At 38.8% G+C, this 144179-nt stretch overlaps 6 protein-coding genes across 6 annotated transcripts in view; 4 read left to right on the top strand and 2 right to left on the bottom strand.

The window, feature by feature from the left end:
* The first annotated feature begins 4964 nt into the window (after positions 1-4964).
* On the top strand, positions 4965-6357 carry LOC139712031 (uncharacterized). Its single transcript, XM_071623874.1, has 2 exons — positions 4965-5073; positions 6041-6357. Exons 1-2 carry the CDS (start codon positions 5033-5035, stop codon positions 6321-6323), a joined length of 324 nt encoding a protein of 107 aa, XP_071479975.1. The 5' UTR covers positions 4965-5032; the 3' UTR covers positions 6324-6357.
* Positions 6358-15390: 9033 nt separating this feature from the next.
* Positions 15391-20902, top strand: LOC139711408 (methyltransferase-like protein 27). The gene is made up of 5 exons (XM_071623294.1): positions 15391-15486; positions 16773-16895; positions 17951-18089; positions 18711-18803; positions 20712-20902. The coding sequence occupies exons 1-5, from the start codon at positions 15391-15393 to the stop codon at positions 20900-20902; spliced, it is 642 nt and encodes a 213-aa protein (XP_071479395.1).
* A 12541-nt stretch (positions 20903-33443) lies between these two features.
* Positions 33444-71089, bottom strand: LOC139712020 (rabankyrin-5-like). The gene is made up of 23 exons (XM_071623863.1): positions 71068-71089; positions 66293-66485; positions 62975-63093; positions 61630-61765; positions 60760-60883; positions 58632-58781; positions 57346-57511; positions 55671-55875; positions 54791-54859; positions 54013-54164; positions 52420-52517; positions 51455-51821; positions 49412-49664; positions 48743-48911; positions 47360-47478; positions 46714-46870; positions 41467-41667; positions 40395-40571; positions 39851-39998; positions 39322-39412; positions 37582-37853; positions 36631-36721; positions 33444-35438 (listed from the first exon to the last, which is right to left on the bottom strand). The coding sequence occupies exons 1-23, from the start codon at positions 71075-71077 to the stop codon at positions 35309-35311; spliced, it is 3597 nt and encodes a 1198-aa protein (XP_071479964.1). The 5' UTR covers positions 71078-71089; the 3' UTR covers positions 33444-35308.
* Positions 71090-71313: 224 nt separating this feature from the next.
* On the top strand, positions 71314-91699 carry LOC139712008 (NFATC2-interacting protein-like). The gene is made up of 8 exons (XM_071623853.1): positions 71314-71436; positions 75228-75350; positions 76476-76638; positions 78826-78960; positions 80182-80371; positions 87326-87470; positions 89312-89436; positions 90515-91699. Exons 2-8 carry the CDS (start codon positions 75230-75232, stop codon positions 90677-90679), a joined length of 1044 nt encoding a protein of 347 aa, XP_071479954.1. The 5' UTR covers positions 71314-71436; positions 75228-75229; the 3' UTR covers positions 90680-91699.
* Positions 91700-103936: 12237 nt separating this feature from the next.
* Positions 103937-131817, top strand: LOC139711401 (cyclic nucleotide-gated channel alpha-3-like). Its single transcript, XM_071623286.1, has 12 exons — positions 103937-105411; positions 120620-120678; positions 121626-121687; positions 122540-122628; positions 126550-126652; positions 127296-127450; positions 127902-127988; positions 128742-128838; positions 129599-129738; positions 130186-130423; positions 130976-131113; positions 131776-131817. The coding sequence occupies exons 1-12, from the start codon at positions 103937-103939 to the stop codon at positions 131815-131817; spliced, it is 2685 nt and encodes an 894-aa protein (XP_071479387.1).
* An 8332-nt stretch (positions 131818-140149) lies between these two features.
* Positions 140150-144179, bottom strand: part of LOC139711997 (ubiquitin-conjugating enzyme E2 G1-like) — a 9160-nt gene continuing 5130 nt past the window's right edge. The window contains exons 4-6 of the mRNA XM_071623842.1: positions 143550-143728; positions 142068-142185; positions 140150-140281 (exon numbers count right to left, since the gene is read on the bottom strand). Coding sequence (XP_071479943.1) covers positions 142105-142185; positions 143550-143728 — 260 coding nt within the window. The 3' untranslated portion in view covers positions 140150-140281; positions 142068-142104. The remainder of the gene's footprint in view (positions 140282-142067; positions 142186-143549; positions 143729-144179) is intronic.

The following is a 144179-nucleotide window of genomic DNA, read 5'->3' as shown; positions in this document are numbered from 1 at the left end:
TGGAGAGAGTGAACATACCCAGAACAGGAACTTTATATACAGTACTGGAAGTTTTCAACTCCCCTATCTGTCCCAAATGGTAAATCACTGCACTAAAATGAAAAATTAACTAGAAAAGCTGTGCTGTGTCCATAGGACACGGATGCCCAAGTTAATGTGATTAGTAAGCATTTCTTAGTTCTTTGGTGTGAAAAAGTTCATCAAAAATGTTGATCAATTTGCATATATAGGACTGTGACCTCTGGCCTCAGACCTCTGACCTGCAAACTCTGAATTTAGAAATTGACCTGTTTTAGTGTGCTCTACCTATACTCCAAATTACTTAAATCTGCCCAATATTTTTCAAGTTATTGCATGGAAACAAATTTGCATATATTATGACCTGTGACCTTTGACCTGCCAACTTTGAATTCGAACTTGACCTGTATTTCAGTGTGATATTTTACAAACCAAAAATTACTTAAATCTGTCCAAGATTTGTCAATTTATTGTGTGGAAACCAATGCGCATAAAGAATGAGTTGCGACCTGCCGACTCCAAATTCAAACGACCTGTATTTTAGTGTGATGTACCTACACAACAAAAATTATTCAAATCTGTCCAATATTTTTCAAGTTATCGGGTGGAAACCAATTTGGGGGATGGACGGACTAACAGGTGCAAAAGTTAATTCACTCTCCAGACTTCGTGGGGGGGGGGGGGTCATTATAAAACAACAAGTGATATACATGTACCAAAAAATACTAATATCCATCAATCATTTAATCAGTTTTGTGGATGGAAAACCACATTTGACCAATTTGTAAATATAATGAAGTGTGACCTTTGTATGTTAGTTTCGTCTCCCCCAAACCAACAATTATTGAAATCAGACCGATATCCCATGGAAACCCAATTTGGAGACGGAAGGACAGATGGACAGAAGGATAAAAAGGTGCAATGTTTTAATGCTCCCTCAAGACTTCATCTACAGAGGCCTAAAAAACAACAACATTTAAACAAACAGGACATTCGTTAGCTTTGTACCATATGACAGACAATACACATCAAAATAAAGGGAATAAAGAATAATTCTTCATATCCATATTTCGAGTAATCATAGCACTTTAGGAAACACAGTCTGTATGTCTGAATCAGGAACCTTATCAAAAGTCTCGTCTTGCGTCTTTAATCGTCTTCTTCTTTTACTTACATCGGCTTTCCCGATCCCCTATTGTCTGTCCATAGAGCTTTGGGAGCTTGAGCAAGACGCTGTGCAGGAGAGACACTAACAAAACATGTTCCAAATGGGCTCTGACTTTTGATAAGGTGCTTAACATTTATCCATGAACTAGTGAAAATCTGTTTACAGTGCAATTAAATTAGTAAAATAAATTAGTAAACTATTTCATGGCATCAAATCTTCCCTTTCAGATTGGTGATGGGGGGGGGGGGGATTTTGCTCTTCTTGTTTTGGGTAGGTAGCTAACGGATTGCATTTATTTGCTCTGTTGAGAATTGACCTATCCAAAACACTAAAATAATAAATTTTACAGCATGCAAATATCAACCAGCATACACTGAACATATAAGAGTCAATATACTATTTCAAATTACTGACCGATACTCCGTATTTCTGTGAGAAAAATGGAAAATGTAATCCACATTCTCTTCATCTTCGTCATTAGCAATGGACAGAGCTCCACGATATTCAAGCAGGAAATCTCCCTTAAGAAATGGTCTTGTGGTCACAAGTCCATGTCCTAGAAATGGAGAAGGAAAACTACATTTAAAACACATTTATATTTTTATAAAACTTATGGCAAACAAAGTTTTCAACAATACTGTTTCAAGCAATCATGGCCATACACAGAAATGAGGTGGGGGTGGGTGTTGCCCCCAGAAATTTTGAAAACTGACATTTGTTTCTACTGAAAATTTTCAGACAATCCATCAAAAGTGTGCACCAAATTTCACTGTTAAAAATGCAAAAGCACCCTTGTGACCAGCTCAGTCACTTCGCTCCCTCGTTTTCAGGTTTTCAAAGTTTGTATGTGTTTTGCTCCCCCCCCCAAAAAAAAAAAAAAATTCTGTGTATGGCCTTGCATGTATTAAATCGTTATGTGGTCATTATCATTTGCCTCGCTTGTACAGCCCGCTGCCCTTGGCAAGGAGAAATTTCTGCCTCCCTGGACAGTCCTTAGTGATTCATCCTTTACAAATTTATTTATACCATTCCGGTTTCTAACAAGTAGCATATAAAGTGTTTCACATATGGTACTGGTTGCCAGGGAAACAGTAAAATTTGAAACCTCTCTTGAGACCATTCATACTGTGATAACATCAGAACTTTACCATATCTAAAGACTTAGCCAACTCCAGTGGATAATGTTGTCATTGACTCCACTGAGATTTCTAAATAAATACAGGGACTTACATGTATGATGCTTTCTTGCAAGATAAGCCTTTTGATACACGTACATATATACTATCTTATCTGTCAATTTCTAGCTCTTTTTGTAACCTTTTTATTAGGGGAAGACAAGAGGCCTTATACAAAACATAAAGTAAAAGTGCTTTTTTAGTACAGTAATCTTTGTTGTTGTTGTTAATTCATCCCAGAGGAGTTAGGAATGCAAAGTCCCACAAACCCAATGTACATCCCCCCCCCCCCCCCCCGAACAATGTCGGTGAATGAGTGCAATTGCACTTTGTTTAGATAGCAAAAAGTAGGTCACCTGGACAGTCTAATACATGCACCTCAGGCATAAACGTGCAGATTGCTTGACATTCAACATCCCCCCCCCCCCCCACAAAGGATGATCCCCTGTGGGTCTACACAGAGAAAGATTACCCTCCTTAAGTAGCCCTTGGCACAAGTAGCACATAGTGTTTCATATATGGTACAGGTTGGCAGGGAAACAGTAAAATTTGAAACCTCTTCATTGACCAGTTCAATACTACGTACCACTCCTTAAACTACAAAGAAATAATCTATGTGTACCTATGTTGTCGTTGAGAAAAACCTTCCTGAAACCTTCTTGATCTTTTCCCAGCTTACACCAATGCTCCGCCATAAGACTGGGTGAGATGCGGACACGCCGCTTTTTTCGTCCTGGAATACTCTGTCAATAGGGGATTATGAAATGCTGTACATGAACATCCAGTTGCATACTTATATGTAAAGTAATATATCATTTCATTTCTTTTCTTTTCTTTTCTTTTCACTTTTTCTCTAGAATCTAAAACATAAACATATCTTTAATAAATATCTATTCATATCTAATCCAGGGGAAAAAAAAACCCTCTTTTTTCTGTACGAGGGGCTATTTTTTCCTACCTCTGTTCATTCCAAATTAAATTCTCTATTGAATCTAATAGCAATTTATGGGGGCTCTTTTGCAACTTACAAGGGCTATTTTTCACATTTTGGGGCAAATCGCCTTTACCCTCCTGTATTTTTCCCCTGATCTAGCCTATAGTCTTTATATCATAAGTGTAAAAACAGACTGTACTGTAGGCCTAGTCTAACTCCAGTCTACAGAGCTGTGCCACAAGCACTGTAGCACACTAACACTCATGCCAGGTTATCATCAGATAACCTAGCACTCAGGTCTAGCATAGTGCAAATTGCTCACAATAGAAAAGTAGCGTTCTCTAGATCTAGACGTTCTATATGAATTCCAATATAGAGGAACAAGAGCAGTGATCAGAAAAATATTGTTAAAAATTCACTTGATCATGGTAATTTAGATCCAATTGAAGGTATGGACTGAAAATAGGATATAGGATATTTTATCATTACAGGTGTACATGCCAAAAAATTATATATATGTTCCAAGAATTTGCTGATTATCTTGGTGATTTCTATCTCCAAATATAGAGGGCCGCATGTCACTTAAATTTGCACAGCTCAGCATACCAATGCCAATGACTCCCTGAGTTACCCGTAAATTACGTGATTATCATCACCCCTTTTCCATTGACTAATACCCACAATTTTAAATTAATTATTTTCGAAGCAGTGGATCGAGTCTCCTTTGTGAACTGCTGGTAACGTCGTTCGTCGTCCATTACATTTAAGACTAGCAGCAGGCGTTCACAGCTTCAGCCTCAGCCTCAGGCTTCATTCATGTTGTACACAGGTGCGTGAGTGCAAAGGAACAAGTGGACACCAACATTATCGTGGTTTCTGTCACCATGACTATGATCTTAAACTTGACATTAAAACATAAAAGAATGAATAGATCTGCGGACGGTACCGCTAGTTTTCTTACCATTGACATCGTTGACAAAGCGGTCCTCGAAGGCGAGCTCAATAACCTCTTTTCACACATTACGATCCGGATCCATACGGTGCATGCTGCTCATACTTCACCTACAGTATACCGTACTACCGCGCGCTACACGCTAGCGCTATCGCTGATCGCTAGCGAAGCGCGCGCTAGCGCCCTAGCGCTAGCTAGCTGCAGCACTGCTTAATCGCGTGCGCGATCGCCAGGATCTGTGTGTTCACAGGGGGCGCTCTTAACTTTTTCTTTCACACACGTTGCTGCATCGACGGGAGTGTTATGTGTGTCAACTTCATACTTTTCGAACGTCCGAGGACAAGCCGAATATCGGGTCAGATGCGTCCTCGGACGTAGAATATCATTTTGCACGTCTATTCCTTCCGAGGACAGCATGTTACGTCCTCGGACGTAGATTTTGTCCTCGGACAAAAGGTGTGTTTTCATACCATTGGTCTCGGACGATCAGTGATGTATACGCACACACACACACACACACACACACACACACACACACATACATGCAAAGACACAAAAACAAAGCAGCGTGTGCATTGAAGTCGCGTTTACTTAAAGACCCTTTTCTTTTTTCTGTTCTTTTTTTTGTGTGTGTGGTAATGGGCAACAGAAGTAACGAATAAGTTGCCATAACAAGTCGTTTAATCACTCACCCGGCAATCTCTTAATTTTCTCTTTCTCCAGACACGCCGTGGCGGTACATCCTCATCGGTCTCTGTGTTGCCTTCTTATTCCTCATCATCGTCATGGTCTTCCTCGTCGTATCTATCTACCAGAAATATAAGAGGTATAGTAGTAGTCCCGAAAACGAACAAACAAACAAACAAATTAACAGACAAACAAACACCTAAACAAACTAACAAGCAAACAATCAAAATAACAAACAAAAATCCCTGGTAAAATTTCAAAAATCCTCCGAGGTGAAAACAGAAACAAAAATCCTGCATAAGGTTTCAACAGTGCTTTGAAGTGAAGTGAAATAAAAAACAAAAATCCCCAGTAAATTTTCAAAAATCCTCAGAAGTGAAAACAAAAACAAATTCCCGCGTACAGTTTCAAAAATCCTCCGAAGTGAAGTCAAAAACAGGAATTCCCCGTAAAGTTTTAGAAGTCCTCTTAAGTGAAAACAAAACCAAAACTCCCGCGTAAAGTTTAAAAGATTCTCTGAAGTGAAAACGTAAACAAAAATCCCGCGTAAAGTTTCAGAAATCCTTTCAAGTGAAGTGAATGGAATTTCTCCTAGCCATCTCGTCAATAGACGCGCCTAACAGAAAACAAAACGGAATCCATGTGATACACAGACGCCAAGTTTTGTAATCGGAATGTATACTGAATACAGAGAACCTCAGAAATGTTTTGTCTCCTGAATGAAACCAGCAATACGATTGAATTCTCTCTCCTTCAAATATTCGTTGATCCTCACCATGTATGCGTTTCAGGACACAAGTATTTGTTTGAAAAAATATGAAGTGATCAGATTTCCACGACATTGCTCTTAAAAGTGTTTCTCCCAAATGAATATTACACCAACACACAAACGCCTTTAAGTTTAAAAACTCTTTCACGCCGACTCATTGTAGTCTCCATTTCTTATTTCTTTCAACTTGCACACTTTCATGATTATGTTAGACGACAAATCTTAAACTAAGACAGCTTCTTTTTAATGCTATTATTGTTTTTTCAATTACTTGTCAAATCTAGCAAAATCAATTTTTATTTAAAAATCACTGCTTTTCTTCATTTTCCGTCGTCAGGAGTCGATCCAATTTGGCCAGAATTGACAAAGTCAACGCCGGTAGGGTCAGAGGCTACCACAACTCAGACATCATGTTCGCTGCCGACAGCCGGTCGTTCTCCTCGTCCGAAATCGACCAAGAAGCTGAGGAGGTCGACCCGAGCCACGTGCGAATCAGCATGGTCGGCGACCGCAACGACAGGCACGACGGCGGAGTTAGACCGCTTGTGCAGCACGAAAGGCGACGTCCGGTCGATGAGCGGGTACAGCGGTACAATGCGGCCTACAATCACGATTATTGATGCTGTTCAATGCGAACGCCATCCTTGATAGAAACAGCTGAAATTTGAAAATGAAATTATATGTGATTTCTATGCTAGTTCTTCCATACAAATCGAATGTGATATGATTTTTATATCTTAGTGTGTTCCTGCACTGAAATGCTTTTATAAGGTCGTGATGTATCTGAGATTTATTTTGTCCTTTTATGTTTGCGTCCTGGCGTAGACAAACAGAAAATGTCGTACTCAAGGGTAGATTCTTATCTTGTGTGCAAAATATATATGAAATATTTATCCCGGTATCTGCATGTGTGTTATAGTGATACACAGATATATCCTTTATTTTCACATGTAATGGAGTAATGTAATGTTGTTCTCAAACCTTTGGTTCATACTCTTGCTGTCATGTAGATTACACCGACATGCTGTTGGTAGACCTTTACAGTCATTGACAAATGGCTAGGAAGTCATGGTATATTTTATATTGAGGGGTGACAAAATCCAGTAGTATCGCATGTATTTCAGACTTCGTGTTATCATTGTCAATGAACCCATATGTCAGCGTAATGTCACTGTCTTAATGAAAAGAAGAAGAAGAAAAAAGAAGAAAGTTTACCCCAATTTTCAATGGACATCATTGTTAATCTTTCCATCCTATATCCCATAACTAGGGAGGACAATTCCACGTGTTAAAATTTAATCACCATTATCATAAACCTTGCTTGTTGAGAATTGCCCACTGGAGTGTTCAAGATTCAGCATACTACCAAAGTATGTGTTCATAATCATATCCTGTGTATTTTGCTCTTGGATTTTTTTCCTGAAGTACAGATACTCTTGATAGCAGACAGACCGCTAAAGATTTACAATGTGCTTTCATTGATTTTGTGTCAACTGAGTATCAATACGAAACTAGCTAAGCAAATTTGTGTTTTAAAATGTCATTGCCAAGACTTGATACCTTTTTTTTTTTAATGGTACGAGCTCGGCGTTATTTTTCATTAGGTTTTCCTTGTCACTATAATTTCACATAACAAGGGCGAAGTATGCCCTGTTGAATCTTACAGACCCCTCCCCCCCCCCCCCCCCCCCACATTGAAATGTTTCAAGGCGGTTCTATTTCATGTCATATGCTAGCATTCAAATCTTGCGTAGTGTGTAATGGACGCAATCATTCTTTCCTCTTGCTTACAAAGAACTTTGTGCCTTACTTTACACAGACAGGAATCTTTATTTGACACCTTATGAAATCAATTGCATAAATAAGAGGTCGTAAGCATTGCTGCGCACTGCAGTGGATATATTAATGATTATAGTAAGCTAGTCTTTATGAGATAACGTTGATTATGACTATCGTACAGTACTTTACCCTGAATAAAGTGGACTATTTGCCAAAGCTGGGTAAGAGTGATATTTGTGTCGTATTTTGTAAGTAGCAAAAATCATAACATTTTTTTTCTTTGAAGGGACGAATATATTTTCATGGGAAATTCATATGGTTCATGATTGTTGCGATACTTTTCTTGAAATGTGTATTTTTACAAGGTGTACATGTGTATACCAAGAGACCATGAAAACAGTACTTTTGATTCGATTGATTTTACCATGAATATTATGCAAAGTATAAATGACTTAATCAAGTGTCCTTTTGTTGTTGAAATTGTGCTGAATGAAGAAATGAGTGCGGAATGTTATATTCATTAGTTATGTTACAATACTTTTCTTGACATGTGCTTTATAATACAAAAAGGCCATGAGTACCATACCTTTGATTTGTTTGATTTCTCCATTCATTGTATGCAAAGTATGATCTTACCAAATAACGGTTTATTGTTGAAATTGTGTTGAATAAAAAGATGAGTACGAAATCTTTTGTGTGTGTGTGACTTTGATTTCAACTTGTGATGTGGCTTTGATTAGTCCTACTTCAAAGATGTTTTTTTTTGTTTTTGTTTTTTGCCAAACACTCAAATCTTTAACGCAAGGGGAGACAGAAGATGGCGCTATTGTTTTTGTTTTTGTTTTTGTTTTTGTTTTTGTTTTTGTTTTTGTTTTTGTTTTTGTTTTTGTTTTTGTCACTATTCACAAGATCCTTCTTCCTCTTTAAGCGTGGATGAATGTTGGTGGTATTTGGCAAGCAAAATACTGTATATTATGAGTATAAACATCGTATAGAATATGAACTTTTGTTAACAAAATGCCGGCTGTGTGCAAGAAATTATATCTATGTAGCAAGGCATTTATTATTCTTTGCCTTTAAAGTGAAAAACCACACCATCCTAAGGAGATCAAATAAACTATGGTAAGAGTTGTATTAAATCGAAAACTAGAAGAAAAAGTTATGGAATTTTCACAAATCAGAGATATTGGATCTGATTACATATCCACTTTAGACTAGATGACCACGCCATCACTTCACAAGACTTCCACTGACTCTTGCACATACACCTCCACTATATTTTTATGCGCTTTCTTTTTATGCCTCCGCCACGAAGTGGTGCCGGAGGCATTATGTTTTCGGGTTGTCCGTCCGTCCGTACGTCCGTCCGTACGTCCGTACGTACGTCCGTCCGCTTTCGTTTACGCGATAACTTGAGTAATATTGACTGGAATTTTACCAAACTTGGTCCAAGTATAAAGTATGGTGGGGCAATTATTTGATTAGATTTTGGGTGAAATCGGCCTAAGGTCAAAGGTCAAAGGTCAAGGTCAAATCATGAAATTGTATCCGTTTACGTGATAACTCAAGACTGGATCGAGCAAATTTCACCAAACTTTATCGGAGGATGATGTATGATGGGGCAATTACTTGAATAGTTTTTTAGTGAAATCGGACAGAGGTCAAAGGTCAAAGATCAAGGTCAAATCCTAAAATTTATCTGTTTACGTGATAACTCAAAACTAGATGAAGCAGCTTTCACCAAACTTGGTCCAAGGATGATGTATGATGGGAAAATTAGTTGAGTAGATTTTAGTGACATTGACAAGAGGTCAAAGGTCAAAAGGTCAAGGTCAAATGCAAAAAAAAAAATGTTGCTATTTCCCCCATATCTATGCAATGCCCAAGGGTATTTTCTTGAAACTTAGTGTAGACATGTATTACTGCGTAAAGATTCTCCAGAGAGAGTTTCATGTCATAAGGTCAAAGGTGTCAAAAGGTCAAAGGTTAGGTGAAAATGTTGCAATATCACTTTTCTCGCAAATGGTTCAATGTATCTTCATGGAACTTGGTACGTTATACGCATGTACTGACTGGCAGGGATTATCTAGGGAATTTAAGGGTCATGGGTCAATAGTCAGGGAGTCAAAGGTCAAGGTCAACCCCTCAAAATTTTACTATTTCCCTCATATACTAGTATATGCAATGCTAGCATTATTAGTTTTAAAACTTAATATATACATGCATTACCTAATGGAGATTCTCCGGGACATTTCTGGTCAGAAGGTCAAAGGTCAAAGGTTAAGGGTCAAAGGCCAGGTTTCAATGCCCCCGAAAAATCTATTTTGTACTTTAATTACACCCTTTCTTCATACCTTGGAAATTACTCAATTCATAAACTTAAAAAAGGGTCCGTCAGAAGTCAAGTAAAAATTCTCAATCCCCTAAATATGTGTACCTGCACTCTTAGACAATTATAACAAACCCAGTTCAAGGAAAGTGAACATTCAAGATATTTCTGACAAACCTGTCATTTCGGTATTTTGCCAGTTATGTGAAACTGTCATCACACATTGTGAAGACATTGTACTATACACCTATTGGGAGAATCATGCATTATGGCGAAGGCATCAGTCGCCATAGCGACATTTCTAGTTTTAAATAAAATCACAATGAATACCGTGTATTCTCACCTGAATGATGACACAATTGAAATTTATTTTAAAGTAGAGGGAATAGAATTGCTGAATTATATTTGATATTTGATATTTGAATAAATGACATTCAAATTACATTTAGATAAACACCGTATACAGAACAATGGGAGAGTAATTAGGCGATGGAGCCGTTTATTATATTTGGCGTAATGTGTGTACCGTAACTGACATCACTGCTTTAGGGAAACATTAAAAACAAGCAAACAAAAATGATCGTTTTTGTTTTCATAATTCCAATGTTACCACATTACGTAGTTTCTTATATTCCATTTAAAAGAGAGTTCAGTCTTTACCTTTTTTCAATAGTAATTCTTTATTCTAATCAATTCAATTGATATTGTTCCTTTAAGTTTATCTGTCATGAAAAAGTTGCTAACTTAGCTAAAAATCCATTAGGTTGTGCCTTTTATCCCGTTTTGATGATTAGGCATGTCTTTCTCAATTTTAGACAAATAAAAGTTTTTCAAAATGAATGCTTCATCAACATCCCTTTAAACTTACACTTCGTACCATGTTTGGGACTCCAGGCTATGTGAGAACAAGCTTTGTTCATAGATTTTAATTCTTCCGTAAAGTGGGTATCCAGTGGCGGATCCAGAGGGGGGCGCAACCGGCGCACGCCTCCCCCTCCCCCTCCCCCTTTATTTTTCGTTAAAAACAAAAGAAATAAAAAGAAAAATAATGAAATAAAACCCGGAGATGGCACCACAAATATTAGTCCCCCCCCCCCCCCCCCCCCCCCCCTTTACAGAATTCCTGGATCCGCCCCTGGTATCTCATTTGGGCTGGAAACTAATGTTGGTGACCTGGTGGCGATTCTAGTCTCCCTCGTCGCGGAGACGGCTCCGCGACGTCTCCTCGACGTCTACTGGAATCTAGCTGAGTCTCCGGGAAGTCGCGAGAGAATCGAGCATGTTCGTTTTATTTTGTTTTTTTTTTTGTTTTTTTCGGAGACCCTTACCAGTCATCTCGACTTGGCCATGTCGTGGAAACTTATTTTATTCGCGAGGTCTCCGACTCGTCTCCGCGACTTTGCGAAGACCCATTGGCGACCGGCAACCAGAGATCGACGTCGCGGAGACGCCCCCGCGACTGAAAAAGACGACTGCGCGACGTCGCGGCGATGTCTCCGCTACTTCTTGACAAATAACTTATGCAGACGTTTATAACGTCACCGTGCACGGAGTCATCTTCTCAGAGTGAGAGCGCAAGCCATATTTTGGCCTTTCGAGTCGCGCAAGTTGCGACAATCGCGACGAGGTTTGTTTGTTCATTTTTCCATCCGAGAAGATTATATATTCAGCTATGCAAAGCTGGTCTTCCATGGGGTCCAGTTGGGTGCATGGAGGTGGATGTGAGGCGGGCCCACTTCACCGGGTTATAAACACCCTGCTCTTTGCGATGAATGAATGAAGCGGGATCTTTTACGTGCATGAATTGTGACTCTCTCACACACGGGACCTCCATTTCATGCCCTATCCGAGGGGCAGAGTGTTTTGCCTCTTGCCAGAGGGGACGGTATGATTGAGGCATTGCACAGTCCGAGACTCGGGTTCGAACCCGGGTCCTTAGGATCGTGAGGCAGACGCGCTACAGACTGAACAACCTCCAGTGAGATATGCGCTTTACAGTAACAAGACCTCATATCGTAAAATTGACCATTCAACTTATATCATAGCGCCATGAATTGACTCAAATGTCAAAGTGACTTTCCACCTCTTCAATGTATGACATAACCTTGCACTACCGCCACGTGTAAGCGATTCATCGAAAACTTACGTAACAACTATATCTTCGCTGACACTAACACCTGAAAGATGACAGGGATAAACCTCCTAGACTGATATCAAACAGTATTTTAAATAGAACATGCCATTACTTGCTCCAACAGACATGATTGCCACTTGTCTAGGTATACAGATATAGAGGTTAAATAACGGTCACGATACAGAGTAAATAGTCTGATAGCATATTATGCAAATAACTTAATCCCGATTCCTCTTTGATCTCGGTAATCCCTTGAACATTCGATCATCCTATCTACTGAGGATTCGACGCTTACACAACGACGGCCACTGGACGAGACAGCTATAGGCAATTTTGCCCAACTGCTCACATAGCTTTATACCCCAATATCATTATCATCAACATCGATATCAAAGTTATCATCACATAAAACTCAGTTACAATCTGCATGGTAACCATCATCATTATCACCGTCGCTCTACCGCTTAATGTCACTCTAAGTATCACGAAAAATAATAAATTCCACAGCCACCACGGCTATTTTAAACCATTTCCATCATCATCATCGTCGTCGTCGTCGTCGTCGTCATCGTTATCGTCGTCGTCATAATTGTCGATACCAACGTCATAATCGATGCGGCATTTCAGTCATTGTTCTACTGGCAAGGTTCAATGCATAATATATGCCAATTTCCCCAGTTTTTTTTCTCTCTTCCTCTCGACAAGCGTGTGTTATCCGTCTGGACTTACTTATATTCAGATTCGTTTAGTCGCATATAGACACAGGTAAGGTGGACAAATTACTTGAATACATATACGATATCAATGTGTTTCCTTTGTGAATGATGAAAGTTACTTTTTTTATCACAAACACGGAAAGTAGCTTTTGAATAATCGGGATGAATTAGTGTCTTGGCGCAATTAAGTAAGTCTGGGCATCCGATGAGTGTATCGATTTATGCCGTTAATATGCATACAAGGTGACTAAGTTGAAAATACATCATGACTTCTGTTGTTGTCTAGACGTCACAAAATCGTTAATTGCTAAACCTAAATGTGTGCCATATCATTTCTTAACTTATTTTACTTTACTATGCCAAGCTCTGCCTTCTAAAGATCAACCAGATCTTCTCTCTCCTCTTGTGAAGTCGCAACAAGCGAAAGATGAGTACAATAATAACATTATGCACCTTGGCATTACTACATAGTAGGGGCAGATCCAGGAATTACGTAAAAAGGGGGCACCTTTACAAAATGAAAGGGGGAGGGTGCACCCACCCCTCCCCCAATTCTTTTCTTTTATTTCTTTTGTTTAAAAAAATAAAGAGGGTGCCCGGTGTGCTACCCTTGGATCCGCCACGGTATGGGTGTACATTGCTCATCACAAGGCTCTCGCACAATGCCACAACTTTTGAGATACTATATATAGTATTGCAAAAGTGATGTTAACTTCCTACAAACCAAACTTTTCCACTTTATTCATAACAGCATTCCATTAACTTTCTACAAGCCAAACTTTTCCACTTTATTCGTAACAGCATTCCATGATAATGACCACCAGGCAGTGGTATAAGCAAATTCGTGATGATCGAAGAGGGACGTATTAAGAGGAGTGGAATCTCTTCGTAATTTATGCGTATGTCAGTTCTTTGATATGACAATTGAATGCTCAGCATATCTCTAGCTCCAAGTTGATTTTTCCATAGAGTTTGGATTTGGATACCAAAGAAGAGGTTCTTGATTTTCACAATTTTAAGTTGAATCGAAGATGAATTTTGAAATCCTGTATGGAACTTGGAGGTCACAAGGTACGGATAAAGTCCTTCCAGTTTTTTTCCCCAAATTTTCTCGTTACTAATGTATTATCAGGACTGAAAAAAAAAAGGTCTATTATGATCTCACAGAAATTTGACATAATTTTGCACGTATTCGAGGAGTATTGTGTTCGCCAGGGATAACACTGAATGTTAAATCTTCCGGAATAAGTCTTTGGCTAATGCGTGTTTCTACTTGTTAAGTAGCATTTAACACTGTAACAAAACTCGATTTTTTTTCTTTTATTGAATAATTATTTTTTGCGCTTCCTGTTCTCTGCACATTGAGTAAATGATGCCGAAAATATTGAAAAGGACAGGGAAGAGCAGCTGCTCACGCTGGGTTTGTTGTCATAAAACAAAATATTTTAAAAACAGAAGTGCTGTATTCATTTATCAAAGCAAATTATCTCCAACACATTGTGATGGAGCACATAACTTCACCGCGGCGCGGAGCATGGGTACAAAGGATTTCAAACATTTAGAATAAAGAAAATCTCTGCGTTTTTTTTTTTTTTTTTTTTTTTTTGTTTATTGTCAACATGTTCACACTATGGAAGACCGGCTTGGAGCATGGAACGTCAAAGCAAGACAAATAATACTCGTTATTCATTTGTCATGCGGTATAAACCTGAGGCATGGATTTGCACAAATTGCAAAGAGATTCCACTCCTATTCAACTGCACAAACATAATCGTCTTACGTAAGATGTTCTATTTGTCCGCGATAGACATGTCGGTCACTCTTTATCCAACTTTGGAGTCTACTTAAGACACCCCAGTGGATCAGTCAGTGTCACTTGTCGACAGAAGGCCTCGCAGTACGTTGACAACTCCTCTCGGCAGTAGTTTTTTCCGGGATTTTAAGCGCTTTTTCCCAGCTTCATTGCGCGTTCCATTTAAAAACCATGGGTAAGTGACTCTCTGGTTCTTTCTTGAGACAATACGCCTTTCAGCGGCTCTTATCTACGTAGAAAGCATTATTTCTCTACCAAGCAACGAACAAATTTAAGTGACATTTATCAGATCTAAACCGAGTAAGTCTGGTCTATAGATTCCTGAAATGTAATTTCATTTTTGAGAGAGAGAGATAAAGCGCGAGAGAGATATCGGTCCTTTCTTGAAGAAAAAGAAGAAGAAGATGAAGAAGAGAACATCAATATAAAATGTAAGATATCAGAACACAGAGGTTTAGTGGTCCCATTCGTAGTTCGAGGACAAGCATATCATAGTGGGGGCGCTGTGGCATAGTGGATAAGACTCCCGACTCCCAGTCGGAGGACCCGATTTCGATTCCTACCCAGTGCTTACGTCCTTGAACAAGATGTTTTACCCACCATGTCCTTTTTTACCCAGAAGTATAAATAGGTACCGAGCAATGCTAGTATGGCTATGGTACTAATAATGACAGGGCTCTCTCTGGTAGAGCAGTGACTACACTGAACAGGCTAGCCTGGATAAAGTAGACCTTATTGTTGATCATTTAGACGCAGGAAGAGAAAATATTTAATTGCGATTCAACTAATAACTTCGAAACTGAATTAATCATTAATGATTGTAAAGATCTTTACTGACATACTGTTTTCTTTCACCCTGTCCGTCGCGAAAAAAAAAGCACAGACACATTTCCCGAACTGCAAAGACGAAGAGCAGATGAAGGGCTTCAAAGCCATGAAAGGTCTTATGAACAACAACAACGAAGATGACATGACCGCTGCTTATAACGATATCGCGAACGACTACGACACGGTAAATGAACACTGTTATGAATATTAATGCATTAAAATTCATGTAAATTAGTGTCACGCGTTCAGCCCACTTGGGAAGAGGAAGTTTCGAGGCTCTGCGGGCTGACTTTGGCGTTCGAGGGGAGGAATAAAGTTCAGTTGCTGTTACTCCAAGAAAGATGACATGGCTGGTGATGGACAACTGATGTTAAAAACGCTTTTCAAACTTAGAAGTCGAAATAAACTATCACTTCAATGTAATTTCATTCTTTCTTTCATTTTTGAGATAGAGATTCCGGCTCTTATTTAAAGAAAAAACAATCGAGAACATTATATCAATTTGAAATGTAACACACAGTGGCTTGACAGGGCAGGAGATATTGAGTAGTCTCCATTCCGGGTTCGATGAGTATCATACCATTTCAGATCTACTAATTTAGTTGTTAAGCACAGATCGGATCAGCGAGAGTTTGAATCGGTTGCTGGCAGTGTTAACGAACTTCGGCGACATTCTTCTTGAAGTGTCGATAATGAGTTATCCTCATTCGTTTGGCGATTCTCTTATTTTCCTTTGCATATACACGTATTATATAGAGGTTGCTCATTTGAAGGCTATGCAACCAATAATGCATTATAGTCTATTTGATATACTAGCTGATTTTGCGTGAAGGAGCTAGCCTAATTATCAGTTTATCTAATCACACTACTTCAGTTTGAAAAAGTTCCTTTCGCCTCTGAAGTGTCTCCTGTAATACAGATAAGAGAGAAAAGGAAGGAAAAAAAAAATTGCATGGAAGGTCAGTCAAGACAGTCACACAAGAAAATCACGATTACTGCTATCTTATTTTTGAGATGATGGACTGGAGACCAAAGCACGCATCATTTATCACCAAAAAAATAAAAAAAATAAATAAAAAATAAATAAATAAATAGATAAGTCCAGAAAAATGTAACGTTGGTGTTGAAGGACTGAGCAAATACAATGCACTACTTTGAAACATACTTACGCATATATGCACTATATGATATCACTTTGATGACCCAAATGAAATGAATCGATTTTGATCTGCTTATTGACAGATATCAGTAAGAAAGGACGGTACAGCAACAGCAAGAAAAAGACATGTAGCATTTTAAAAGTGGCAGTTTCTTCTAGCTAATGTGCATTAATTTGAGTACACTTAATCGACATCATTTTGCACAGCAAAGTACTTTGCTGACACAGTATTGTAGGTAAGTGTCTCCTTATTTGAATTTCTTTGACAAGGTTGTCATTTCACGTTTATGTTGTTTTTAAATGATTTGCAGTTGCTAATGGCTACCGGTTACAGAGGTCACGAAGCAATGGCGAAGAAGATTGCTGAGGTAGACTCCAACACTAAGGCTCGAATCCTGGACGTTGGCTGCGGTACGGGGCAAGGTGGAATACAGGTACATTGGTTTTGGGACTTTTATTCAGATTTTAAATGACATGATACTCTACAAGAATTATATTTTCTTTAACTAAGACATTCACAAGGGCGTCTTTGAATGTTGCTACAGATGGACTATGGCCCTATATTATAAAGGCTGTTTTACTTGTTTCATCGTCATCATTATCCTCCTCCTCATCATCATCATTATCACCATCATCACCATCATCATCATCACCATCATCACAAGATTAAGCCAACATTTAAGAGAAACTATTAGAGGCAATTGTGTTACAGCTCTTGGTGTGTGGCAGCTAAAATGTATGCTTTTGCTGGAGCCTTAATGGAGCTCACTCCCTCGACTGTTTCCATTTCGCTCTCTCTCTCTCTCTCTCTCCCTCTCTCTCTCTCTCTCTTTAAATTCAATGGGAGAGAGGAGAATGTATCCTTGTACACGAATTCAAACAGAAATACTTGTCGAAGCAGTTTTCCTTCATTTGGTATGAGACCAGGGCCCCGTTTTATCAAAAGACTGAATTTCCAACCACACAGGCTGCCATAGACTTGCAGTTGAAATCAACTATGTGTATAATCAATTTTAACTCTTCATAAAGCAGGGTACAGGTCCAAGTGTAATATAACATCTCTACTCGAAGGGTGAATAATACTCTCCCCAACCAGATTCATTCAACCATAATGTATTCGGCCATATCACGGCATTAAGGAGGTTATTACTGCAGAAATGGACTCCGTGTATACTTAAGATTAATGATACTTAACTTCGCAACAGCAATCAGCTGCTACAAGTCACCATTACTACCCATAACATTGTCCGAATCCCTAAACCGATTAACTTCAAAGACATTACTTTTTCAGTAAAGTGCAAGAAGAGACAATTCCTGTATCTGTTTGGAATTTTCTTGCGTTCATATGAAACAAAAATTGATAAAATGTTTATCGTAAGCATTCCTAAAATGTAATACATGAGATCCATCCTGTAATCAATGTTTACGTCAGTTTTTGTCGAAAATATGAGCCATATTTTGAGCGATGCACCATTCACGTTTATTACAGATGGCTAAGCTGGGATACACCAGTTTGTACGGAGTGGACCTATCCGCCGACTGCCTGAAGATAGCAAATGATCTTGATCTCTATACGGATCTCGTAGCGGGCGTATTCGGTTCAGAAACTCCTTTGAAATATCAGGACGGTGAGTGAGCAGCCGAAAAGAAAAATGTTGTTCTGAAGAAAAGATAACATTCCCCCTCCCCACCAAAAAAAAAAGAAAAGAAAAAGAGTAAATACTTTCACCGATTTTCCATCATAAGTTTACATCAAATGAATACAGTGATAGTAGGGATGATGGTGTAATGAAAGATAATAATAATTGTACTAATAACAATTATTATAATCTCTCCTCATTATAATCATAATTGCAATCATAATGTATGATAGAAAAATATATCTATATATCTATATTGATATATATATATATATATATATAGTGAAAACTTTGAGCAATTTCACTATTTGTTATTTGAAAACTGTTCAGCAATTCTTTGTTTAATATATTTATTATTTATTATATATCAGTTTTCCCTATCTTTGTGTATATATATGTATATATATATATATATATATATATATATATAATATATATACAAGAGAGAGAGAGAGAGAAGAGGGGGGGTCATGATCAGCACATGTGTAATAAACAGATATCATAACTTAGAATTCAAGTAGAGATGATTTCAGTTTGATAGTACTAATATTTGTCGAATTGATCATGAATGTCTAATGGAATATTTTTTTTTTTTTGTCTTTATTGCAGGTTTTTTCGATTTTGCTGTGAGTTGTGGCTGTTTCCTTCCAAATCACCTGAATGAGAAACACATACCGGAAATGGCTCGACTGGTCAGGAAAGGTAAACGAATATATGAATACCTTTGCGAAATTATGGTCATATCATGATTATGTAGTATGTTTGTTTCTTCATTTTTTTGTATATATATATATATATATATATATGTGTGTGTGTGTGTGTGTGTGTGTATCTGTGTGTGTATCTATATATATATATATACACTCAGCAAAAAAAGAAGGTAAACACTTTTTCGAGTTCATATTTTTTCATGGCAGATTTTGATGAAAATCAATGTATTATATACCATATTAAAGGTAATTTAATTGCCTATCAAGCTAGTAGGTTAATACAAAAGGAAATTTTACGCATGAGTGAACACATTCGTTTTTGTCCTCCAAAGCACAAAAGTAAAAATTGCAAAAATTGACATGCTGCCTTTCATTTGCAAATGCCCATCAGGATAACAATGACAGCAAAAGACAAGTTTAACACAATGAGAGACATGAATGGAATAGCAAAAATAAGTTTTTTTTTTTCTCTTTATATATATCTAACCTCGAACAAAAACAAAGTGGGGCACTAAAGTGGAAAATAAGGATTTTTTGTCAACTCAAACTTAAAATCATATAGGGAGTAATATGCATAAACATGGTTAAATGAACATATTTTTTTTTTAATTTCATTCTTTTATTTTTTAAGAATTCGTAAGACCAATTAAAGAACCAAACATTATTGACAATTTTCTAATTTGAACAAAGCAAAACTAAAATTTCTGCCATTTTTGTTAATTATTGCTTCTTCTCTTATTTCATTTGAATTTAGATTTGACAGAAGATTCTTCATTTTCCTCCATTGTTTTTAGCCTTCATTGATCTTTGGGGCTTTAAAGATATCATAGAGATCATAGGTTTATTTTTGCAACTTAATTTATGTTGCTTTTTGTGTGAAATTTGTTGTTTGTTCTCATTGTTATATGGAAGGGCGCCTACCCATGAATGACAACTTGCTCAGTTTTGCAATTTTAACTTTTGTGCCCTGGAAGAGAAAAACAAAGGTGTTCACTCATGCGTAAAGTTTTCCTTTTTGTTGACCTACCGGGTCGATAGCCAATTAAATTATCTTTAATATGGTGCATAATACATTAAATGTTAGCCAAATATTATATGAGAAATATAATCTTGAAAAAGTGTTTACTTTCTTTTTTTTTTTTTGCTGAGTGTATTTTTTTTATTCATTCATATGTATAGATATATGTATATATGTTATATTCATATTCTTAATTTATTCAAATGTATAGATATGATTACATAGATGTAGACATATTACATACAGACAAATATATATTGTGTGAGAACTACCTTAACCTACTGGGCTCTATCAACAAAATAGAAGGCGTAAGGCAGTGAGTATAGAAAAACAAAACATTCACAAAAGTTCCTTGTGCGTAGTCAAACTTACGACAGTCAGAAAAAAAAGAAGAAAGCAACCTTAAAGGGATAGTACAGTATTGGTGGAGATGAGAATTGGGCTTTTAACTTTTTGCGAGATACCTAGAAAACACTTATGATATAGTACAGAGCATACCATTTTAAGAGGAATTCAAAGTTTATTTGATGAAAATCGGGTTTGGAATGACTGAAACATCCAAAAACAAAGTAAAACAAAGCGATCGTAATAAAGTGTGGGTCCCACACTTCATTAGAATCGCTCTTTTTGGATATCTCAGCCATTTCAAAACCATTTTTTTTTCAAATAAATGTTGAATTCGTCATAGAATTACATGTTCTTTCATATTTCATAAGAGGTTTCTCATTATCTCACCAAAAAATATTAGAAACTTGAAATTAGGTCTCAACCAAAACTGTACAATCCCTTCAAGCAAAGCGATAGCTTTTTTCATACTCTTTGACCTTAAGGATCAAATCAAGATGATGGAAAGACTCTTTTACTGTTTTCTTTATAACTCAGGAGGTTACATCGTTATCGTGACGAGAAAACCGGTCTTTGAGGATGAAGAAGGAAACATGAAACTGAAGAGTGGTTTGGTGAAGTTCGCCAACGAGGGCCTCGTCGAGAAGGTCTCTCACGAGGACTTCGTCTACATGACAAACGGCCCCGTCTATGGGGTCATCCTCACGTACAGGGTCTTGAAAATGTAGCGTGCATCCTTGCGACGAGGCCACGATTTTTATCCTCATGGGATAACACCTTGACGGTGATTAATGTACATACAATTGTTGCGTATAATGACAATTACAATGAGAGCACATGCCTATAGTATCAGGATTCGTCATGAGCGGTGGCCTGGGGCTACTGAAAATTGATGTCGGCCACCAAATTTTCAAAAAAAAAAAATCAATCATTTGGTGGTCCGTTTGGGCACTCAAGATTCAAAGTGGATTGTTATGTTTCCTCTTATTTCGAGCCGCTACATTTTTTTTTCGGGCCACCAAAATATCAGATTTAAGAGATTTTAGTAGTCCGGACGAGCCATCAGGCAAAAAAAAAAAGGGTTAGTGCCGAGCTCTGCTGTAGGATTGGACCAACTTCAGGACTTTCGGCTGTTGTCACAGCTCTCTTGACATTAAAATCTTAGCTGTTAAAACTTTTTTTGGCAACATTTAAATAATAGATGGTGAGAAAGCTTGTACATACTATATTGAATGAGTGCGTGTGTGCGTGTTGTAATTTTAACTGCTGACGTAGGTATAATTGAGTTTGCAGATTGATCATATCTAAACTGTTTCAGGACCCGTATCTGGAACCCAGCTCAGAAATAGTTTGAACAGCAAGCCCCATCGTTTTTGTCAAACGGTGGAGAATTTGTCAAGCAAATACTCGATAGCAATGTGCACTTGTACTGCTTTGACGTCCAGGGTTCTAGGAAGTCTAGAGGAACATAATTATGCGTATCGGACAAAGTTAAATACATCAAGCGAAACTTCAGCTGGTATCGACTAAAGCACCATAACCACTTTATCTTGCATATTATTCTTCAAAAGCGCTTTAAGAAAAACGACGGCTAGAGAGACATTGGACAGCATCTTCTAGGCAAAATAAATAGAACGTGCTGAAATCCTTTATTGGTACGACACACAATATATAAATCATAGTGCGAAAATGTAGGACTTCTGTATTATTCTGTTGTTGCTTTTTTTTTCAAGACGCTGGTATGCAGCATTTTTAAGTGTTTCGTGAGAAATGATATGGCATTTTGAGAGATTGCGTGTTTGCATTACGCGTAATATTTCGTAAGAAAACTCAACAGAAAAACAGGGAAAAGAGTTCATATTCGGGTTTGTGTCTGGCGACTGTCATTGTATAAGTCGCATATTTTTTTTTCTTTCTTTCTTTTTTCGCTGAAGGATAGAATAAATGATATGATAACTTGCATGCCATTATCTAAAACATTGTTTGTTTGTTTGTGTTTTGTTTTCCACCGTAATGGCAAAAGTTATAGTTTATGTGGAATGAGTGAACGCTTCAACAATAGTCGAACAATATACAACACATCAGTGATTATATTATATGGAAGAGCACATACGCATGAATGAGAACTTGTCCATTTTTGCAAAATTTTACTTTTGTGCCAAGGAAGAGAAAAAACAAGGAAAAGTAGAAATTACGCGGTGCGTAATATATGTCCCCGCCGGAAGTAACATTTTGTAGCAAAATGTACAATATAGGTTAAAAATCAAGGTCAAAGGTCAAAGAAGTCAAAGGTCAAAATTCTGTGTAGAAATTTTGAAGCCCTCACCTAGTGCCATCACATAAAGCAAACGGAATCGAAATCGGGTTAGAAATGGCGAAGGAGTAGCATTTTGTAGCAAAATGTACAATATAGGTCAAAGGCCAAGGTCAAAGGCCACAACTGAAATTCTGTGTAGCAGTTTCAAAGCTCCCATGTAGTGCTACCATATAAAGCAAACAGAATCAAAATTGGCTCATAAATGACAGAGAAGTAGCAAATTGAACATTTTGATCACACACGGACGCACACACGGACACACGGACACACACATACGGAGCCCGTTTCCATAGTCCCCTGCTCGAACTCATTCGGCGGGGACAACAAACTCAGATCTATTCAAACTGTTAAGTGATTTTTCCCCCTTAACACCTATTCAATTACGTAGATAAACATGCGTTATTCAACTATTTTACGCTACTGTCACCCATCGGGATTGCGATGACTTCATTGTATTATAATTTCATACACACTCATATTTACTAGCCAGCAAAACAACTGGAAGTCGGAATTAAAAAAGGAAAGAATAATGATGAGTTGCAAACGCATTCCAATTTTCCATTTTTGGCCACGAGTGTCGCTACATGAAAAGTTTTTTTTTTTTCCGTTGCGGTGTGGTCTGACCTACTGTCACGCACACGTATCTTTCGATAAAGAAAATCAAATGATTTCAGTAAATGATATAGTAGGAACATCGAAGATATTTCTGTGTCACATCGCGTGGTTTAGAAGAAAACATGGAAGGAACGGTACTTTCCAAAACGGGAAAGAGACATGGATAGCGTGAATTCAGTTTTCAATGTTTCGTTTGTCGCGTGTTTGAAAGCGGCAAGTCAAGAAATGTTTTTCGTTGCGGTGTGGTCTGACCTACTATCGCGCACGCGTATCTTTTGATAAAGGAAGAAATCGAATGATATAATACATAAATTAGTAATAACGTCGAAAGATATTTCTGTGTCTTATTGCGTGGTTTAAAAAAAAATGGAAGTAACGGTACTTTTCAAAACGTGAAAGAGACATGGATTGCGTGAATTCAGTTTTCAATGTTTCGTTTGTCGCGTGTTTGAAAGCGGCAAGTCAAGAAATGGAACCTCGCTATATCCGATCAAATTGCTTATGTTTTTCTTTATCATGATGAAACGAAATTGTCCTCGTTATAACCGGAATCTCGTTATAACCGAACTCGTTATAACCGAATCGTTCTGCAATAAGTTTACACGCAAAGGAAAACGGGACCGACGCGATCAACTCGTTATTTAAGCGGTTCTTCGTTATCACCGAACTCGTTATAACGGGGTTTCACTGTACTGGTATTCAACTGGCCTCTTTGGTTTTCAACTGTTTGTGGGATCGATCATTCCCCAAGACTTACGAATTGTTTCACTCAGCCATTTGGGAACAGTATACACTGGGCCAGGCATTGAAACCAGTAAAAGACCAGTTGAATACCAGTAAGACACCAGTTGAAAACCAGTAAGAGATGAGTTGCATGCCAGAAAGAGACTGGCAGTTGATTAGGCCTACCAGTTGCAGACCAGTAGAATACCAGTAAGAGACCAGTTGAAAACCTGTAAGAGACCAGTTACATGCCAGTAGGAGACCAGTTGAAAACCAGTAAGAGACCAGTTGAATGTCAGTAAGAGACCAGTTGAAAACCAGTAAGAGACCAGTTGAATACCTGTAAGATACCAGTTGAAACCCAGTAGGAGACCAGTTGAATACCAGTAAGAGACCAGTTGCATGCTAGTAGGAGACCAGTTGAATACCAATTGCAGACCAGATGAAAACCAATAAGAGACCAGTTGAAAACCAGTAAGAGACCAGTTGAAAACCAGTAAGAGACCAGTTGAATACCAGTAAAAGACCAGTTGAATACCTGTAAGAGACCAGTTGAAAACCAATAAGAGACCAGTTGAAAACCAGTACGAGACCAGTTGAAAACCAGTAAGAGACCAGTTGATTACCAGTAAAAGACCAGTTGACCTGTAAGAGACCAGTTGAAAACCAATAAGAGACCAGTTAAAAACCAGTAAGAGACCAGTTGAATACCAGTAAAAGACCAGTTGAATACCTGCAAGAGACCAGTTGAAATCCGGTAAGAGACCAGTTGAAAACCAGTACGAGACCAGTTGAAAACCAGTAAGAGACCAGTTGATTACCATAAACAGACCAGTTGAAAACCAGTAAGAGACCATTCATGCCAGTAGGCCAATCCCAGTATGCAACGCTGCACACTGGCACTGTTCCGACGGCCCAGGACCAGTAAAAATCACTGGCACACCAGTAAATTTTCCAGGAATGAAACAGTAAAAAATGGAACAAGGAAAAGGAGAAATTACGCTGTGCGTAATGTCCCCCTCCTGAAGTAGCATTTTGTAGCCAATGTACAATACAGGTAAAAAATCAAGGTCAAAAGTAAAAGAAGTCAAAGGTCAAAATTATGTGTAGCAGTTTTGAAGCCCTCACCTAGTGCCATCACATAAAGCAAACGGAATCGAAATCGGGTTAGAAATGGCGAAGGAGTAGCATTTTGTAGCCAATGTACAATACAGGTCAAAAATAAAGGTCAAAGGTCAAAGAAGTCAAAGGTCAAAATTCTGTGTAGAAGTTTTGAAACCCTCACCTAGTGCCATCACATAAAGCAAACGGAATCGAAGTCGGGTTGATATGGCAAAGGAGTAGCATACTCAGTAGCATTTTGTAGCAAAATGTACAATAGGCCCTACAGGTCAAAAATCAAGGTCAAAGAAGTCAAAGGTCAAAATTTTGGGTGGAAATTTTGAAGCCCTCACCTAGTGCCATCACATAAAGCTAACGGAATCGAAATCGGGTTAGAAATGGTGAAGGAGTACCATTTTGAAGCAAAATGTACAGTATAGGTCAAAGGTCAAAGGTCACAACTGAAATTCTGTGTAGCAGTTTCAAAGCTCCCATGTAGTGCTATCATATAAAGCAAACAGAATCAAAATTGGTTCATAAATGACAGAGAAGTAGCAAATTGAACATTCTGATCACACACGGACGCACACACGGACGGACGGACACACACACACGTACGGAGCCTGTTTCATAGTCCCCTGCTCGAACTCGTTCGGCGGGGACAATGAATGTGTTCACTCATGCATAAAGTTACCCTTCTTAATTTACCTACACAGGTTGATAGCCAATTAAATTGCCTTTAAAGGGATTGTATACTTTTGGTTAAGATCTAACTTCACATTTCTGACATATTTGGAGAGATGAAAAGAAAAATCTGGGGGGCATTTCATGAAGCGTTTTGGTCGGATATTTTTCGGACGAACTGTTACAAGCTACTGAAATCCTTGCATCTGATTGGCTGAGAGCAAATTTGTCTGACAACTTTGTCGGACAAAATGCTCAATGAAATGCCCCCCCCCCCCGATGAAATATGAAAGGGCATGTAATTCCAAGAGGAATTCACTGTTTATTTGATGAGAATTGGTTTTGAAATGACCGAGATATCCAAATCACAGCAATTCTCATAAAAGGTGGGACCCACCTTTAATTATGACAGCTTTGTTTTACTTTGTTTTTAGATGTCTAAGCCGTTCCAGAACCGATTTTCATCGAATGGACTTGGAATTCCTCTTGAAATGGTATGTTCTGTACGATTTTAGAAGCGGTTTCTTGGTATCTAGTAAAAAGCTAAAAGCCCAATCCTAGTCTCCACGAATACTACACCACCCTTTTAACATACAGTAGTATATAAACACCAGTATTTAGCCCAATATTCTATGAGAAATATAAGCCTGAAAAAGGGTTAAGGTTTGTTTGTTTATTTTGCTGAGTGTATGTGTGTGTGTGTATATATATATATATATATATATATATATATATATATATATACACATACATATGAATGATGTATTAATCTCAGTCAAGTTAGAGTGGATTTAAACTCCAGGAAATCTAAATTGAATCAATATATCACCTGTTAATACATTACCACGGATATAACACTGAAAGAACTGTTGGCCTGACACCTTTTATTGGGGAAAAAAAATACTATCATTTAACCATTATGATAGATGGAGAGAGAGAGAGAGAGAGAGAGAGAGAGAGAGAGAGAGAGAGAGAGATGGGGGGGGGGGGAGAAAGAGATAGGGGTGAAAAAAAAAAGATATAGGCAGACAGGAAGATATATATTTAGTATAACATTAGGGGAGACACGCTTGGCATAGTCATGCACAGCACGCTGAAATAACACTCAGTCAGGAATACCGAATTGCCTCTTTTCAAGAATCGTATTTAACATATTTCCCATTCAAGAGAACATTGGAGTCTTCAATATACATGCATTATTTCAATCATCAAAACTTAGTTTTTAAGTATATAAGATTTCACATAGTTTATCAACAGAAACTGTACCGCGTGTACAGCTGTATTAGTAAGCATCACATGTACACTTAGAAAAACAAGAGACCCGCGGGTCTAGCGCTCACCTGAGTATCGCAAGTTCACCTTTCACGCAGTCACTAATCTTATTCACAGCTCTACCAAAATTTGACCAGGCATTCTCAAGTAGAAGATGAAAATGTACAATAAGGGCCCAATTTTTTTTAAGATTCCTTAATTTGGGGGGATTGGGGCCCCCGGGGCCCTCTGGGTGGGGCATGGTGCCCATTTTGATAAATTGAGATCCTGACCCCCTAGGGATGCTACCTGCCAAGTTTGACAAAAATCCATCATGAGGTTTTCAGGAAGAAGATGAAAATGTACAATTCAGGCCCCCATTTGGACCCTTCCAACCACCCCCCCCCCACCCAAGAGGGGCACCCCTGGATCTCCTATGAACAAACTTGAAACTACAGTCATTAATGCACTCACTCATAGTATTATCTCAGCTCTATAACTTCTGATTCTAGAGAAGATTTATAAAGATTCCTTCATTTGGGGGGGTTTGGGCCCCCTGGGGGCCCCCTGGGTGGGGCATGGTGCCCATTTTAACAAATTGAGATCCTAACCCCCTAGGGATGCTACCTGCCAAGTTTGGTGAAAATGGGTCATGGGGTTCTCAAGAAGAAGATAAAAATGTACAATTTAGGCCCCATAAGGACCCCTCCTCAACCCCTCCCCTGGGTCCCAAGGGGGGCACCCCTGATTCTGCCATGAACAAACTTGAAACTACAGTCATCAATGTACTAACTCATAGTATTAACTTAGCTCTATCACTTCTGGTTCTAGAGAAGAAGATTTTTGCGGATTCCTTAATTTTGGGGGGTTTGGGCCCCCTGGGGGCCCCCTGGGTGGGGCATGGTGCCCATTTTAACAAATTGAGTTCCTAACCCCCTAGGGATGCTACCTGCCAAGTTTGGTGAAAATGGGTCATGGGGTTCTCAAGAAGAAGATGAAAATGTACAATTTAGGCCCCATTAGAACCCTTCCCCACCCCCCTCCCCTGGGTCCCAAGGGGGGCACCCCTGATTCTGCCATGAACAAACTTGAAACTATAGTCATCAATGTACTAACTCATAGTATTAACTTAGCTCTATCACTTCTGGTTCTAGAGAAGAAGATTTTTACAGATTCCTTAATTTTGGGGGGTTTGGGCCCCCCTGGGGGCCCCCTGGGTGGGGCATGGTGCCCATTTTAACAAATTGAGTTCCTAACCCCCTAGGGATGCTACCTGCCAAGTTTGATGAAAATCGGTCTTGGGGTTTTCAAGAAGAAGATGAAAATGTAAAAAGTTTACGCACGACGCACGACGGACGACGCACGACGGACGACGGACGACGGACGACGGACGACGGACGACGGACGACGCACGACGCACGACGGACGCCGGACGAAGGGCGATCGCAATAGCTCACTTGAGCCTTTGGCTCAGGTGAGCTAATAAAAAAAGTAAATAGAATAACTCGTAATTAGGAAACAGAGAACTTTGCGCGACATACAAATTTTCGTACCTCCTAGAGCAATACTTTAAAAGGAAGTCAACATACACAGATTCCTTTTGGAATGAAGCAGCTACAAATGAGACAAAAACATATCAATGATTTCTAAAACATTTTACACACATGGACATTTCAGGGCAATATTCAACTGACTGCGATACCAACTACACTATTATTAAAGTCAATTTGCCAGGGGAAAAACCCAATTACACACACATTAAACAGAGACTTCTTACTACACGGGCTTTAATCAGATCAATCTGTATTCTGACTCTTTTTCTCTCCCTAGACTCTCCCCATCTCCACCCCCCCCCCCTCCATCCTCCCCAAACAAAACAAAAGGAAGAAGAAGAAAAAAGGAACAATCCAATGACCACAAAAGCATGCAGCTAAACTACATGTAAAATTGGTCGACGACAGCCCCATCTATCTCCCCGTTCTGACTAGAGCCAATGCCGTTTTTTTTTTCTTGAATACTGCATTGCAGCACACTACCTGGCATTACCACAGCAACCATTAGCCCTGTTGAATACTTGTAAAATGGTGTCGACATCATGTGGTCCTTGTGAGCACATAGTAATAAACACAGACATGTTCCATCACCACAATGATACAGTACACAGAACTGGGAATTCAGATTCAAATCCACATTCCTAACTCTGCTGCCTGCCCCATCGATGATACATGCCTAACCACCCCATTGAATATCTGAATCTGCACTGCTCCAACAGAAGAGATCATTTAGAAATGGGGGGGGGGGGGAGATGTTAATTCTATACATATCTGGCTACCAGTTTCATGACAACCGCACATCAAACTGTGGCAGTGATGTCCATCCTTGAGAAATCACACAAACTGTGTGAGACATACCTTGAGATAGCGACTGCACTGTAATTTACAAATACATGTACTCACTTGCTGACATAACTTCAATACTGCCTACACCATTTAATCGTCTGCTTCTCATATGCAGTCATACCATGCGGCCATTCCACGGTAAAAGGGTCTATCTTGAGAAATGTTAATTCGGAGAAAAACGGGTTTAAAGTTTGGTGTATTTTTAATATTTCATATTTTCATAATACATAACACTCACAAGCCATTCTCTTTACAAACACAAGAGGCAGACATACAAATACACAAAACTTTAAACCCGTTTTTCTCCAAAGTAACATTTCTCAAGATAGACCCTTTTACCGTGGAACGGCCGCATGTACCATGTATCAAAATCTGTGGAAACAACCACACCTCCGAGTCAGTGTGTGAATGTGGCAATGGACAGACTTTCTCTTCAAATTTCAACGAGTCTGAAATACAGACAAACACACTTCCTTTTCTGATCAAAGACTTTGCCAGCAAAGATAGAAATCTTTACCAGTTAATGATAATACTTTGACACATCTACTGCATCTCATTCACTAATGCGTTGTACAATGATGATTAGTTGTAAAACAAATCGAAGAGAGTTTAAATGATGTCTTTACAATTATGTGAATGTCCCTTCAAAAATAATTTTCATTTCAGTTTGCTGTTTGTAAGATCCCAATAAGGAATTATTCTTTCAATTATTTATTCAATTATTCATTAATCATTTATTGCTTGCCTGTCCGCCATCATTATTTCCATTGGCCTAAATTTCTTTCCCTTAAATCAGACCTGAGTTGCTTTAGAACTGAAATACATGTAAATGAACTACAAGGTGGAAACAAGAAATGCATAGAGATGTGTACTCAGCCAAACATTTTGATGCTCTTAAATGTATAAATTCAAAGTCTGTATACAGCTTCACACTATCCTACTGACCTAAAAAGAAGCACAGTGGAATCTTGTTGTAATGAGGACTTAGAAACCATGGCTTGTTAAATTACATTGTTAAATGAAAGAAAGACAATTTGGTGAATATTCATTTGTAGAGGGAGACAAATCGAAGGAACTCACACCTGAAATTACACTGTTCTATCACTTTTCTCACTCCAACAGGGTACAAGAACAAAGAGTATGGACTTTCAAAGTCGCCCTGTGCAAGGTTTTGTAATATGGGACCTCTAAAACAGAAGGTTCAACTGTACCAATACTTCTTAATTCTAAAGTGTGTGTATAAAACTTGCTCTCCATCATATCCAAAGTAACACCAGCCAGAGGTGCAGTCAGCATGTTTAAATATGGACAGATAGACAGACTTTACAAAGCACTTATCTTAAGCTCTTCACATGAAGTTTGATAAAGGTGTTTTAGCCACAGCTTGACCACTGCCCACAAGCATGGCATGCCATTTGGTGCAAGGGAATTTAATACTGCATGCAGTGGCGGAGCCAGGGGGGAACGCACCGAATGGACGTCCCTCCTTTATTTTTTTGTTAAAATAAAGACATAAACAGAAAAAAAAAGAAAGGGGTTACATGTGCCTCCCTTTATTTTTTTATTTTGTTGCACCCCCCTCCCTTTCTAGGATTCCTGGATTCACCCCTGGCATAGTAGATCAGCAATTGGAACATGACGTATGAGGAGGATTTTTTTTTTTCAATCAAAGTATGTTGCTGCTGTTTTCCTTTAACAAGACAAATGCCTAGTGATGTCTCGTATGCATATTGCACTTTGTGATTCTTTGATGTAAGTTCACTGACATTTTGATCTTTGACCTTGTTGGACTTCACCATTACTTGAACTTTAATAGCATCTCTAAGTGATGTACCTGTGGTGTGAGTTTGGTGGTTACAGCTCAAAACAGAACATTTATTGAGAGGACACCACAATTCTACGAGTACAGTGCTTATCAGGTAAAGTTTCCTTGATCACTTGACCTTTGAACTTGTCAGACTTCCCTAAAATTCAAATTTTGACTGGCATCTTTAGATGTACCCAAGGTGTGAGTTTGGTGGTCACATCTCAAAGCTGTCGAATATCATTTCAGAGTACAGCAAATTGTTAGAGACACCGCCATCGCCTCCGTCACCGCCGCTGGAGGAAAAGTGATGCCTATGTCTCGCTTCCACTACGCAGAGGAGACAAAAATGGCACAAGGAGAAATGCGCTCAAGGAGGTGCGTGGTACTCATTTGAGTATTTGATTGATGTTGACTCATCTGGGGGCACACTCTGCCCAACTCATGAAGGCACCCACTGCCCCAGTCTGGTGGTAGAGCTTTCCCCGTCCAGGGAGGTGAGAAGAATCACCTCCCTGCCCCATCACTCTCGTGCTGCGAAAGACTAGAACAATACAGCACTCGATCACGGAAGAGAAAAAGTGATAAATTTAGAGGACTAGTAGATGATTGGTGTAAAGCGGTGGAGGAACTGTTTTCTGCCCAAACAAAGTTAGATTCACCAGAACGGGTCATAAGTTCACAAGAAAAGGCCATAACTTTAACAATCCAGGCACCTCCACATCTATATCAATGTCCATCTATTCATGAGTTCCAGTCTTGCACAATACATGGCCCTAAGCTCGCTAGAATGAAGGGGTATATCGGCACTATCAGGATTATGCAGGATTAGCAAGAACAACAATTAAGGTTGATAGTTCATCAATGCATTGTCAATGATATAGGCTACTCTACATGGATGGACAATGCATGTATTGGTACCTGGACAGGTATTTACCTGATACAACATCCATGCATGGGTACTTCATTGGCAGTTCAGTGTAAATCTGGACTTTATTAGATGATGTGCATTGATTAGCTTGTGGCTGTTTAAAGAATATGGAATACTTTTCAGCTCCAAATTTGATCTAGGGGGGGAGGGGATCATTGTACACCACACTGCTTTATATTCCTTTATCATTATATATACTGGAGAAAATTACAAGCTTTCAAGAAAGTTAACAACAGAAGTATATGAGTAACAAGCAGAAGCATATTGCATTCATCACCCATTGTCTGTAAAAAATGTTTCACATGGGTTCTAACTCACTACGAATAAACATAAATACTGTACATGAAATGTTCGATATACATATCAACTGACCAACAATAAATCTCCAGCAAATGGAATTTCTTGAAAAGATGTATTCAAGATTTCGTACACGTCATCAGATTCAATGGTCCTTTACTGTTCCTTCGGTATCAAATGATAAATAAGCCCACAATCTTAAGAGGAATACTATCAACTTCAAAGCAAATACATACAGACATCCCAACCATGCTGTCATGCACACAAATCAAGGTCTTCTAATGTCCTGTACCCCCCCTTTTATCATCTTGCTCTGAAGCACATAATCACTGATACAGCAGATATTTTAAACAAATCAGTCTACTAGCTCAAAGACTCAAAATTATTCAGTATCAAGAATACTGTCAGCCCCATACAAAACAACAACTTATGGTATTGTTACAATATCAAAAAGAGAACTCTTGAATGTCTATTTTTAGCAAAAAGGTCTTCAAAGGATAATTATGAGACAGTTGACAGTGTTGATGTAGAAGTAATGAGGCATTATCCTGTTCTGTTTTTTTTTTTTTTTTTTTTTGGGGGGGGGGATAAGTTTTCCACATTGACTAGAAAAAAAAAAACATAATTATGACTGGAAATAAAATCATATTAGAAAAGATGATCGGGAGAAGAGCATTAACATAAGTTGTGATAATGAGGCTAAAAGTGTTGCATACATTAAACACGATTTCCCCCCTGGCATAATGCCCCAGTCACATTTAGACATCCCGGATCGCGCCGGACCACCCCGGATCTGATCCGGGGTGATCCAGGGAGAGATCTGTGTTGACACCTTGGACATCCGTGTAGATCCAAGGACATCCGGGAGGCCAACACGGCAACTTTTGGAGGTCAAAAACATTCGGCATCATCCGGGGATTGCCGTGTTGGCAGAGCAATCCGGGATGGTCTGTGTGGCTGCTGTGTAGCTGCAGTGTTGATCCGTGTTGACGCCACACTCTTCCGGCCTTATCCATGTAGCTGCCGTGTTGATACTGTGTGTACAGTCATACCAACGCTCGTTGACACTCCATCGAGGTCGAAACTATCCCGGATCTCCCTGGATCTCCCCGGATCACCGTGTAGATCCTTGAGCATCCATGTTTATATGTGACTGGGGCATAACGTATTCATGCTTGGCTGCAGCAATGTGCAAGCATTATCTCTAATGACCTTGACCTCAGCACACAATGGCATTACTGTCCATAAATATGTGGTGGAAGAGTTATAAATGACAGAAATGGAAGGAAAGAAACAAAAACAAAATACTAACGAAAAGGAGAGAGTATTATTGATTATTGATCCCTCTGCCACATAATAACAACTTATTTCCAATTCTACATAGATATACTGGTGAGTGGTTGTATAAAGATGAAATATAGGAGGGAATCATATACTGTAGGTTTGATTCAATGATACACTTTAATCAGTACAACTTTGGAGTCATTTTTCATATTCCACAAATGCAAATCCATTCCCAAATACAAAATATGTTCATTTTTTCCCCTTTACTCTCGCATGTTCTGATAGAAATGGAAAATATATGTCTTTCTTAAATAGAGTAATGTAGACGATATAAAGTGTTTGCTGCAGAATTGTATAAAAAAGAGAGATTGTCTAGCAAACCCTATGAACCTAGGCTAAATGAATTATGTTATTCAACACGACTTTGACTAGTGATCTAGAATAGGTATGGATATGCATATATGAGTATAAAATGTATTTACATATCATATTATAACAGACCTCGCAACATTTCTGATTGAAAAAAAAAGGGATGATTTGGCTCGAAAGTAGGAAAGAAAGAGCAGTTCACATAGGAGTGTGGAGTGATTTTATCAAGAAACTCCTATTGAAGAGCTGGGAATGGTCAAAATTCAGATTCTTTCCTCAAAATTCAGAATGGTTGGGAGGTGTGCTGTCATTGTGATAAACACAACAACTGCTGACTTTGAAAGGATAGAAGGAATGAGCAAAAGTATCAGCATTTAAAGGTGAATCCCAAATAAATTTTGTATGACTATTCATCAATACCTTATCTATCAACCTATTCTTATCCAATTTATCCAATTCATTTATTAATACCTAATGTTTGATTTCATATCCCCCTCTCTGTGTTCAAGTTAAATTGATAGATCATCCAATACACTGTGCATCTTTTTTTTTATAATATCCTCTTTTCCTCCATAAATTTCAGACTATAACAGGAAAGTAGCACTGATATCAGAGAAGAACAAATACAAAGTGATTATTTGTCAATAATACAAGATAAAGAGACAAAATATGCTGGTTATCTACTCACAACATCTTTTTTGAAATAGTCTACTGGCATTATCGGCATGAAATTGCAACTTACTTCTCAAGTTCCTGGGGGAAACATACCATTTTGGTTTTTGTACCAGCATAATGCACATTTTAGAAGTCCTTCTGTGACAAGAATGGTGCACACACATCCCATTCATGGATTCAAATTGGGTCAATAAAGTCCCAAGAAAAGTATTGGTATACCGCAAGAACTCTCATTCATACCCCTCACAGAACCTCACTTTCTCTTCTCGGAAAGAAGACCACCTTTGTGCTCCTTCTTTACTCATTTCTTCGATGATCCACAGAACACATAACTCCTGGATGATCGTAAACTTACACCTGTTTTCAAATTTCACAATGAAAGCCATGATCATTTCACCAGAGTCGGCATCAATTAATCAAACTAAAAAAAAAAAAGAAGTCCAGATACCATTAAATTTGAGTCTCGCAAGAAAGCACGTCTGAAAGGATGTTGGATGTCCAGCTGCCACTACAGACGATGCAGATGAGGAATAATGTCTCTGTCACCCTCAGCATGTGTCATGCACTACTGGACCTCCTCATCCTCCGGCCAGGAAGAAAAAATGTCACGTCAAATTTCACCCGAAATATATAGAAAGGATGCTTCTCTCATTCTGCGTCGTCATCGTTTTCATCAAGGAAAAGTTACATAGCACCGAGGGAGAGGACGTCGAAGCAGACGTCGCACGTCCTGACCGGGCGGGGCAGGTCGTACTTGACGATGGGAACCATCTTGGACGAGCACTTGCTGCACAGGATCCGGCCGCAGTGGCGACTGAAGCAAAAAAGAGACAGAGAGAATTAACTTGTATTCCTGACGATTAACGATAACAATGGGAGTTGTGACTAATCGGCACTAAAAACTACAGCACAGATTTAGAAGAGTCACACTTAATGGGGAGCAATTTGGTGCATGACTGAGGACTAAGCTGGAAGAGTTGTAACTTTGTTCACAGCCACAGGATTGTTGTGCTGTTAAGACCGCATTTTGCTGTTGTTATTGGTGCTCATGGTATAAACAATCTCATAAATCACAGTGAAAGAGAAAGAGAGAAAAAATGCATAACGGTTTGCAATCAGAAAAATGCATTTTGATGAAAGCTAGAAAAAAATTAGACAATGTGCAAAAAGTGAAATATAAAGTACATAATGAAAGACTAAGGCACCTCAACATATTTTCATGCACTCTCAGTGACCCCAAATCATGAAGTAATAATATTGCAGGAGGAATTGGGTCACACAACAATAGCTTAAAAGTTACACATTTCTAAAGTGCACTTATTACATTCGTTTCTAATGTGCACCTGGGAATTTGGAAGATTTCCATGTGCTTCATTTCATACTGTGAGACTATTTCTGCACACTATCTGTAAAAGACATGGCACTGCATGACACTTGGTGTAAGTGAAGTTAAGTCTGAGTGAAGTCTGATACAGCTTGTTATGGTTGAATGAATTGTATTTCACTTGCAATGGACTTGCAGTCACAAATGCTGATAGAGGAAATTAGAATGCTTGTTATCCGCAGTATTGCTCAATATCAATGTGACTGGTAACAATTATATTGTGATTACTAACAATCATTATTCTTATGCAACATACCTGCCATATTCCAAGGAAAGGGTAATAGACATTGTCTGATGTGTACACATTTTGTTACCATGTTTTTCAAGACACAACAGCAATGACAAAACATATGAACCAATTTCCAAACATGACATTTTGAATACCATACACTTTTTCATACGTAAATCGTGGTGAGTCTAAGGTCAAAGATCTTTTTTTTTTTATTCCGAGTTTGAAACCTGCATCATTTTATTTTTCAACAGAAAAATGGAGAAATACAATAAAAACACTGACCACATATAGCCGAGCTCATGACTGCAGATCATTTTTGTTAAAAATGGTTACCTTGGTGATAAGTATCGATAAAGAAAATGGAAATTGCAAAATGCTTTTATCCCATACCAGTGATGTTTTCTCGTCTTGATGGTGAATTTCACTTGACATTCCTGGCAGAGCTCACTTTCTGACCAAGCCGGTTCCTTTGACAGCATGTCTGTATTGTAATAAGATAAGCACAGCATATAGATAAGGAATTACCATAGGAAAAAACATTATTTCCTGAGATATTCTGATTTCCCATAAAGTTTGTACAATGCATATCTGACTTCCATAAGTGATGGTTGGAAAAAAAAAATCTCTGTATAAATTCAGCTATCACTCACATTCTTGACCGCTACATTTCATGTCGATTTCAAATTATTTTCATTAGTGTTGTTCACTGGGGAAAATACCCCATTTTGTAATATTTCTTTAACCAGCACCACACAAATTATTACTTTTTCACTACATTATTCAACAATATCCACAGCCAACATAATGACATGATCTTTTTATTTTCTTTCCTTCAGAATGCACATTGCCTAAAGTACATATATCCTAGCTGAGTCAAACGGAAGACCAACCAAATAATCAGTACAACAAAATAGAAATACTTGCTCTAACCCAATAATCTGAAGGATGTTCTTGCCCAATACTGTGAAGAATGTTCTTAACACTCTCGAGACACCCTTCATGTCCTTTTAATAGGGACTTTTCAATATCACGTCCTGGATGGTGTCCACGTTCTCCAGCACGTCCAATGCCAGAATCGAGAACGCATCTTCTAAGAACTTCACATCCTCCTAGATTCAGGATGGGAATGACATCATCGCTTGGCGCGCCAATAGCCAGCCCATGGGAGGGGACGGGGCCATGACGTCATAACAGTACGTCGTGAACGGCGTGCACTGAAAATCAAAATGGGTGATAACATTGCCTACATAGATTGCAGCCATTTGGAACCACTCTAGTACGAGAATGGCGTCATTGTCTACACAATCAAAAAGTTCCAAATCTCTTAAAGTGGGTTCTCACCTAATAACCTGAAGAGGAGTTGCTTGGTCGCCACTTGTGCATTGAAGATGGACACGCCCTGCTTGTTCATAATGCCTAGGCTGGCACCGGCCCGGACGATCGCCCGACAGACGGCCCCGTTGCCCTTCTGGTAGGCCAGCAGCAAGACCGTGTTGCCCTCCGCATCCTGCTTGTCCAGTGGGTAGTTGGGCATGCACTCTCGGAAGAGGTCAAAGATGGCCGCTGCATTGTCCTTCCCGTACTGACCAAGCAGGTGCATTGGTGTTTGCCCTCTACATGTGTAAGATTTTAGATACCATTAAACCCTAATTCTCAAAGTTGTCCAATATTCATTTGTCTGGAAGTCTAATCCAACAGTGATTCAATCAATAATCTACGTAAGACATACATCACCAAAGTTACAAAGGGGCAACATATTTATTTGTAGAGCAGTAAATTTTGCTTCTGTGAACAGTACTAAAGATAGCGATGAACATTGCTTAGAATAAGACAGGTAGAGAATAATGTTGACAGAACTGGTAAAATGCTTTGACAAGTTTCACTGAATGCCATTTCACACACAAAAAAAGAGTTAGCTTAAGAATTTGCTACATATTCACTGCATACACAAATGCAAGTATCCACTCTTTCCAGAAATATGAATGAAAAGATCACTTTCACCATTCCATCTCACGATCACATAATGACACATACCCTAAACAGCACATACACTCACGGCACAATAACAGTTAAAAGAAGCCTGACAAATCTGTCTTTCTGTTTGTGTGGGTTTGTTTGTTTGTTTGTTTTTTGTTTGTTTCTGTCCATGTTTATTGTGTGATGTTTATTGTGTGATGGAGATCTCAACAGATCAACTTTGATCAATTTTAATTTGCAGAGTCTCAGTAGCAGCAAATGGTTGAAATTCATTGTGTAACATTTTTTCCTTCCCGAGACGGCTTTCACAAAACTACCATGCTATGAGTGAATCAAAAATCAAAGACTTTTGGGGCTTCACTGGCTGTGCACGCCTTCTCTCTTTAGCACGCACACTGAGTGATCTCTAAGGAAGAAATCCACACGTTGAGGCAATCTACAATCTTACGGCATACAGAGTTCAACATTCATGCATCTAATACTTACTGTATACGCTATATATTTCGCGGGGGTTTTATTTTCGCGAATTTCGCGAGTCGGGAGCTATTCGCAAAATTAACAACACGCGAAAATATTACCTTCCAAAATGAATCCCTTGCCTTGATGATACGAACATTTCAGTACTAGTATACCACGTCATGGCTTACCGAACAGACCTACATATACTGGCTAAGCTTGTTTACGTACATATAACACGTCCACGTCTACTTACGAATACTGTAGAGAGCCAATCCATTATCGCAAGGGGACCACTCGTCAGAAATCTAGCGCGATGGACTTAACCACTTCAAAAATGTTGAATTCTAACTTACTAGTTCGCAGAGTTTGGTAAATTGTTTCCATGCAGTGTATAACTAGTATCATTCTTATTTGCTAGTAAGTTCAAAATTCACACTTTCTTTGCCACTTCATATTTTCTCTGGTCCCCCATTCGCGAATTTAACCACTCGCGAAAATGTGTGACAGCGGCAATTTGCGAAAATTTATGTACGCGAAAATTATAGCGTATACAGTACATTCCAGTCTCATCAAAGACGAAAACATAAACACTTTGAATTAGATAATTCATCACAAAAGAAGACAAGGAAAAGGAGAGATTCTGACCTTGCATTGAAAGCTTCTGCGTCAATGTTGGACTCGGTAAGAAGCACCTTTGCACTATTTAAATTACCATATTGCACTGCAAGGTGAAGGGCTGAAAAGACAGAAAAGACACAAATATGGCATAGTTACAGACTTCACACATCCTTTCTTACTGCAGTCGACCTTGCTTAAGTCGACATTTTGGAGATTCATCACAGAGCACATTCCCATCCCTTTGCAAGATCGCTAACTCCTGATATACCTTGAGTAAATCTTACACCATACTCTATTTCTCACATTAAAGTAATAAAAAAATGAACTCAGGAGATCCTATCACATGAAGAAGACAGGCGTATATAGTATATAACTTCAGAATATTAAAGATACTTGGCTGATAATGCAGCAATGACAAACTACTATTACTTCAATTTCACAAGGTAAGTAAAAGGGAACCCCCATCTGATCACAGATCACTCCATGAAGGTTGATACATGCCAACTTGAAGAGACTCTAACAATCCTCTAAACTATTTGCATGACTCGTAGCATACCTCCATTCCCGTTGTCGTCCCTGGCGTCGACGTTGATGCCGTTCTCGATGAGGATGCCGCAGATTGTGGCGTGGTCCTTTGCTGCCGCCATGTGCAGAGCATTCTGCTTATGATTGTCGATGTCATGGACACTCGCTCCTGCAAGAAGCTGTCAATGATAAACATAAAACAATATTATTGTACAGCACCTTTTTTTTAACAGTAATTCTCAGGAGCCAAACCACTAAAGTGTGCATTCTTCTACATGTAGTAGATGTATATAGTTGGAGATTTAATTCTCAATAATACCATCCAAATATATCAATGTCATGGTAATAAATAATGCATCTTTTTACAGCATTCCAATGGTAGTCATGATGGATAAATTAAGAAACGATTTTGTGCAAATTGGATGGGCTTACAGAGAAGGGCTCTGTCCATTTCCTACGAATCCAAAGGATAGATGATAAAATTATAAATTTGACAAGAGTGAGCATCAGCGAGAGAAGAGTCGCTGTCTTTCTGATACTTCACTGACAATACAACTTTCTCAGATGGAACTCACCAAGTTCCTGACTATGATTTCAGAGCCAGCCTGGACGGCGAGATGAAGCGGGGTGAGCATGGAGGAATCCTGGATGCGAGAGTTGGCGTTGGCTCGCACGCTAATCAGGAAAAGCACGCTCTCAATGTCGGACTTCTCCACGGCAACGTGCAGGAAATTCCTGCCCTTGTTGTCCAGCTATGGAGGTGGGAAGCACAATGAAAGATGGATTTTGGGATGAAAAGAGATTCCAAGAAAGTTTAATGCTAATACTCCATGGGAGATACCAGTGTTGCTTCACAGTCAACGAAAGTCAAACTCAATAATTCTGCTTAATACCATGTAGCACTGAGCTTGAAATTAAGAGCCTGAACAGTGATAAACTTTGTCAGATGAGAGGTAAAGCAGATTCTGGGTGTGTAAGTGTGTATGCAGGGGTGAATTTGTGAGTGTTGTAGAGGGAATCATACTGGAACCCATCAGAGATTTCTGGCAGAATGTCAAGTGAAACATACTGTAAAAGTGGATATTTTCGCGCGACTAATTTTTTCGCGCTTGGCCCCGTAAGAAGAGTTTCGCGTGTTTTTAATTCTGCGGAATCAAGACATCACGCACAGGAACATATAGCAAGCAAAAATATTTGCGTGCTTTTATTTTCGCGCTAGTTTCTGATTGCGCGAAGTGCGCGAAAATTTCAACATCGCGAAAATTTCCACTTTTACAGTATTCCCGTCATTCAAAACGTTGTGGAATCTACCATATTGATATACCTCATACCTCTTACATACCTCCTGCCTGTGCATATGACAATCACAGTATTTTTTTATACCATGGCAAATTAATGAGTAAAAAGATTATGCTAAGGTATAATATGGACACATATGAATACAACTTTAAGAAATATCTGGAGACAAAAAAAAAAAAACAATGTCCATTTACAAAAAAGAAACACATGTGATGTTAATAAAATAAAATAAAGTCAAAAGATGTTCTATCATCATCATCATCATCATCATCATTCTACCATCCCAATTTGTTGATCAAACTTTCAGCAAGAGAATACAACCATAGACTTTTCAAAAAATGTCAGCACCTGTTCGGCTGCTCGTGGCTCCCGATCCAGGATGGCCTGGGCGGCCTTGTTGTTCTTGTGGGTCAGGGCGGCGGCGAAGGGTGTCAGGCCGCTCTTGTCCCGCAGCGTGAGGTCCAAGAGGGGGTGAGAGATGATGAGGCTGATGATGGTGGAATGCTGGTTGATGATGGCGATGTGGAGTGGTGTCCGTCCCTCCGTATCCTGAATTTATTGGTAGAAAAAATATTTCAAAAGCTTTGATCAGCCTGCTATTTTCTTTCACATTCACTCATATTCCTTAAAATCATTATCATTTTTACTTACACATAATAATTTTTTAATCAGTAGTAACATCTTCTTATAGTAGATGGTGTCACAATGTGACCAGTTTTACCCCCCCCCCCCCTTTCCTCTCATTTGCATTAGGATCATGCTCACATCTAAGTTTTATTTTGAATTCACTAGGTAGGATTATAAGGAATGGGATAAGTTACCAGTCTGCCTAGCAAGTCAATAACACATAGCCCAGGGTTTTGGCATATTTCACACAGGTGGGTTTAATTGTGTAGGATGCAAAATCTTTTGTGTTTGTGTATGCAAGTGAGTATGAGAGTGCCAAGATGTATGGGAGAGAAAGTGTGAGAGTGAACAGACGACACCCAGAGCTTCTTGCAGAAAGATGCGAGGCTGAGGAGCTGCAACCCAAGCTTCTATATGTGTGTTATAGGGATTTGGAGGCACTGAGGCTGAGGCACATGCCCAACTTGCAAATTGGTTGTGCATGGCTGGCAGAACCAGAGCACTGCAGGCAGCGTGACTTCTGGCAGCACAGGCCAGGAGAAGCCCCAACTTCCCCCAGCTTGACCTACCCCTTCATGAACTGTAAGTTGTCATATCAATTGTACTTTGTTATGTATTTATTTGCTGACATTATTTGAGTAAAAGTATCTTTTCCGGGAAAGTGTAAAGAGCTGTAATATTCTGAAGAGTTGTAATATTTTGAAAGCAGAAGTGTAATTAAGTTTCATATATATTTCATATAGAATCTGAATTCCAAGAAGGAAGACATTTATAATGTAAGGAATACATGTACAATTGTTATAATATGAGAATGATATGCTTCATTTATTGCATCAAAATCATTGATGAGGTTTTGTTTGAAGTTATAGTGAGGCATAAGAAATGCAAATTATGGTGAGCTATTGACTTTGTTTATGAGCAGTTATTCTGATGTTTTGAGAGGCGTGATAATTATTGTACCCAGCATTCTCGAGGTGTACATAAGCCTCACTGTGGAGTAAAAACATTATTGAAAAGAAGAGGCGGTTGGATGTGAGGAAATGGTTAATTCAACAGAGTAATTATTGGTTTATGAAGTTGCAGTGTATAGAAGTCACAATAAGTACAATTAATTAAGAGGGTGATTTGTTACAATAGATAAGAATGTAATTGAACAGGTTATACATATAGGTATGTAACATTGGTTGATAAGATGAATGTGGCAGACAAGTGGCAGACAAATGGCAGAGGGAAGCTCAAAGGTAGGAATGATAGAAATACCCCCTTATTTTTGTAACCCAATATTTTAATTACCTAAGGGATGAGCTGGGCTCACAACGATATTGTCAGCCCGCATCGCTGTAACACGACACCCAGCAGGCATCGCTCCCGAGGTGCTATTCAGCACGCAACACTCTCAGCACTCAGCATACATCCTACACCACTCGTCGAAAACTCGTCATTATTCGCCATTAGTCGGCGTCGTTCGTCGCTGGTCGGGCTTCGGAGTCCTGCTATCGGAACTACTCGCCGTCCTCGTCCTACAGAGTGACGCGTCTGCCCATCGATCATCCGCGCGTAAGACCCGGGGACACCGCAATGTTGTGGACGTCATGAGAGCGAACTGAAGGACTCGATAGCTCAATCTGCTCGCACCCCCTCCCCAGGTGCTACTTAACCATTAAGCCCTACATATATTACGTTTATGTCTGCCACAATGCGAATTACTAGGATATTTCTAGCAGCAACATTGTTTACGTAATACATTGATTTGTCAATTTATGTAGCAGTTGATTTTTATTTGATTTCGACGAGCCGGAAAGCACCGAGCTTCGTCCCTAATAAATAATTCATTTCATGGTATATACTGGTGTTTGTAGTTCATGTACCATCATACCACTGTAACAGGACTTCATCTATCATCAGCCAGACTACTCAGAGCCAAGAGCTGACATAAATGGCGACCACGAAGGGACTTTTTCTTTTGATAGATTAGGTTAAATTATAGTTTGGTGTATTCATCCAGTTGTGTATCTGTTTGTTAATTCTCATGCAATGATATATTCTTATTCCATGCTGTATAGGTAATTCTGCATTGAAACAGTGAGTCAAGTGGGAAAAAAAAAGCTTCATCAGCTGTGCCTGTTTTCACTTCAATTCCACGCAGCGCAAAATATCTTTGGGTAAGTGTGCAAACTTGTCCTCGTGCCTTACAGTACGGAGCGTGATAAATTCATTGCACAAGGAAAAGAATTTGGGTTTAGTGGCATTGAGTTGAAGGAGTATGTTGATGAGTGCATTAACTCTTTATGTGCCATGTTCGCACGTCCGACTCAGTCGACGGCGTTCCAACTTTGCATATTCTGCTCAAACCCCAGAACCCTCCCAAACTGATCGATAAATCACCAAATGCTGCAGTACAATGAAAGTTTTTTTTGTGCTTCCATTCGTCTCACATAAAGTTTGCATTTTATGTGGTGATTGACTATCAAGCAGTGTTCCTTAATAGATTTGGGTGTAAATTCTAAGTTTCTGTTACTGCTTTGTCTGCAAAAGTCATGCCTTTACAGTAAATAGCTACTGGTCATTTTAAAGAAAAACAATCATCGATTTGTCATACAATTTTCATCAAAGCAAATCTTGGCATTTTCTGTACAACCTTGCTCACTACATGCCCAGCTTAACAGAAATCTATAGAAGTTACGTAGATTTGAAATACAGAATGTTTTCTCAAAGCATGACTACGTTAGTGTCTCAGAATAATGTGGCACACAGGGGGTTTCCATCATGGCATATAAAAGAGTTAAAGAAGCCAGAAATGAGAGCTGAAACTAGGAGAGCTGAGACAGATGCTACAAAAGAACAAGCAGACTTTTTAGCCCAACAAATCAAGTTAGAGGAATTGAGGAATGCTAATGGGATGGGACACAGGCCAAAGGTTGGGAATAAACCGAACGTTCCCCCTCTGCCTGTTTTTCAAGAAGGAAAGGATGACATAGATAGTTACCTTTGTCGGTTTGAAAGACATGCATCCTGCGTCGGATGAGATAAGGAGGATTGGGCACTGGCATTGTCAGCTTTGTTATCTGGTAAGGCCCTTGACATTGTCTCTAGGCTTACATCAGAGCAGGTGCAGGACTATGAAATTGTAAAATCGTCCCTGCTGAAGGGTTATGACCTCACCCTAGAAGGTTACAGGTTAAAGTTCAAGCAGTCTAAACTCCGCCAGGGTGAAACATTTATGCAGTATGCTTCCCGAATCGAAACGTATTTGGAAAGGTGGATTGAGCTCAGTCCATACAATGATGATGCTCAGGGACTTAAAGCTTTGTTGATCCAAGACCAAGTATTTGATTCATGTAGCAAGGAATTACTGATGTTTGTCAAGGAACGTCAGCCTAGGAATTTGACAAAGGTTCTATTACTTGCTGATCAGTATCAGGATGCTCACATGGACCCTAGGATTAGGAGAATGAAAGACAAGCCCATTCATTCTAGTGGAGCCCAGCAATCCAGTTCATACACTACCGATACAACTAACAGTGATACTAACAGATCTACAGCTGTAATTCCTCCCCAGAAGCAGTACCATTCAGAGAAAAATCCGGTCAATACCAGTCACAAGTGAAAAGGTCAATGAAATGTTTCAATTGTGCTAAATTTGGTCACTCCTCTTGGAATTGTCCAGATAAGAAAGGTCGACAGGAAAAGGGTGTGAGTCTCACTGAGGGCAAGCCAGCAGCAGGTCGTCCCCTGGACACAGTTCCCGCTGAGCCCCTACTCTAGGAATCCAGTGAGACTACCAACCTGCCGGAACAGACTGTGATGTGCCTGATTGTGAATCCATCACCTATCGGGATGGAGAATCTCACTGATGACAGAGCTACAGTGAAATTGGCAACCAGTGGCACACTGCCCGTACTGTCAGCGGCTGCACGTGGAACACGCGGAGACGCTATGCCAGTGTGCCAAGGCATGGTGAATAGGCGGTGTGTGGAGGTACTTCGCGACTCGGGTTGTTCAACCGTTGTGTGACGCAACCTTGTGTTAGGGAGCAATTCACTGGTGAGCAGAGGACCTGTGTTTTGATCGACGGAACAGTGAGGAAGTACCCCGTCGCAATTGTTGAGGTAGACACACCCTACCTAACGGGCACGCTTGAAGCGTTGTGCAGGAATTCGCCTGTTTATGATCTCATTCTCGGCAATGTGAATGGAGTCCGCGAACCAACAAATCCAGATGAGAAATGGGAGTCAGAAAGTCATCAGGCCAGTGCAGTGGAAACAAGAGGACAAAAGAGGCAAGCAAGACGTGCACAACCAGCCCGCTCAATGCCCGAACCACTGGAAAGCATTGTGTCTGTAGATGACTTGATAAAGGCTCAGCATGAGGACGAGTCATTGAAATCGCTGAGAAACCTTGCGGAAATCGAAGACCAACGGGTGACAAAGCAAGGCAACACAACATCGTTTGTGTATAAGAGTAATGTGCTCTACAGGAAATTTATTGACGTAACCCCAGGATCAGAGGTTGTGATGCAAGTTGTAGTGCCATCAAATTTTCGGAATCGGGTCATGAAGCTGGCACACAAGTTCATTTTTGGAGGTCATCTGGGAAACAAGAGGACCTGCCACAGGATTCAGTCCAACTTCTTCTGGCCTGGAATGATCGACCTGGACGGAAGCACCTGGTCGGGCTTCGGAGTCCCGCTATCGGAACTACTCGCCAGACTGCCAGACTACTCAGAGCCAAGAGCTGACAGATGGGAACCTCAAGAGCTGACAGATGGTAACCTCACAAACACATCATTTATTGGTATAAGATTCTAAACAAAGTAATAAAAAGAAAGTGGCTGGTCCAGTATGATGAATAAGAAAATTCACACTAGAGGCACTACACTATTCATTTCAGAACATTTTTATTTGTCTCTATGAAAACACCAGCTGTTGCAAGGAACAGACATGAAAATGGCTAAGAATCCTCAGTTACCTTGGCATTGATGTCGGCCTGGTGCTCGATGAGGCACTGGACCACCTCCTCCTGCCCCCACTCACAGGCGTGGTGGAGGGGACCCTGGCCGTCGAAGGCTTCGTCTGGCCCCTCCCCATTAGGCCCGGGTCTTCGAGGGCTATTTACATCACACATGCTGCAGGGAAAAAAGAAAAATCAAAAGTTACCTTCACTGCACTCATACCAGGCAAAATGATTATGATAAAAATGGTTGGTGATAACAAAAATAGCAATATTACTAGTAACAAAAGTAATTATCATTACTATCATGATAATGATGAACATCAATATTATCATGATTATTGTCATCATCATTATCATTAGCATTATTATGATGATGATATTTTTGTGATTACAACTATTGTGAGCATCAATATCTAAAAAATTTAGGAGCGTAATGATAGCAACAATTACACTAACATAACAACAAGAGTGTAATATTTGTACTGAAGTACTCTGCATATTGTGTAAAACCATAACGAGCTACGAATAGAGTCAAATAACTCAAAAGCTGACTGTTCCCAATACATAAATGCTAGCCAAATATGAGAAAGCACCAACACAAAGGACTTTGTTTTACCCCAAGGGAAGGGACACAAAATGTCACTGGACAGCCAAGGGTTACCTTCTGATGAGGAAGCAGGCCACAGACTGCTTGTTCTCATCGATGGCTCTGTGTAGGAGGGTTTGCTGTAAACCGCCCTCGCCCCTACCCCAAGCTGTCGTGTCGCACCCATGCCGCACCTGAAAAAGCCAAACATCGTGTCATTTACCATCACTTTTCATAGGGGTGAATGACACTAAACAAGCAGTACATGGTCATGATTGTAATAGCACAAGATTTTGCATTCAATGAGAGATGAGGCGCTCTATTCAACGAGGTGAAGCCAAGCTGAATAGAGCAACCATCCTTCAATGAATGGGAAACCTTGTTGCACTTGCACGAGTAAAGACGACACACTAATTGTTTCATGCGACACATTTGATGCCAATGATTGTGGTGCATGCTAATTCCTGAATGAAGTGCAGAAATGACAACCTATTTTGAATTGTTGTGTTATGACACTGTCGTCCACAGAAGCAATCAGATGAAATTGCTGACAGTAAATAAATGACTGAGTCCTGCAAAAGTATGCATAAGAAATTGTGACCTATCATGGGAAAAAAATGTAAAGGATGACATCAGAGTGCAATACATGTATCAACAACTACTTGACAAAAATTGCATACTTAACAGCGGTAGTGTGCAATGGCACTTTTTAGTGATTGTCATGTGATGAGCAGCCGTCCAATTGGATAGCAAGAAGCTTTGTATTGTATAAACTTGTGATGACGCTATGTTTTGCCTGAATAAATTTATATCCATGACTCCAAAGGTAAGAGAGGGTGGTGATCAGATATGACCCCGTGCAAGTTGAAAATTAAAAGAAAGAGAAACAACCCCAAAACATATGCCTCTTATGACACTTTGTGGTGGAGGCATAAAAACAAAGAACCAGACAATTTGACTGCTGCTAACAGTAGACAGAGATGCCTCAACTTTCCCATGCAAATCAATTTATCTACTGCAAATATTCTCTTTGTAATAATTTACATGCTGATAAAGCTTACTGATCCATACCCGACCTCACGAACAGAGCTTAAACCCTCCATGCACAAGGATAGTATGACTTAAACCTAGTGGAATTTATGGCTAGAAAATGATATTTTAGCACAATTTGCACTTGAAATTTAGTTTTGTCTTTGAAATTCCTTTTTTTTAATAACCAACAAACCTTGCAACACTTCTATCAGATGGGAATCAAATCATACATTGTTATGGGTTGGTTACTTTAGCAAAGAGATGTTAATGAAATTATACAATACTATTATTTAAGCACCAGAAATTTAATACAGCACTTTCAATTAAGCATGAATGCAACTGAATTTGCACAAGAGCAGCTTTCACTAAAACTTTGTCATAGCGTCAGATTAACTGGTCCTGTTTTCCATGTCTTGGTTTACCCACCAGAGTCGAGGCCATGTCCTCTTGCTCACTCTCAAGAGCCACCCAGAGGGGTGGGTTCCCGTCCTCGTCAGGGGTGTTCATGTTGGCCCCCCTCACGCACAGGGCGTCGACCACCACGGGCAAGCGATTCTTGATGGCCAGCTGTAGAGGGCTCTGTCCGTCTGACGTTCTGCAGGATCACAAATACCCACAAACATAAACATAAATACACTTTTACATCTCTATGACATCACATGAGGCATAACACCGGGCAATGCTGTTTGCACTTATATTTGAGTTACAAATCAATCCCAATTCATCAGAAAGTTCCTTCGTCATACAGAATAACACATATCCAAGGGAAAAGACCAAATCCAGTTGACCATTCTAGCATAGAAATGGTGTGACATTCAAAACAATTCTAAATACAGACCTCCTGCCTACCTACATCATCTCAACTAAACTAGGAAAATAGAATAAAAGCTTGGTTCTAAAATTGTACTTTTATTTGATCTGTGAAGGCAACTCTATCTCATATGACAAACAGTGTGACTTGTACAGATGCAACATTAACATAGGCCAAACAATGTATAAATTTAGTCAATATCATATGATTACCTACTCAATAAATCATAAAACAAATAATACCCACTTTGTCCTTATCCACCTGACGGGAATGAGGTGACTCACTTGACATTGATGTCTGCCTGGTGCTCCAGCAGGAAGAGGGCACTAGACGTGTCCTGCTTCTTGATAGCCAGGTGGAGGAGCGTCAGGCCGTCCGCTGTGGTGTAGTTGATGTTTGCCCCAGCGTGGAGCAGCTGGGCGGCAAAGCTGTGCAGCCCCGTCCAAAGTGCCAGGCCCAGCACGGTCTGGTCGTTGGAGTCCCGCAGGTTGAAGTCTGGAATGATCTGGATGCCGTCACGGGACTGGAGAGCCATCGCTGGGGAATGGGAATGATGCAATAAGGCCATCAAAATGTAAATATTGTCAATGAGTCATTTGTTTGATACTTTATTTGGGTATGAATAATGAACACTTATAGATAGTGGAGGATTCTCAAAATTTCTTATTGGTGTTTAATCATATTGTTTTGTTACTTTCATCAAAAAAAAAATATGCTCCTTACATAATGTAGAATGATACAATCCATCAATTGAGATACCAGTTCAGTAAGTGAGGTTACATGCTGCCACTTCTGGGTTTCAACAACTAACAAGTGCAAAAGAAAAAAAAAAAAACAGGCCTTCAGGGCAACTTCTGTTGCCACTTCCAAGGTAAGAAAAGTGTGGGGGGGCCAAAGTGCCCCCCCCCCCAGTTCCACTGGCCCAGACATGGCATTACACTTTCCAATATCGTTATTTGATAAGCACACATTTATAACAAAGCAATCGCCAAATTGTGTCTCGCCCATTCGCGTACAAGGAATTAATATTTTTTATAACTCCCAGAAGTTAATTGACCTGCTTATGACCTTTGACCTTGTGGTGACCTTCAACACCCTAAGGGACATTTACCATCCAAGTTTGGTCACAAACGGACAAAGGGATCAAAAGTAATAAGCCATAATCGAAACGCGCCATAAAAACTTAACATTGGGCCCTAAAAATTTGTTGACCCCTTTCTGTGACCTTTGACCTTGTGATGACCTTTAACTCCCCAAGGGACAGCTACCGTCCAAGTTTGGTCACAAATGGACATAGGGATCAAAAGTTATGAGCCACAATCAAAACGCGCCCTAAAAACATAACATTGGGCCCTAAAAGTTTGTTGACCCCTGTCTGTGACCTTTGACCTTGTGACGACCTTCACCTCCCCAAGGGACATCTTCCATCCAAGTTTGGTCACAAACGGACAAAGGGATCAAAAGTTATGAGCCATAAACGAAATGCGCCCTAAAAACTTAACATTGGGCCCTAAAAGTTCGTTGACCCCTGTCTGTAACCTTTGACCTTGTGGTTACCTTCAATTTCCCAAAAGACATCTACCATCACCCAAGTTTGATTGCCATTGTAGCAACATGTGCTGAGTTACGTGTGATAAGAGAGTCTCGCAAGTAAACTTTAACGTATGACCTCAAATGACCTTTGACCTTATCATGTGACCTCTTACGGCACTATTACATGAAGGTACCCCCAGTGCATCCATCACCCAAGTTTGATTGCCATTGTAGCAACATGTGTCGAGTTACATGTGATAAGAGAGTCTTGCAAGTAAACTTTAATGTATGACCTCAAATAACCTTTGACCTTATCCTGTGACCTCCAACGGCACCATAACATGAAGGTACCCCCAGTGCATCTATGACCCAAGTTAGGTTGTAATCCAAGCAACTTATGTGAAGTTATTTGTCAAAAGAGAGTCTTGCAGGTAAACTTTAACATAGAAAAGAGAGTCTTGCACATACTCTTTAATATATGACCTCAAATGACCTTTGACATCATCACATGACCTCTGACAACACCATAACATGAAGATACCACTAGTGCTTCTATCACCCAAGTGTGGCTGCCATTGCTGTAACAGTTGCCAAGTTATGCATCATAAGAGAGTCTTGCAGGTAAACTTTAACATTTGTGACGGACGACGGACGGACGACGGACGACGGACGACGGACGGACGACGGACGGACACCATTTGGATCCCTTAGTCTCGCCTTCACCTCCGGTGGGCGAGACAATAAAGCAGCATTTGAGAATCAATGCCCTACATATGGATGCCCACACAACTCACTTCTGTGTTCCATAAACACACTGACCACATCGGCATGGCGATTAGCCACAGCCATGTGGAGCGGTGTTTGTCTGCTGGCCAAGAGGAGACCCGGATCTCCTCCTCCTCCCCCTCCTCCTCCTCCTCCTCCTCCTCCTCCTCCTTCTCCTCGATCCATACTTCCCCTTACAGCCTCATCCTCGAAGGGGTTACTCCTGCCACCGCCACCACCACCGGTAGTAGACTCCTGGCCGACGCCCATGGAGCCGAACTGGCTGGAGAGACTGGCTTCCCGGGTCTGGGCATTGGGGTTGGCCCCCTTGTTGAGGAGGAGGGCAGTGAGACGGGAGAGGCCGCAACTGGCAGAGGAGTGCAAGGGTGTCTCTCCCTGCAAAGAATGAGAATGTAATCTTAGCACACGACAGCTCTTAGATTTGACTGACACTTTCAAAAGCATTCTCAATACTCACTTTAAATTGAACACCACATGTAGAATTGTACTCAGTGTCTTTCCCTTTCTCATCCACTGTGCGATGATTTCTACTGTGCTATGATTTTTCATGTGCCTTGAGCAGTCTAGTGGAGAGGAAATGGCACATCCAAAACACTTGCCCTGGTAATCCTTGCTATAGTCATCACATAACATGACAGTGTTTCACTTAATGCAACTGTGCACAAATAAACTGTTAATGCATGCTAAATCTCACAGTCTACCACCATGCATGATTCTAAATGACACTATTCCATTAGCGGAAAAACACTTTTAACCATGCTAAAAGTTTCCATCTGTTACAAAAGGTCTATCTACCATGGCAACAATAGAAAAGACTTATTTCTTAACACAGACATTAGTTCATTAGACTTACGGTTAACATTACAACCATAACACCTAGAATACAGAAATAAATTACAGCACTGTACTGCAACTAATTACATTGTGTTTCCATACCACTGTGACACCAGCTTCGTGTGACTGTTTGTATTACCTTGAAATTGGCAAGATTTGGCGAGGCACCATGCGTGGCTAGAAATAGGGCTCCCTCTTCATTCCCTGAACGTGCAGCTCGGTGTAACAGAGAATCACCTTGGTTGGGAGAGAGAAAAGCAAACACACTTCATTATAATATTAAAAATAACAACAACAACAACAACAACTGAAAGACATAACAACCATACAATAACTAAAGAGGTTTGATACTGACAAAAATGTTTACATAGTCACAGGTACATATTCAATCAATTCAGAAATGAACTAACCACTGATTTAAATTCAATAGTCGCTCAGGAAACTACTAAAACTCTTCACATTATCAAATCTGAGGAGTATCCAAAAAACTTAACTACATAGAATCCATCCCACACAGAACTCTCATACGCAATTTTAAACAGCAATAAGTTCTATTTCTTCAGCACATATCGAGAGGGCTGGATGCTCCTCTGACTATACAAAAGGTGCCATGTTACTTCCCTTACAGTCATATTTCCAGTATGCATGCATAGGGTATGGCAATTCACTCATAAAAGTACATTTTCAAAACTAATCATCTCATTACAAAATCTGATATTCTCTGATTGCATGGTTTGAAGAAAAAATTATTCTATTACGGGATATATACACATTATACATTGTATATATACATCACTGAAGTGATACACATGAAAAAGTGAAGTCCATTTGTGACCCGCTACAACAAAAAGGTCCTAAAGTTGCGCACGGTCGAAGCCGTGAAAATCGTGTTTGAAGTCAGAGCATTAAAATTGGTCAAAACTTACCATTTTCTGATGTTGATATATCATTGGAGTCTAACATGTCTTTTATCATTTGTCGAAATTTTGAAGCAAAATGATCAAAGGAAAGACCAAAAAATAGCGTTTTTCTGAGCCATGTTTTTTGGCGTTTCAACGAAGCAGAAACTGGTTCGAAAATTTGGATTGAGCGCCACAGATAGGTTCCGCCCCTAACAACGACCAGAGTGATCTCACTGGTCAGTTTGCTGCTTGCTGCTAACCGAAGCGTGAAGCTCGCACACTGCCCAGTCGACTGGTGCGTGCGGGCGGGGTGCGCTATGCTCAGCCGCTTCTCACATCCTGGTCACTGATTGGTTGGTGAGCAGACCACCGATGCTGATGTGCTTGAATGAACTCTTCGGGGGTTGCTAGGGCTTACCTCCTATTGTCCAGAGGTGAAAACTGACTTGCGTGTTCCTTGATCGCGATTGCGTCGAAAGGAAGACTTTTAGGGCGCTTTTCTCGAAACAGTGATTTTCCAGACGTCTCGACATGCTCTCTTTTAAACATCGATATCTCCGCAGCCAATTATGTATAAAATGTGTTATATATCAATTTAAAGCAGAAAGATTAGGGGATTATATCATGCAATTTTCAAATAATCGACCTCGCCCAACATTAGGATCATTTTGTTGTAGCAGGTCACATTTATACAGTTTGTCACAATCAAAACACAGTATTTCCATGAATGTGAACACTTTAGCCAAGGTAGATAATTATAGAAGTCCAGCAGGGTTTGAACAGTCTGTTGCGGAGAATGGAAGCCAAAATATAGAGTAAAGATATGGTACCAGTCTGAGGATTAATGGCATCGGGGCTGCACCCCTTTCGGATCAGCTTGGCGGCAAAGCTGTCCTCCCCGTAGCTGACGTTGGTGGCAGTATTGTCCAGGGCCCACCAGAGGGCGCTGTCTCCGTCATTGTTCAGGAGGTCAAAGTTTATCCTGAGGAGAGCATGGTGAGATACATAATGAGGGGAAAATTTCCCTTCGGAACGGCATCAGCTCTACAGACCAGCAAGCATCTTTCACAAAATGATCTTGGAATGTTATACTAAGTGATGGCCCAACAACATATCCACACCTGCAACCTTAAAGTGCATGAAAAAATGAATAAAATGAGTACTTGAAGTGAGTTTATACACAGCACAATAACTTCATAAAGCCCAAACAACAGAGTCCAATTTCCTATAAAATAAACAATACACTCCAGCAATATCAGCTAAGACCTCACTTTTGAGTCCTTTGAAAAGTAAATTAGACCTTTTTTTTTGTCAAAGATATGTCATCCACAGAGACAATAACTGAACCTAACACACCAAAGTAAGATCAATAAAACAGACTCATCACCAGATATCACCCTGGGTAAAATAAATGCTGAATTCACTGGCAGCAATATTCAAGACCGTACACAAAAGAACCAATGATCCAAGATATATTGCCTATGCAGAATAGCCCTCAGAAAGCTACAGGCTTACAAGGGTTTATTGACAACAAGTGATTCAAAGGCATGGCTCCATTGCAGTGAAGACAGTGAACCATAAAGACTTTTGACAGAGAAATCTACTCACCCTTTGTGACTGATAAGAAGGTCAAAGACTGCAACATTTCCACTTCCTATGGCAATGAAAAGTGGTGTACTGGAGAAGAGAAATGGAATAAAGGAACGATGAAGGAACTCAATATCACTGAGGTATTATCAAACATTTCACATTTTTATTCCACATTATGTTTTATGACAATGGTGCTGCAAAAGAAATGTAAACAAATGAAGTTCTACAGACACAAGGGCATACTTTTGCATGTGCTAAATAGATTAAAAGACATCCCAACCTTGTACTCTGGTGCTGACATCAGGTGGGCGTAATTTCAAGACTTATGATAGTGGTAAATAACAAATCATGTATGATTGCTATTTCCTGTACAGAAAATACTTATCATAAATTGAAGAATACATAACACATGCACATCATCCCTTCATAGCCTGTTCATCCAGATATGTCCAATACAGGTATGTATTCATTATGGTTTCCTCTGCTTGATCATGTATCAAATGATGTCATGAAACATGTTTACTTGCATTCTCAAATCCTCCCCATTCAAACTCTTTATTCCAAGGTGGCATGATTCATAAAATGGAGCACACAGCATTCTCACTGGAGTTCATATCAACAGTGCACCTGTGAATAAAGTAGCCTTGCATATATTGATTTCGCTTGAAACACAATACATACTCTGAGTAAAATAAATGGATAATACATTCTACCAAACATTGATTACAAACAACATCTGGGAAAACATAACAACTATTGAAAACCTCCTAACCCATGGAGGCAGAAAGTATGCCATTTTGAGCCATTTTTCCTCATCTAGCAGCTGAATGAAATCTCAAGTTAACATGATTCATAGTCCCGTGCATAAGATTTCATGTTAGAACATCACATCACTCACTTGCCCTTGGCATCCTGAGCATTGGGGTTTGCCCCGTTCTGCAGGATCTGTTCGGCCACCCTGACCATCCCGTCCAGCTGGCTCTTCTCCGTAACAACAGGATTGAAGCCTGCCACCATGTGGAGGGGTGTCTCCACGTCTCCCCTTGTGATGGCATTCACGTTGGCGTTAGACTTGATCAAGAAGTTCGCAGAGAACTCGTCCACTGTTGTGAAGAAAGTGTGACAGGGCCGGGCTTTAATTTCAATACATTTAATCTTAAAAGTCTTACGAATCCTTTCACAGTATCCTGATAGCTACCAAATTTTGTCATAATGCACATTATATTCATCGTCTAATGTTTAAAATGAATGCTGCAGAGACTCCAACCCCAAGCACCTTCTGATCTGGAGATTCTCCCGCCTGAAACCCTTAGCAAACGGGAGACTCCAACTTGATGTGAGCGCGAAATTCCCAGGGTTCTAGATGCTCTCTGGTGCTATCTAAGGCTTATTTTTTTTCAACATACGATAGAAATAAGTAAATCCTTTCCAACGGGAGACAAAGAGCCAGGGCGGGAGAAATTAAATCTAAAACGGGAGAACGGGAGATTTTGCAAACATGGGTTTTCGGCGGGAGATCTCCCGTCAAAAACGGGGGAGTTGGAGTCTCTGATGCTGGTGGCAGTACATTCTCATCATATTCATGACACACCATCGCACCACATCATTTTAGACCTAAACAAGATCAATTATCAAATTTCTCATCACCTCTAAAAGACATATGAAAGTAGATACAGCTAAATTCAAGATGTTGTAAAAATGTTGTTAATATGATAATTCAGACATTAGCATCTTGCCTCTGCTTCTTCACTATCATCCAGCTCTTGACATTTAAAAAAAAAAAAGACCAAAAAAAAAAAACTGTTCACCACATGGTTGTCAGTTTTTACCCATTACTTCACCACACAATTGTAAGCAGAGATTGAGCAAAGACCAAAGAATGACACTTCTTTCTGATAACTCATGACATACAAATTACAGATCAGTGAAAACTTGACTGAAATCAAACAAACAGTAAGAATACCATTAAAAAAGATCAAACAGACATAATACTCTGTTTGGAAGGTAACCATAATACATGTAACTATCTCTGTCACAGGACATTACGAGACCAAATAGGGGTTAAAACATGATTTCAATTTCAATGAAATATTTTACTTCCTACATATCCTTTTTGAATGAGAACATAATGTCCAGTATACTTTGTGTACAGCGCTGTGAACAAACAAAAATTATGAATCACAAGAACTATAAAACTTTACACAGAATGACAGGTAGAATCAAACATTGACTATTAAATCCAAAACCAACATTACAGTAACACAAACATGTTTAATTTCAGGTGAAAATAAAAACTATAATGTAACTGGGGATGACATGGAGCTATTTTGCCCCCTTTTTTGTGATACTTTTTTGCTAAAATTTCCTTCGACCAGCTTCTTATTCCACAGCTATACTTCAACACATTGCTATCTCCCCTTGGGATTAATGCATGGGTGAGAATGGGAAAGTTGTCACCTTCATAGACTTCGCTCTCCTGTATCTCCGGTGAGTTTTGCTTCATGGTCATCGAAATCACAAAAGATTGCAACATACAGAGACAAGACCGTGAACTTTGCGGAGTTTTCACTGACCTCTCTTAATGGCCTTGTGGAGGAGGCTGAAACCCTGGCGGTCAGCTCGGTCCACATCTACCCTGTGCTTGACCAGCTCGCTGGCAATACTCTCCTGCTTGGTGGACAGGGCGAGGTCCAGAGGAAGGTCATTCCTCTCGTCCACCTCATTCAACTTTCCTGGCAGCTGATTGGGTGGAGGGGCACATGAGACAGGCATATGAAAACAATGAGAGTCTCACAGCTTCACTTGTTCAGTGCAGTGGAGGCGAAACAGCAACAATATCACAGCAGAGAACCCTGCAGCTTTTCATATGGCAACAAATGAGACTGAAATAACAAGAATTTTCATCCACTATACATACTTAAATTGTACTTAGAGCATATTAATCTAAGCAAGAGACACTTTTTTCTCATTAGGTCATACTTGTACATACTTCAATAAACCATCAATTTCTGGAAAACAAGAGTAATAATAACATTACATATAACAGATTTTTCATTCTTACTTTATCCCTTAACTGTTGATATTGATATACTACCCAGTCATGTCTTCACAAAACAGAAGTGTAATTATGTCTATTTATATTATCATCAATATCATTTAATCATCTATTAAAATGAATCAAGTTCATTGTGTGTGTGTGTGTTTTGTTTTTTGAAATTGTACAAACATAATGCTTTAGACCCACACACCTCAAACTTTTTCAACCTGATGCCCACTTCAGGTCCTACATTTTTTTTTTTTTTTTTTGAGACACATAGTTAGATCGAATATGAATATATTTCATCTAATTTTCGGCAGACTCGCAGTTCACCTGCAAGAGCTTCATGGCCCTTTGGCTGAGACGCAAGGCTTTAGACATTGCACATCAGGCTATACAGGTCATTTCTAGAAAACATTCCAAAAACGTTATACACACAGTACTTCACTCTCTTCTATCTGAGTTCTTCTTTTGCCAAACAACAGCCCTTTCAGGGACTATGTACACATGATGTGTACCGCAAACCTCTCTGCCTCCTACACATCTTACAACAAAGCACTTATAGTGCACATAATGAATATCATGTCTTTGTGTTAACATCTAAAACAGTAAGGTTTCAAGTGCATTATACTGTTCTGATACATGTATTATTGATGTACATGGGTCTTCTTGTGCATCTTTTTCTTGTTTTGTTCAACAGAATAAATTTTGTGACATAACATGAAGTATGCCCAGTTCAGCTACCTTTCAATTGTAATGGGATTGATAGCAGCGCAAGGTGAGGTAACCCTTCCTAGAAAACACATTTGCTTAGACACCTACCTGAGCGTCGAACTCGACGAGGTAGAGGAAGACGATGTCCTCCCTGCGATTCCTGATGGCAGTGTGGAGAGGGAACGGCGCCTTGGCCTTGAACATCTTGTAGAGCAAGGAGGCAGCCATGTTGCCAAAATCCTCGCTGGTAAAATCATTCTGCAAAAGTACACAGGAAGCTTGTTAGTTCTCACAGCGCTCGATCTATTCCCAACAGATGCATCACTGTCTGATTCCACTGGGGTAATGTGATCATACCCTGTCCTTCAATTGTGATTAACAGGTACTGTTTGTGATTATTGCTACTCAAATTTCAGACCTATATTTGGGCACGACTGCATGGATAGCAGGGGAAAAATAAAGATATCACATTCTAATTGGATGCATAAATATAAAATGCTATGTCACATAATGCTGTACAGAACTGCAGTATACAACTGAGTTTATACTTCAGGCATTCCACCTATATATTGGTAATACACTTAGTGTTGAATTCTCTATGCATTATCTGCATTCTACATCAAACTGTTTTAGTTATGTCCAATGTTACAGAGATAATTTTTAACTTGTGCATGCACATACAGAACAATGTGTATTTTGCCATACTGCAAATATTGAGTGCTAATGATTTAAATTGACGATAAGTTGGTGTATAAATACAGCACAAGCATCATGTTATGTAATTTTCACATTGAATTTTTGGGGTAAAGCTTTTTTTTTTCCAGACATTATTCATGTAAATTTCACAATCTCATTATGCATTACGCATTTGATGTGCACTTTCAACTAAAAAAAAAAAAGATTTCATTTCCAAACTATATGACTGAATGCAACTATTTTGAGAACAGAAACTTTACACTAACAACAAGAACAAACAAAAGCAAAACTCTCTAGAGGAAGCATAAAGGAAGGAAGCAGGAAGGAAGAATGCTATGCTAAAGCCACATTGTTAGTTTTCCAACTTGCTTTAATAGCCAAGAGCCAAGTAGCCCACTTGATCTTTTCCTCTGTCAGATCTCCTTTCTAGCATTCATCTACTCATAGCCTTTTGTCAAGGCCCTCTCGCTGTAACAGGCGAGCAAAGTGAGCCCAGCTGAGCGCGACAGCTGAAGATCAGCTGAAGCAGATCTGCTTCACACATTATCTTTCATGACACATGAACCCAACTGAATAGTCGTATCAACAGGTTCTGGTTGACCAATGGAACAGCGCGCTCCCCACATCCTCCGTCTTGGCATTGTCTAGCCTGAATCACCGACAACCCTTGGAGGTCTGTGGCGTGCATTCGCCATATGCAAATCAGGCTCGGGCAGACAGACACGCAGATAAGTCGACTTTTGCTCCCAAAATCGGGGCGCAAAAGTCGGTAATTCAAAGGCTAACTAACAACAGGATGTGAAGCAGATCTCGAAAGGCCCTCGTACAACCCCACTCGGTTGGGCTCTCTTCACTATACAGCAAGAGGGCCTTGACAAAAGGCTAACATTTATCAAGCTATTTGAGTCAGAAGTCAATGTCATCCTTTCAGTGGCAAAAGGTTAAAGGGATGGTACAGTATTGGAGGCGAGAATTGGGCGTTTCAACTTTTTGCAAGATACCAAGAAACCACTTATGAAATAGTACAGAGCATACCATTCTAAGACAAATTCAAAGTTTATTTGATAAAAATCGGTTTTGGAATGGCTGAGACAACCAAAAACAAAGTAAAATAAAGCAATCGTAATAAAAAGTAGGTCCCACCTTTTGTTAAAATTACTCTGTTTGGGAATCTCAGCCATTTTAAAACCAATTTTCATCAATAAGATGTCGAATTCCTCTTGGAATTACATGATCTTTTATATTTCATAAGATGTTTCTCATTATCTCACCCAAAAATGTTGGAAACCTGAAGTTAGGTTTCAACCAAAACTATATGATCCCTTTAACCCTTTTTTCCTTTGCCCCAGCAATTGTCAACCCATCTCATACAATAAATTCTTGTGTACTTATTCATCGAACAAATCAAGCCATTGAAGCAATATTTGTTTGACAATAAACCACACAAAAATATTATAGAGTTAACATTTCAGATGTGAATGGGACCCCAAGTCATGCGATAGCTCTTCAAATCATATCAAGTGCTCGATCAATCACTTACCCAATGGTTTGAGATGAGCTGAGAGCAATAGTTCTTGAGTTCGGAGGCTGCAATCTCCTCGGCCACCTGGTAGTATCGAATGCAATTTCTCACCGTGACAGACGACATGAGGGCTTTCTCACACCTGTACAGACAGAAATTCACATCCTACCATAACTGAGGGCTATTCCATTGTGTCTCTTTTTTAAACAAGAAAACATAACAAACATAAAAACAAAAATTCAATACATCTGTACATTGAAATAAATTAATTAAAACATTATGACAGAATGTTGATAAGAGTGAGACTGCTAATTTGTCACTGAAGTGTAAGATTTATTCAAATGCTAATGTGCATTCATTATCACGCTTCTGATGTGTACAATGTGGAAAAGCCAATGATTGTGCATATTGGAATAGTAGTCAGAATATATTTCTAAACATCTTGCTACAGTAGTTTACATGACCTCAGAAGTGCAGACACACACACACACACACACACACACACACACATACGCATCTATGGTGGAAACCGAGGACCTGTTTTACCCATAAGAATTTTACCACATAACCGAGGACCTGTGTGTCAGTAGGACTCTTGTCAACCGAGGACTCATTTGTATATTACCATCCAACCAAGGACTTATTACAATAATGCTAATTGAGGACCTACAAACATGTACCCCTACATGTAAAAGCATGCAAAAGCAGACCGTTTGGAATGGTCTGCGTACCGAGGACGTCCTCTGTTCTTTGTGTGTCCTTGGTTTAAATGTAAAGTTTGTATGTGTGTCCTCGTTTTACACCATGGGTAAGTGCAGACACACTAAAAAACACAGATACTGGCACACACACACACACACACACACACACACACAGCACATTGGTTACCTGTCTTGAAGTGGACTCAGTTTGAATCTACTAGCCGCCCGAAGGAGCTCCAGGATAAAGGAGTCGTCCTGCTTCAAGGCGATGACATCTGTGTAGACCCACTTTAGGAGAGTCATTCCAACCTCCTGGGAGATGTCTGGTCGGGCAAAACAGGGGGGAAAGATATACTGCTTAAGCCATATATATTTATCGACTTTTTGTGGATCGGGTCTTCCAGACAATATCAAGAGTGGTTAAGTTTGCAATCGTGGAGTATGATACTGCAAGGAGAAATGTACATGTATATATGCCAGTCACATTCACATCGGGATCAGAGTTAATATTTTCACACGTTGTTAACTTGCAAATAAAAATATACATTGTATGGTGTATACAGTACTAGCACAACAGCTCATAGTGTTCAATCATACTCTATAAATAGTGTGTGATCTCAAATGCACTATATACTTGATTATGTGCATGACAAATGCATAATTAGAACTAAGTGCCGTTCTACTTTATCAAGGTCCAAGGCTGTGGTGAAATAGAATTACACGCACAGACTACTCATAATTTTTGGTGTGCATATACATGTGTAGTCTAGAATAGTGCATGGCACTGAAAGAGCATGCAATATTTGTTTTGATAGTATATACCCTAAAGTGTATAATACTGAATTCCTCTTGCAAGAATTTTAAAGTTATATTGCATGAATGAGCCACATAACAAACACATAAACAAACAATGAGCGTCACATGATGCTTACTGTAAAACATGATATATTCGCAGCATGAATTTTTCACGAATTGGAGCCGACGGCCTTTTTTGCAGCATGAAATTTTCGTGAGCTGCCACTGGCATCCAATGCATATAGTGTAGACAAGAACTTTCGCGTGCATTTTAGTTAATTTCGCGAATCTTGGCGCTCGCAAAATTCGCGAAATTAAAATGCACGCGAAAATTCCTCGTTTTACAGTATTTAATCACAAATCATCTAAACAGCTTATTTAACATGACATGGTATAGCACAACACAATCTTATTCAACAAACAGGGAGGGCGCATTCCCTGTGGTAAAACTGCTCAGTGAAATTTCAGAGAATATCACTTGTTCAATTTTCATTGATGGAATTGCTTTTATAATCAATCTAAACTTTCCAAAAAATATTTACCAGTCGTGTGAAATCATTTTCACACTGGAATGGCAGAGTGAAAAAAAAGTCTTCAAGAATCTTATCATACATCAAAGTGAAATATTCACATTCACAATTAGCCAGCTAACAAAGTAGATAGCTAATACAAGCAATATAGGTCACAAAAAGAGAGAGACAGGCTTGAACACAACAACAACAACAGTTTTCCTTTACCTGTGAAATCAATGGCTAAGACATCAGCGAGGTTGGGCACCCCCCAGCTATCACTACGGGCCGCCAGGACAAACTTATGGGCTTTGACCTCTTGACCTGCCAACCTCACCACCAGATCACTGCACAGAGACAAAGAAAATGTATCATACATGATAATATCCTTCCACAATCTTTCAACGATTACTGTAAACGTCAAAAGTTTTGTTGCGGAGCGGATCAAATACACATTTGTAGGTTCTTGAATTCACACTGCACAATATTGTACCCATTCAAAATGTGCACAGAAAATCATGAAGATATTTGTGTGGATTTTAGGAAGCAGCACGAAATACGCGAAAATCAATTTGCCCCCAAAATTTCTGCGTTTACAGTACACCAGCAGATAGTGCAAGATATGACAGCTACAATGTACACCTCTCTAACCCTTCATTACCGGAATCGTCCACAGCCTCTTTTATTGAAAATAATGGAGGTTGCTGTAACATCAGTTCTTGTTATTTTGTGGTTTTGTTTTGTTATTCTACTCATTTGTTCTGGAGTGGTCAAATTTCACTGTTGTCAGTAAAAATTAAAAGGAAACAGAAATCTATAAATGGTACCCTATAATCTACCCTCATATAGTTAGAAGTGACATGAACTTATCAGCAAGAAATAGTCTTTAAATGTGTCTACACCAATGTGAAACAATTGTGAAAATTTTTGGAGAGTCCAGCTCAATACTGTACAAATTTCAACTGCTAAAACATTGAATGTTGAGTAAAGCATCCAAAACTCACACCTGCTTAAGCATTTTGAAATAGTTGCAACTTTATTGCACCTGAGCTGATCTCACAGAATGAGACCTGCATTTGACCTTGAACAAGACAAGAATACTACTTGTGATGCTACCTGCATATTTTCTGCAGCATTTTTTTATGCTGGGACTTCAAATAATACCATACTGGCACAATCTCACAAAAAAACCCTCCACTATTGCAACACAATAATTTGATGTTTCTCGGTGACTACTGCTATACTACTGCAACCGGTATAAATCAATTGTAGTATTAATGTACATCAGTATAATCATACCACAGCAAATTAGCAGCAAAAATGACAATATTTGGTTTAAAAATACAGACTCCCTAACAGGGGCTTTTGTTAACACAAATACTTCAAAATTTTTCTGTAGTAACGACAAGAATTGATGGACTCCAAAGCATTGATTGTTTGCAAATTTTGAAGGGCTACAAAACAAAAACATACAGAGTGCACATACAGATAGCTAAACAGATAAGCAGTATTTGGCTGCTTACAACGTAGATGTGCCAACAACACAGCAATCCTCTTAAACACAGGAAATGCACAATTTGCTCCGATATGCCTACAAAACATGATCAGGCCAACAATTGAATCACACCTTGGTGAAATACAGAGTACACCATACCTACATGTTTATCTCAGTGTACGATGCTACATAAACAGTTATTGGAAATAATGCTGGCTGCGAGACAAGCAAATTAGCATGGATATGAAATTCAGAAGAGGCTGTTCAAAATGAGCACATATCCATAATGCTAACTGAAATGCCTGCAAAACTAAATACTGGTAGCCATGTTTACAATACATCTGGTGTTTAATATCATGTACATTTGTGGGTAATTTATCAGTTCACCATCACACACAAACACAACACACACACACAGAGACATGTATGTATAATGCAAAGAAACAAACACAAAACATTGTACAAATACACACACAAGTACACAGATACTATTAAATGGTAACAATCACACTCGCATACACATACACGTGTACACAGAAAAATATACATGTATGTATACCGCATACATGACTCAAACAAACACACGTACACACACAAAATCAAATATATGGACACAATACACAGGACTCTAACACAAACACATAAACATACACATGTGAGCAAACACGCACAGACAGAAACAAAATGCACATGAAAACACACACAAGTCAAACACACTCATATAAACAAGCACACACTCACAGACACACACAAAAACACAGACACGATCCGGGCTCTGGACCCCCGCCCTCTTTCAGCATGTGTCAGATTGGCTGCTCTATTTTCAATCTATTGATCATCCCTTCCCCTCCAGGGCATGCCCCGCCCACACTTCCAGCCGATAGTTGGGTCGATCCCACACACTCAGGATATAACAGATTATGCCCGAGTTGCCCTTCACAGTGTGAATGTACATAGAGTGCTAGCCTTGACTGCATCTGTAGGCCAATGGAATGACAAGTTGAAACACAAACACAGACATACACACACACACACACACACACACACACACACACAGTTTTAACAGTTTAAGTGGCATCTAGTTACAAACCAGAAAAATAGACAAGCACTGACAATTGCTTTCTATTGCAACTGATTGACAAATTGATCATCGACATATACCGGAAACACAGATTATTCAGTGTTTCGTAGCTATGATTTAAAAAAAAAAAATCATGGGCATACAGTATACTTGAGTTGGATATCTCTTTTTACATGGCTACTAATACAACACTGAATAATCTGCGTTTATTTACGTCGATGTAGGGCAATTTGCCATCAGTTGCAATAAAAATCAACTCAAAGACTCATTAATTTGAACTGACAGACTCTGCTTACCCTATGAATTTGAGGAAATTAATGATAAAAGAGGCTTTATAATTTGTATTGTTTAGCATTAGCATGACGAACAGAAGTGCTAAAGTGATGTCCACACTGCAAGCAATCAGGTGTTTTCACTAATATTTCACCACTGTGTTGATGGAAAACACAAACTTATCAAAACAAGAGATGTGACAAAAGACACTATATCTGGGGAAATTTTCTATATTTTCAGCTCACATCTATGTGACACAGTAAACCACACTAAAATAGAATTACAATCAAGCCTTGATTTTACCCCCCCCCCCCAAAAAAAATATATAGCATATATATGATACATATTTTTATATAAAAACATAACATATTTCAATACTAACTTGCATATGGAAATGAATGAAAGTAATTGACTTAAGGTGTCTAGATACATCCACGGAATTGGCTCTGCATCTATCATGTTCAAGATGATTTTTTTTTTTTACAGTGTCATTGGTGCAGAGGCTGTTTTCAGATTTAAAAAAAAAAAAATAGCATTAATGGCAGGCATTTTGGGCACCTAGTTGTTCGTTTAATAAATTCGTTTCCAATAGTTGAGCCCGTAACACTTGCAACAGACCCAAATTTGGCCCTGATATGCACCTTTGAGCCAAGCTCAGATGTGCATGATACAAATTTAGCCCTAGTCCCATGCCTACCTGTATAGCTCTTTGTCAAACAAATCTGCCACCGTGGCCAGCAGCTTGGAGACGAAGTTCCCTTCCTCCTCTCCTCCCTTCGCATTGGTTGCCGTGGCGACATTGTACTTCTGTTCCAGCTCGGCGAGCCGCGTCTGGAGTTTGACATACTCTTGCCGCAACAGGTCCAGATGGCGCTGCAACTTCTCTGCTTCTGCAAGAATTTTGACGAGCATAACAGCCATTTAGGTGAGAGGAGGCACATTTCAAAGGAAAAAAAAAATCCACTCTGGCTCTGAGAAATTCCTTTCAGGGAGATGTTGAACACAGGAATGAAATAATGCAACAAATGTGTCTCTCTTCTACTACAATGAAGATTCAACAGTTCAACCTTGCATCACATAATTCCACAATTTTCAAGAGCAAGGCATATCTATACGGTAATACAACCCCCACTGCATAAAGAGTTTTGTAGTATATTTCAGCCAAGCTAGCCATACAAGTAGAATGCACATAGATCTCACGTTGACCATCTCATTGACCACAGTATGATGGTAATATTCTCCAAACTGACACTACCATGGCCCATTCAAAGCTAAAGCACGGTAATAACATCCAACAATGTCAAACTTAATACACTCATCATTTCCAGTTGGTGAATTGTCCTTGTCCAAAAACAAACCCAAAGAACAAACACGAAACAACAACAAAAGAGGAACCAACACACGATGAAGTAGCATCTACACACACATCCCATTTGGTATGATGGTTGTGCTCCGAACAGACCTATTCTTTCAGGATATTCCTTGACGCACACATAATATCTTTAACTGTTTTGTGGGGGTGGCTAAGGGTTGAACAGCTGGGGGAAATGGCCCATATATGTCAGCTTAGGCCAATCTGGATGGAAGGAATTAGGTTGGACGGATATACATTGGATACGTCAGATTAACAAGATATATTTGTCAGCATGATTGATGACTGAATTCGATTGAATAAATCAAATCTTTGCAAAAGCAAGAAGAAAAAAACAATCATACATTTTTTTTTCTCGATAGTTTCAGGTAGTGTTGGTCCCAACATTCCAAAAAAAGGAGTCACCAAATATATTTTCACAACTTCTTTGGTCAGGAGTTACATCAAATTAACGCCACAACACTCTGCAAGATACATGAATAGGGAAAATTATTTCATCATTCTGTTTTGAAGTAAAGAAAATCTTTATGGTGGTTGTTACATTACCACCATTTGGAGTGAAAAAACAACAACAAACAAACCAGGTTTTAACCCTTTGCACTGGTGGGATATCAAACTACTTTGACTAGAACTTTTAATATAGTGTACCAGCATTTACTGGAGCATGAGTTAAATATGATAGCCCCATATCAACACAATAAAAGCATACTTATACCTTTTGAGTTAAACACACACAAAAAACCCAAACAAACAGCTCCCTGAAGTTGCTACAGTACACAATTAATACACTTACAAATATCATTCATTGCACGTGAGTAATGACAGTCGATGCCATTTGCTGTTCCTGAGAAGATGGCACTACTTACTTTGGTTGATATTTTTAACATGCTTCAAGGTAGGGGCCTAACAATCAAATATCAAATTTAAACTCTTTCTTTCCCTCAATTATTATTGTCACATTAAACTAAAAAAAAAAAGAAGAAGAAAATCACAAACAAGTCTCAAAAAGTAATCTGCCACAGCATAGGTTTAGCTCTACTGTCGTATCTTATGCCTCATCTTTCACAGGATCTTTTCTTTTTTTAACTGAATGTAATCTTATAATTTCCATGTACAGTGTATTGTTGGAACACAATTTCACACATAAAATTTGCCAAACTGTAAAATTTGTCCCTGACGTGCTTTCCATTTTATTTTCTAAACTTAATAACTCACTGTGCATGCTTTTGATATAGAGATCACATCTTCAAAGTTTGAAGAACGATTGATGGCAACAAGACAGATGGACAGATATAAAAACAGAAAACAAATCCAGAGCATAATTCATACTACCCCTTTTGTGCAAAGGCTTAAAAATAAGCATTTTACAAACAAACACACAGAGCAATGATGAACCATAAGATTGCGTACACATACATGTATGTAGTGTATCAGTCAATTGAATACTGTAAAAGTAGAAATTTTCGCGCATTTCGTGCAACCAAACGCTAGCGCAAAAACAAAAGCACGCAAATATTTTTGCATGACATAAGTTCCAGTAGTTAATGTCCTGATTCCGTGGAATTAAAAACATGTGAAATCCATCTTACCTGGCCGAGCGCGAAAAATTACTCGCGTGAAAATATCCTCTTTTAACTGGTAACTGGTCACATCATCTAAGCTACAAGTATTTCATTATAAATGCATTTAAACTTGCAAAGAGACAATACAGTTTTGTGTGGTATCACAGGGCACAACTTTACGACACTCAGTACACGGATACAAACACAATTGGAGGACTGAGCAATGTATTAATACGTAATATCCTAGAATTGCACACACATCACAGGACATTTCATATGCACATATATGCAAATATAGTGTAGCTGTATACAAGGGTACCTAAATTAGGTCACAGACCAAATGTGCCTGTTATGTAGTACATAACAGCTGACCAATATCGAAATGCTGAAAAAAAGCAACATAATTGTACGGATTATCTCTTTTTAATCATGCTTAAATTTCATGGCAATATTTCCGTTGATCAGCTTTGGAAATTTAAATGATTTGTGGCTCTGGTTGTAAACATTTGCAAAAACAAACAAACAAAAACAAAACAAAACAGAATTTGATGATACCGGACAGCTTTATACAATCAACAACGAAGAGTATCAAAAATGCTCACCTAAATTAATTCAAATACATCCATCAGACAGCCCGCAAGCCATGCAATAAAATGCTATGTACAAAAATCTCCTCTTGTGCATGCACAGGCTTGCTCTGAAAATCCCACAGCTTGCATGGCTTGTGCGCTGTCTGCGCTGGATAAGTATGCAGCGCAGCAGGACGCTTGCATGAATGGTGCCCAAAGGTTGGTGGACGGCGAGATTTCACAAAGAAAGTGAACCCGTAATACATTAATTACCTACAAAGTGATTAGTTTGCTGACAAATTCAAGTGTGGAATAGTACCGTAATTTGGGATATGGGCACAAGATCAGGTTAGTTCTGATTTTATTTTTCTCTGAATGAATCTTTGTAAAATGATGTCAGACTTCACCTTTGTGAGGGTGATTTGTGCGTGAAGAGGCGAGAGCCGCAGAAAAGAGCACCAAAAACTTTGAGGTGGATCAGTCCTTCGTTGAGCGAACCCGCTGGCACCTGTGACAACTGTGTTTCAGTGGGTCACTGCATATCGGTCGATCAAACTTGATTTTTGTCAAAAAGCACAGACAGAATGTTTTCTTCTTTTCATTACGGAGAGTGGTGGACATGTGATGTGTTGTGTGTGTGTGTGTGTGTAACAATATTAAATCACTGTGCAAACTTGCAACAACTTAGAATTTATGTCAGATGTGGGATGGACGACAACTGAACAGGGGGCCTCATGAGCACCCTGGCCATGCTCATGACGATTGAGGTGGAGGGATCCTTATGAGCAGAAGTCCATCTCATCATAGTCATGAGCGGGTTCCCTGATCCTGGGCTCTGCTGTAAAACTTTACTGATTTAATTTACGTGTATAGCCAGGTGCCCGCACCTCGTCAGGGGCCCGAATACCGTCACCCCGCTTAAAATCGTTTTGAGCGCACTGAACAAAAATGTATGCCCGAGACTGTGTTCTGTACGCTTGAAACTTGGCAGGACTCCCACAACCAAGCAAATTGTGGTGAAAACCGAACAGTTTTTCGCGAAAATCTGAAATTTTAATAGGGCTATAGGAATACGTGTTATATGTCACCCGCACGCATCTTTTACGTGTATGTCTATGGGAACATCACAGTCATCGCACATGTCTTTTACGTGCTAAGTCTATGGGAGAGCAGGTGACGAGTTGCAGGCCCCTTCCTTAGCGCGCAACTTTTTCGCATCGTTCGCCTTTGACGACGATAGCTGCAAATTTTCAATATCGATCAGTGAACTTGTGATTCCATTGGAATTTTCAGCATTTTTCCTGTATGTGGAGTTGGATTTCAAAGAATTTCAGTGGCCAAATGTGATTCAATTATGGGCAAACATTAACTATGACGAGGTGCGGGTCACCCAAGTATACTAAATAAGCTTGTTCCATTTATTTAAATACAGTTAACATGGTAAATTTAAATTTAGATAAATTTTAAATTTACATAAATTGAACTATCCATAGCCATAGCTGTCATAGTTCTGGTTGATTAAAATGTGCAGATGTTTGTTAGGTATATTAAGCCTTCTAGTACTAGTACTCAACTACTAGTACAACTAGGTCTAGACTACACCCGCGTCCACGCCTACCACCACCACCACCTACCTAGCACCTATATACCACCCGCACCCGATCGCATAGGTCCGTCTGTCCTGCTACGCGACGGGACGGATGCCCGAGCCGTGAGCAGAGACGAGACTCTCGGTGCAGCGGTAGCTCACATGACTCTCGCGTGTCATTTTAATTCACTATCCTTTGTCTACGAAGGCGCAGTTTTCAACTACGGTGAAATTGCCTACTGTTTTACTCAAAACAAAACTTGTAATAATCTTGACTCCGAAGTACGACGTTCTACAGCATAAACGAGAGCACACAACGAATAAAAATCATTCCAGTAAGTAGGCTTATCTATACAACAGAACACGCGTACACGCCCATACCTTCCGCCATGATCCTTCGCTCCTTCAGTGACAGGCAGGCTGCGAATGCATCTGTACGTGGTGTACCACCAGTGTGTAGCACTGTGTGAGCTAGCTAATGTGCGCGCGCTGCTGAAGAGCTATTGACAGTGTATTACCGGAAGTGATTGTACGAACTCAACAGTGTTTTGCGGGAAAATCCCGAGGATTCAATACACTGACACTGTGCATTCGTCGACTGCACGGAATGAGAGTGCTTTCTGTAAATTTTACAGCTCTCGTATAAATAAGCACAACTTCCCTACCGCACCGGTATTTCTGCAGAGTTGTAGTCTTCATTTATTTACGATCAGAACTGCTTCCTTTCAAGTCACTGGAAGGGTGCAAAAAGTGAGTACAGCCTTAGCCAACAAGCCAAGCCAAGCAAGCCGGCGGCCTGCTGGCCTGGCATTCTGTGTCTGTGATTTTGTGAAGTGACTAGACCCTAGATCTAGCTACTAGCTCATCTCTCCATCATCCAATGATCCATTACGACCATGCATACCCACTGAAGTGAAGTTTCATGATTTGGTTATTTGCCTAGCATGCAGTGTCAGCCAAGTGTACCACTAGTCGCACTCCATGACTACCACCAGTAGGCAGTACCACTTCCTACGTGTAGTCATACAAAATAGGCGTAAACTTACATGCACAGTTTTTACCATGATTGTAAATTTGTAGTAATGACGAATGACGGAATGTACCACTCAGGCACAGTCAGGATCATACACTGATAACAGAGTGCAGTGGCACCCATGTCATGATGTGGCAGCATGCAGCAGCTGCAGCATTGAGCAGTTAATAATGTCAATGATTTGTATTTTTATTAAAATGTACAAATAGTGAAATAGGGTAGACTAGAGTTCTATCTAGAAAGTTAAATACTGAAAATATTGGCCAAATCGTGATATTGGTCCCCTCTCGTGCGTGTGCGTCTCCACTATGTGCAAAGTCTAGCGAGGTTGAAAGAAGTCCCGGCTATGACGAAATGAACGGCGGTGAATGGAGTGGGGGCCTATTTTGCAATAATGCCAAGCAAGATATATACACCTCCTCCACCAACTATTATCAAGGGATGATCGTTTGATCTGAATGTAGCGATCAAAGCAGATATTTCTATGGCGTCTTTGAAAGGCTAAAATTTGCTTTTCCCTTTTCCTCGGCCAAATCTTGTGGTAGCAGTTGTAGCGTCTAGATACAAAGCGGTGTTAGAGAATGTGCGTGTGTGTGTGCAACCCCTATGAAGGCCTTCCATGCATCGTTCTCTTTCTTCTTTATCTTTTCTTCTTTCATTTTCAGATATTTCTAACTTTCTTTGCCCTCCCAATTATTTCTTTATGGATTTCCTCTTGTCTAACTTTCTTAATTTCTTGTTCAATCTTACTTTCTGCCTAATTGTTCTTTGTTTCCTTTGAGGGTTATCTTTCCCTCCCTCTACCTTTCCTTTTTTTCCTCTCAAATATTTTTTTCTTTTATTTTGTTCTGATGTAGGCCTAGGCCTTATAACTCTTTTCTTAAATTTGTTTACGACCTGTATAATTCTTTTATTCCGTCCTGTTCATCTCTTCTCTCATTCTTTTTATACTTACGCCACGAAGTGGTGGCGGAAGCATGATGTTTTTGGGTTGTCCGTCCGTCCGTCCTTCCGTACGTCCGTAATGAATTTTGTGGACAGCGTAACTAAAAAACCTTTTGAGGTATCCTAATGAAACTTGGCATGTATGTGTGTTAGGGGGTGAAGTTGTGCCTATCAACTTTTGGGTGCACATGCTCAAGGTCAAAGGTCAAAAGGTCAAGGTCAAATACTTAAAATTTCACTATTTCCCCGATATCTATGCAATGCCTGAAGATACATTGTACTTTCTTGAAACTTAGTGTATACATGTATTACCCAATTAAGATTCTCTGGTGAAAGTTTGGAGTCATGAGGTCAAAAGGTCAAAGGTCAAAAAGTCAACTAAAATGTTAAAATTTCACTTTTTTCTCTGTATCTTGGAAATTGTTCAAGGTACATTGTATCTTCATGGAACATAGTATATATGCATACAACATGTACTGACTGGCAGTGGTTATCTAGGGAATTCGGGGTTCATGGGGTCAAAGGTCAAGGGCAATACTTCAAAATTTTACTATTTTCCTTATATTTATGCAATGCCAGCAGGATTATTTTTTTTTACTTGATGTATATGCATGTATAACCCAATAGAGATTCTCTGGGATTTTTTTTTTTTTTTGCCAAGAAAGTCAAAGGTCAAAAGGTCAAAGATCAAGTGAAAGTGCTGAACTTACTTCTTTCTCCATATCTCGGAAGTGGCTCAAGTTATCTTGAAACTTAGTACATATTTATGTATGTTCTGCCTGACAGTGATTCTCTTATAAATCAAAGGCCAGATGAAAATGATAACAATTTACTGTTTAATACAGAAATTGCACTTTTTCTCCATACCTTGAAAATTACTCAGTGCACAAACTTAAGAAAGGGTCAAAGTCAAGTTAAAGTTCTTAAATCCCCAAATACATGCTCTCCTATTCATGCAATTAGATATAGGTCAAGGAAGTTGAACATTCAATACATTTGTGACAGTAACATGTCATTTTGATATTTTGCCAATTTTGTGAAAATGTAATCACACATTGTCCGCATGTACTAAAGACCTATCAGGAGAATCATGCATTATGGCGGAGGCGTACCAGTTGCCAAAGCGACATTTCTAGTTTATTTTTATATTCAATTTTGATTTACTTTGCTTTCCGTTTTTTCCAAACACATCCACCTCTCCCTTTATAATGCAAGTTTCTCTTCCTTATTTCCCTCCATTATCTTTTGTTTTTATTCTAAGTATCCTTTTTATTTTGTAAACTTTTTGTTTTATTTTTTCCTGGTTGATCTTTTTGGTATCTTTTCATTCATTTCCTTTCCCTCTTTTCCTATCCTTTCTCTGTATATTCTTTCACCCGTCTTATAACCTCATTTTTCACAATCTTTTTTCATTCACACACATACACATGCACACACACACACACACGCACACACGCACACAACACGAACAACCCCAAACCTCAGTTAATCGCTACTGCAAACGTGACTCGGTACAAGGTGAGGGAAAGGTGGGGAAAAAACAAAAACAAAACAGGTTTATCTTTTTAAAGATACCATAGAAGAACTTGATGTGATTATAGCTATGAGATTTCTACATTCAGATCAATCATGGTGCTCACTGCGGTGCCATGAACATGTTTTGTATACCATGCGCTGCGCCATCTGCTCCTGTGCAATGCAGTTATCGCAGAGCGAACTAGCTGTGATTGACACATTCTGAAAAGTGTAAAAGAGTAAAAGCGGTGACAAATCCATTTCACTGGACTTGGGTCTCACTTACTGTAGATGCAAACATCCGTGGCATGGATATATTTAGAGTGAATTTGTGCATGTTTGGGGATCAATTGACTAACAGGTGCAAAGTACACTAGCGCCCATATGCTTTACATGTTTTGGATGGTGTTATGGTGAATTACTGTATTGGCAGCTTGCTTTAAATGTTAGGTCCAGGGGCAGGGCTATAATATCAGATATCAGTATTTTGTTGTTCATCTCATCTTTGTTTAAAATTGGTTGTTTTTTTTTTGTCTCTAGTGATGTCTTTACATTTGTGAAAATTGATATGTATGTGATTAATGTTAAAAACAATTACTTCTATAGTTATTGTATTTCATCTAGATAGGATATTGTTCTCTTCTCTATTTTTTTTTTATATACACATACACACACACACATACACGAAAATGCTGCTCTGCTTCTTCTTTTCTTAATCTTCAAAATGACATTCTATCATTATAATATGAATATGTAGCGTAAATTCTAGACCATTGTGAAGTTGTCACTAATTTGACCCTATACTTGAACTAAGCCCTCACCTAAACTGCAATATGATGAACTATCACTCTTACACTAACCCTTTGACCAAGAACCTGTGCTTTTTTTTTTTTTTACTAATATCAATCCTGACCAGAAATCATTTATTTCATTATTCTGTGGTACATTGTATTAGGTGTTTATATTTTCTTTCTTTTTTTGTAGAGGGTGTTCAAGGAACTCCTGCAGCATTTCCTAAGTCTTTTTTTTTTTTTTCCGTATGATGCAGGAATGGCTCAGAAGCGGAGAAAGGCAGACCTTAGCAATGTACCGACGTGCAATCTCTTCTCAGCATTCACTGATGATGGGGTGCTGAAAGCGAGAACCTTCAACATAGACTCATTGGACTCTGGTGAGAGCAAGATAGATAACTTTCTGAAAATTATAATGATAGTATGCAGAGGTTCTGTAGCATTAGTATTTCAGAATGAATCACAAATTATCATATGACTCCAGGATATTTGCATTACCCACAACTATTGAAATAGATACTTACACACGATTGAACTTCTTTTTCTTTTTCTTTAGTTTGGCTGATTATAATATTTCTGTACATATTATCCTCTTTAAAAAAAAAAATGTTTGTGTGTTTTGTTTTCACATCATTTCAGAAGACCACAAAATTTTAACAGATTTTTATGCCCTGAAATATCCCACATATGCAGCTTTCCAATATTTAGTGACATTGTGGCATGATTTATGCAAATGATACAAAGTGTCATAACAAAAACTGATATATGCCTTTGGTATGTATGCAGTATTAATTAGTGGAGATGACTGATAAATTCCTTGATAGATTTTAGTAAGAAAATTGTTTGGTAGTTCAGACTGAATACTGTGGTATAATCTTTAATAGGAAGATTGGTGGTTTCTGCTGCCTGCATTTTCTTTTTAAAAGTTTGTGTTCCCTTTGATATATGCAAAAGATGTTGCACCTTCAAATGACACTCACTAGCAAAGTACAACAGGGTGTAGAGAAATGGCTAAATGAAATGGACATTATAGATGTGGTATATTTTGAAAATATGACAGAACCAAAATCATGGCTGGACTGGAGCATTCACCTCTTGAAGGTGGCGAATTTCCTTTCAAACTTAATTAAAGATGCCTGTAAAGTTTTTATGAAAGTAAGCTGAAGTTCCAGGAATGCTTTATTGGCTGAAGCAGTTTGCATTGAAAGTTTGCAAGTGATTCCTGCTGCTTGGAACTACAGGTAGTGTAAGTTTGTTGGATTTGCAAGTGATTTGCCAAGTATGAACACAGGCCATAATATGCACCTTTAACTTCATATTTGCTGACATAGGGCACTATCTCGAAGATTTCTATCGATGCATGTATGTCATTTCCCCCCCCCCCCCCACTCCAAACGAAAAATAAAAATCCACTTGAACCACTTCTTCACAAGTGTTTGGTTTATAAATTCTAGATGAGACTAGAGTGTCTCTGTCTTTATTTTCTCTTTGGTAATTATATATAGATGAAGAGGAAGATATTGAGGAACTGAAGGCCAGGATACAGAACACTTCCCAGAGTCACATTACATCTTCCAAGGGCGGGAAGATGTCAAGGGCAAAGAAGCGAAGAAACTACAGCAACAATGATGACGACGACGATGATGATGATGTAGTGACTATATTGAGGTAGGATGATGCACACTGCTGCTTGAAGGTTACCATACATGTATGTGGCCACAAACCCACAGAAAGAAACTTGGGATGTTCTTTTAGTTGGTCTGTAAATAACAAAATTAAGTCAACTCAGATATTTTTGTACCTTCATCCTTTTTCTTTTTTTCATTTTTACTGAGCTACCCTTTTTTATCTAAAATTCCTAGTTTAACCCGTTCCGTACGGGAACCTGGTGGTCTCTGTATTAAGTCTATGGGGATTTCAGAATTCAGTACGGAACGGGTTAAATGGATGGAATTAAGAAGAAGATCCATTTCTGACAGTTTCGTGGCCTTTTTGTCCCCGCCGAACGAGTTCGAGCAGGGGACTATGAAACGGGCTCCGTACGTGTGTGTGTCCGTCCGTGTGTCCGTCCGTGTGTGATCAAAATGTTCAAAATGCCACTCCTTCGCCATTTCTAACCCGATTTTGATTCTGTTTGCTTTATATGATAGCACTACATGGGAGCTTTGAAACTTCTATACAGAATTTCAATTGTGACCTTTGACCTTGACCTTTGACCTATATTGTACATTTTGCTTCAAAATGCTACTCCTTCGCCATTTCTAACCCGATTTTGATTCCGTTTGCTTTATGTGATGGCACTAGGTGAGGGCTTCAAAACTTCTACACAGAATTTTGACCTTTGACTTCTTTGACCTTTGACCTTGATTTTTGACCTAAATTGTACATTTTGCTACAAAATGCTACTCCTTCGCCATTTGTAACCCGATTTCAATTCCGTTTGCTTTAAGTGATGGCACTAGGTGAGGGCTTCAAAACTGCTACACAGAATTTTGACCTTTGACTTCTTTGACCTTTGACCTTGATTTTTGACCTATATTGTACATTGCCTACAAAATGCTACTCCTTCGCCATTTCTAACCCGATTTTGATTCCGTTTGCTTTATGTGATGGCACTAGGTGAGGGCTTCAAAACTTCTACACAGAATTTTGACCTTTGACTTCTTTGACCTTTGACCTTGATTTTTGACCTATATTGTACATTTTGCTACAAAATGCTACTCCTTTGCCATTTGTAACCCGATTTCAATTCCGTTTGCTTTAAGTGATGGCACTAGGTGAGGGCTTCAAAACTTCTACACAGAATTTTGACCTTTGACTTCTTTGACCTTTGACCTTGATTTTTTTTACCTATATTGTACATTGGCTACAAAATGCTACTCCTTCGCCATTTCTAACCCGATTTCGATTCCGTTTGCTTTATGTGATGGCACTAGGTGAGGGCTTCAAAACTTCTACATAGAATTTTGACCTTTGACTTCTTTGACCTTTGACCTTCCTCTTTTTACCTATATTGTACATTTTGCTACTAAATGCTACCTCCGGCGGGGACATATATTACGCACCGCGTAATTTCTACTTTTCCTTGTTTCCCCCTTCATCAGGTTTGCTTTCTTGGTTTTACGCCCTTTGTAGTGTGCATGGAAACTCTACAGTCAGCAGTAGCTTTGATACTTTGACATTCTTATGATTAGGCTATTATTCATGAGTGTACCATGTCGTAGATTAATATGGCAATCCCTTCCAAGTGGTTGCCATGGCTCAGTGCACTTGACTACGCCCTTGATCAAAGCCCCTTTGCTCAAATGAAGCTTTCCTACGTGTTGCTGTTGATTCTTTCCATTGTTTATTTCGTGACCTGTTGGGAATATTAGTCTTGAAACTTCATGACTCGTGTATCATTTAAAAGCGGTGAGCTCCAAAATCTTTCCTAGAGAAATTTCCATAGGTTTTACTCATGTAGGGTCAATTGTAAATTTTGTGAATTGTTTTAGGTCTTCAGTCATGCACTGTAAAACCAGAAATTTTCTGGTGCATGAAGCTTTCACAAATTTTACAGGGAGCTGTGATGTGCGAATTTAAAATTCATGTGAAAGTTTTTCTGTGCAAAATCCTGTATATGTCGTATACTCATACCGGTAATGTTTTTGTGGTTGCCTATTTACAAAAGTTTCGTGCCGCCAAAAAAAAGATAAAAAGGAAGGCCATTGGCTCCGTATCACAAAAGTTGTGTGTCATGAATGTTTCTGGTTTTACAGCATACAGTTGGGAAAAAAATATGAAAACATACAGTAGATACATCCACCACTAACTCATGCTTCTGAGGTGGTACCCCTTTTTTTTTCATCTCCCCAGCTCATCAACAGGAGCAGAAACCCCTACGACTACAAGGAATAGAGACTCCCCATCCCCTCCTCCTCCCACGCAGCTTGACGATGTGACAGTGATGAGGATCCAGCAGAACAGCAGGAGAGCTGTACAAGTTTTTAGGTGAGAGGGAATAGGGATTTTTCCTTCTTTTCTTCCTCTTTGATCTCCGTGGTCTGTGCACAAAGCTATTCAAAAAAGAAGAAATCATGGTATTTGTGAATGAAAATCCATTCAAAAGTTGACTTCAAAGAATTGAATAAAGTAAAATCTGGCAGCAATGAAAATTTTTATTAAAATATGACAAAAGAACTAAGAAAAACATATAATTTGCACATTTTTGCTCTACAATTGTGAGACATTTCTTGTGATATGCAGATTCTATTTTTTTCGGTCCGTAGTATCGCAACTTTAACTACCCCCCCCCCCCCCACCCCCAACACACACTTTGTAAAGTCATTGAGGCTAAATCTTGATACAATTTGATGTGGAGGATGCAATTCCCTGCTCTTGAATTAATGAAACGAAAGCATGTAGAGAAGATTTGTGTGCTGGCAAATTAGAAACTTGTTCAGATGTGACATAGTTTGGCTGTGACTGGTATTACTGGTCCAGGAAAATTATGAGAATTTTCTTTTAATCTTATGTCTGGATCTAATGAAACTATCTTTAATTTTACCCTATTCATTTTAAATCTCATCTTAAAAGTCAACCCAAATCCGCTATTGTCTCTACAAACACAATTGCACCTGTACAACCATATGAGTTCACAGAAAGATAGTTTAATGAAGGAATTACTGCGTGACGACCTGTACGGAAATCACAAGATATTGCTGTGAACAAAGACAATGCCAAGACATGTAATTTTTCACAATTTTTTGCTCCCCTGAAGTAATGTGAAAATGATTACATTCAATTTTTTTTGGAAGATGTTAGAATACACTATTAGTGTAGTAGCAGCAGTATGCTCATCTGTGATAGATTACACACTTTTATAGTTGTGTAATTGTGTGGTCATGATATGCCAATGTATGGTTGAATTACCCTCTTTCGTGTATACGTTTGTAATATTGCACCTCTCTTTTCTGCAAATATTAGAGATTATTAAATGGAAAAGGAGCGATTTTTTTTTCTTTACACATAATATCACACAAGATTATACCATGTGTCCCATGGGTGCCTTCATATCTTTGGATGAATATCGTTGACAAGAAAAAAAAACAACAGTACATGTGTATCATAGCATTCCTTGTAGATCATCTATAAAAGACACAGTTTCAAGTGTGTTGTCTTGAAATGGCAGTTGTGCTAAAAGCCCCTTTTCTCTCTGTTTCTGCATACTAGGAACCTTGAAAGCCAGGTGTCAAATTACCATGTAACCAAGGCAATGTCAGAAATGGAGGGCATCATGTCGCCTGTCATGACCAGCCCCACAGAGCTTGTTGAGGACGCACACACACCCGGCCCAAGAGAAACGATCACTGTCAAAGTTCGGACCCGCGTGGGACTGACACGATATGAGAAGTACCCAATGGTGAGGACCAGTACTATAGTATGTAGAAACTGTGATTCTTCCTGGAAACCATCTGAATTATCATGTCTTCTAAATAACATTAGAGACTACTGTATTCCAAACTGCAAAAGAGCTGAGCAGCAAAAATTGTCAGTATTACTGAAGCTTTTGTCGTTTTTTTTTTTTCCTCTGTGAATGCTAAGACAAGATTCCAGTAATTCTGAATGTAAAATAGAGAGACTTTATTGCACAAGATATTTCTTGGACCTGCATTGAGTTCAAGACCTGCATGAACTTGTAGAAATAAGTGTTCCTATCTATGAATTTGAAATTGATGACTACAGTCATTGTTACGTAATCATCAGAGTTTCAGAAAAAAAAAGAGCCTCAGTAGATTATATGATGTAAATTTTATGTCCAATATAAAGAAATTGTTGCATTTTACGGTAATTGCCTTTTGCTAAGTTGGTATGAATCACATTGTTTGGCATGTCTCACAGACGGTGACACGACATTTGTTCCTGCAACAATTGCCTATGTTCTCCAAGGACTCAGGGTTAGGGTCAGGGTTGTCATAGAGTTTTAGGTTTAGTTTGATTTTAGGATTAGGATTTAGGGTTAGGGTTATGTTTGTGGGTAGAATTTATGTTTGCCTAGTAGTCAGGTCAAATTTGGCATACGGATTCCTTTAGAACTATTAACCTGTTCCGTACGGGAACCTGGTGGCCTGCATATTAAGTCTATAGGCATTTTAGAATTCAGTATGGAACGGGTTAAACAATATTAGAGTAGGTTCGATTTTTAGGGTGAAAATGCTGAATTTTGATATTTCTTTATATTATACTGTATTGCGTAAGTAATAGTCAGGTCGCTTAGTGAAATTACCATTACACGGCGGATAAAAGCATAATTATTTTTTTTTTCACACGGATTCCTTTACCAAGGACTATTAGACAAGCTTTACCAAGTACTATTAAGCAATATAAGAGTAGGAGCCCTCCGGGATTTTTGTAGAAAAACACTTTAAAGATCAAATTTCAAAATGGCCAACACTTCATTGGCAAAACCTTCACTTTTCATGTCATATGGGTGATAGGATGACAATATATTACATTTGTATTGTTGGTTTGCTTTAAAACCTTGGCTTGAACATTGCGTTAGGAGCATTATATTCTTGCGTAATGTAAAGTCTCTGAACTACTGGGGGAGAGGTATAGGGCAAAAGGGGCGGGACCCCCCCTCCTTTAAAAAATGCTTGTTCGCTTGTTCTTTTGCATTCTGTTTTGTTTGCTTATTTTTTTTTCTCGTTTTGCTCCATATACACGGCAGATAAAAACATAAAATTTGGCGCATGGATTCCTTGAGGACTAGGAAACAATACTAGACCAAACACACACACACACACACACACACACACACACACAAGATCAAATTTCAATATGGTCGACACTTATGGCAAACCCCTCACTTTTCATGTGATATTACTTATAGAATGGTTGATACTATGACCGTCAGTTTATATCTTTATTTTTGGTTTGGCGTAAAACCTGAATTTGGACATTGTGGTAGGAGCAATGTTTATATTCTTGCGTATAATGTAAAGTCTCTGAATGGCTGGGGATGGGGTAGGGCAAAGGGGGAGGCCCTCAACTTAAAATGTGGTGGTTCACTTGTTCTGTTGCATCCTTTTTCCGTCTTGCTTTAAACACGGTGGAAAAAAGCATCAATTTTGGCACACGGATTCCTCATGTAGAGTAAGAGACATCCTGCAATTTTTAAGGAAAACACACACACACACACGAAATCAGATTCCAATTCACAACCGATCTGAACTTCTATGTTATCACATTTCCTTTGGCCCTATCAGGTCGCTTAATGTCAACATTTGGGCTTACCGTTAATTAGAGGGGATAAAAGCACCAAATTTAGAGAAGTGATCCCCTAGGACCTATACTCATTGATATTAGAGTAGGAGCCCTCTGTAATTTTTCAATTTTTAGGGTGAAAATGCTGAATTCTAATATTTCTTTATAATATGATATATATACTGTATTGCATATAAGTATAATAAAGGGAATGTGATAACATATAATTTCAGATCTGTTGTGAATTGATTTATTTGTCATGGACTAAAAACTATAAACCCAAATTTGAGACCATGATTTTAACATCAAAGCATCTGAAACATGGAGTTGGTAGAATTAATTACTGATCAAATATTATATACTAATCAGATATAATGTATGCAGTTTAAACAGACAGAAGATAGTTTCTAAACAGTTTTGCTATACTCAGTGGCGGATCGGGGTGCATGGAGGCGCACCGGGTGCACCCCTTCTATTCTTTGTTAAAACAAAGAAATAAAAAGGAAAAAAATGGAGGGGGAGGGCATGCGCCCCCTTTAATTTTGTAAAGGCGCCCCTCCCCCTCACGGAATTCCTGGATCCACCCCTGCTACTCCCATGCTCTGAGACTCTAAGAATCATTTTAAACTGAAATGATTTTTCAGTGCAGTAAGATTTATTTGTGGATACAGTGCACTCCCGTTATGACGAACGCCGTAAGAATTTTCGTAACAACTAAGTAAAAATGAGGTCCCAAAACTCTCATCTATCTTTCTATACATTACTGTTCTGTTTATAATAAATCGAATTGTCGATATAATAGCGACAAAAGGTGCCGGTCCCGACGACGTTTGCTATAACGGGGGTGCATTCAACTGCTACTATTACTTTCTTCTTGTGCCACTGATATGTGTCTCAGTATACCAGAAAATTTCTCTTCTGAGATTATTGGTGAGCTTTATCTTTTACCGGGAATTTTACTGATAATTGTACCAAATGAGGACAGAAAGATAGACACGATGTCTTGTCATATAGTTGTGCTGGCCATAATACATATATTTGGGTTAAAGATGTTTAAAGTTGCGTTTGCATGCTGAGGGAGGTTTACTTTGCAGAATGTTTCATTAGACGAAAGGAACTAACTGACTATCATAGTTGCTTTACGAGAAACTGTATAATAATGTCCTTTTTTCCCCCAGAGGATTACCTTTATCATTGTATGTGCTTTCTACTGTAACATTCCAAGGCAATATCATACGAGTTATACATACCAGAAATGACTTCTCTGATAATTGCATCACAGCATTACTCCAATCAACCGTAAGTGAAATGATGCCATGGATATCAAAGTTTTTACAATAATTGGATTAAATTCGAATACTTTTGTTTTTAAGAATGTGATCCATCATGGTATTTACAAACTTGTAAGTGCATGGGATCGTTGTGTGATTTGCCAACAAGACACGGCTCAATCCTTAAAGTGTCTCTTGAAGAGTTCAAGGGCAAGTGGTGACAAGACAGATGCCTACAAGTCATTCATGTTCAATGCTGAACAGTTCCGAGCAATTAATGCTGTTCCAGTTGAACTCTGTTTTGGAAGTGAAGAAACTGTTGAAAGCTTTGTTACACACTCAGCTCAATGGCACAAATCTTACTATTTGAAATTCAATCACTCTACATTGGAGAAGACTAAAGCCCCCATTCCACTATCATGATTTGGACCCCGATCTGTCCCGATCTAGCAGATCGGGAGAGAGCGGCAAGAGCGCACAGAGATCGGAAGCGTCGTAGCAGCAGGTCGGGGTTGGAGCACGCATTTTTTCAGATCGGGAAGAAATTTTGAACCGGTTCAAAATTTCTTCCCGATCTCCCTGATCAAAATTGACATATTTTTAATCGTACGGCAAGCGGTGAGAGCGTAGTGACAGCGTAACGCAGTGGGGAGAGCGTAGAGACGGCGTAAACGTAGCGGGATGAGCGTAACAAGGTCTTTCTGAGCGTAGTAACATCGGCACAAGAACGGGAAGTAATTTTAGCTGTAATTTTCGAAGAAGAAGAAGAGATGAAGAAAGAGAAGAGAAGAAAGCAGCGAAGCAGCTACCCAAAAAGCGAAGAAAGAGAGACTGCACGTGATGCTGAAAGAGGAGGAAGAGGACATAGCAGAATTTTGTAGAATATGAAATCATCTACAACTGGAGGAAGACGTACTACAAAAGGAAGGACATCGAGAAAAAGCCTTGGAAAAATCAGTCTTTGTTTATACAATGCATTGCTGCAAAAGAACCGTGAGTTGAGGAGCCTCTTCGAGGTCCACAATATATTTCTTCGGTTCTGCATGCTAATAAAAGCTGACTGACTGCAGACCGACAGTCGAATCGGGGTACATCGGGGTACATCGGGCACTTTTCAGCTCTCTGAACGGGGTAAGATTAGAGCGTGATAAGATCGTATAGATCGTTCGGAGCGTAGATGCAGCGTGCATCGATCGGATAACATCGGCAACATCGCACTGACAGCGTAGCTACATCGTTCTAAAGCGTACCGGCAGCGGCAGAGATCGTAATGTCTCATTCCCGATCATCGTAGAGCGTAGCAACCACTTGGTAGTCGTAACTGCAGCGTACTTAGAGCGTTCTAACATCGTACTGTGTCCAGATCGGCTCAGGTTTTACCCGATCCTTTCCGACCTAAGAAAATTGTCAAATCGTAGCGAGAACGGCATAGTGGAACGGGGGCTTAAGAAAAAGAGAGCTCACACCCCAAATGAAGATCAGAAAGGGCTCACTAAGCGCAGAGCGTTAGATGTTCAAAAATGTTTCTTCTGTGAGAAAGGAGGAGAGGCTGGAAGATGTCCTCCATGAAATGTCAACATCCGACGCAGATAAAAATATTCGGGACATGATCACAGAGCTCAAAGTCACCTTATTAATGGCCAGTACAACTGCAACTGACTTTCGCAAGACGCCAGAAAACGTAGATGAGAGGGCTCCTTATAGATACTCTCATAGTGTTTTGTGATCTCAAGGAATCCGTGTGCCGAATTTGAAACTTTTATCCGTTGTGTATATAAGAGGAAAAAAAAAATTCAAAAGAACAAGTAAGCAGCATTTTTGTTTACATGGGTCCCATCCCTTTTGCACCCCCCCCCCCCCCCCCCCCCGGTTCAGACACTCATTATTACGCAAAAATGTAAACAATGCTCCTACCACAATGTCCAAATTAAGGTTCTAACCCATATGACATGAAAAGCGGGGAGTTTGCCATATAAGTGCTGGCCATTTGGAATTTGATTTCGTGTGTGTGTGTGTGTGTGTGTGTATTTTCCTTAAAAATTGCAGAAGGACTCAATCCATGCGCCAAATTCGATGCTTTTATCCGCCGTGTATAAAGCAAGACGGTAAAAAAGTATACGCAACAGAACAAGCGAACCACCACTTTTTAAGTTGAGGGCCGCCCCCTTTGCCCTTCCTCTCCCCAAGCCGTTCAGAGACTTTATATTACGCAAGAATATAAACAATGCTCCTACCGCAATGTCCAAATTCAGGTTTTAAGCGAAACCAAAAATAAAGATATATACTAATATTGTCATGGTATCAACCATTCTATAAGTAATATCACATGAAAAGTGAGGAGTTTGCCATCAGTGTCGGCCATTTTGAAATTTGATCTTGTGTGTGTGTGTGTGTGTGTGTGTGGTTAGTCTAATATTGTTTCCTAGTCCTCAAGGAATCCGTGCACCAAATTTTATGTTTTTATCCCCCATGTATAGAGCAAAACGAGAAAAAAATAGCATGCAGAAGAACTAGTGAACAACCATTTTTTTTAAAGGGGGGTCCCGCCCCTTTTGCCCTACCCCTCCCCCAGCAGTTCAGAGACTTCACATTAAGTAAGAATATAATGCTCCTACTGTTCAAGCCAAGGTTCTAAAGCAAACCAAAAATACAAAAACAAATGTAATATTGTCATGGTATCACCCAAATGACGCAAAAAGTGAGGGTTTTGCCAATTAAGTGTCGACCATTTTGAAATTTGATCTTTTTAGCGTTTTTTCTTTTAAAAAATCCCGGAGGGCTCCTACTCTAATATTGTTTAATAGTCCTAAAGGAATCCATGTGAAAAAAAAAAATTGATGCTTTTATCTGCCGTGTAATGGTAATTTTGCTAAGCGGCCTGACTGTTACTTACGCAATACAGTGTATATATCATGTCATAAAGAAATATCAAAATTCAGCATTTTCACCCTAAAAATCGAAAAATTCCAGAGGGCTCCTACTCTAATATCAATGAGTAGGACCTAGGGAATCACCTCTCCAAATTTGGTGCTTTTATCCGCTCTGTAACGGTAAGCCCAAATTTTGACATTAAGCGACCTGACTATAGTGTGCAGATATTACATGGGAGCAATTGTCCCGGGGGGAAATGTCATGGAACCTTCACAGGTAGCCCTTTGTACCCTACTCACAAAATGGTACTGAATGTAACCTTTGGCAAAAATGCAAGTACACTTCATCGAAAGTGCTCCCTAAGTACTGCTGTGTTTCACACACAACCACAATGACACACATAAGATTTCTAATCCAAGTTTCCTGGTCTTTCATTGATTAGGAATGAAAGGATTAAGCAAAATAAAGAAAAACAAAACTACCAAACGTGAATTGGATATTTAACAGTTACTCATCTTCTTTGCCAAAGGATGGCATTTTACTACTAACAATGTGTAAGGTTTATTTGTTATTCTCATGAACTGCACCATTTCATTGTGGCATAGTACCCCACATATAGTTAAGATGATAAAAAACCTTTGCTCTGTTTGAAACTGGAGATTTCAGAATGGCAATTTTAAAGTCATTGATTTTTGTGATATGCTTTGAATATAAGGATTAATAATCTTGTGTATCTTCAATATATGTTCCATAGCCATTTTCTGCAGCCACGTTTAGCCATTTTTCAAACTGGTGTAAGTTTGTGAGAGAGTGTATACGTGTTCATAGCACCCTTCCGTATGGCAATGGATTTAGTGAGGAAAAAGCCTTGAGTTGGTGTAAATGTTTTTTATACAGTGTGCAACTGTTCATCTTTGCCTGTTACATTCTCCCTTCTGCAATGTCTCCATTTGTGCCGAAATTACCAGGACCAGTCGTTTGGCGCCATCTTTGAGGACTTGGCGAGATTGTCCAGCGTGGAGAAGAAATGCATCAGGGTGACGAGGAAGGGAGAGGATGTGTCAGAGACTGACACACCACGCAATATATCACTTCATGTCGCAGACATTTTGGGTAAGTCGGTCAAAAAAAATTTTTGAAGTACCGGTAAATAATCAACATACTATGGTCCCAATTTTGCTGAAAGTGTGATACTGGTGCATGCTCTCTGTAATGCGTAGATTACTCATCGTTGTTATGAACATGCAGAGGATGAAGTCTGTGTTTTATTAGCTCACCTGAGCCGAAGGCTCAAGTGAGCTATTGCGATCGCTCTTCGTCCGTCGTCCGTCGTGCGTCGTGCGTCGTCCGTCATGCGTAAACTTTTACATTTTCATCTTCTTCTTGAAAACCCCTTGACCGATTTTCACCAAACTTGGCAGGTAGCATCCCTAGGGGGATAGGATCTCAGTTTGTTCAAGTGGGCACCATACCCCTCCTGGGGGGGACCCCAGAGGGGCCCAAACCCCCAAAAATTAAGGAATCTTAAAAAATCTTCTTCTCTAGAACCAGAAGTGATAGAGCTAAGTTAATACTATGAATTAGTACATTGATGACTGTAGTTTCAAGTTTGTTCATGGCGGAATCAGGGGTGCCCCCCTTGGGACCCAGGGGAGGGGGGTGGGAAGGGGGCCTAAATTTGGACCGAAATTGTAAATTTTCATCTTTTTCTTGAAAACCCTATCACTAATTTTCACCAAACTTGGCAGGTAGCATCCCTAGGGGGATAGAATCTCAATTCCATCAATTGGGCACCATGCCCCACCTGGGGGGCCCCAGGGGTCCCCCCCCCCCTCCTGTAAGGAATCTTTACAGATTTTCTCTAGAACTTGAAGTGATTGAGCTAATAATGAGTCAGTATATTGATGACTGTTGTGTCAAGTTTGTTCATGGGAGAATCAGGGGTGCCTTCCCTACCCCCCCCCCACCCCCTTGGGACCCAAGGAAGCGGGATGGAAAGGGGGGGGGGTCCAAATGCAGGCCTAAATTTTCATCTCTTTGCTGAAAACAGCATAATGGATTTTCACCAAACTTGTCAAGAAGCATTCCCATAGGGATAAGATCTCAAAGTGTTTGAATGGGCACCATGCTTTCCTTGGGGGCCCCAGGGGGTCCAAACCTCCTAAATTAATGAATATTAAATAATATTTTTCTCTAGTTCTAATCAAAAGTGATAAGGCTTTAAGTCTTTTTTCCCAAGCTGCATAATCCAACATTCTTTAAAGTACAGTGTACACTTTGTACTTGGCAGGTATTTTTATCAGTGTGATGGAATATGTAAATGGACACCATGCCCCCATTCTCAAAGCTACCCCCACCATAAGTTTCCAATGTTCTCAGGTAAGAGTCTGCAAGAATGCATGGAAGGTGAACTTGCAATACTCAGGTGAGCGCGTGACCCGCGGGTCTCTTGTATTGTCCAATACGTCCAGTTAATATTTCTATTAGTTTGCAAGCAGTGTTGCAATTGTTAGTCTTACTTGATTAATTCCTAACTTCTAAGATCATTGATCATGTGTTTAATCTTACTAACTCTGAAAATATGTAGTTTGGCTGCCACACAAGGGTGATAAATTCCTGACGTAAACTCTGCATTCAAGGTTTGCCTGAGAATCTAATTATAGTGCTTGACAAACATGTAGCAGAACTAGTAAGAGAGTTGTATTACCTTATCCCTTTTTTTTTTAAAATGAGAGTCCTTCCTTCGCTGCGGAAGATTCTTGGAGATGTCTTCCTGTGCTTAGCATGCTGCAATTATCATACACTGTAACAAATCTTATTAATCTTTTTGTGTAACGTAAACCTGTATTTTGGATGAAAGCGATGCATAATGGCACAAATGGTAGCAACTTCTGTTACCCTCTCAGTAAAACCTCTGGCAAGAGGAATCACACCTCATGATTGCATCATTTCAGATTACGTCGTTGTCGACGGACAAGCGGCAGCCATCAGCTACTCTCTGCTTGACGAGGAAGATTTCGTCATGATCAGGATACGGACCCGAGAGAAAAACTCTGGCGTGACGAAAAGAATCGCCAAGGTATGCTTCGTGTTATGATTTGTGAAAGCTTCTCTCACAGTCGATGGATATGTCAGTCAGGGTTATATCAGTGGGACCCTGGTTCCTTGGTTTTGGATTTGCACGCATGGATTCATTGGTCTCTCACCTCTAGTTTGTTCATCATTAGAACTTTGTCCTATGTAAGTCAGTTGGTGATGCCAAAGGCAGACATCAGGCAAGCAGTTTTAACTGTATTTTCCAGTCCTCTTTCATATCAAGAAACTGACAAATCAATGAAGAAGTGCGTAATCTCTCTATTCTTATTTCTATCACTTCAGTCTTTTGTGTTGAACTTTAGCATTATTTTGCCCTATTTGGGTTTCTAATTTTAGCATTATTTTGCCCAATTTGGGTTTCTTTCATAGAGTAAGGTGAAGTTTGATCAAGATTAACTGAAAACCATCAGAGAGACTCGGCAAGTAAAGGTTTAAGTACTTTGGCACATAAAGGGTTGAATAAAGGGTTGAATAATGGGTTGACGCGAACATTAACCTGAGTTAAGGTTCATGAACAACTCACTGTATCATTTGAGTGTCTCACCAAGGACCAAGTAAATTTAAGTTCTAAATTGTTTTTCTCATTTCATTCATTCATTTCATTCATATATTTTTTTTATTTCCAACAGAAACATGTAAACAGTTTACAGAAATTCTCATGTGAATTGGTTGATTGCAAGAGTCATTCCAAAGGATGGAGATGTTCAGATGATTGTCAGGAAAATCATGTCATTTGAAGAGTATTGAATATTCTTTTTTGCAAGTATATGTGGGACCAGTCACAAGTGGGTCAGCATCGTAAAGTGACAAATGTTGCCATGCAAGCAATATTCCACTTCCTCACTAAAGATATCAAATAGAGAAGAAAAAAAAAACATAAAGAGAAAATTAAGAGCAAAAAAAAAAGAATAAAATCAAGACCAATAGTGAAGGAGATGAATTATTGTGCTTTAGAGAAATGTGTTTATTGGCCTAAACAGTAAACAGACACCATGTCATGACTTTAAAAAGGAATGTGTCTTTTGTTTGTTTGCATCATCTCATCCCGATGTGAATCACAGATGGAACCAATTGGCAGGGTGCTGGAGGAGTTTGCAGCATCCCAGAAGACGACGATCAACTCTTTCAGGTTCATGTTTGACGGAGAGGTCATCACCCCGGACTCGACGCCGCAAGATCTCGACATGAGCGAGGAAAATGTGATCGATGCAACAAAGTGTTTGTGATCATACATGTAGTTGCTGAGATGTCTGACATTTCTTTATAGACACCATCGCTGGTAGTGCTTATCACTCATATTCGAGAAGATGAGTGACGAATGTACAACATTCCGTGGCAATATTCAACAGATTGTTGTCAAGGCAACATTCTAGTGCAGTTTTCCAGAATTCTCTGACATAACCACATTGGGTGAATGCAAGCAAAAGCAATTGTTTGCAAGCATGTTTCACATGTTATGTACATATGCAGCTTTGAGTATTGCCTCTTGCACATACAAAGAACAACTTGCATCATAAACGAGAATGGAGCAAAGATTTACTGCTGTAAAACCAGAAATTTTCTTGGGCATGAAACTTCCTCACATTTCATGAGGAGCCAAGATTAGCAAAAGTAAAGTACACAAGAAGTGTTTTGTCTGCGTGACGTATTGAATGCCAGGGCCATTTGCGAATTGAAGCCGTCATGCTGTGAGTGTTTCTGGTTTTACAGTTTATATAAAATGAATCCCAGCATGATTTCCAGCTAGCTGTATTCAAAAATAGATTTTTGGCCAATGAATAGAATGGAGCCTTCCCCACCTTGCCCTGCAGTCATTACAATTCATGATTGTTGAGTACTTTTCAGCATAGTTCTTCAACATTTTTCAATATTCCATCCTTCATTCAACAGCCTGTAAGAACAAGACTGTTTGGGTAGAAGTTGATCTATTTGAAAAGTGATAGCTTGTTTGTCTTCTACTGGCCTAACTGTTGAGGCCCTATAGAATATTCTGCTATTCTATTGTTTTGGCAGAACTGCTCACATGTAGCAGAGGCTGTTCCCTTGTTTACTGTAGACAGTAGAAGTAACAGTCCAACTGTTCAATCTTGCTTCACAATTTATCACCTAGAGTCAACCTTGCTTAAGTCGACCTCGCATAAATCGAATAATCGCCTAAGTCAAAGGTCTTTTCAAGTCCTCTTCTCTTTGTATTCTATTGATTTTAATCTCTCATATGTCAAATTTTCTCTATGTCGAAGCTATTTCTTCAGTCCAAATAGATTAAACTTGGGCAAGTTGAAAAATTGCATATGAAGTCAAAGAAAAATTCTACACAGGATGGACATTATATGTGTTAATTTTTTTGTAAAAGTCAAACTTTTCTTAAGCCGAAGGTTTTTCTCCCGTAGAATTGAGCTTGGACAAGGTTGACTGTATATGTAAGGTTAATGATAGCCTCATGCATTTATGACTTCATATCTAGAGATCAAAAGATAAATCTGATGTGATGTGCAGCCAAAGGAGACCCCACTAGAGGAGTTCATCATCTGAATTCCAGCATTTAAATTTAAACTTTCTTTGGGATGCTGTACAATTCATGACTTTGTTGCTCCACTATGACTTGACCTTTGCAAAGAAGGAATCAGGCGGTCCCAGTTGTGATTGATTGTCGAGTTGAGCCGGGTTGAAAGGAGTTGCATTTATTTCGTTCAGTGAAAACAGAATTCATGTCAGGCAATATATCTGACAAAAAGGGGAATTAATAAAACTGAAACGGCCAGCAGCCAGAGAGGACGGTTTATATCTTTATGTAATGCTGACCCTGGAAACGAATTTGACAAGTATGTGTATTTCTACACCATAAAGAACACAGAAGGACACTACTGCACACAAACAATACACACAAAATCCAGTGTTTTGTTCTCATTTCTGTGATATGTTACAGCTAGTAATTCTTGCAGAAGATTTAGACGATAGTTCTGATTGATTATAAGATTTATTGTTGCGTTGCACTTGATATTGGACCATGTTCCCATAACTTGCGAAAAAAACTTTTACTGTTGTTACGTCAAAGGACAGACCCATGCAAACAGCTGAAACTTTCACGATATTTTTACTTGACTATGTCATTTGCTCTGCGAGGTTCCCAAACATAAAGAAATCATTGTACTTTTGGAACACAAAGACTCATCTATTAGTAATCATTCTGAGCAGGCTGCATGTTGACGAATGGTCACTGGCTTGCTTTTAGATACAGTGCACTCCCGCTGCAACGAACATGGTCAAAATGAAATTACATCACAATGCAGTAAAAAATTCAGGTAAAAAAATTGTCATTATCAAAGTCTGTGGTGCAAAATCCTTTTGGTTATATCAAAATTTCATTATAACAAAAGAAAATTACCAGCCTAGAGGGTTTTGTAGTAATAAAAGTCGCTTACACACCGTCCATGAGTATTTGAAAGGTATTGTTACCTGTATTGTTACTTGCTGTGTGTGTACACATTAATTTACAACTTGTAAAACATGTGTATAAAAATGTGTGTATGTGCAGATATGTAGCCGCTGCACTTTATCTATTTGTTAGAAATACACGTCACCTGGACCAATATAATTTAACTTATATTCTAGCAATTTTGTGTGACTTTTTGTGCTTTTATTTGATTTTGTTGTAAACATGAAAATCAGAACTCAGGTAAGCTATGTATTGACATGACCTGTGAGCTCATTGACTTTTGATTGATTAATCGTATATGTTTGTTGTACGTGTCCTTTTTCTTTTTCTTTTTTGGTACTTCAGAAGGAAATTATAATGAAACAACAATGCTTGTTTGAAAATTCTACCTCACTAGACGGATTAACCCACTGTTTAGTCAGGTGTGTAGCGCTCTCGTGTGACAATCAATAGCTTGGGACTGTGCACCAGACAATTTCGCTTCTGTCCATCGAAATGGGAGAGCTTGGAGGTATCCACACACAATATGGTGACTAACTATACACAGCTCTGTTGCTGTACAGAAATGGGGACATGTTCGTGTCACACATGTCTGCCAGCAAAGTGTAGACCAGTCAATCATGCCTAGTGTGCGTTAAAAGGATGATAATCAAATGATAATGATTTTATTAAAAAGAAAAAAGAACTCTTTTTTTTTTAATGGGTTGTTATGTCGCTTTCTGGTCCTGGAAAAAAATGTATTTTGTGCCTTAAGAGTTCTTTTAATGCAGCAGTACAGACTTAGCAATCTCTTCATGTCTAGTTTGACATTCAATGTCCATCTAATTGTAGAATTGATAATGTAATCAACTGGTAGACAAACTGTACAGCTGTTGACACATTTTTAACTATACGTATGAACTTGCTCCAGGAAAGAGTAATCCTAGTGTGTGATTACGAGTATAGTATGTATAGATACATGTAGATATTAAGTATATTATGTTGTATATTCATACTGTAGATACTGTAAACAATGTTTCTATACTACTATACAAATTTATTCAGCATTAAATGACAATAAATGTCAGATAACTCCAAAAAAGTGGTCTGTAGTGTGTCTGATTTGATATTGTTTATGTTTTTTTATGGGAGCGAAAAAAATATTTTATGACCAAAAGATGTGGGTTCTTTAGATAAAATGATTTGTTCTTGTGTTGAAGCAGATTTATCAAATTAAAAAGAAATTTCATTCTTCATTCAAATTGACATTAGTCAAGACAATCATGTGCAACATAGAACGGACATGCAAGTGATGATGATGTGAATCAACCTCGAGGGGGACAAATATTTTCACATTTCTCGTGTTTTCAGAAAGTAATTATGGATATCATACACAAGAATACATAAAGTGAGAATGAGGAGATTCATCACCTTGTAATTCTCCCATAAGTTTTGACATCCGTAAGTAAAACAAGTGTTTGTATGAGATGTTTGTATTTGAAAGGTCTGCAGCAGCTGATAGAATTCCATTTTAAAAGGGTTCATTGCCCACTCATTACAACTCTAGAATACTTAGATATGAAGTAGAGAACTTCTACTTCTTCTTTCGAATTTGCTCTTGTAAAGAGATATTTTGGTGAAGGTTTGTATGTAAAAACCTATTAATGAGAGGATTGTGAGATAATTCGCGCCCCATAAAGAAGTTGATATTGTTTAACTTGAGCCAGAAAATAACATTACGCCAAGGAGGGAATACATGTATACTGTAGTTGCCGGAAGTCCAGCTTAATTTGTCTTGTTTTGTTTTGTGTGTTTCTGTTGCTTCAGGATGAAATCTTGTTCCTCCAAATAAAGTGATCAGATTGGACATGTTTCCCTGTAGTGATAACGATGGCTTTTCCTTTTCGCATTGAATTCCCATTGTCAAACGGATGTTATAGTCATGGATTTTTCAAAAGCTTTTGACAAGGTTGGGTATGAGCGGCTTTTACGTAAACTGGACTACTATGGTATCAGGGGGAAAAATCTGAAATGGATTCAAAGTTTTCTCAATGGAAGAAGTCAGAGGGTTGTTTTGGATGGTATTAAATCTTCTTCAGTAGCGGTAGGATCTGGAGTGCCTCAGGGGTCGGTTCTTGGGCCTTGCCTCTTTCTACTTTACATCAATGACTTGCCTGATGGTCTCGCGTCAAAGGTTCGCCTTTTTGCCGATGATGCAATTTCTTACATGACCATCGACAATCAACATCATACGCAAAATCTTCAAGAGGACCTAAACAAAATTGATGACTGGGCGAAAAAATGGATGATGGATTTGAACACAGATAAGTGTAAGGTTTTGACAATATCCAGGAAAAGAAATAAGGTGCAACACGTGTATCATCTAAATAACGCCCCTCTTGAATCTGTTGAATCCGTGAAGTACTTGGGTGTAACCATCACTTCTGATTTGAAGTGGACCCAACACATTAACAATACTGTCAATAAAGCCAATAACGTGCTTGCATTTCTAAAACGCAATCTTCGCATAAAATCTGATGTTAAAGCCACAGCTTACAAAACGTTGGTTCGACCAATTGTTGAGTATGCTTCCACAGTTTGGGACCCATCTACCAAGAACCTAATCCACCAAGTGGAAATGGTCCAGAGAAGAGCTGCGCGATTCACTTTAAATCGCTACCATAACACCTCGAGTGTCACCAAAATGCTACAAGAACTTAATTGGACCACTCTGGAACAGCGCAGAGAAAATGACAGACTAATTATGATGTACAAAATACACAATAATCTCACTCCTCTTTCAGCACAGGACTATATCATCAAACAGGCTACTCAGTTAACGAGAGCCTCGCAACCACACTCCTACCAGGTACCATATTCGAGAACTGAATCGCATCGCCATTCGTTCTTCCCAAGAACTGTAAGGAACTGGAATTCCCTGTCGTCAGAAATTGTTTCAGCGCCATCTGTGGGATCATTTCGAAACCGTCTAACGGTTGATCACAGTGGCTAGTATTTTCGTCAAATTTTCTATGTGCTTGTAAATATCTGTAAATAAATTGTATTATAATGTAAATAGCACCAGTCTGCAAGAATCTTCAGTCTATTGAAGGAGGCAGACTTAATCAGAAGAAGAAGAAGAAGACTAGGTTTGTCATCGTTCGTTAAGGAGCAAACACTTAAAACACACAAACGAATAAACGCTGTTATGACCATGCCAAGAACAGCCATGCGATTTCCTCGAAGGTGGCGCTTTTGTTTTTCTTATTTTCCCAACAGTGCCACTTCCCTACACAGATGTCCTTGGCTGTAGAACAATAGAGAGCGTCACACAACTAGTATGAGATGTTCAATGGAGAGAAAGCCACCTCTCCCACATACTGTACCCACTGATCTCTAGGTACATAGAGATCAGTTACCAAACATGTATCCCTTCCGTCACTACACACATACACACACACACACACACACACACACACACACACACACACACACACACACACACACACACACACACACACACACACACACACACACACACACACACACACACGATTTTATCCACCTTGAAATTCCCCCTCGGGATTCTTTCTATTTGTTTTTAAATGATATGGAGCTGAATTCTTGCTTGATGTAGTCACAAAAGAAGCCCTTCCCATCTTTGACTTCAAAATGTGTGTACGTGTATATGGTATGTGTAGGTGTATATAGAGCATTGTGAATTATCATCGAAGTCCAGATTGCACGGCTTTTCATCTTTTAAGAGTTTTACCTTGTGTTGGATATCTCATTATTATCACGAGTAGGGGCAGTATGTGAATTGTTCCCTCCATCTCTAATTCTGACAGAGGATTACATTGCTTTTCTCCCTTGCAAATAGATGTGCCACGACCAAGCGAGACATTCGGTGTACAGATACATGAATGCATGGCTTTTACCAAATATAGAAAAAGAAAACTCGAGGGAACAATACCTAGTCAGCCTTTATAACCAGATACGCAAAACAGTGCGTGAAAATGGTACCAATGTTGTAAAAGCGTGGGAACGAAGAAGTGATATGAATTCGTCTCCAATGCTATAGTCTTCAACAAATCTTTAAAAAAGAAGAAGAAACAAACAAACACGCAAGATGACAATTGTAAGAGCCTGCAGAAAGCAAATACAACTGCTGTTCCACTGAGAATACAATCTTACTTCTTTTACGATACGTATGGACCTATTATGATCTTTGATGGAACAATTTGCAACAGTGATTTTAACATTCTAACATACCACATTTGAACATTTTAACGTTCCACGTACAAACAGTTTGGTTACAGGTCGTTCTTCCGAAGGTTCATTATTCGAAGGTTTGTTAATTTCGAAGGTTCGTTATTTCGAAAATGAAATAAGGTTCATTATTTCGAAGTTTGGTTGATCGGAAAATGAAAAGAGGTTCGTTATTCCGAAGGTTCGAAAGTCGCATGGTCTTTATTTTCGGATTGACGAACCTATCGGAATAACGTACCTTTGAAATAACGCCCCAAATTTTCCGATCAACGAATCTCTACTTAAGAGGGAATTTGTGTGTTTCTGAATAACGAATCTTCGAAATAACGAACATCACCCAACCTTTTTAGTGCGACCATTAACATAATTTCCCTATTTTATTACTCCCTTCTTCCCCAAATCACATTGTATCGTACGCGTCACAGACATCAGACATAGGCTTTAGCATTGTATAGAACAATGTTATTGTTTCATTGCATACAATAATACATCCTTGACTGGAATTCGACTTACCCAAATAATATAAGCTGATCACCAATTACCATTTATTACATTTAGCATAACAGCTTTTAGCTATTAGATGGATGATGGATAGATAGATAGAAAGGTATATACATACTGTATACATACATACACGAATACATACATAAATACACAGATAAAACTTTGTAAAAAGACAGATAGTGCAGATAAAAGGGTAAATAAAATAGTGAGATAGACCAAGAGAATAATATGAGTGAAAGAGAGAGAGGGGGGGGGGGGGAGGGGAGAGAGAGGAGAGAGAGAGAGAGGGGGGGGGGAACGAGGGAGACATTGAAGAATACAGCAATTGATAAACTCTAAAATGCACCAACCGCAATAACAAAAATTCTTCATGTAATCATGACATTGCCAAGGGAGCACCTGGCTTGAGGTTATTTCGTTTATTATCAACTATCATAAATAACGATATGTAAAGAAGGTAACTGGGATTCGGAAAAAAAAAACCCGATTAGGACAATCGACAGAAAATATGACAACCATAAACAGCCTGACATTCACGACAACACAAATTCTGCAGGCCTACAAGCAATCATTAAAGTCAGAAATAGATTTGAAAGAATCAACAAAGAAAGAAAAGAGAATACGAGGATCGAGTAGAATGTAGAACCTGTACTTCCACATACGTGCAAACGGTCAACACAGAGATGCCGAAAATGCCGGGGTAACCGCGACGAAAACAAGTACATGTAATAGAAACCATCCACTGAAGATAGCAAATCTTACAGTTTCAAAACGGGGAGGTCGACTCGCTTACCCACGTTGCACCGTCTTTGATGGACTAAAATAGGCAGCGCCATCTTTTGACGTACTCATCGCACTGACAAAAGAAAAAAAATACAAAAAAGAACAAAGAAACGTTGTCGTTTATGCTTGAAAAGTATAACTCTTGTGTAGCATGTTGTAATTTTTTCAGAAAAATAAAAACTTCCGTGATTTGTGTGAGGACATAGTTAAACGGATGGACCACTTATTTCATGAAGTCATGAAACGAATTGAATTGGCCTGTACTTTTAACCTAGATTTTCGTTGAGTCTGCTCTTTAAAAAAAAAAAATATCATGGGGGCGTTAGGCTGGTAGAGAATTCACTCTGTATGTAAATGAAGATATGAAAGCTGCCTTTCTTAACTTGTGCCACAATAACTCTCCGTCACTTTTTCAACAAACCCAAATTCTATTCAAGATGACTCCCTGAAAAAAGTCCTGTCCTACTTGGTGTTGTGTGTTCTGCTGTGGCAAATTCAGGTTCAGAAGATACAGAAGAAATTCACAGTGCGATCATGGATAAGACAGAGCGCAGACGACACACTCGTAATAAAACGTTAACGTATTTGCTATAGTTCCGCGCGCATCGCCCAGACTCACTGAGTTAGGAAAGGCGTTACAAGTAGATGTTACGTCGTCAACAAACAAAATAGTCGAATCAAACACCTCTTGATGACTTTTCGGGGCCGTAAAACAGACGCTGTGTAAACTTCAATTTGCCTCCTGCATAGGGCGTCGAGTACACATTTTTGCTTTGTTTGAGTAACAGCCGTCTTTTCCAGATTTTTTTTTCTTCTGTACGCCGTGGCTATTTTGTAGCCATTGTTCGCCTGCGAGACGTCGAAGGTTTGATTGCTATGCGACGATTCACGCTTCTACCTGGCCTTGCTGATCCCCAGCGGGTCTTCTAGATGCATTGAGTGTTTTTATAATTATTTGTGAAGCGCGTAGTGCACACGTGTATGCTTAATAACATCCTGTGCTCTTGTATAAGACACGTAAAATTGATGTGTATTACCGTCTGTTAAATTGAAGAAGGCAGACATACACAACTTGCCTGCATAGTTTTGAAACTCCTATAATAAATTGCTACTTATTACTCAACCAGATGCAAAGCCCTTTGAAACATTACTGTTTTATGGATACAAAAGAGAAATGCTTCCTTGTTTTTCAGTACGTTGCATGTTTGCTTTTATTTCGACTAGATAAAAACAGTTGCTGCGATGCATATACAATGTACGTCTCTGAAAGCGTTTTCAAATTCAATCTAAGCACTAAAATATTCATCTAAAATGTAACATATAAGTCTCTCCTTTTCGTGTGTTTTGTTAATCTACGTTCTGTTTTTTTTTTCTCTATGCTTGGCATGGCGCGCAAATATTGCCCGCCATGCCAGGCAGGACTCCGTTTAATCTTTAAAACATCAGCAACAATAATACGTTTCGATGTTCCTATGCCTCTGCTGTATCTCAATTTGATACTACAGGTGCTGTCTAAGGACATCATCTTGTCAGTTTACTTTCTCCAGGGGGAAACGTATGTTTGATTTGACTGTTAATGTATTTTGGAGGAATAAAGATGCTTGGCAACCGAAATTCAAATACCAGCGCAACTGTTAGTTTTATATAGGCCTAACAGTGTAGCATGTTTCATTGTTTGGTCTTATAGTTTGATATAACAGGGATTTCTTGGTGTGTCCGTAAAGTTTTTCAATAGGAATAAGTAACGGTGGCATGTTATGCAGCGTATACAATGAGAAGCCACAAACTGACTTGAATAGAACGTGGACATGAATAGCACCATTTCTGAATCCAGCGGGCTTGAAGGCTGGTGAACAACGGGGGCTAGCTGCTATCTCATTCATGTTCATTCAATCAGATCCTGTAACAAGTCACTACGCATCCTTTGTTAGGACGTCTGGAAGACACATTGTTGTTCACAATGGCAAGGATGGGCATCATAATCGGACAAACAGAAGCACGTTAGGACAGTTCAGTTGTTGTCAACAAATTGCGTCATTGGCAATAAGTACTACGAGAGAGATTATTGTTGTGGAATGCATTTCACCTGATATGCTTGAGAGTTTTGCTAACTTGAATGGACTGTACCTCTCCTTTGCCCTCCCATCATCACTAATCACCATTACATATCTTCTTGTAAGTTTTATTTCAGTTTAAAGTTGGCTGGTTTTGAACAAGATCTCATGTTCTCTTTTTGAGGAAAGAAATGTACGATGCATCTAAAGGTTGCTATCTCGAGAACGGGATTTATTTTTATTTTTTTACGATTTTGTCAGTTCGGCATCAATTTGTTCCCGTCTCTGTTGCTGTCCCCATCTAAACTCGATCGAGGAATGTTGATTGCGTTTTCAATGCCTGTTTCATGGAAATGAGATCGCACGTGTCTCTCTCAACAGTTAGATTGATTCACACACGCACACACACACACACACACACACACACACACACACACACACACACACACACACACACTCACACACACACACAGAAAAAGAAAAGGAATAATGATACTCATAAAGTCTATGGGAAGCTGGCATTATAGTGGTTTGTATACATTGAATCATAAAGGACATGTTAAAAATGTACTGGCTTTTAAGCGACGAAGAAACGACCTTATATTTTGTTTGTTTCGGCTCAAGAGATAGCCGTTTGTTAAAAAACAGAGAGTCCGGTGCATTTATATTTAAGATAGTACGCAGATAGTGCACCACAAAACAGGTTGCAGTCATAAAATCATGGGATGGGTGGGGTTGGTGAAAGCAACGTAAGGAACCCCCGTCGTGGAGTCCACTTGAGTGTCGATTAACCTGTTGCTATGCATATAACGGTGGGTATATTTATGGTGACGCAGTGACGAAAACTTGAGGCTTCTTCGATCAGCATACAACTCTCCCTTTCAATACACTCTTAGGGTGGAAGAAAGTTGTCACTCTTGATTATAAAATCGCTGTTCACTTACACTCACTGAACTCGAGACACAAAGGCCAAAAACGTCCCATCGGCCGCTCCGTGTGTAGGTTTCTATGAGAGAAATCGATTTCCTATTCTTCTCGAAGTTTGCCAAAAAACCAGCTGCGTTTAACTGTTTCGACCATTCGCTGACATCGAGTACTTACATATTTACAGGTGTGAAAAGAAAATGATAACAATGGGTCTTGCCAGTGGTGAGACATTGACGCAGGTGCAGTGGACAATGGTGAAGGTGAATACAACGAGAGATTATTGTGGCCACCGGCATTCTGACCACAATAGTAACAACAGAAATAATTAACACTGTTCTCCCTCCACCATGAGGATCCATATATTATTTCAGCAGGATCAGCAACATTCCAATTCTCATTATCGAAATTATCATTAGCATTGTTGCCTGTTTAATTGTCGTAATTACATAAATCAGCGATGGTTCTAGAGGACTTCACGAAGGCGTAGTTCTACTGGTATGAAGCATAGTTGCCGTGGTTAACGAAGTACAAGTTGAAGAAGTAGCACATACTATATGAATAGGAGTATATTCGGTAGAAATATGAGTGGAAATAGGAGTAATAGGCTCTTATTGCAGTATATGTCATTGTAGTAGTAGCAGTATCTCTCACAGCGGTAGTATAGAATAGAATTACAGAGAAGATGTAGAGGAGATGTAGTGAGGGGAAGAAAGAACTATATACAGAAGAAATTTCTAGGTATTCCACTGCGGTATATCCTAATTAGGGTTATTAGACTCTTTTGGAAGGGTGACAACCCGCTGGGCTTATGAAGTACATTGTATTTGGAACCCCCACCAACAAGACCTGTTGAACTGGATTCGGATAGTACAGACTCTAAGCCCCTCTTTGTACCGCTCTTGAACGCTTATAGATTTATGGATCCAGTTATATTTACTTCTAAGAGCTTTGCCATGGGGCGTGTTCAGATAGGTGAAGTGTGTGTGTGTGTGTGTGTGTGTGTGTGTTTAGATGTATAAGAGTCGTTTGTAACAAAATTCTAGTAACGTTTCTCTGTAATGGATACTTTATTACTTGCATCCAGGACGCATATTGCATGAATTGCTTTGTCGATGACCCATCAACATTTTGACAAAATTTTGGAAATTATAGCGACATGATAACTGATAAGATAGCTAGTGATATATTGGTGTTATGAACACACACACACACACAAAAGATAATCAAAACCACGTTCTGCATTTCGTTTCATCTGCGTGTAAAGTATCCATCTTTGAGTTTAAACTACAACGTGCAGGCGACAGTAAATGATCAGTTTATTGGAGTCATGTTTGTTGAATGTGCATCTGTCAAGTCTGTGGATGTGTCGTGTATTACATTAAAGAGTGCGGATAATATCATATAAACACTAGATGACAAATTGTTGCTGTATTCGTGTCAAAACAAATCACTTTCGTAGCATCTGAACACACCATTCCGACATCCACGGTTTTGTTGATCTTTGCATGCGCGAAAACCAAGGCGCATCCCACTGTTGCATTGAATTGGAGGGGGGGGGGGATTGTATAGCGCGTGCACAACAAGAATTACCCAAAGCTTTCCAGGACAATTGAAAATCAATCAATAACAAGGAAAGTGGGGCGTTTCATTCTTTGACGGGGAAGCTTTGAAGAAGGCCCAGCTCACTTGCCCGGCGCAGCCTCGTTAGTTACCACAGTTACTGGTCCCTCGTTCAATCTTGACTCATGCGTCTTGGCCCTCTCAACTATTGTGAACAGAGCTCAGTTACACATATCTGAGTTTAACTGTCCTGTATTTGTTTAGAGGAGAGAACGACCAAAGGGTGTTTGATCAACACTCTGCTGAGACAACAGGCCAGGGTGAGAACTAGTTTAGTTCTTTTCTCCTCAACTTCACCCAGACTCGGGCAGAAACTCCGCCTTGTGTATGTCGATGCCGATCGAAGCAGACGATAGCTGACCAAAACAAGGTTTTGATGGCAACGATTGACGACAGCTCGTGAGCATCCAGAGCACGTGGGTCCATCGAGTTCCTTGGAACAAGTAGTTTGGACACTTCGGGCACCGACTCTTTCTGTTGCTATGATACGGATTTTGGGAAAGATTTGGACTAAGTCAACTTAGCAGGCAGCTCGGCAGACGTACTTAACCCTATTAAGTACAATTCCTGTACTGTAATCTGCAGTACTGAGCTGATAACGGTGGATAAGTGGTCAGCTGCCTTCAAGTCACGTTATGTCATCATGCCTGGATAAAATCACAAAATGGGTTTGGAAATGTGCATACAGTAATATGTCTACGATGTCGCGCTGATCTTCTTACATCATTACCCACAAAAGGTTGAGGAGACAGGCATTTGGAATAATAATAAAGTAGTTGTTGGCATTGCTATTATTTTCATTTCGTTTTTGTCTTCGGTTAAAAGAATAAAACCTGCAAAGCTCATGCATTTACCTGGAATCCCATGCCGTGTCCTTCGCTGAAAAGATTACTTCACGGGTGATTTGCGAAATGTCCGTAGCGCCAGTGAATCAGCCGCGGGGCGTGTCGGTGACGCGCGAGGCAGGGCAGCATCAGCCTCAGCAGCAGCAGCAGCGCGGCAGCCGCGAAGAGCTAGAGCGACAAGCTTGGACCGAGTCACCGTCAGATCGCACGCAGCTCCTGCCGAGGGTGGATAGCCCCGCGAAGCTTGCCGCTGTTAAACCTCACGTAAAACGCACGAATCGAGTCGGCATGGAGGGCGAAAGTGGCGCCAATACTCCCGTGTCCAAGATGGAAAAGGGACCCGAAGACAACAGATTGCAAGAAAATGACACCAAGAGTGTCCCCGTCGCAGAAAAACAAACTGCAGTAAAAGTAGAGACAAAACCAACGGCTACGGCAACAAACGGAACCGTGAAAACCATAGTGGTTGAGGAGTCAACAGATAACTCGAAGGATTTACTGGACGTCGTTCGCTTACGGAAAGGATCGAAAAGTTGTCCGAACCTCTCGAAAGATGAGGATTTCGTACCCCGACCAAGGCTGCAGGTAGATGACCTGAAAGAGACTCTACAGCTTGAAGATTTTGTGTCCGAATCAGAGTTTTCACAGCATACCGAGAAAAAGAGCGGTTTTTGGACGTCGATAAAAGCCGTGAATAATTTCAGATCCGCGATGCGGAAAGAGAAGAAGAGGAAGAGGCAGAAAGTGTCAGTGCAGAGAGTCGACTCGTTCTTGGAAAAGTTCACCACACGTCGCGGGGACATACCCACCCATTTGGAAGACGATGACCAGGAGTCCGAGATCGTGGCCGATGAAGTCGAGAAAGAGAAGAGCGTGAGCACCATAATCGAACCCGACGGCGACTTCATTTTCTACTGGCTCTTTGTGGTCACCGTCGCCATCGTGTACAACTTCTGGGTGCTGATCGCCAGAGAGGCATGGCCCGAGCTCCAGGAGAAGGGTCGAGTGGCTTGGTTCGTTTTCGACTACCTCTGCGACTTCGTCTACATTGTCGACATCGTGGTGCACTGGCGCACGGCATTCCTCGAGCAGGGTCTTCTGGTTATGGACACCAAAAAGCTGACCGCACATTACATCAAATCTTGGGAGTTCGTGGTCGATGTCCTGTCCCTTCTTCCCACTGACCTCTTCTATCTCCTCGATCGTGATCGATGGCATCCCATGGTCCGATTCCCGCGATTTCTCCGCGTCTACCGCGCGCATTCCTGGTACTTCATGGCGGAGAGCAGGACACAATTTCCAAACCTTTTTCGGGTCTTTAACCTCACTCACGTACTCTTGCTGCTCCTCCACTGGGCTGGGGCTGCGTACTTCCTAATATGTGAGGCCATCGGCTTCGGAACCCCACTGGATAACTGGATTTACTCTGCCCCTGATGGGAGAAATGCCACTCTACCCCACAAGTACCTGGCATCTTTCTACTGGTCCACCCTGACGCTGACTACTATTGGCGATCTCCCAGCACCACATAACGAAGTCGAGTGAGTATAGAACAACATGGTCGTGTGATAAATCAAAACGAAGCAATGTATTGTATATGAAACGAAATGGTTTGCATTTGGACAGTGATTCAGGTAAAATGAAATGAAATTCACCGCATAAAGCTGCGATCTACTGAACAGATAGATGTATTTTAGAAAGACAGGCTATTTCACGAGCTCGCACAATTCAGACACAGACATTTACGACAAATTTGGCATGCAGGCATGACATCTAAAATGTTAAGAATCCTTCTAAATAACGAGAAGGCTTTGTATGATTTCGATACAATTTGACTCTTTTCAAGAAATGATACTTTACAGTGAGTTTTTCACATCTTTGGTTGTTTTAATTGACGTCACTCTCACTTACGCGTGATATCACCCCCCCCCCCATACATGAATGAGGAATAATCTCACGACATCCAAGTTTGTGTTCATTGTCGGCCAAATTGCTCTGACAAAGCTTGTAGAAGAATTACACACAATAATTAGCTGTTAACGTTTATGTTTGAAAGTGCATGCAGAAACCACGACAACAATGCAGCAAAAACAAACAATCAAACAACAACAACAAACTGGCACAAACGATAAAAGAGCTAGACAAAGATTTCATGAAAGCAGTCGGGTCTTATGTTAGATGTTCATGGGAGCAATATACAGATATGAAATATATGAAAGTATATAACAATGTAGTATGTTCTGGCAGTGCTCAGGTTCAAAGAAGGGCGAAAATAGTCTGATGCTAACTCTGATGGAATGTTGCCCATTATACATAAGTCTCATCCAAATTAGGCTAATTTGTAACTTACATAAGCAAGTCACTGATTAAACATGGCACCATGTTGGATATACTTTTATTGTCTTTTCTTTTATTGAAGAAGCCGTAAACACAAACAGAGGGAAAGGCAACACCACTACGAACACCTATCTTGTTTAGTTTTTTATTTTCTTCTACGTGATAGAAGTAGGCGTCTTATCTGCCAGTGGTCATCAACTGACGAAACCACGTGGATATAGGAGGGCTTTCAACCCGCTGTACACAGACAAAGGAAGCTGCTTTAACTAATCCTACAGGATAACTGATCCCGTGGGATACTTGAAGAGAACAAATGTCTGATTACACGCTGACGAGTCAATCTCAGGAGCACATTGACCAAACACTGAATATTGTCCTTTTATTGGACAAAATTATAACATCTAATGACTGTCTTCTCCAGTGTGTGAATATTAAGTTACATGATATTTCATAAATTCAAAATGTTTAGCATAAGCCATGGTAGGAGGGTAACGTCGTTGCCACTCATATTTTGCAAGGAATTGGAAAGAGTATCAATCTCTGAAGTAACAAAGATTTCTTATTGAAAGAATTCAGATGTTTGTCAATATTATAGATATGAGTTTAACACTGCTAGAGAAAAAAAAAATGATTGATTGGTATATTCATGCAAGGACTATGTAACAGCGGTTAACTATCATCGTCCTTTCTGATGACGATCCTTCAGTTTGGTTTGCACCACAACCTTCGCCGCATCCTCAATGTTGTGCATGTTTCTATGTTGAAGTCAGCGAGGAACGGCAGTTGTTCGGAGAAATGATTGGTGCCCATAATGAGGAACTTCCTGTAATGAAGCCCAGTCTGTTCTTTAAGGGTGTGACGACACAGGATATACCCCTTGGACACAATATATTGGGAGAAGATGAGTCTCGATGAGCAGTGTTTGGATTGAGGGAGACGCAATTATTCATCTTTACTCTCAGTTGCCTAGCAACGCAATAAAAAAAAAGCTTGTCGTCTGCTCTGTGTCTCTTTATTCATCTGCCACTCAATGCTGGATAAATGACCAGAAAAAAAAAGATATCGGAAGGATTTTTATTCATTTTAGCTTGTGAATCATTTCTCATTTCAAGGTAGCTCGAGGGTGTCCGAAGAACGTTACATAAGATCCCAATTAACGCAAAATTGTTTGTCATCCCAACAAAAATCAGAACAAGTACTCGACAGTTCGAAGCGCTTCTGTATTATTGCAATAGATTAGATAAGCGATAATTCGCAATTGCAAGCGTTTACTTTGTACAACCTGTATATGCATGGAAAGAGTTAGCTCAATAACTGATAAAATATAATGGTGGCTTTTTATACCGTAAGATTGCCAAATCTATTTGATAATGTCGCGGCACTCTTTGTCATTGTCTATATTTACAATTCAGGTGTATCTAAGGGGGGGGGGGAGAGAGACGATAGCTGAATCATACTTTCACTTGGAAGTGACGGCGTGCTCCATGTAAACGGAAGTGATTATTTCATTATCATTAAAGGTTAAGTTCAAAGTTTCCCAGTTTGTTTTAATCACGTCTAACCAGTGCAAGTATACAAATACCCGCAGAAACTGCACCATCAACAGTTTATTTGCTCTTTTTTCCCTAGAAAATAGATGACGTCATACTCATAACTATTCTTACACTACGGGTAGAGAAAGGCAGTCATTATTCGACTAATGGTTATCCCCGTACAATAGATAAATGTAATGTATCAGTTTACAAATGAAATGGGGATATTATTTCTTTCATTTTTGTTTTCATTCATTTTATTTCACATTCAACAAAAGTAAAAAGTACAGTATAACTGCATACATACGAGATCAAGGCAACTCATTATTTATGATAGGGAGAACATAGTTTGAATGAGTACAATATCATAATGGGCTAACCGTGACTGAATTGTACATCATTGAAAGTTGTTCGAAACGAAGTGAACTGCTGAAACGCATAAATGGTAAGTGCAATTCGGCCTCGTGCTCGGACTGTAACTTAATAGAGAAAAATCGCACAAGGAAAGTTACCAGTACGTGATTTTGAAGTTTAACTTTTTTTCTGTGGTCTCTATCCATGTTCAAATAATTAATTGAGTTTGTCCACGCACACACACACACACACACACACACACAATTATCATTACAGTCATATTTTTTAAAATTAATTTATGGTATCACAACTAGAATCCTATATAGTCCCTTGTATACCTTAAAATGACGTCTTTCTGACTCAAGAAATTGAGATAAATCTTTATAGTGAACATCAGCGATAGAATTGTGAAGTCGAACATCTACATGTCATCTTATTTGCATTTATGATTGCTATTTCTAGCATCCCTGTTTCGTGACAACATGATACATTTTTACAATTTCATAACTTATGCCGGTCGTAAGTTCGATTTTGGAGTAACTTTACCATGTTACACATTTTTTACTCTATTCATCTTGGTTTAATTAAGTTGCAGTTGATGTAATCATACCATCAAGAATAAGGATGGAAGTCATCAATAGAAAAAGAAAGAAAAGAAAAGAAAAGAAAAAATAAAGGTGAGGACAATGATAGATTGTTTCATGACTCACAGCTATGATGACATTGACATTTAAGTATAGCCGTCGTGCCTTTGCTATCGAAATTATCATGATGGGATAATAATAAGATAATGATTACAATAGTATTGAAACAATGTTATTTAAATGATGATGATGATGATGATGACGATGATGATACTAGTAGTATAGTAGTAGTAGTAATAATGATAACAATGATGATAATGTTTTCATTTTGTTATTATTAAAACCATCATCATCGTTGTTATTATCATTATTACTAGTAGTAGTAGTAGAAGTAGTAGTAGTAGAAGTAGTAGTAGTATGTGTATCATCATTATCGTCAAAGTGATATTTGTATGTTAATAGCCATAAGTAAAAGACTGAAAAAATGCAAATACTACAAAACTTATAATGGAAGTTATTACCAAGAATTCAGTATAAAAACACAACCGTTTGACATCAAACAGTATGGAGGCAAACTTCAAGTGGTACAATACTTGTTCATTCAGAAGAACAGTCCCATGATACCACTATTTCCTCGTAAGAGGGAGAATGGTCCCTTTGGTCCCGATTTTATTTCACAACCTTGCTGCTGTCCTACCAAGGAGGTGTGAGCATACCTCCTTGGTTCTACTCGGTGTTGTGTGTGTTTCGATCTTTACGCTACCCCCCCCCCCCCCCCTTTACCTCTTTGGTTTAGGCTAACCGTTGATCCTGGTGTTTGCGCCTTAAACGCTATGTATCATCATTACATCAAATGCTTCATACCGTGTGAATAAAGCATCAATTACTTAATCATGGCCACTTCCCTAGTCTGCCCTCATCGCTCTGCTCGAGTAGACTTCTCATCTCAGTAAAGAGTCTTTCCTTTTTTCCTGTTAGGCCGGCTGCAGGTCTTCTTGAGTAGCTTTCTTGTATGATTATGATGTTGCCAGCTGTGGATAATTTCCGCGGAACGCTTACAGGCAAGAAGTCTTCTGGGAGTTGCATGTGCTCAAAAGACATTATGTAGAAGAGTTTAAGCGTCAGCAGCCGATAACATGTGTTTTCTTATTCGGGGACAATGATATTCTTAATCAACTCTAATGCGTACCTTTATGACAATTGTGTCATTGCAACTTGGTAGCCTTTCCAATGTTCGACCGCTATTACTTCACATTATTCATTCACACTGAGACCCACAATCATGCAAAACTTTTATAAACCAAATGTTAGAATGAAAATGAATGTTTCCCTTTATAGTAGAACCAAGCGACAAGCTCCCTTACATAAATAATTCTGACAATGTCAATAAGTGGAATACATTTTAGATTCATTGATTGTGGCTATGTCGGGCAAGCGTAAAAACAACCTAACAACTATCTTATTAAAAGGAACAACCTTTGTCGTTGAAAGGAAGCGACAAAATATTTTAAAACGTTCACAAACTGGTCTATGCAGTATAAAATCTATGTTAAGTTTTTGAATAACGAAACTAAAGCAATGGAAAAGATCTTCACAATAACATTCGAACAAGTTAATCAACCAGCTATAGCTCAATTCATGCCAACATGGAACTTAAGTTGATTCTATTGATTAAAACTTTATTTCACTTTTTTTTTTCAACAGAATGTACAAAGAAATGTGTAAAATTTGACATGCGTTTTGCTGAATATGTATATATACAAAGCCAGCAGGAAATAACAACATGTTCATGTATATATGATCATTACAAAAAAGAGACATATAATCGCATTTATACACTCTGCGAAAAAAAAAATGGAGGTACCCACTCAAAAAGATTAGGTTCGTATTATAAGGTAGGTACCTCTGAAGGAAGGGGAAAGAGGGGTGACGAGCTTACGTATGTGAGGGTGGCATTATTTTCAATCCTTGTGAAGGTGAGGGTGGCATCACTTTCTATCCTTGCTTTGATAGTCAGATGACATAAGGCCTAGCAAAGCTGTTCAAGCGCTGGCCAAAATATTGTGATGACGTAACAGTGCATCCTCTATTATCTTTGTATTAACAACCTACAACAAATGCATCTAATCACTGTCGAAGGACATCATGCGGCGGTTGTAAATTGAATGAATCCTGTAAAACTCTGCATGATGATGAGTAATAGATATAGGCACACAAGAAATCATAATTCATTCATCAGTCTCCGTGATGTCTGTGACGACATACTAAGCTCGGCAACCTTCCATGTGCTGGAATTGAATAGTGATTAAAGATTGTTTTGGCCTCACAATGCATTCGAAGGGACAAATCTTAACCAGCAAGTTAATCAGCGATATCGTTAGAAATTATTCTCTTTTTCATTAGAAATAAATTTCGTTAGAAAAAAAAATAAAATCTTGTCCCTATGTATAGGGTTGTCTGTCTGCATGTTCGTCTGTTTCCGTTTTTAACCCTCCCCCTCTTTTCTCTCTGTCCCCATGCCAATCTTGCGGTCTCCTTTTGAAGGTCTTTTATTGGTCAATTTTGAAGCAAAATTCTATCATCTTTGCGATGCGGTTGTAAAACACACATTATTACACATAGAACAAACATAAACCACAGCGAGTGCATACATACGCACACACACACACACTTGTTCGGCGATATGCCCACAGTTCAACACTTTTTATACGTAATAGATATTCCATTACTAGTCATGCTAGAGTCTCTCTTTCTAAAATCCCAACTTGCGCGCTATAGCAAAAAGAAAAAAGAAGAAGAAAAAAAAAGAGAACTATTTGAAAGCATCTCGTCTGGGATGAGAATCAAATATTGATATTCCATTTTATCCAGTGAACAGTAATATGTCTAGATAGTTTACTTGGCCTGCTTATATATACAGCCCTCAACCATGTCAACTGAGCAATTCGAGGTGAAATTATTGTCATAATCTAGTTGATAAGCTAGAAAATACAGTGTAAATGAATGTATATTGAAAACAGTGATGAGCTCGAATACGATTAACTAGACTTAATGCTCACAGTCCAGCGTTCCGGGTTCTAGTTTGAGACTAAAACCTTGCTATACTTATCACGATATTGTGCAGCTCTATTTGTGTGTGCGCAGCAGACCTATCATGTCCGATTTTGTCTTATCTTTAATTTGTTTGCGATGTGTACTCGTTACACTAATCGGATACATTATTATGTATTCTGTCGGTACATGTAAAGGAAAGGGTTCCTCAAACATCAATATGAATAGCAAAAGCTGGGAGAGTAGGGGTTCACTTATTTGATTTGATTTGATTTGATTTGATTCATTTCTGCTTAATTCCGTTACATCAGATATGATTATGTACGTGTCATTTATAACAAACAGTATATCGACACACAGTTTCAATAGTACAATTATACAAGACAAATACAAACAGCTTACGGAACTTTATAAATGTGAACTATTGTTATCATAGGGTCTCCAAAATATGGAGACTATATGCTTACCTACTCTGGATAGAATAGGGAATAGAGAAAGAGAGAAATAGGGAATTAGGGTAGGGGGAAATGGGAAAGTTACAGAGTGTATGTGTACCACTCCAACTACTTTACAATAATAGTAATGGTAATGAATACAATATGATAATGATATTAAAGTTAACACATTCAGTTGCCTTTGTCGGAGTAATGACCGATTATGCACTATGAAAAATAAATAATAAAGTGTGAATACAAAGTATCTTATACATATGGTTATCTGACATGAAATAAAATATATCGTGCTTATTTTATGTACGCAGTAATGGTAAGGCACATCGTAAACATACATGTACATGCTCATCTAATATACATTATGTACCTATCCTATACATACATATACATACTCATATTCATAATATGGATAGATAAATAAATCGATATATGTATTATAGAAAGTTTGAGGAAAATTGGAAAATACTTTCAAAAGTTATGAATTTTTAAAGATAAAATCTAATTCCCCAGTGATATTCTGTCCTCTTAAGATGGAAACTGTGGATAAACAATAACTGATTAAGCCACAGTAGTAGAAGGGTGCAAAGAAAATCCAAGACGAAAATCATAAATTTATGGAAGATATACATTCTCATAATCCATCACTGAGATATATTTTGACGAATAGTCTTTTCTACATTATGTCAAGTGCTCTTCCGATGTCCTAAAATAAAATTAAAAGAGTTTATTCTGCTATAGTCTTTGGAGTCAGATGTTCAGATGTATTGTGTTTAGAGTGTGTATAAGGCTGATAACGATATTCGGAGACAGGTTCACTGAGACGCCGCGGAATTTTCGAAGGACAATGACATGTGCCTCAAAGATCACTAAGAGTAAACTCAGCTAAGAGATGAATACAAACAAACGGCTACTAAGTGACGTACAAGTACCCATCAGCTGTGCGTATATTCGGATTTCATAGTAATCTCGCACATCGAGTACACACCCTTCATTGTAGCACCCCTTCTTTTTTATGCTTTTTTTCTCTAAAACGCGGTTGTTGTGGTTATTTTCGTTTGCGCACTTTGATCTGTAATTTGGCAGTAATCAGTTAACCTCTGTGATTATTCAAACTTGCAGTTACAGCGCACCTCTTTAACCTGTAAAAAAAAAATGACGATCTTTGCTGACTGACGACGTGCGGGCATTTTACATTTCCAATCGAGAATCAGAATACAATATATTAGTATGCGACGTTGACATCAACTATATATACTTAACAGGCTGGCAAGGCACGATCGTTATTTTATCAGTTTTCTTGACTTGACGACAACAAAAAGTGTTAAAAGTAGCGACTCTCTTGTGCAAAATGTTGTAGGGGCGTATGGATTGACAGAACTGCATGGAATATATGAAAGTCTTGTTTTAAAAAAAATAAACAAAACAAAAACAGAAACCCAGTGACTTTAAGAACAAGGGTTGTTTATAGCATATATTCTGGACCAAAAACATTTTATCATAATAACAAAGAGAGAAAGAGAGAGAGAGAGAGAGAGAGAGGGGGGGGGGGGCGTATTTGAGTCTGTCGAGTCAGTGCCCAGGGTCACATTAGCCTGAAATAGCCTATACCGTATTGGGCGATTTCGGAAGGCAAATTAATTACTCTACGGGAGCTCCTATCTCGCATTTGTTCTGCTTTATTTCATGGACACTATGAGTCAATACGTAGACATCTGCTTGGTTGTTGTTGTTGTTTTCATTAAATGATGGAGAGAGCGATGGGCAACATTAAATCGCGCATTTTAAACCACGGGTATATGGTTGTACTTTATTGCAGGTTATCGGATTAGCAATTTAAACTGGAGCGTGAAGGAACTCGTCCAAACAGAATTGATAACACCACCTAACCTGATTGTGATGCTGACCAAAATAATCAATTCACCCTCGCAGCCAATTATACGTGAAACAGTACAGTACCCCCGTAAAGACTAGAAAAGAGATGCATCGGTTTACTATAGTATACAATCAGAATTATACTGGCACATAGTCCAAATTTGATATTTCATATGCCTTGATGACGATGTTGGAAATTTTTTCTTACGACGCTTGTCGAACATCGACACTGTAAAATGCAAACGTGGTATACTTAGATGGATGTGATTGTGTCTAAGGAAGATAACGACTGTCGAGTATGAATAGAGTATGGTAGGAGGAGAAATTCCGCCCAATTGGTTTGGAGATCACCGACCGTTTTATTACGGATGACAGAGGACTGTGCTATAGTTTGCCGTAAAAAGAAAGTAGCCAGTCTTAGTTGGTTGAGGTATCGATTAATCGATCACAAAGTGGGTTTTCTTAAACGCTAGCATCTTTTGCCCTTCTTCCCGCACCGGCGAATTTTCTTTTGTTTAATTTCATTCTTTGAGGAATGTATTGTTCTTTAACATTCGCCACAACTGGTCCTCTGCAGTTTTCAGACTCGCAGTCTTCGAGCAGGATGAAAAAAAAAAGAGAAACCAAAAAAGTACAGGAATATCGATGGTAAAGAATACAACTGTTGTTGTATACAAATCGGGTAATAATAGAAACGGCACGGCATGAGCTCGCGATGGCGAGTTGCCAACGGTTTGTATTTGTTTATATGGGGGAAAGGCACTGTACTTGGAATGATGAATTCAGCAGTTTATTTTTGTGCGCGAATCTTTATGCCAGCCTGCGTCATGTGGAAAGTCATTCGAGTTCTGCTTTCTTTGCTTAAACGTCATATCAATAATTTGGCAAGGGAATACAATTAGTCCTTTTCATTCCATTTTTAAAAATCTAATTTGCGAAATTTCCGCTAATGGACATTTCCGTTTTGATTGCCATGAAAAGGAATTTTCGTGCATTTTTTAAGAAATAAAACTAAAATTAACAAACATCTCCGTGTGTATGGTGAATGCATGTGTGGAGGTTTGTATGACAATCATAATATAGAATACTATCAAAAAGAGACAAATAAACAGAATGTTAGTCTTTACTTGCTCCTGATATTTTACTATTCCTTAATAACAAATCGAAAGATTAAGACACCAACGATTCACATAACGTGGCGATGCAGTCGCATGGAATGAACTAGCACTTCTAAACAGGCAACCTCATAACAGCCGATGGCGTGAAAATTGGTGCGACCATAAACTGAGATCGGCGGGGCGAAGAGGAACCTCAAGGATGCTCCATTATTTCACGCCGTGAATGCAACTAATCAAAGGACGTAATTGCAACTGCTTAGAGAAGTCTGTAGGAGGAAAAGGAGGTGGATTGAATTCACCTTGATACATCTTTGCATTTTTGCTTTAAAAAAAAACTGTTAAAAAGAGAGCAGCAGTTCGAATTGTTATGATCAAGATAAGACGAATTCCTATGTGTACTTTTTCCTGCCAAAATAAGTCAAAGCTGCGTCATTACAGTTTCAAAATACATTTATACGTTTCGTACAAAAACAAAACAATGACATAAATCTAATTTATGGCAATAAATCATTCAGAATTGTTTTTGTTTATATTTGTCTTTTGCAATGTCTCCTAACGACATAATTACAAAGTATACCAAATTTTTGGGTAACTTGCGACGGATGGACAGAAATGCTCAGCTCGTTACAATAGTTGCAAGTACAACATTGCTTAGTCGACTTCGTATATTTCATCAATTTCTGTTCCTTCAGTGACATGAATTTGTGGATTTTATTGGAAAATAACAAAAAGAATGAGTCGAATAATCGTCATCCACAAAGCAACCCTGCATGTAGCCTTTCGTTGGTTGGTTGGTCCCATATCTTTTCATTTTCTCTATACAAAACTGTTTTGGTTTTATATAAGGTTTGCTATGACTTTCAGAGGGATTCACAGCTGTGTGACTCGATTCACGTATTCACACATATTTTTATGTATTCGGACATACAAAATCTGAAGAATACAAAATAGAGCGAGTGTTGCCTATGAGAGAGGGAAACAACTGGTAACAGAGACTAGTCAAAAATACCCCGTCTCTGCTGGATTTCTTTTTCGAGCAACAGTCCAAAACTCTGTGACGTTATTGATTGATGTATATATCCTTTGTACAGATTCGCTTCGTAGAGTATAGCCAACTTCGCTAAATGACTGGTTATTGTAATCTCCTTATTCCATTCTGCCGTAGTAGGGTTTGCCAAAAAGTTGCCCCCTATTAGGGTGGGTCATTAGTAATTTGTACCCTTCTATAATTCGACGACACCTCTTAATACTGAACTTCCAAGCGTTCCTCGTTCGATTTCCTTTTATAGGAGAAAGCGAGGACGGACGTTCTTTCAACACGGCTAATCCTTGTCGTTATCTGTTCTTGTATACCCTTCGCTATTGACACGTAATGTCAGCGGGTGTGGAGGATGAGGGTTGTCATGGCGACGTGGGTGTGTACTAAATCCATGGTCGTGTGTACCGTTATTTTAATGAGGTTTAGTGGTCTGTTCTCCTTTTTTTATTGTTGTCTAATACGGTGTTTGTCGTGTTAATTGTGTTCCTATTATACCTCTATATACAATAACTTCACTTTCAAACGTCAAGCATCGCTAAAACTTTTTCTGACAACATAGGATATTGTGATGCACGAAGTGCAAACAGAATGAACGAGGAACAATTTCAGTAAAATTATCATGATAATGTTTTGTGTAGACTGAAACGAAATTACGCCACAAGGACGTTCATAATGCATAGAAATTTGAACAGAGGACGATCAGTAAGTTAAATTTAGTGACAGATGGAAGAATTCCTCTATGTCCATTTTGCTGTTTTACCCTAAGTGCATTAAGGCGTTTTGTATAGCTCCTTAGCACCAAAACCTTTGATTTTGCAATCACTTCGTTCTATCGCCATGGTAATAAGCGTTGGATTTCAGGATTTCATATATCCAGCGCATTCGTTGAATGAGATGTTGAGATCCGTGCGATGCCTGTAAAGTCCTAAAATAGCATTCAGGTGTAATGGCTCTTGGTGGTGTGAATGTGGTGTTACTGTATTCAATTGACACATTCAGTTCACTGGTTTGCTTCCTCCAAAGAGACAAGGTGTGATTTCAGTTCATTCTGCCATGCAGTGAGTCACACAACTTATCCACATCCATTGCACATTAAACCGGTTGGCTGTCACCCTTACCCCTCTGCCCAAATACATTAACATTAGAGGAGCTAAGCACCCATAAAAATCACTCATTACTCTGTTAATGTATAAAGGAACTATAAAGTCCACTCGTTTGGGATTGTGATTAGGGACGGCTCCTGCTGGAGTGAATTTACTGGGCAATTTAGCTCTTTCAGACTGATTTTTTTTTTTCAATCAGTTGCTTAAGCATATTTGCTGGAGAGAAGAGCATATAAAGATTATATTATCTTATGAAAGTATTTTATGAAAATATTATGAAAATATTTAATGAAAAAACATTTAAAAAATCCAGGTTAATTAATGTTGAAGTCAGAGTGTGCTCAGTTTTTTTTTCATGTTTAGTCCTCATGAAACACTGAAAAAAATTGATAGATGCATTGAAGCATCCAAAATCTGAACGCTGCAACTGCCTTTTTGTTGCAAAATTCTTCCGACCTTTTTAAAATGTTCAAAGGCTAATATCTTTACAGACAGTTTTTTTTCAATAGATCTGTTTCTTTAGCGATTGTGCGTTGCTACGACTATATTTCGAAATCAATTATAGGATATTTATATCCCATCAACAGTTCGGAATCACGTCTGACTACACACAAGGGAAATTAGATTTTATTCAGCTTAAATGACAGCGAATTAGGCGCGAAAGTCGTTCCGTCTGTCCTTAACTCGTACAAATAATCATGTATTATGTTCGGCTCTTTGAGATTCCCTGTCTCTCTGGGAGGTCGTTTAACTCTTTGCACCTTTAGTCTTGCTGTCCTCTTTGTTTTGTATCCTGCCAGTGATGTTGTGGTTCCAGATGCATAGATTTAATGATCTGACCTGTGTTACGCAAATCTTTTAAAAGCAACTGCTCCAAAGAACCGTCAACATTAAGAGTGAAAGGATACGAGAAAACCTCATGTGGGTGTCTATTGTTACGTTGACATGCTTTCTACGGTTTCTCTTAATGGTAGGAGTTTGAAGATGTACATGTGTACAGAAAAAGTCAATGAAGTATACAGTACTTTGTATTGAAAGTTATATAGGCCCAAGGGAAGGTTCTTTTCTATTCGAGTGGAAAGGTACGCTTCCGTCCACTTTAATGCACGCTATCGGACAATGTTTAATAGCCGGTACGGTGTGATGCATATCATAAGCTATTAATGCAATGTAGCATATTATGGAAAGAGGTTATCAAGCAGCGTGTTACGCACTTTTTCCCCCGTGAAGAACTCAAAATAACTATACATTATATTACATTATATGGGTATCGTTGCAAAGCTAAGTCATAGCAACCAATCAGTTCTTTGCTATTATGTCGTTGTCAAGAAAACTGCAATTATTGTAACCACGGAGGTGGAAAAGTTCCACCTCTCGGATCGTAACTTATATCGAGTGCAAACATCCCAGCAGTGAGGCTGACCCTGATCCGATATATTTTGGTGTTGTTGCTGTGTGACCAACACTCGTTCGGCCGAGCAATTTTTCGTTGGATACAAACTGATACACCACAGTGAGAACTGTAAGCATTTCTTGTGTTGGGTGGTACTTCAGTCCACTCGGAAGCAAGCTAAGCCAGCACAGCCAATAAACCGAACAAACACACTGTCTCTCAGCTCGCCCAGTTCCCCAACATTTGAACAACTCCTTTTCAAATCTCTGCTTTAATCGCGTTGGAGCGGAGAAAGGCAGCCATGTTCGTAAGGCTAATCCCTCATCCAGTCAGCCACTTGAAGAAGACTTATTTCTCTCGGCCAGAAAGCGACTTATTTTTCAAAGGAAATAAAAGGGAGGTTGGAGTGAAGCAGTCTGTTAGGAGTGAGAAGGTGAAGAGAAGAAAACGGGGAAAGGCACTTTTAGTCATTCAACAATAAGCTCTCTTGAGATTTAGACAATCTCTTTCCCATTTTGTCTTCCCATTCTTTCTCTTTTACTTTCTCTTTCTCTCTCTCTCTCTCTCTCTGTCTGCCATTTTAGATTGACTGTCTGAAACGCTTGAAGGACAAACATGAACATTTTTGAGATTGAATTCACGATACTTTTATTATACAGAACTGTGACATGATGTGAATATGGGCTACCTCAAGGTGGAGATAACATCAACCATGATGCACTAGTGCGCTGAGTGCATATTATTTTGACGCTTTCAGAGCTACAATCTGTATATCGTCTTTAGCAGAGAAAACAGTCACACCAAAGACAATCTCCTTGGTCACATCTGAACTCGATCAGCTCTGTGCGTAACATCTTGAAGATTATTCACGAATGTAACCTTGTTTTCTTGATTATGCGTGATGATCAATCGAGTTTAAAGGACAAGTCCACCTTCATATACATGTGGATTGAGTAAATGCAGCAATATTAGTAGAACACATCAGCGAAAGTTTGGGGAAAATCGGACAATCTGTTCAAAAGTTATAAATTTCTAAAGTATCTGCGTTGTCACTGCTGGATGAGAAGACTACTACAGTGTATGATGTCATATGCGTACAACCATATAAAGAATATAAAAAGAGAATTTCACAAAACTTTACATTTTGAATAAAGTGCACATTTCTCTGACTTGTTACTGACATATGTTAAGGCTAGTCTTATTCCCCTTGCCTTCTGAAAGAGAGAAGTCAAGTGTTCTTTTGTCATGCGAGAAAAGTGAAAATATGTTGAATTTTCTTTATTCTTTCTTTATATCGTTGTACTCATGTGACATCACAAGCTATAGTAGTCTTCTCATCCAGCCTTGACTGAGCAGAAACTTCAAAAATTCATAACTTTTGAACGGATTGTCCGATTTTCCTCAAACACTCAATGATGTGTTCTGCTAATTTTGCTGCATTCACTCAACCCACATGTCTATGAGGGTGAACTTGTCCTTTAATGAATGGCATCATAGGTGAAAAAAGAAGTGCATGCATTGTGTTAGTGGAAGCATAACAGTCCATAAAACATCGATTCTGTTTTGACAGAACGTGGAATGTTTCTGCAACAGAAGGTTAAATTTTCATATTATGACTGAGCCTATAGATAATAATATACTGTGTGCATCTTTTCAGATACAACGCGCACTCTGATTCAACTGCTAAATGGAGCCGCATTTAGCTAAAACACTCAGGGATTATACAATAGATAGGTCAAAATCGGATTGAACGAATTAGTACTTCCACACTGAGTGCACTGTGAGGTCGATTTCCAATAAGAACAGAATCACCCGTCCTTCCCATATATACGTATCTCGTCCCATATACATAGCATGATATATACATTTGTATTAAATTGTCGTCTGTCTCTTCTTGTTTTATTTCACTATCAGGTATGTCGTACAGATCTTGGGTTACCTGGTCGGAATCTTCATTTTTGCCACCATCGTCGGTGAGTACTAGTATAAATAACTAAGTAGAAATTACAAACTATCATGGTTGCTACCTAGCGATTGTCATTTATGCTATTACTACTCTCTAAAAAAAATCGAGTGAAAATATTCACTCTTGAAGGAGTGAATACAAAAAAAAGAGTGAATTAAGAGTGAAATTGGAGTGAATTTTGTGTGAAAACGTTCATTTTCACTCTTTTAAGAGTAACCTCAGGGATCACTCCAAAATCTTCGAGTGATCCCTAAGGTCACTCCAAAACGAGTGAAAATGAACATTTTCACTCAAAATTCACTCCAATTTCATATTAAATTCACTCTTTTTAGTATTTTTTCACTTTTTTTCACTTTTTTTCACTTTTTTTCACTTTTTTCACTTTTTTTTCACTCTTTTTTCATTTCCACTGTTATATGTAAATGATTGATTATCCTTTTGTGTATTGTAAAATCCAATACTGTTGTATTGTTTTATCCGAAAATGAGATGAATAAACGAATTGAATTGAATTGAATTCACTCCTTCAAGAGTGAATATTTTCACTCGATTTTTTTAAGAGAGTATCATACCTACTCTTACTATACGAAAACGATAACTTACTATTGTTATTACAACTTGCATCTGCTGGCTTCGGACTCTTATTTCTGCCTCTCTTGATTTTCGCTGAAACTTCATGCTACTGTCACCACCATCTCTAACACTACCACTACCACTTGCGACATCCAAGATGCCTATGTGACTCTGTAATAATGACCAATGTACCTGTTTCGTGAGTAATGGACGAAGTGTGACAACATCCCAAAAGCGTAGCGTTGTAGTTCCTGGTTTCAGAGAGACTCTTGGTCATTCCCTTCGTCAGATTTCAATTTGTGTCGATGTGAATTTGAAAATGGAGCGGCGTTCCTCTTTAATGATATCTTTACGGAAAATCGCACTTTGATTCTGTCTGCAGGTCAAGTTGGCGCTGTCATTGAGAACAGGAATGCCACCAGAATGGAATTCGAACGTCACGTGGTGAGTGTACATTTACAGCGACGCGCCATATTCACACATCTAAATCTATTAAGTCATTTAGAAACTACAGCTGTATACATCTTTTTTTTTTAAAGTTTTGTGTTGTATTTTATCATTGCATTAGCGGTTCAGCGTAAATATTCATAGGGTAGAGTAAAAAAAAGTAATTTCAGCCCTTTGCTCTACGTAAAATGCAATATTGTTTTTTGTTTCTGTTTTAGACTTTCAAAATCCCCGTAATTGCTAAATAATGAGTGAAATTTTGTAACACCTTTTAGAAGATTAACGGCCCTGTTTCTCTTTCAAATTGCAGTAAATTATGCAAAAATGAATGCTGAACCCTGTTCCAATAACTATTTACCATCGATTGTATAACATACCGTTTCAATTCAACATCTCATGGGCTACCACACTAAATACCACTGACATCTCATTGCATCGAGATGCCGTTGGTAATGACAAACTTAAATACTGTGCGATGCGTCAATTTCTGTGTATATTGAGTAATGTTGATAACTCCGGCGAAGTGTATCATTTCCATTTGGATACACGAAGTTTATAGGTGTCAAATCAATATCAACTTCCGATCTTTTTTTTTTATTCTTTGATTTTTTTTTTCAACAGCTAACCATCATTATGATTACAGGACCTATACAAGGTGGCCTATGCAACACGGTGTACCATGATTCAAATTCCGTCAGTATATCTTTGCGATCAAATAGCAATTTGTTGGACTATTATTACATTGGAAGTGAATTTGGATCAGCCTAACTCAAACACATGCACTGGCAAATCATAAATAATTGTGTTCTGCCTCTGTATACATCCAATGCTCATTTTCATCTCCTACAGGACCATGCGAAGCGATACATGCGTTCCAATAACGTGCCCAGAGAGGTTCAATTACGGGTACTTAGATGGTACGACTACACGTGGGCCAGGTAAGTACAAGTAACCCGGATGTTACCACTCCGTTTTAACACAGACACTATGAGCAATTGTCACATTCAATTAGGGTGACCTCACTTGGGCATTATCTTGAAAGGACGTACCAGGTGACGTCCTTCTTCTATCGACTAAAATGCAACAAACACATCGACTGCTGCAAGGTAATTATTTGCTTTCGAGCAATCAAAATTAAGTTTTCCTCAGAATATAGAAAATTCAAAGTGATGATGCTTTTCGATTTCGATACAAGGCAAATTGCAAAATTTTAATTAAAAAATATGACATTTGCGGTTAATGACTATATACTTCACTAAAGGCTGCATTTTGTTCGTGAAAATGTAAAACAATGTGGATAAAGAAATTGAAACTCGGCAAACCGTGGCGTGTAGGAAAACTTCCTCGATCAAAGTGTCGATGTTCTATAGTATATTATTCTAAACACACACACATACACATCACCCATGGTACACACACACAAACAAACAAGCACGCACGCACACACACGCAAAACGAATCGCATGCGTGTCCTTCAATGAAAAAGCTTATAACGTTCCTGACAGGAAATGAGATTCCTATTTAGAGAGGCATATGTGCCTAAGTACCATGTTCCTTGGCTGTGGAATGCTCGCTTTGATAGAGTCAGTCAAATATTTTCCAAAGCTAGAAAATCTGTTTGATAGATATAGTTGTAGACATGATGTAGAGTACAGGTGCCCTCCTAATTTACCTTGAGAGCCTGACGTTGTTTTTTGTCACTAATCAAGTCCCTGCGTGGACGTACTATAGTTATCGTTCACTCTCATTACTTAAAGTATATATCGCGTGATGATGCGGAAAGATCTCGCATCAACATGTCAAATCCGCCAACCAATCCAGAGAGCGCAGAAAATCCAGAGATTCTTGTCAAAGTCGCCGTCAATGGTTGGAAAAGGTCCCGCCATATCACCGTCCGTCTGTCTATCACTTTCCCGCTCTTCAGGGCAAACCAAACTGTTCCGACACGGAAAAATCTCGTCGCTTTTTAGGGGGTATTACTGTTGTGACCCTCGCTCATGTGTAGATTTCTCATTCGTATAGACTGATGAGTTCATCGTACTCTTCTTTCAAGGTCGGATGTCTCTATCTTGAAAGAGAGAGCAGGATCGTTAATCAAAGAGCGCCAATCTAACTTATGCGCACGCTCTACGTTATCCTACAGCCTGAGATTCCCTGGCTGGATTCCAAAGGCCATTGAAATGATGCTAAACTATATAACAATATTAACTTCTGAGTGAATCGATGAAATGAATGAATGCATAAATTCATTGAGAGTATTGCGCCGCTAAGGACAGTATATAGCCAGCATGCTAAAATGTAGGAAATGTAGGGTACATGTACTACTGGTTCAGCCTTAGGGAGGCATGGTGTTGATGAGCAATGTAAGCAGTATTAAAAGCATGCGATTGCATGGGATATAATGTAGTTGGAAAGAGGAGAAACGAATTGTTTCCCTAAGGTCGTGTTGTGCCTGCTCAATCAAGTATTATGAACATAATATGTTTCTCTATAAAATAAAGCTGCATAGTATATCACGTTTGGATTCCATCTTATACATGTTATAGGGAAATAATATATGGTCATAATTACAATATCAAGGAGAATATTAAGGAGACAATATTGTGTCTCCTCAATGTTTTCAACTATAGTATCCCATTCCATCCACGCTTCACTGCTGACAATGCTTGTCATTATTTCCCACCCACCTTCTCCTTAAAGCTGGATTTAGAGTTTATATATATATATATAAATATATATATATATATATATATATATATATATATATATATGTATATATATCATATATATATATATATATATATATATATATATATATATATAGGAACGTGCGCATAAAGAGTTGAAAGGTTGGTCCGTCGGGTATTCGAGCTTGGGTCTGCCTGAATCGCTATGACGTCTCCGTGGCCGAGCGGTTAAGGCGTTGGCGTTCCATGCCAAAGACCCGGGTTCGATCCCCGGCGGAGACCAATTTTTCAACTCTTGCGCTTTTCCAAAAAAGAGGAACAGTAAGAGGAATAATGATGTCAAAGCTACGCACCGATTTCTCCTCATTTCTCATATCTCATATATATATATATATATATATATATATATATATATATATATATACAAACACACACACACATATATATATACACACAAACACACACACACACATATATATATATATATATATATATATATATATATATATATATACGTTCATACATACATGTAATTCTAAGCATAGTTGTTTACGTTATAAACATTCACCGGTCAGTTGGTACAGTAATTCTATATCTAATCAAGACGAAGTGTTAAAAAAGTTTGTAAATGTATAGGATCAGTTAACCACAAGGACATAACATGAGACACAGACAAAAAAAAAGAATAAATGCATTTAAGAGAGATGATACCCTCCTTAATGATATTATACTTGATTACTATTGCAAAAGATGACACCGCGTTGGATATAGCACCACTATAGATTTGCCAAACATCAACGATGGCGGTTACAGCGAGTGACAATTTTCACAAACTATATAAAAGTTACGTATGGCTTCATGCATTAGCTTTACGATGGGTTTAAGTGAGATTAATGTGGTATTGGGACGGTATTATGTATTGTAAGTGAATTGTTTACAATATCATAGATTCTTTATGAATCGCTGAAACAACAAATTAATTTCAGAGGCGGCTGCAATGCATATAACACTACGTGTTTCTATTCAGGGTTTCACTTTCTTCTAAGAAAGTTCGATGTACTTCATTGTATGTCAGCCTTGCAATTCCAGACAAACACCAAGGCTCGTTAACGTTTTAGAAGTATCCAGGAAGGCATACTAGGAACTCCATAATCATAACTATACGCCGGATACTATTCTCACGAACATAAATTTTGTACACGGGAAATGCTTTTCCCCGATACAAAAGCCATCTGGAAATTTGAGAATACATAATTGTAGATAATATCGCTAGACATACCAGGAAACTAACTCTACTGGTATCGATATTTTTTTCTGAAGAAAAAGGAAGTGCTTCTACATAATGAGATTGATTGGTAGTTGTCTTCATTTCTCTTTCATATTTCGGAATGTGCTGTGGTACATTCAAATTACTATTAACCATGTTAACTATAATGCCCTTTCTTAGACACAGATTCTTATTCCACGGTGGTACCACGGGGCTTATACAATATGAGCCAATGAGCATCATTAGGCCGAGAACTTATACATCAGTTATTTCGTCTTTGTCAGTAGGGAATAAACAAACAAACAAACAAACAAACAAACAAACATATAAATAGATAAATAAATAAATAAGTGAATAAATACAACAAAACAACTTGAAGACAGGCTTATGAAATCATGGCATGGTTATGTTGACCTTATTCGTGCCTCTCCTCCATGAAATAGCAGAAACGTCTGAAATTATCTGTCGTCTCTTAAGTTTGGATAATATATGTACGACCTGTTTGTTGGTCAACATTACACTTGTTTTTAGAAGTCCACGGAAGTCTTTGGGAGCTGATAGAGAAGTTTGACTAATTAACTGCGTGATGTCACTTCAAGTTGATCCTTATTAAACGAGTAAAATGAAACGACAATACAACGCTAGGACGTGCATTAAAATAATATGAATAGAATTATAAAAAAAAAATGTCGCACTCGCAAATAAGACGAAGTGACACTGTTATCGCTTCACGAGCTTCCCCGTGACACGGCACGTCTTCATGAAATATCATTGTTTTAAAGGAATAATATAGATTAAAGAATGATATAGATTTCATTCGTCTCATCGAACAATATCGTGGAGTTGTAATAACTCTTGCAGCAACGATGAACCGAAGTATATATATTATTGGTGTTATCTTGCAGAGGTGCTATGCAGGGCCGCGGGGACGTGAACTCCTTGGGACTGCTTCCTGACAAGCACCGTACGGAGCTAGCCCTGCACGTCAACCTACACACACTTAAGCGGGTGAGTCAGACGATAATAGATTAAGGAATCGCAGGATAGATAGTATACATGAGAATGTTTATGAATGCAATGGACAGAATATTTCATTCGGTGAAAGTTGGAATTGTTGATCCGTTCAAATCGGCTGCGCCTCGTTGAATGAATCATTTCATCTTTCACCGAATGAATTATTCTGTCCATTGCATTCATAAACATTCATTACTTGTTTTATATAACGCCTTAAATAGATCCTTGTCATTTGATGTTTTATGAATTTAGAAACGAGAGAATGTGCGGGATCTGAGATCGAGAAAGTGCTCAATGAGCGCTTTACGATAGCGCGTTGTCGCATACACACTGCAAACGCAAGCGTTTTACATGCTAGGCTCTCGGAGCGCATGCAATAGAGCAAATCGTATATGGATCCAAAATTGCACGGTATCAAAATGGAGCCACAATTGCCGTCATAGTGACGTCATAGATGACGTCATAGTGAAATGGGCCAAATGATCAATGTCAAACAACCAATCAAATAGCAAGGATCTGCTATAGGCGTTATATAATTGCTAATATTACAGTGCAATGCTGACTTTCGGACCGTGACGTCATCTGCTTCTGTCGCCAATCAGCTCTCATCTTTCTTTCTGGTTTCGCTTTAATACAGGTGTCCATCCTCCAGGTGTGTCCTCCAGAGTTCCTCCACGATCTGGTGCTCAAGATGCACATGTGTATCTTCACCCCAGGTGACCTGGTGTGCCGAAAGGGCGAAGTTGCTAGGGAGATGTTCATCATCTCGGATGGACTCCTTGACGTCATGGAGTAAGTCGAAAATCAGCAAAGAGAAAAATATTATTTACCCGAGATGAATATTCATTGATATCAAAAGTTACAGTTAATAGTGGCATTACTATTCACCTAAAACCAATATTTGATTAACGAAAATGTCATGACTAATTGATAAAGGTGAGATATATCTTGGGAAACGATGCTATGACATCTAAAGAAACGATGGAGCAGTTGACAATGTATGAAATACTCAGGTTTAAGGGAATGTTTTTGTACAGTTCTTATCATTCAGAGCGAGCTCGCATGCGAAGACGGTTATGAAACTATGGAAGCCAGATAAAAAATTCCTAAAATAAATAATATAATCCAATGAGGATTGACTGGTAGATAACTAACGAATTACAGCGAGATTAATTGTCATAATATTGGCTGTCTTACAAAAGTTTATCTGAATGTGACAGTTTTCGTGGTTTTACCCCAACAGCGAGCTTGGACACGTGGTAGTTACACTCAAATCAGGTGACTATTTTGGCGAAATTGGAATCTTGGATCTCGAGGGAACTAGCAACAGGTCAGTGCTTTCGCTGTGAACAAGAGCAAAATCACGTATATCTGCACCAATGTTTTTGCTTTTGAAAACATATCTGGTTTATATTAAAATCTTGACAAGTATACTGTACTTCTGAAATCATTGTTTCAGATGCTGAAATGTATCACAACTATACACTTTGCAGTATAGTGCCTTTTAAAGATATCTCCCTCCCCCCACCGAGAGAAATTAATGTGCTATGACATCTAACAAAAAAACATATAGGCCTGCTCAAATATCCGAACAACAAAGTTGATGTCATAGAGGGAAGTTGTTAGAGAATACCAAAGAGATTATACCATATATAAAATCTCTCTAACGCGTCATTTGTATGCATGCGTATGGCGACTACTCACTCTCTATATAGAATCTCTTTGGTGAATACGCTCAAGCTTCTCGTCACCGTGGAGTTATGGAGCATTATATACAATGAAATAGAAATTGTAAAAATACAAAAAGTTGTACCACGATACTAATCTTTTTTATGTCCTCATAGTGTACCGTCTCATTCTCCTCGTCATTATTATTGTCATCAGTATAACTATGATTATTATAATAATTATTAGTATCATTTGTATTACCATTAAAATTTTCAAATTCAAATTGAAACTTTACTTTTCACATTTTCATCAGAATATTATCATTATCAGAATATACAATAGTTTATCAGAATAAACCGTGATCATCATCATCTTCATCATAATCTTTTCTACCATCATCATTACTTCTCATCAGACGTGTGGCTGATGTGCAATCCGTTGGATTCTCCGAGTTGTTCTCCCTCTCCAAAGACGACGTGCTGGGCGTTCTGAGGGATTACCCCCAAGTGAAGGTAACGTCCATCCATCCATCACACGAATTTTTGCGATATTTTGAAAGTAGACCTCCTTTCAGGTTTGCCTCTTGGAGACATTCTTCAATGTTTTCTCCTTCCATTCTGTGAAGGCGATATTTTTAAGTACAATAATAAGTATTTTTTTGCCTCCCAATATTTCATACTTCCAAATAGTTTGAAACAAATCTATGTGATATTATGTTAGTTTGTGCAACAGTTTATTGAAACTACATGTTGAGAAAAACTTGATTCGTCTTCAGTAGCCCAAGATGGTACATCTGTACCTCATTGGGTAGCCTGAAAATAACTTAGGCTTAAGCTCACGTAAGCCTTGCAAGGTAATACAATCTCGTTGAATCTCTATTTGTTATCTGAATGAATGCCCTATATAAATATATTCCAAACTGAACATCAAGAAGCTTTGACTCTCTTTTTCCGACCCTCTTAACGGGATATTACATGCTTTACTTTTCATCGTGTTTGTGTGTTTTATTTTGTTTTGATTTTTCTGTTTCATGACGTGGCAAAACCATTTGTGATTTATACGCTTTGAAAAAAACTAAACAGCGAAGTCCAATTGGCTTTTTGAATATTGTGGAGGGCTATACTAAGGTTTTGTTATCCTTAATTTTATATCCATATATAAACGATTTGCACACTTCGTTGTTTGTTTGCATTTTCAAACACCATTAATTATTGTCTAATTGCATGGCTTCCATTGCCCCGTGGGCATCTTTCGTAAATCTGACTACCGCAGAGTGTCATCGAAGAAGAGGCCAGGCGGAGATTGAACATGCAAAAACCATCGCCATCGCAAAAGGATGACACCAAAGATGACGTCGACCCTGTCAAGAAAGAGAAAGACATTGACGCCCAGAGTATCATCTCTCACTTCAGGTAATGAAGAATGGTTCGTTGTTCCGAAGGTTTGTTAATCCGAAAACGAAATACGGTTCGCATCTTCTTTTCGTTTTTGGATTAACGAACCTTCGGAAAAACGAACCTTATTTCATTTTCGGATAGACGAATCTACGGAATAACGAACCTTCGGGATACCTAACCTTATTTCGTGCTTGGATTAACGAATCTTATTTCATTATCGAATTAACGAACCTTTGGAATAACGAACCTTCAAAGTATCACCACTATTTTCTGATAAACGAACATCTAGGTATAGGGAATTCGTGGTTTTTTTTTTCGGAATAACGATCAACCTTTGGAATAACGAACCTTATTTCATTGTCGGATAAACTAACCTTCGGAATGACGAGCGTCACCCGTTAGGGGTGTACCATGTTACTTCTGTTTACATGCAATATCCCTGCCTTCACATCACTCCAACAGCAGCGTAAGCCAAGCCGTGACAAGCCCGCGGGAGAAGAAAACGTCTTCAATCAAGAGGGACTCGCTCGCTGCTCCTCTCCCCGGGTCTCGTCGACCGAGCGTGGACAACAGCGCCACTAACGTTCGTCGCTCGAAGAGGAAATCCACTGCGTCGGGGAGTGTCGCCTGCCCCCTCGGCGACCAAGCACTGGTGAAGGAAATCATGACGTCTGTGGAAAAGCTTCTCAGAGAAAAAATTGTGAGTCGCCATCGAACTGATCATTCTCGAGTTCTAGTATAATTCTAAGAGGGCATTGCAATAAAATTGCGATCAATATGCAAATCCGCAAAATCAATGGCAAAAGTTGCAATTGATGTTTGCGATCGATTCCATCTCGACTTTCTTGCAACGCTCCCCTAAGAAATTAAGAATTTATATCCACAAATACAGCGTCTATACAGTTAAACGCAATTCAGTTCAGCTCAACGCAGTTGTGTGAAAATAGGAAACAACTTCAATCAGTATCTGTTTTTTCTATCTTGAAACTATGAATGCATGCTTCCTATCTACTCAGGCTGCATTGCAGTCAAAAGAAAAAAGAAACTGTAGGTTCAAAATCGCAATGCATACACGTTTTCATCCTGATAATCCTCGTTTTGACGCCTAAATTACCATGGTTAACTGGATCAATTACCATATTCTCCCCTCCTCTCAACAGAAGAGAAGCAAATATATATAAACATGCATAATAAAGTAGGGCAATACTTATTCGCCTCACTTATCCCTTAGTGATTCTCTCGTTTATCTTAGGATTCGATGACGGAGGAGACGCGACAGGCCAAGGAGTCTGCCCGAGAGCTCCGGGACCGGGTGGCGAACCTGCAGCAAGAGAACGACTCCAAACTCTCCACGATTCAGGTCCTGGAACTGAGAATCAAAGAACTGGAGGTAACTTGAGCAGACCTCAACCCTTTTCCAAACGAGATTCTCAAAATCTGCATAGACTTATACAGAGTTATGTCGATTGCATGTCTTATCAATAGTGTAGGCCTATACCGTATGTCCTCCCCCCCCCCAAAAAAAAAAAAATACAACGGGACCGTCCGCAATGATAAATTTAAAGACAGTGAATCAATCTACATACAATTTCTAGGTAGGAAACTATAACATATTACCCACATCTTACAGAAAATCCCATCCGATTTGCTTCAGTGGTCAGAGAGAAGAGAGAATTTTTGTAGAGCATGTCAGGAATCCCTTCCCTCAAAGTTCTTTCCATTGTGTTCACACATTAATATGCAGTTCCAAGAGCATCCAAGCGCTTAACTTGGAAGAATCACATTCACGACATGCTTCACAACGATTCACATTTCTCTGTGACTACTTAACCAAATTGAATGGGATTTTCTGCAAAATATGGGTAAGATGTTATATTTTTAGACCCTTAAATAGCATTCAGATAGTTTAATCATATTGGAAATTATCAATGCAAATACGATTGTAATTTTTTTGGGACATACTGTACATTGTTCATCCCACGCAGTTTTATAATCTTTAATGTTTTCTTCCTGTTCTTGTTTCTCGTTTGTTTTCGTTTTCTTCTTTCTCAGAAATCCCTGGCGAAATGTGACACAGTCAATGAAGTTGTATGAGAAATTCTGACTTCCGGATTGAAATATTATGCACAGTGAGGAGCTGTCACTACCCTGCTAACGGACACAGTGCAGCCCTCCTATACAAGTATCGTCACTCGATCCCTTTCAGGCTAATTACCCACAGTTCCGGGCACAGATGATTGTAAACTCACGCCAACCAGCTGCGGTTTCCGGCAATCCATTTTCGGTTTCTGTCTTCCGTTGCGTCTTCGTCATTTTGTTTGTTTGCTTGTTTGTTGCTGTCTTGTGAGTGTACAAGTTTTTGGTTGTCGTGCCTACTGTCAAAGTATGGTACAGTTGCTTATATCATACGTTGTACTGGATTATCGTGCGTGATTTAACTTTAGCCTGTGGCTAGTCTTGTCAGTATACCGGTATATTATTCTACATGTGTGTACATGTGTGTTAAAAAGAAGACAATCCGAATATGACGATATCTCCAGACCTGTAATTCAGACTGAAACTAGACGCGCAAGTTCCAATTGACATTGTTAATCATAGAAATAAGAAGTCTTGATTCTATAGGAAGAGACATTACAATGTGTTTGAAATTAAAAGTAATTTTAAAACTTTTACCCACTGGTAATGTATAATCGGGATTTTATGACTGAAGATACAACCCTGGGTTTTGAAGACATCGTTAGTATTAATGGAATAATGACAGGAGTAACCAATATTGTTGTTGTTATTACAATCGCAAATTACTAATAACATAACAATGTCGTTGATGTCATAATCGAGCAAGTGCAATATGGATGTGTGTAATATATAGGGCACAATTTCGTGTCCTACGTTTTATTTATGAGTGCATGAAAATCGACAAAAGAACTAGATGATGTAGTATTGTAAACTATATGCATGTGTGTTGCTTGTACGTGTCACAAATAATTTTTGCCAAATATATGACTATAAAATGAAAACTTGTCTCAAACTTCAATACTATTGTAGATTTGCATAACGTTGGTCATAGAAGAGAGAGAGAGGGGAGGGGAGGGGAGGGGAGTGAATTCTTAGGCTGTTTGATTTTTTTTTTTTGGCATTGTCTTTCTCCATGTGCAATGACAAATCAATACAAGTTGATACAGAGTATGCAAAAAAAGCAAAACATACAAATCAATACAGAAATTGTCCATTTCAAAACAACATTGTCCCCAATAGGGCCTACATAAAAATTCAAAGGAACCAGTCCTTACATAATGCATACCATAGTCGTATGCGGAAAAACAAAAGAGAAATCGATACAGGGGACCGTCATCATAAGTAGAGCTTGACGTCGATGAGGCCCTAACAGAAACAGTTACATGAAAACATCGATAAACCTACACACATAATAAATCAAGTTATACCGTACACATAAAGAATAGAGGCTGTGTGCCTGTTAAGAGAAAGACGCAGCACCATTATTGACTACATAATGTGCAAGTGACAGTGCGAGACAGCGTGGCATCTGACTCCATGCTCCCCCCCCTCTCTTTCTCTCTCTTGAGTGTGTGTATGTGTGTGTGTGTGTGTGTGTGTGTGTGTATGTGTGTGTGTGTGTGTGTGCGTGTGTGTGTGTGTGTTATAGGTCATTTTTGTATTCAAAGGAAATGAAACCCAAATATACATGTGGATCGAGGACAAATCAGCCAAGTTTGATGATAATTGGACAGTCTGTTGAAAAGTTATGAATTTTTGGTGCAGTCATCGCTGGATTAGAAGCCTACTACTCGCTTGTGACATCACAATAATATGTACCACGATATGAAAAAAATATAAACAGAAATTACATGAAATTTCGATGTTAATGAAAAGTACATATCCTTTTAATTGTTATTGATATGTGATAAGAGCATTGTTATTACTCCTGCTTCTAGAAAGAGGTGTATTGTGCTCTTCATTATGCTTTGAAAAAGCTTCTTTTTTTCGTGGAATTTTCTGTATATAATAATAATTTCCTTTGCATCATCCATACATGACGTCACAAAGTGCTGTAGTCTTCTTCTCCAGCAATGGCTGCACCAACACTTTCAAAATTCATGACTTGAACAGATTATCCAATTTTCCTTAAACTTTGCTGATATGCTATCTATACAACACTGCTGCATTCCCTCAATTTACATACATTTGGGTTTCCTTTAAGAATAATCAAGTAATGCTGTGTACATAATAGAAATCATATATATATATATATATATATATATATATATATATAATATATGTATATATAAATATATATTATATAATTATATATATGACATATTATATAATATACATATATGTGTGTGTGTGTGTGTGTGTGTGTATACACACTACTTTATGTATTCATATAGTTATACATTTTTACTACATGAACACATGCACACCCACATATAACATACATATACAAGTACATATACCATAACAAATATCAGTGCATACCACAGAATTCTTGACAGTCAATATGTTTATTACAAATGTACATTCACATCAGAGTCATCAGTATTATTTTTTTTCTTTTTTTTCTAACATGTAAGAACTTCTTCTTAGCTGAACCTCTGTAACATACCATTGCCAGTGATAAATCCAATGTCATTCAATCACCGTGTGAGAAATGTACCAAGCAATACATACACTACTCTCTCTCTGTATAACTTATTACTGTCTCTATAAGAAAAAAAAATTAAACGTTGAATGCATTCACATGCAACTCAAACTGAACGTAGTCAATATATCATATCATTTAGCAAACATTGGCATACAATAAATGACTGCTTTCAGGTTTAATAGAAAGGGAAAGATATCTAAGATTGACAGGTCTATTCAGGGAAGCAATCTGTGAATACTCTAAATGATGGAAACGACAGATGTTACTTTCACAGAAAAAAAAAAATATCAAAAACTCCATCAACATATCCCACTTTTTAAGTCCTTCTTTACAGCTTGACTTCTGCCCACCCAAACCCCTATTGCTTTCACATTCTCTGTTAATGTGGGCAGTCGATAAACATTCAGTTTTACTCTGGAATAGGAAACACTGAAACTGAAATTACTTATATACACACATTGTGTGGGTGGGTTCAGCCCACAATGAGACACAGCCAAAGGTCACTGACCTCTCTTGACTTGTTCCTGTATCTCATCTCTGCATACATACTAGTATACATCCTTACACTACGTATTAATGATGATCAATAGTTCCCCTTTTGCGCTTTGCCAGTCTCCACAAAGCAGCACAGATAAGTACAATAATTATATGTGACACTGTGTTGCTTCAAGCAAATGAGTTACCATACATGTACATAAACATTACACTTTGTGTGTGAGTGTATGTGAGTGCGAAAGTGTGTATGTATGTGTGTGCGTTTGTGTCTGTGTACATGTGCTAAACAAATATGCTTGCTGGCTATGGGGAGATAACTCCTCATAATTCATCCAATACAGTGCTAGGAGAATTGTTGATGCATTCAAACACAAGCTCTCGTTGGTTCCTCCTCATGCATGAAGGCATTTGTGGGACAGTCCACTGCATCCTCATGGAAATAACATGATCATATATTGGATAGTGAAGAGATCACAATTATTGCAAGAGTGTTGAAAATCATAACAAGAAACAGAAAGGAAGAGTGGCAGTACTCTATTTGTGTTGAATATTCAGAGCACAACACTGTCCACAATGTCATGCACTGATAGCATGTCAATGAACTTGACTATTTTTTTTTTTTAAACCTGGGCACAACTTGGGGATGGTATTTTGCAGCATCACACAAGTACATACAAGGCAAAAGAGAAATCAACCAAAAACAGATTGATAAATGGACAGAAGGGCATGACTGAAACAGCCTAACCTGGAAAACTCAATAATTTAATGCGTGCATGAACACATCATTACGACTGCTTGCCAGATGACTGCCCAATGCCAACATCACTAGATGGCGCTCTTAGTTTTACCAAGAACATCCTTGGTTTCACCACAATGGGCACAAGAAATTGACTGTGAATTTTTTTCAGCAGGTTTAGTAACAGCCGGGAACACTGAGGAAAAAAAAACCCACATGTATATCCATGCACATGGACACCTACAATGCATCTTTAGATCAATCCACAAATGTTTTTATCCTGAAGACTGATAGTCTGCCAATTCAAGGGCACAGTTCTTGATTGACACTGCATTATCATCAACTGCCATTGAGCACATTTGCATTTTAAGTGACCGCCCAGCTAAAAATTCACAAAAAGTAGACCAGAATGAATTTTCACTCTTCTACACAGTTTGAAAGAGTAAGCTCTTAAGCTTTAAGATTGATACATACAACTTGTTGAAATGAAATCAGCCTAATTCATTCAAAAAGTGATTGAAAAAAGAGAGAATTTAGAACGGAGTTCAGTTTCGTAAAAAAAGGGAGAAAAAAGGATTTAAAGATTAGGGTCACTCAGGCGTGCTGTGCAGTAGATTCTGAAAATGTCTGAAAAAATATGGTCCAGAAAACAGCTAATATCTCAATTTTCTTTCTGCCTTAAGCTGCCAAATTTCGACAGTAGGTAGAGAAGAGATTACTTTCCCCCAGGTAAGACAAAATTTAAGAATTTGAGTCGGTCAAACCAAATGACTAGTTCGGTCCTTTACAGAGAATCCTACGTGTAAGCTGTGACTTATTGTGGGTTTTGAGCCAGACAGTCACTATGTTCTTCTTGAGCAGACACATAGAAAAGCCAGGTCAACAACTCGACTTCAGTGAGGCTTATATAATTCCCTGGAGTTTCCAAAATACATCTGAATCTTTCTCTTTCAATTGGAACTCTTACTACAAGTCAAAATGACAAATTTGGCAATGATCCCATACATTATTAGATATTGTTGTCACAAGATGCTACAGGTATTAAACATACATTTGCAAATGCCCTAGACATAGTTTAGAAACGAAAAAGAGAATAAACTGTACGAAGACACACTCAGACGTACAGGAAAAAAAAAATGTATACACCTGTACCCCATAGGAATGTGACAAAATACATAGAGAAAAATTTATAATTTTTACTTTTTTTCACACAAAGAACCGTTCTAAGGACAAAGAACATTTTACAGGTACACATAAAAATTAGAATGACACGTTAGAACCTTAATATGTCTTATTGTCACGAATGAGTATATCTGTAGGTTTGTGGAATTACGTAGCACATCTGCAACAACAACAAAAAATTAGTCATTATAATCACAAACAATGCATCAGAGACTGACAAAAAACTATGATGTGAACTGTCTCAGGTGAAAGTGTTGCATGTATCTAGAGAAGCATAAGTAGGAATCTACACACTCACATACACTTTTAAACACCCAAGCATAGAATCAGGAAACCACTCCAAAACATGGCAAAGATGTCCCTTTCATTTGCACAAGGTGATCACATAACCCCAGGAGAGGAACAGTAGGGAAAAATAAAAGGAATAAAAGCATGAGAACTATATCTAAGTTAGCCTAGCTCGAGTAGCTGTTCCACAGAGAGAGAAACTGTACTGATTGTGCTAGGATATTGTGTGTAGTATATAAGTCATTACTTTTTGGGAAAGATATGTTTGATGTTTTGCTAAACATCTGCTGTTAAACGAAGTTCAGCTCTTATCTTGGGGTATGCATTTCTGCCACAATGCATGCCACACAGCTACAGGACAGTTTCTCCTAGAATAATTATCATCAGCAAAACTATGCTGGAGGTTATATTGAACACTACAGGAAGATTTCTTTTTTCATGTGCTCACAAGAAACACAAGAAACACAAGTATTAGTAGTATTAGTATCAACACACGATTCATTATATTACTATGAACATGTCATATATTAATGTTTGCAGAAAAATATCACAGTATTAATAAATACAGGCCAGTCCTCTCTGGAGCATCTCATAGGGTTGACACTACTTCCAGGAAATGAGTACACTATACCTGACAACACTTGATCAATGCAAGTAGGGAGATGTAACTATCACCTAGAACTTGGAAGACACACAAGGTAAAGACTTTGAAGATCAGAAGGGACCCCCCTCAAAATAAAAATGAAGAAAAAAAAAAAGAGGCTCAAAGGGATTGAGAGACAGTTAAACAAATCTGAATGGACATATAAATCACGACATGCATATGACATAATGAAAGTTGTGTGTTTGAAGTTCTAATCTCATACATGCTACAAAATCACAAAAGAGAAAACCTGAATTAAATTCATATATAAATTTCAACTCCGAATGAACTGACGACTCGACAGAAGAAGAAAAGAGGCCCTATAGGCACCTTATCAACATGACAACTGACATGCACACATCTCCTGTACAACCTTACCTTACCTTCCATTGCATGTTTGCACATGCAAAGGTTGACAAAAACTTCACACCTGCTTTGTTGTTGTTGGAAAAATTTTAAGCAAATTAGAGCATCGCAGTAACGGGCATTGTAAATTTCACACACATTCTTGAGCAACTTTCGAAAGAGTAAGCTCCTCTTGAAAACACAGAAAGTTGAAATGTGCCATGTGAAACGAAATACACATTTTCATATCAGCTTTCCTTTGTTGTTGTTTTTTCCTTCAACAGTTCTAGTACACAAAGGGTTGTGATCTGAAGTTAGATACTACTTTTTTTTTCTTAATCTCATATAATTATTATTTTTCTATTTCCCTGAGATAGTAGTGCCAGAAAAGGAGAAAGTGAGACTGGGTCAAAGAAGAATGTGACGATGAGCGCTGTAGCTGTATAACATCAAGCTTATCTTTTATGATAGCAGGCACATGTATCGTTGGCAATCTTTAGCAATCTGGAAAGGGGCGACAGTATCGATCGAAAATATGAAAAGAATTGATAAATCATGAAAAACAAGATAAAATAAATGCAGCCCTTAGGGACGACAGATTCACTCCTACCTTACCACGGTCTTAACTACATGGACGGCTCGGGCAATGTACTACACAAAGATCTACACACATTCTCCACGGAGAGACCCCACAATATGCACCCACATATCTCTCCTGACCATCAGGGAATATACAGTGTATAAGAGCATGAAAGGTTATCACATTGGCAGAAGGTTTCCGTTTCAGAGGACACTGGATATTGCAGGTTCTGGTGAAAAATTCCAGCATTTTGAAACTCCCGTTCCTAGCATGTGAGTCTGACATACAACCGTACAGGGTTTTTCTTGCCGTCAAAGAAAACAAAGAGGGGATAAAACAAAGAAATCATTGATATCTATTTCTCTTACCTCTTACTACTACATTTCAATCACATCAGTTCACATATAGTAGTTGCATCATGCAAAATGTAAACTTTGCCACTCCATAAACAGACTGAGGATAGAAGTATGAAGCAGCCAAGTCACCTGGTTCCATGCAATCACTCCAAAAGCTAATAAAAAAGCTCTGATGCATCAAAGATTCAGTCGTGTACTCAAAATCCTTCTCCAAGCGTTTGTCAGTGGTCGTGTAATCTTTGAGCATAACGTCATGATCTAAGATGTTGTCAAAGTGAGTATCACATCCTCTGCTTTTGTATGAACAACTTCTATCATGTCTCTATCCTTTCTTTTTTTTTTGCAGGGGGGGGGGGGGGCGGGGGCAGTCCACAATGAAGTGAAAATCTACAATGCTGTACGAGCAATATGTGATATATTATCTGCCCATGATTCAGATGCAGCTCTTTAGATACAATTTGATTAAATCAAGGACTTCGCACAAACTGATGAATGAGCAGAACAAGTGGCACAAGCCATCTGTGAATGATCCCTGCCAATCAATCTTCAAAAGAAGAATGGCTACTTTATAGACAAATACAATGTGATATGACACACAAGCTGGGTTTCATTTGCACATGCTTTCTTGAAAAAGCTTCTGTCTGTCTGTCTGCTTACAGATGCTGGAAATGTCCACTGCAAATTCACAGTGGCAACTGCAAAATTAAGCACCAACTAAGGATTTCTAAATTTTTTTTTTTTTTCCGAACTACCACTATTCTCTCAAAACATGCGGGAAAAAAAAATTGGTGCCATGGATAGTGTAGACACGTCCTTCAAATCGTGTGAAGTACACTACTGTCTATACAAGTTTTGGAGTGGGGGGTAACGACGAGTACTACTTGGCATGGGCTGCTGTCACGCTGGTTCGGAATATACACACTCCCTAGTGCCACTAATCCTTGCACTCTTCCATTCATTCTATCAGTGTCACTCTTGTTGTTGTCTTCATTTCTTTTCTTTTTTTTGTCACAATCTGGATAAACACACTACATATTCTATATAAGAAAATGTTTATTCAACAACATAGACAAAAACCAAAAACAGAAACAAAAAATCCAAACACTGATGACGATAACCAGACCTGGTTTCAGAGTCTCTAGGGTGACGAGTAGACAGGTCCAGTCAACATTCCATTAACTGGTTCCCAACACTTCCTCTTGGGTACTGCCATACTTGTCTTCCTCCTCTCTCAAAGCTGTCTTCCTTTGTACACACAGGACATACATATCTGGAAAAAAAAAGAGGCAAAGGAGAAAAAATGGACATTAAACAAATAGTCAACATTAATGAGGGCGTTTTGGATAACATGTCAATCTTCAGGTGACCCAGATGTAGCTTTCTTCTGACTAACTATCACAAGGGAGGATGGCAGCACACCCTCATCAGCAAAAGATCGATAGTTTGTGTCATTTTTCTTGTTTGATGCAACACATTCCTTGACATTCTGAACACCCATATGAACCAAAAGTAGATCTTGTCTGAGTTAGAGGGCCCAAAAGATTGCAGATAAAACTTGCTGTGTGCATTTGGTTCAGATGCTTTGTGCTTTATGCCCTCTGTGACACATGGTGGAGCTATGCATGGGACAAATCCCTGCAGAATGCCTGGGAGAAATCAATGAATGATGAGCCCTACACAAATAATACATGCTCGTGGCCACTCCATCACAGGAATTGCTCCTCCTACGCCATAAGAAACCATTTGAACTTGTAGGAATTTGAGTTTCAGCATCGCTTGAAAAAAGTTCAATCTTTTGTTGGTGGTAATATATACCATGGTATCTTTCTTGGGACCGTCTTCAGAAGGTCAAATAAGAGGTTGTCTGACTTGATGGATCAAAGACCCGATAGTGTGGGGATACCATGGAGTGATAAGGCCAGGAAAGCTTGAATATATTCGAGAATCTCTGTAACGAATTGTGTACAGGTTTTTCACAGATCTCTATGTAAGCATAACCATAGCTGAAGAATCTCAAGTGGAGTCGACTGTTAGTGATGAGCATATCATCGCTGGGGCGACAAGACCTCGTATCTACAAAATGTCAAATGTTCAGGAGAGCAAAAAAACATGGCCACCAAAGCACAGTATCAAATGGGAGAGCCTTTCCTTTACCATGCTATGGTAGCTTCATTTTTTGGGGTAAGAGCTAGGATTTGGACAGGACATCACTTCACTGATTATCTGACCATTAATCCAAAAAAAGTATTTTCACCAAAATTTCAGATACAAAGTCTTGTCACCCCAGTGACGATATGTTTTGATGCACATATTCGCTGATGGGTGCCATTCTTGTTTTTTTAACATACTTCGGTGGGCTGTGAATGAAGATCAATTCAATCAGATCACGTTTCTAAATGCTACTGGGTCTTTAAAATACATGTATCTAACATTATGTGATTGCCTGTTCATCAATCATATCACCACAAGAATTTTAGTGACCTGGATATGAAATGAAACATTCCCTAATACGGTACATCATCATCAAAATACTCCCAATTGTGCATGAAGAGGGATAAATATATCAAATGACTGAAGGAAAACAGACATGCTTTAACATTTAAGAAGTAGTACCATTTGAATAGATCCTAACTGAATGACTACTGGCATTACGATAAGAAATGGATAAGGCAGGGAACAAGAGCAAATTTTGAATATTGAACTCAATGGTGCTTGATGTCACAATATTAACATATCTTCTCCCTTCATAACCAGCAATAATGGGCATGGTGCATATATACCTACATGAAAGTGGCCCTTCACAGTTAAAGGAAGCATTGGCATTCTTCTGTCAAGGCCAAATTTGGTAGAGGAAGTTAAATTTGCTGACTGCGATGACAGAAGTCCATAGTAAAAGCATTAGGCAACAGGATATGCACTGTCTTACAATGGATATCTACTGGTGAATAGTACTGACTTTCTTAATAGAATTAAATAAACATTTAGGAGCTGACAAATATATCTGCATTGAAATAGAGTGGTTAGGATGAAACAAATCAGATTCTGCTAACACTCACCATAGGGCTGGAAAAAAAATATAAAGATTCTGGAGTTTTACATCATATCCTGACTTTTTCTCACACACTGTTTCACCCGCCTCTTGAAGGCCCCATGGTAGTCTGCCCTCCAGTCTTTCTGCAAAAAAAAAAAGAAGAAAAAAATAAAAAATACACATACATTGTACATTGTCATACATCATATACTCAATGCGGATACATGAATTTATGGTAAAAAAAAGGGCATTCGCAACTATGATTCAGCCAGGACGTTTTCCTCCAAATCATTATTTGCCCATTTCTGCTTGGTTCATAATCGTTTCAACACAGAAATTTGCATTGAATGGTGAGATGTTTGAAAAGGAAGTAATGCAGTAAAAGTTTCAATCAGTGAAACTTTCAACATGGTTTGAATGATAATGAAAGAATTTTGATGGTATGCATGGACATAACATTTTCTCGATCAATAGGTTAAAAGCACATACAAGTGTTTCTTGCTCATGTGAATGAACAAATATTCATAATTGTGAGTGCTGCTCTGTATGTGATTTTATTTGTAAACTGGCAGCTATTTTGAGCTTTCTCTGCCAGAAATTTCAACATGTCCACAAAATATCTAAGGTATGATCTGGCCAACATTTTCCTTAAACTGAAAATGTCTAGTCCTCCTTATACAAAATAAAAAAAATTTGCTACAATTTAATATTGATCAAAATACAAAGTTGTATCTATTAAGATGAGACAACATTTAAATACTCATATATTTTATGGAGTTGAACTCTATTACAATTTGAGTGATGGATTCATGGCTTTTACTAGTTTTATTAAGTTAACCCGTTGAGGACGGTTTGATTTTGCTACAACACGCATTTCCCATAGACACCCGCCCGAGTATACTCGGGACTCGTCCTCAATGGGTCAATTGTTTTTTAAGGTGACGGCTTCTTCAAAAGGTACACAAATTCATATCATGTAATGTGTAAGGGATATCTTCATTCACCTCTGCCCTCAATATCATTCAATTGAGGATCAAAATTAAAAACAACACAGAATTCCTCATCACAATAAACAGAAAACGTGCCATTCATTATCAACTGAGCAGAGCAAAATCGTGCATCAGGTGGCCATGGAAACTTTGAGGAAATGGCCATAAAACTCTGCAAAAGGATATACACAGTTTGAAGTAAAATACTTTGTTGTAATTTTATCTGTACTAATATCAGTCTTAAACCTTTCAACTACCTTGTAAAATGTTTAACACAGTAAAACCTGTCTAAAGTTTTTAGTCAATAGAACATTGTAAAAATTCAACTTTTCCCCCTCCTTTGTTTGTTTTTACTCTAGTCTTTTCTTCTTTTTTTTTTGGGTGGGGTGGTCAGAAAGAGATGCTTTCACATTTGGTTTGGTCAGGAAAAAAGTAATTGTTTCCAACAGTTCCTTTTCAAACACATAAGTGCGGAAATTCTACATGGTCTTAAGCATGTCATGGGTAACTGTACTCACAGCAGCATCGACATTTGCGGGAGATTCATCATTGGGGTCTGCTAGCATAGAGATGACGCTGAGCAATATTGTCTCCACCGTATGGATCGGTAACCATCGCTCTGATGGTTTCTCGTAGCCCCACTTGTCTTCACCAGGCTCATGTAGGATTGAAATGCACACATCACCATCTTTGTCAACTGGATGGAAGGACAGGAGGAGAAAGAGAAGAAGAGGAGAGAGAGAGAGAAGGAAAAATACCAGAGTTAAGGACCACCTTAGAAATTTTTCATAACAAAAAACAAAACACTAATCTACACTGTATGCATCTTCTACAAACATTGCACATTTCGCTGCATCATAATTCTTTTTATCTATTAAATGTATTTTGTTATCTCTAAAGTAACATATATTGTCATATGAACTGAGACAAATACTGCAGAAACTTCATCACATATAAAGTCAACCAATGAACTCAGGGTTCATGCCCCCACTAAAAATTTCATCACACTGCTTATTGTAGAATTAATTCTTCATGCATTACAATTTCAATACACTTAATACACATTGTTATAATTCAAATACCTACAACAGGCCTACATTTTGCATTACCAGAGTTTTTTTTTTTTTTTTTTTTTTTTTTTTTTTTTG

The sequence above is a fragment of the Diadema antillarum genome, unplaced genomic scaffold, assembly GCF_040938485.1.
Source record: "Diadema antillarum isolate AM-2024a unplaced genomic scaffold, OU_Dant_1.0 scf00000040, whole genome shotgun sequence".
Taxonomy (NCBI): Eukaryota; Metazoa; Echinodermata; class Echinoidea; order Diadematoida; family Diadematidae; genus Diadema; species Diadema antillarum.
Note: the sequence above shows the minus strand (reverse complement) of the source record. Positions and strands in the feature narration are given on the sequence as shown.

Bases quoted from the DNA above. Each gene is read 5' to 3' on its own strand.
- LOC139712008 (XM_071623853.1), top strand. From the start codon at position 75,230: ATGGCTCAGAAGCGGAGAAAGGCAGACCTTAGCAATGTACCGACGTGC. The intron at 80,372-87,325 runs GTGAGGACCAGT...CGAAATTACCAG, and splicing joins GATATGAGAAGTACCCAATG to GACCAGTCGTTTGGCGCCAT. The intron at 89,437-90,514 runs GTATGCTTCGTG...TGTGAATCACAG, and splicing joins TGACGAAAAGAATCGCCAAG to ATGGAACCAATTGGCAGGGT.
- LOC139712020 (XM_071623863.1), bottom strand. The intron at 54,165-54,790 runs GTGAGTAGATTT...TGCTCTCCTCAG, and splicing joins CTTCTTATCAGTCACAAAGG to GATAAACTTTGACCTCCTGA. The intron at 37,854-39,321 runs GTCAGAATCTCT...TTACACATGTAG, and splicing joins GCAGAAGCTTTCAATGCAAG to AGGGCAAACACCAATGCACC.
- LOC139712031 (XM_071623874.1), top strand. From the start codon at position 5,033: ATGGTCTTCCTCGTCGTATCTATCTACCAGAAATATAAGAG. The intron at 5,074-6,040 runs GTATAGTAGTAG...TTCCGTCGTCAG, and splicing joins ATCTACCAGAAATATAAGAG to GAGTCGATCCAATTTGGCCA.
- LOC139711401 (XM_071623286.1), top strand. From the start codon at position 103,937: ATGTCCGTAGCGCCAGTGAATCAGCCGCGGGGCGTGTCGGTGACGCGC. The intron at 127,451-127,901 runs GTAAGTCGAAAA...TTACCCCAACAG, and splicing joins GGACTCCTTGACGTCATGGA to CGAGCTTGGACACGTGGTAG. The intron at 131,114-131,775 runs GTAACTTGAGCA...CTTCTTTCTCAG, and splicing joins TGAGAATCAAAGAACTGGAG to AAATCCCTGGCGAAATGTGA.
- LOC139711408 (XM_071623294.1), top strand. From the start codon at position 15,391: ATGAAGGGCTTCAAAGCCATGAAAGGTCTTATGAACAACAACAACGAA. The intron at 18,090-18,710 runs GTGAGTGAGCAG...TCTTTATTGCAG, and splicing joins TCCTTTGAAATATCAGGACG to GTTTTTTCGATTTTGCTGTG. The intron at 18,804-20,711 runs GTAAACGAATAT...TTTATAACTCAG, and splicing joins GGCTCGACTGGTCAGGAAAG to GAGGTTACATCGTTATCGTG.